The sequence below is a fragment of the Macrobrachium rosenbergii genome, chromosome 45 (assembly GCF_040412425.1).
Source record: "Macrobrachium rosenbergii isolate ZJJX-2024 chromosome 45, ASM4041242v1, whole genome shotgun sequence".
Taxonomy (NCBI): Eukaryota; Metazoa; Arthropoda; class Malacostraca; order Decapoda; family Palaemonidae; genus Macrobrachium; species Macrobrachium rosenbergii.
The window spans coordinates 16,055,928-16,200,106 of record NC_089785.1 but is presented as its reverse complement, the minus strand read 5'-3'; positions in this window follow the sequence as shown (position 1 = coordinate 16,200,106).

The following is a 144,179-nucleotide window of genomic DNA, read 5'->3' as shown; positions in this document are numbered from 1 at the left end:
ATTTATTTATTCGTTTATTTGAAATGCATGTCTGCATCCGTATACCTTATGAAATAATAACACGTTCTGAATAAAATTTTGAGTGAAATTAATAGCACGTAATTCAGAACCTGACATCACTAATCTAGCAGGGATTGAATTAATTTCAAACCAGAATGGAATTGTATTAATGCAGTTGTTGCATATTCCTTCGTGAGAAATACAAACACTACATAACCGGTAGATACAATTTCCGTCGTTGGGAAACTGATTCGGATTGTTAACTTTATAAATAGCAATGAAATTAACATAATACAGATCCTTTAACATGGGACAGCAATGTAACTAGCCAACTATTGGTAGTTAATTTTATAAAAGGATTTCGCAATCAAAGAGGAGACGGGAGAGAGAAAAACAGTATGTCTTGATGGCTGACAATACGAATAAACAACCATGAGCATATTAGTGTTGCAAACAAGATAAAAACACGCTTCAATGACTAGAAACTAATGGAAATACGCACTGCCGAACAATACTCCTATAGAATATACTGTTACTTCAGTATTATTAGATATTCAAAAGTCCCTTTCATGAAAGTTGTTATATGATCATGAATTCAATATTTCCTTAAGTTTATCTCCTTTCGTAATGCTACTATTTGGATGAATATTCGAGGTACTTTATATTGGTGTGCCCTTTTCTTGTGGACTGTATAATTTCTGGAAAATATTTGGCTTTCAAGGGAAATCAAGAATCTTTTTGTATACGGAAAGAAACCCCATTTGATCCACATTATCATACTGGTAAACAAAAATGTAACTTCCACTGAGCAAAGCGCTGGTAAAAACTTATTTGAAACCGGGTACTGACAAAATTCAGATTTTTTCCTTTTCAGAGAACGTTTGCCTCTATCTGTCCATTTTTGTTCCTCATTTAATCAAGATGGATATCTGCCATTTGCTGAAAATCTGCCTCTCGTGATATCGACGTCCGAGTCTCATCGTTCGTGTGCAGAAAACAGACCCAAAATGTCAAGGTATCTTGGGTTTGTTCGCTCACCCGTCTTCCTTTGTTGGGGAGTTTTTCTTTTCTCGCACAAGATGTGGCAAAAAAATAGTTTCTTTTTGTCTGTCGATACTAACGGCATAGCGTGTTTATTCTTTTATGAAAATTTTAGATTTTTTTGTAAAATAAATGTCAGAAATATAAAGATTCCTCTCTTCTAGTAAGTGAAAAAGACCAAAGAAATTTGGAAAAATGTATTGGGTTGATATTATAAACCTAAAACTTTCCTTGTGCAATTGAATTATTAAAAACTACTGGGTATGACATACATCGCGAGGATACCAGTAAATATTAAAATCATTCTCAGCACAACATTTAAAAAAAAACAAATTTATATTTTGGAAGCCATGAAAATGCTATACGGATGGCTATTTTCAAATACGAATAGCTATTTTCAAATTACTGTGTTACACCTGATCGTAAGGTTTATTTTCAAAACCTACGAGGCCTCTGGTTCTAAAAAGATTTGTCATTTTGCACGAGTGGTAATTAACCGTTCATTTCTCCCCATGCTCAACATCAAGTTGCCCGTTTTATTCTAACAACTGAGATTTCACGATCTCCTTTCCAAAATAATAAATCAACTATAATTTCATTTCATTTTCACTTCTTAACTTTTACCAGAATAATCTGCGATTACAGTTTCTAACAGTTCTTCATAATCACTTCTTTTTCGCCTGTGTATCATTCCACTCAACAAAGACAAATAAGCGACCCCAGATCGATATCGCCGGGGAAGTTGGGGAGAATAGACATGTGACCAGTTCCCGAAAAATATATTGTTCCTTTGATATTATATCTAAATCTGTTATTTCATATCTTCTTCAGACGCAGTGCTTTAGGTTCCAGTTGCTTAATTTTGTTACAGTCCCGTAACGGACAAGAGCTAATGAGGCACAAGTAATTTTGATAGAGAGAGAAATGAACGCTTCTAAGGCCTGGGTATTGCCCCAAAATCCCACGATGGATGGAGAGAAATTCTCAATTATATTTATTCTGAGAGGACATATTATCTTGGAAGTTGGAAATAACAATCACTCACATTAAACGAAAAAAGCCCAGAGAATAAACGGTAAAATCTAAACATGATTAAACTTTACTCATCATTCTTACGGATAATAACATAAGTAGAAAATTCAAAATAGTACGAGGTTTGTTTTACCGTCAAAAACTGCAGCACTGATTCCATCACACTTATTTAGGTAACCATTTTATAGTAATTAACACGGAATACTAAAGGTCGAATAAAATCTCATAATTTCTCCTAAAACCAGTCACTCAGCATAAAAGGCGGACCAGTTCCCTTACCCATAATTAAATGCTATACAACTGACAGCCTTTGTAGCATCTAAGGCCTACGCTGACCCTTCTTGGGTATTGTCGAGTTACTGTGAATGGAAAGACGTCAGGAAAACATTAAAACATTGGGGCAAACATTCTCCCGCCTCGACAGATAATTATTTTACTTCCCTGAAAAAATAATATTTATTGGGGGTTCTTAAATATGCAATGGTTGCCGTTTCCTAAAAATGGAGAAAATCAAATTCATTATGCATACATTTAAAAAGAATGCAATACCATCACATCCCTAACGAAATACATTTAATTTTACTTACTTTATTCTTAAAATGAAAATGCATAGGTTCTCCTTTAACAAAAAGTAATGGAAATTCATGTCCTTGTTAGCCGCTGCCTCCTAAATGATGTAGGGCTTTGCATCTACACCTGAATTTCTCCGGTGCTTCTCCGAATGAATAAAGGAATAATCATTTATGTTCTTTCTGACTAAAATGGAATTCTGTGTCACTGGCTGGCATCAAAGGCAAAATATTTCAGATCAAGCGGTGAGGAAATCAGATTCAGATCAGAGCGTACCAGTTGAAATCTTTTGTTTCCCTGATTGGAACCTGAAATAAGTCAAGCCAAATATTTCATTTTTTTATCTGGTCTCGCTGCCATCAGTATTCCAGCTTTAACAATATTATTACTATCATTAGTGCAAAAGGAAGAAAATTCTCTAACCTTTTTTACAAGCCTTTAGAAAATTCAATGAACAGCTGAAGTAAAGGAGGAGTATTGAACGTAAAAGGGACGAAACTTTGTTTTCACTTAATTTCTTGCCTCATCTACTCCTATAGTGTGAGCACTTTTGCACTTAGGGATGACGTCATAAGTGGAGGAGGCAATAAGGGAGGCTCTGCTTCCTTCCTCTGCATTATTTACTCTTTTTTCGGTTTGTCTCCTCTCTCAATATAATCCCATTCGTTTACCCATTTCTGATCTCTCCTGCCATGCATTGCAACTCAATGATTTCCTGTTTCCCCGTTATAATTTTTTTTTTTTACTACATCCTTCTTTTATTCTCTATTCCTACTGCAAGTACTCCCTGCTGACTCCAGGACCCCATCTGGGATTTTTGCCGACTAATATACAGTACTACGAATAAATTGCGCAGAAAAATAATGTGTATTAGATTCAAGGTAAATATGATGACTTTCTTCAGGAGCGTCCACACTAAAGCAAATATGCCATAAACACACTTCGGCAACTGTCGCATAAAAATCACAAACAGGCTGAAAACAAGTCAACGACAGAAAGTGGAGGACGAACTTTTGGCAAAAGCTTGATCATTGTCTGAAGCAGTGGTTAGTACTGCCACAAGTCGTCAACTTCTGTTCAAGTTGGTTGTGATGTGTGTGCAGTAAGTTGCCTACGTGTGCTGAAGAGATTCAACGAACCCAGTTTTTTTCTATTGAGAAGATAGAAAATTCGAGAAGGAAGCTTAAATTGAGAGCAACACAATCTGCTTGTTATCATAATGCCTCAACTCCCTTCGGCTTTTACTCTTCTTCTTCAAATTATTTTTACTTTTGTGCTCCTTTTCCTGACATTCCCTCCCTGTACATTCATATTCTTCGATATGACTCCAGTTCCTCATTACCTACCCAAATTCTTGTTCATGTCAATGAGTCATGTACAGTATTACGAAGTAAACTGAAAAGAATGGTATGAATAAAAGAATTATATTAATTACCATGAAATTTAACTCTCCAGTGATCAATCTCCTTTTGTAAATGAAAAGTGACGGTAACCTACTTTCCTTATGTAGCACAAGTCATATAAAAACAAACAAGGAGGACGACAAGGAAAGGAAAACAAAACAAAACAAAACAAAACACAAAAAAAGAACAAGGGACAGACTCGACCTCAAAAAAGATAGGAACAGAAACGTGATATTAAGGGAGAGAATGGAAGTATTAGTTTTCCATCCAGAGAACATCTGCCATTATTAGCTGCCCAAAGCCAAAAGCCAAGAGGTTAACAGTATTCACGGACGCCGAAGGACTGAATCAGGAGTCATCGCCTTGATTCCTTGAGATTCCAGTGAAGACTTTTTTTAGTTGTACCCTTAATGATGATGGTCATTTATCCGTTGTTAAAGTCATGCATTAATTTATTCTTTCGTGATTGGTATTTGGCACATACGCTATAACCTGAGAGAGCAGGAAGTGCAGAAAAGCGAGCGCAGTAATTGTGAGGCTGAGAGGGAGCTCTGAGAAAAGGTTCATCGGTCAAGAAATGTTCTAAACATAAGCATCCTGTGCCCCTTATACTTACACCGGTGTCAATAACCTAGATGTTATGACACCAGTTTCAATAGTCACAATCAATCAATCATACTTATACATTTTCGAAAACCTGGCAGATCAGAGGGACGTTTGTTTTCGGGTCGGCTGACAATTTATCACTCACGGTTGCTGAAATCAATGTGAATTACTCTACGGTATTGCGCACTTGTTTTAAGTTAATTATCCTTAGAATTCGTTAAAATATGGCATAATTTGCTTTCTCAATTCTCTACCTCGCTTCTAAATCTCCGTCCTCTGTCATAAGTCGATTTGGAGTTTACCTGTCTGAAATAGTGACAGCAAGATAAAATGGGCAATTATCTGGTCGCCCATTTAGTTGTTGCTTAAATGATCTGCCACTCAGCTGTCTGATGCCCATTCCCCAACGACTGTATAACTAGAAATCTGAAAAAAAGCCAGTGACAGGGGTATAAACCTAACATTTCCCCCTGGAATCCATTTTTATAAGACTCGGGCCAAATATTTATTCGAGAGGGGCACCCTAAGTATTTTTTGTTTTTTTGTTGATGATATCACCCAGTAAATCTGATTAATGAATAATGAGGGCAGAACATGGTCTTTAAACAGACAGAATCAGATGTGAATTCCATTTTGACATTAAAAATGTCCTCGGCTATCAACGAAATCCTGGAGCCAAGAAAAACCTGGAAATCTTGAATTTTAGTAACCAACATTTGATTTGATATGTAATTCCTTGATCAAAAAGCATTTACCTGAAGAAAAAATTAATAAACTTTATTTTGTTCACCTTATCTTTAAAGAAAACTGTTGGATTTTGTCACATTCATTTCCTGATTGCCCGGATAAAAGAGACTCTATAATCTGTAATAAACTGGTTTCCAAGGTTAGCCCATGGTCACGCTTCTTAAGGCGTTTCTGTAGCTCTTTTCATCGCTTTCATTCAATGAAATCAAAAGTATTAAGTATTATGTATCATTAATCAACCTTTATTCGTATATGTACTCCAATAATCCACTCCTTTCCTAAGATTTCCATACCTTTTTCTTACACCAGTTTATCATCTTCATCATGACCTCTCAGGAGCTCTATGAAATAACGCCACTAATATCTTTCTCGTGCCTCGACAAACCTCCTTTCATTTCCACCCTCCTGTGTCACAGTTATCACCTCAGTAGGTTTGGGTATAGTAAATTATGTAATCATTGTTGCTTAGACTGCAACTTTCAGTGCACCATAAAAAAATCGTGACATTTTCTAAGCGAAGAACAGACCATTCCTAAACCTATCAAACAGTACATGTTTTGCCTAAGTCCATGACGGCCACAACATTGCACGTTCCCCTTAATTTATAAATCTAAAAAGGAGTCCTTCCCATTTTTACTACTTGCGAGAGAGGGGAGAGCTGTTTTTCCGTCGCCTGTAATCCTCTTCGAGTTTCTTTTACTCTTTTTCGAGAGGCAACGACGGGGAACTGAAAAGGACTAGAAGTCACTTCACCTTCTCAAGGTCTCCGGTGCTGATAAACTTTTAGCTTCTATTTTGTTTCTCATTTGGAAGACTTTGGAATGGAAGGACAGTCCGTTTTCTTGACTTCTTTTTGAAGAGGAAACGGCTGTCCGTTTGTATTTATGTATCCCCATCAAAATATCCTTTGTAGTAATATAATCGTTGGTGAGAAAAAAAGATCTGAGCACAGAGATAGCCTACATTACTCTGTGTAACTGAAAAAAAAAATAAAACTCTTCATAAGGAAAATACGACAGAAACTACCGGTACCTATAAATATTTTCATTGCATATAATGCACTGACTCGCAAACCACTATTATACACTTTCCTTGGGTTAACCTTCGTGGAGTACAATCCTCTTTTGAACTGAGCGCCTTTGGATTCCACATAGAAAGCTCTCTGGTAACTGACTGATTGACTATAAGTTACCTGGTGTCACATCTAACAGGATCACTGACGCCGTTCTTGAATATATACACAGCACGCGAGAGAGAGAGAGAGAGAGAGAGAGAGAGCTTACATCTAATTTCATCACATAAAAAAATGGAGAGTGACTGTTTATCGTTTTTGTTGTCGTGAGCCGATAGATAAAGGATGAGGTTCTTCCTTTCTCTTCTGATTTATATGACTCATCGTAATAAGGCTAAAACCATTCCCGTATAAATGGGAAAAGAAAGCAGAAGTTTTGGGATACATCCGCTCAACAGTAAAACATGCATTGAACATGTCTGCAACTTATTGCATACATTTCAAAACCAGGTTGGAAATATGTCCACTGCCGGAAGTGGGGAAGGAACCGAAGCACTTGTGAGGACCACGAAGAATTCGATGACTTGTATTCAACCTATTTGTGAGGAGTGGGTGTTAAGTTTCCGATGTGTCTATATGACAAGTTTTACTGCAGTGTGGCAACCTGCAAGCAATATACTGGTTGTAATGCTGTATGAGCCGCGGCCCACGAAACTTTAACCAAGGCCGGGTGGTGGTCTATCTTATATCGTTGCCAGAAGCACGATTATGGCTAAAATTAACCTAAAATAAATAAAAACTACTGAGGGTAGAGGGCTGCAATTTAGTATGTTTGATGACTGGAGGGTGGATGATCAGCATCCCAATTTGCAGCCCTCTAGCCTCAGTAGTTTTTAGGATCTGAGGGCGGACAGAATAAAGTACGGATGGACAGACAAAGCCGGCACAATAGTTTTCTTCTACAGAGAACTAAAAGCAATGGAATACAAATTTTTGGTGCAATTGCAACCTCAGTTAAGAATGAAATGGGGTCAGAAACATCACGAAGAGAAAACAGAAGATTGCAGCAGCGTCTGTCTGTCTGTCTGTCTGTCTGTCTGTCTGTCTGTCTGTCTGTCTGTCTGTCTGTCTGTCTGTCTGTCTGCAGGACATTTCACAAAATCACAGAAATAAAAATAAAAAAAATCTGCCTTATGGAGATGCACACTTTAAAAATTACTTCAAAGAGGAATGTTTACGATAAAAATAATAGTTCCCTTAAGCCCTTCAGATTCCCATGACGTAAAAGTACATCATCGCTTTCCAAAACCTTCAGACTCCCTTAGCTTCTGCAGAAGGCGCTGAAGAAGGACCCATAAGGCAGACTTAGGGCTCCGGGTTTCGTAACTAAGCGTGGGTGGAGACTATAAACCCATTCTCTATAAAAGTCCCTCCATGCTCTCCTGGGAAGCACTAGAAGAGAGCCTCAAATAATGACTTTCATCTGGTTTGACACTGAAGAAGCCATCAAACACAGTTCCTATTTCCTGGCATTCCTCGAAGATTCCAGATCTATTTCGCCAGCCATTATTTCGCTTCTCAGAAACCGAAGATGAAATCGGAGCCAACTCCATTTTGCTGTCTTCGATTTCATGTCCAAAGTAAGATTATAGTAACGTTAGGTAAGAGCAATTTCAACCAGAATGAACAAACATATAAGAATTTTTTTTTAAACACCACCTGCAAAGCCTAACAGAAAGCATAAAAAAACTAATTCACTCTCTTCTGAGTCTTCCGGAATTTATCAGAGGTATGCCCTCCAAAAGACAATTATTTTACTAGAATATTGAGAAAAAATGACAGAGAAAAAATTAAGATTTCAAGCAATTCTCGACCATTTACTAAACATAAGGAATAAACAAATTCACCGAGACAGTTTCTTCTTTAAATCCTCTTCGAGGAAACGTAGCCTTTTCTGCGAAGAGGGCTTAAAAGAAAAAGCCTCCAGCCAGAGTAGAATTTTTCAGTCAGGGAGATGCAACAATCCCCTGCAGCTTTCCGAATGCGATTTCTCAGAAAGTGCAATGTCTTAGATGGAAATACAAGGGCGCTGAGAGAGAGAGTAATATTTAAGACTGTATTCCTTCTCCATGTGTGCATATTTGGTCCAATTAAAATTCAGTAGTTCAATCTTTCGTGTAATCGTTGTCAGAAGATTTTCTGCTCTTCTAATTAAAACAAATGAAGGCCGAAGGATTCAATGGTTTTGTGTCTGCCCTTGAATTGAAACTATCTGCCTAATGTTTACGCATAATTAATAACTAAAATGTTTCATCCTTAGCCAATATTAAACAGAAGCAACGTCATTCACAAATATGCATGACAGATTCACAGTTACATAAATGTGTGATTCATTCCAATCTGCAAACTTTTCTGCTTACAACCTCACTCTAATTGCGGGTTGTGGTACATAGCCTTTTTTTTCTTACAGACATTGTAATTTTTTTATTTACCTTGTTTCGTATCATTTCATTTGCAAATGTTGGTTCTTTATGACTTGAACTGTGTGAAGGATAACTGTATATTTCACTGTCCACTGTTTTACTGACAAATCACATCACTTGCTTGAACTATCTAATAATCATCAGAAGGAACCGACATTTTGATTCCTGTTCTCAGTTGAGAGAAATTATGAAATGTTTAATGTTTTTGTTTTAATATATTTGTTTATTTATTAGTTTATAATTATATATGGCTATTCTAATGTTCTCCTTAACACATCGACTAGTTTTCTCTCTCTCAGAACTTCTCTTTGGACTCAGTAGACAGTTTTGCCTACAAAGAATGATTCTTCTTATCTGGGTTCGATGAGCCTACTTGTCTGCTTGCATCTACCACAGGAGTACTGTACAGTACATGGACAAGCGATTTACCTTCCATATTCAGTATGAATAAGTTTAGACGGAAGAAAACCTCATGATTGGGTTGTATTAAAACTGGTTTTCAGACTGGGTGAATTTTATGTAACTGTGGTTTGGAGGCTTCCATGACAAAGGTTGCGCTTTGGAACTTTTGTTCCACCATCTTGGTCCTGTCACGTTGTCTTAAAATTCTATTGACGAAATTGTTCAGGTTATTCAAGGTCAAGGTCTGAGGAAGAGCAAAAGGAAGAATATAATATGAATATTATTCTTCTTAAGTTAACTCTCAACTCTCTCTCTCTCTCACACAAGCACACCTGTTCCACCTGCATTCCTCTAGCTGAGGCTCTCTTGGCTAATATGTGAGGGGCATTGGGACACAGCCGATAAAATCGAGGCCGCTTTTCGGTGGCCCTCAGGTTAAACATTGTGAGAGGAGGCGAATATGTCCTTGTTGCCGAAAGCTTTCAGTGGCTTTATTGGAGTTTTACTCCAGTAATGGACTATGTTGCAGTTTAATACTCAAATGTTTATACAGTGTGACCATTCCAGATATCGATCAGTTATCTCAGCAAGCGACAATACTTATTAAAAATGTTTACATTAACCTAACCTTTTCCTTAATTTCGCAAGCCCTGCAGGCGACACCCTTATCACATAAGACGATTATCAGGGAACCTATTTGAACCAAGGAATAACGGCCCAGTTATGCAATATAAACAAACTGTGAAAATATCAGGTTATGAGACAAAACTAGCAATTTGTTAACCATCATCAACAAGAAATTAAAGTACAGAATAACAGCTAACAATCCTCAATTGCTACGCAAGACCTTATTTCTTGCAAGGCCACCACATATCACTGTCTGCAAAATGAATTATTCACACACCGGGTGCCAAGAGCAGAACAAGCTGTGCCGGGCTGACACCACCTGAGCAGATCTAGCAAAGCTTGAATTTGTCCTCTATGAGCCCCGTATTGGCCCTTTGTTCTTAACACACCAATATAAATCCGACATTACCAAGCCTTGTAACAAACTGCGGATCAAAAGACCTAGGGACTATATGTGATGATTTAATGATGATTTTATACACATTGGATGGTTTAGTGCAAGAGAGGTGAAACTCTAAGACAAAATACACCAATTTTCAGGGTTTAAATGAACATCAAAAATTTAAACAATTTACGAGCATAATATGACAGTTAAACAATCCTCCCAGGGAGAATTCCAGCAATCTGTAAACACAAAACGAGATGAGAGGACTCAATCAGAGAAAGGAGACGACGTTCATTAGGCGAGAAAAGAACAGAAACACCTTTGCGAACTGAATTTGATTTCTGAAACTGAGGCTGCAAGCCCAGCACTGGGGCGCTTTCAGCCTTTCAGCGATCAAGACTGCAAAAGAGGGAGTTGGAGTGGTTGGAGAGCGAGAGCGAGATAGAGAGATCCAGAAAATAAAGGAGATGAAGTGCAAAGGATCTAAAGGTGGAAATGGGGAAAACCCCTCGGTTGCTCTAAGAATTAATAGTTTGAGATGCTGGACAGCAAGACTGAAGAAAGGAAGCTTAATGGAGCTAAGTAAAAGGCTAAAAAATGGGAGCAGCTGGGAGTTGAAGGAACGTTGCAAACACCTTTCTTTAACGCCTACAGTGCACCACGGGAGGTGCACTGACTGCACTAGACCCCTAGGGGCTACACCTTGGTGAAAGAAAAATACTGAAGTCTTATGGGAATAAACAGCATAGTTATGATATGTAACAGGTTTCTTTATGGTGAGAAAAAGTTACAGAAATCTCGTGAGATTAATCTTGCTATTGCTGGAAAGTTACTAGTTCCACTAGCAAGTGGTCCTCACTAATAACGAATGAAGAGAGGCTGTCTATTCGCTAACTTGACCGAGTCTGCTGACCCGCTTTTGTTTAATTTCAGTGCCACACTCACCTCAGTTCAAGATCGGAAAATATTTGTGTTAAATGGCTGCCCACAGACCATTTGACCAAAAACTTGACTTGTTAGCCACATTACGTTAAAACCGTCTTAGGGGTCTGAATATTACTTACAGATATATATATTATATATATATACATATATATATATATGTGTGTGTGTGTATGTGTATAGATGTGTGTATGCATATATGTAGTTTAATATATACATATATATATATATATATATATATATATATATATATATATATATATATATATATATATATATATATACTGTATATATATATATATATATATATATATATATATATATATATACTATAAGATTAAACCCATGTCTATATTAATTACGTTGCGAATATCCTCTATTTTTCAGCTGGATTCCCGGCGTTCATTAATTCCTGCCAAAAGGGAAAATCTTAAACTCCAGAAATAGGAGCGAGTTCATTCCATTTCTTTGTAACTGAGACGGGACTGTTTCATCTGTCGTTTAGACTTCATTATTTTTCTTCTTTATTTCTCTCTTTTAAGTAATGGGACCAGAGTTTAAAATGGGATGGTTTCCATTACAACTTGCAAAGGAAAAAATAGTGGTAACCTCAGACGCGGCCTTTGATTGGATGGTAGGCCAGGTTTGCGAACCTTGTTTAACGTCTCTCTCTCTCTCTCTCTCTCTCTCTCTCTCTCTCTCTCTCTCTCTCTCTCTCTCTCTCTCTCTCTTTCTCTCTCTCTCTCTCTCATACACAGGCATTCACTTTACGATCTGAAGTTAAGATACTGTAAGTATAGATGTAACTTTTATCTTTCATCAGTGTTTATAACCAAATGTTGAGTAATTCTAAATGTAGATAAAGCAGATTAAGTTTATTATTTCGAATTCCATACATTAGATTACGGGTTACACATGAAAAATAAGTCATATTAATCCAATCTATAGATAAATAAGTGACCCACATATAACACCTGAAGTTAGTCAGAAAAAACTGCATAATATAAAAGTGAATACTTTAGCTAAAATTAAATAGCAGTCCATAAAATTGCAGATGGTCACTTTTAGGACTAAAATCTACATCCCCACAGTAAAGCAGACAGTTGAGACGTCATAGCTGAGAAACGATTAAGATTTTAGTTCTCATATTATCTCCTGCCCCTCCGCGGATATATGGCTTTTGTTTTACCAATCCAAAAGTGCCAATGCGCAGTCTGATCAGAACTAAGAGTGAGAGTGTCTAGTTAGGCTCAGATATGTAGGGCAAATGAGGTGGAGCGGTTGCCATTTAGTGAAAACTCTACGGCACTGTTATTCAAGTAGTGTGTGTAGGAAATGATAACGTAGCAGGAAAGAAACTGTGATAACTGTGAATGACGAGAAGGAAAGAGAAGGTTTCTATGCTGTCTGAAGAAGTGAGTAACCTAATTGAAGGTAAAGAGAGGGTGACTGTTCTGGATGCTCTGAATGTAAAGGTAAATGACAGAGGAAGTAGCATACTTCGTAGATACAGAGTATCTGGTATAAATAAAAATGAAGAAGAAAGTCTTGTAAAAAGAAAAAATTCTGAAAACGTCTGATGAGGGGAATACATGATTTCAAAAGGAAACCAGTATGTGTACTTGGCGTAGATAAGGGAAATAAAGATTCTGATATATTATGTGGTGATGCGAGTCAGACGGAAAAGCAAGTTGTTGGTTGCAAAGGAAAGAAGGTGTGACTGGAATGTCTGTCAGACAACTGCCTAGTTGAAGTGAAGGTTGAAATTGAAGGCAGTTGGGGAAAAGGTTCCAGAAAAGGTTACGAATGTAATAAAAATGACTGATTAAAATAAAATAAAAAAGAAAATGGGTGAAAAACAGGTCAAAGTTTGATTAAATATAATCTAGGACTGGAAATGTACGGATAATGAAAAAAAATATCAATGATAGGGTGATTTTAGACATTTGGAAGGAGAAATAAAATAAGTAAAGAGAGGGCAAAAAAAAAAAAAGAAATTCAGAGGAAATGTACTGTTATTATGCAAACAGGTATATGATTATGAAAATATGAATCTATGACGAAAGCAGAATTATCAGTATTCTGAAAAAAATGAAAATGAATATGGAAACTATATGTTCTCACTCATAAATTTGGAAGCAAAACATATTGTCCGGAAAAACGTCTATTGTCTTATATGCTGTAGATTTCACGTGAAGAGATTCATTTCTACAAAGTTGTCAATTTATTAATCAACAAAAACAAGGCAGGTAAAATTTCAGGTATTATTTTATAAGTTGCCAATACACGCTATGAAATTGTAACCTACGTTTTTGAAAAGAGCTCTTCATTCTCCTTATTTTGAACAACATAAACACTACTCGCAAATGATAAAGATCTTAGATAATGAATTTTATTTAATAACAAAACTCGATTTTACGCCTCGCTAAAATTTTCTGAATTCCCTTGACTTCTTCCCCTTTCCATCGGCCGTTAGCTCAAAATATCATGCACATTCGCTTAGAGCGTTTGAAAAGCATTAATTTGAATACTCTGAAATAAATATTGACATATAAAAGGAATTTAATTAAAATAAGCCCTTTTTTATCTGAAAATTTCCACAGTAGTGACAGTCGACTTCCGGAGCTCCGTTTCGTCGTGAGTGTACTTCTCGGTTGATGACGTAATCGGTGAGTTCCGCCTACGCATGCACCTTTCCAATGAGTTCGATTGTTTCCAGTCGGCGCGTTTTTTTAGAGTCAGCCCATGCATCTGAATTTCCCCAGTGAATTTGAATTGCGTCCGGTGACCGTTAATTACTTTTTTAACCAATTATGCTGCATTTTCAAAAAAAAAAAAAACACGTTATACTGCACCTGCTTCTATTTGAATTTGAATATGAGCGTCATTACTACAATGGCTAATGTTCAATCAACGTGTGCAGGATGTCCATTTGATCCTTGGAGATTTATAAAGAACTTTCATAGTGATGATGAAAACTTTTTGGAATATCTTAAAAGCCGCGGAGTTTTCCCAACCACCACCCACTGTTCAAGAGAATTTCTAGACTCCGATACGGAACCTTCCTATCCATATGACAGTAATTATGGTAAGATTTTATCACATCACCGTGATTCATATTCAATCAGTAAGGTACAAACGTCCTTTAATATCCAATTCGCTCTACCTCGGAAATAATATATTTTCATATATGTTACCGAAGGGGAATTTTTTTGTTTTTTTTTGTTTTTAGTTGATAATAAGTTCGTCGTCTCGTGGGCTCGAACCAGCGAAGACAAGAACTCAGGACTACATATATATGTATGTATATATATATATATATATATATATATATATATATATATATATATATATATATATATGTATGTATGTATGTATGTATGTATATACTGTATATATATAATATATATATATATATATATATATATATATATATATATATATATATATATATATATATATATATATATATATATAGATATAGATATAGATATAGATATATATAGATATATATATATATAGATATATATATATATATATATATATATATATATATATATATATATATATGTATGTATGTATGTATGTATGTATATACTGTATTTATAATATATATATATATATATATATATATATATATATATATATATATATATATATATATATAGATATAGATATATATATATATATATATATATATATATATATATATATATATATATATATATATATATACATATATATATATATATATATATATATATATATATATATATATATATATATATATATATATATATATATATATATATATATATATACCCTACTATTCACGGACTGTTGACCTTTAGTTTAAGAAGGGATCGCTTGACAGTTATTAAGTCATGACCTAAGGGGAGTCATTGGCGAAATAGTAATATCAGAAAATACACGGTGAAGAGACACTGTTATAGTCTTTTCTCGAGAGTCCTCTTTCTGGGGACAAGAAGCACTCCGTCTAGCTCTGAATATTAGGCAAAATCGAGAGAAATCGAAAGAAATTCGCTGGACGTTATTAATCACTATTCTCTTCTCTAAAACCTTTGGGAATAACAAACTTTTATGATTAAGCTGCTCTTAAAAATAAGATTCATATACTTCTTATTATTAAAAAGAAGATTTTCTTTTACTCTGAACAATATTTAGAGCCTTACAAAAATATCACTCATTCACTTCATAGGGTTTTTGAATTCTTGTTAAACGCCGAGTAAGAATAATAAATACTAGTTAAAATTTGAGTAGTCAACTCGGATTTAAAAGTGATACTTTGAAAACAAAATCACGTCGAGTGTCCGTAAAATAAGCTCTGCTAAACTCTACAAAAAAAAAAAAAAAAAGTAACCGAGTCTGGGATACGTTGTTTATGAGCTGTGGCGAAGCATTAATTTAAAACTTCTTTACAAATGCGCAATACCGCGTTCCTTCATTTTTTACTTAGCAAAATGCTTCATCCAAACCATTTCAGTAAATGTAGTCATTCCACTGAAGGTAACAGAAAGTGGATACCCTAAATGTTGCTTTTATTTACATACTTTAAAAAGTCAGGGCAAAAAAGAGAAAGAAGAGTGCCATGAAATATTTGAGAGGCCGAACTGCGTTGATGATTAGCCCTGATTCTGGCATTTCAATAGTCACGAAAACGGTATAAACCACGATAGAGATACTTTAAAAAGTAAAAAAAAAGTCAAATCGAAACGCAGAAGTGTGTATCTGCATGGAATCTATATTTCGGTGGGTCTAAGGAAAAGAATTCAGGATAAACCTTAATGGCATGTTCGTGTTAAGCGCTCGCTGGAAAAAAAGAAGAGAGAGAGAGAGAGAGAGAGAGAGAGAGAGAGAGAGAGAGAGAGAGAGAGAGAGAGAGTAATGAGGTGCTTCCTAACGCTAAAAAAGTCTCGCTTTGCATTCCCCACTCAGGAAGGGAAAATGCGCAACTGCAGATCAAGTGGGATATTGCAGCTCCTTTTGCAAAACAAGTTCTGTCAAATTATATTCTAATCACGACAAGAGTGGCCCAGTAAATCTCTCTCATAATCACGTAATCTAATTAACCTATACTTACTTAGACTTCTACTTCCGATATTTTACGTCAAACTGACCGGAATTTTGGTGCTGCATTAAAAATTGATCAGTCACGAAGGATTAGCTTTACTTGACCAAGGTGCTTAATTTTTTGTAAACATTATATATATATATATATATATATATATATATATATATATATATATATATATATATATAATATATATATATATATATATATATATATATATATATATATATATATATATATATATATATATATATATATATATATATATATATATATATATATATATATATATATATATATATAACTATATACATAAATATATATTTAAATATATATATATATATATATATATATATATATATATATATATATATATATATATATATATATATATATATATATATTATTATCTCTGACCTACATCAAGATCGAACCCAAGTCTTTCAATTGAAATGCAAGGCCGCTGCCAACTAAAACCACACAAGACATAAAAGAAGTTGCAATCTAAGTACCACTGTACCCAAATTTTTTGCCGGGGCAGGCTAACTGCCCTCGAATACCAACGTGTTTTCCCCAACTTCCCGACTCACCAGTGACCCCATTGACAGTATTTCATTCGAATTATCCTTTCTGAGTGAATGTGAGAGAATACTCAACATAATCACGTGTGGAACAAACATTAATTTCTGACTCACATCAGAAAGCACCATTGCCTTTTAACTGAAAGACCTGGGTTCGATCTTGATGTGAGTCAGAAATTTATTTCTGTTCCAGACGTGACTGTGTGTTGATTATATCTATGATATTCACTCAGAATGGATAAAAAATGTATATATATATATATATATATATATATATATATATATATATATATATATATATATATATATATATACAAACATATATATATATATATATATATATATATATATATATATATATATATATATATATATATATACAAACATATATATATATATATATATATATATATATATATATATATATATATATATATATATATATATATATATATATATATATATATATATATATATATATATATATATATATATATATATATATATATATATATATATATATATATATATTGTTATGGGCCCATGCCCATCAAACATATACAAGTATTTTAAAATACAAACAAAGTCACAAACGACCAAGTCCACAATAGGTGGAATGGCCGCAAAAGAGTGTACAGAGATGAAATCAAGGAGGATAAGTAAAAGCTGAAAATAAAACCTTAATATTTAATACAAACTTTTAGAAAGAAATGACCACTGAGCCTCTTACAAAATACATTAAATAAACACAAAAATCAACCACACACTGAAAACATCGAATAACAAACACACTTACACCAAATTAAGACAGACTATGCAATTACACTTTAAAGAGAGGGCCCTGAAAGTAATAGAATGTCGAAAAGTCAGAATAACCTAACTTATTACATACTAAACAATTATCAAAAAATAAACTGCTTCCCTTAAGTGAGCTCAAAACAGTAGTAGAGGCAAACGCAGCCTTCAAATCACGGGTCGAGGGGAATAATATATATTCTTGAGACCTTACCAAACGTAAGAGAGGTCCCTTTGGCAAGGTAATAATAATTGAGCCAAAGGCGCAGACAGCAGAAATAATCACTTTACGTCGCAAGACGATCAACGGACACAGCCGTCCGACAGGTAATCACACCTTACCAGTTGGCAGAGAGGTTCCCTTGGCTAAATCACTGAATCAAGGGCGAGGCTGAATAATGAATCAATCTCCCAAATGAGGACAGCAGCAGCAACTGAAGAGAGGCAGGTATCGTAATCCAGAGTTAATAATCCAAGCCCTCACAATATTAAAGGTCCAGAAACGACTCTCTCAGTCCTCGTGAGACAGCGCCGAATACAGCTCCGGATGAAAAGCCAAAACCAAACGTGAAAATGAAACAAGCTCTTTGTAATTAAAACTATACAACAAGTCAGAAATGTCGGGGAGGAGGAAACAGGGTCATTACGTTCCAAAAAGAAAAATTACTGCCAAAGTGGCTTATTCAAAACAAATCAATTTACGTAAAATTAAACACATACTGACACCTCCTCACCCAACAAAAAAAAATTTTCCACAAGGAAATTTTTCTACAAAGTATTGAACTTAACTCATAACTTAAAGAAATATATTAAAATACTAATATCAAAAGCAAACATAGCAATTCAATCTATATGAAATAAAACAGGGACAATAAGAAAAATTAAAGTCCAATGACAAGACTCAAAAAGTGATTGAGAATACTTTATCACATTGCCGGCCAAAAATAGATTAGAAATAGTGGCAAAAAATTTTGTACCACTTTCAATACAGTCAATAGATATCAAATCTTAACCCTAATATTATGACTTAAAACTAATACAAGTAAATAATTTATAGTGACCACGCCAAAAATAACATCAATATCAACATACGAAGAAATATGGTAATATCCCCATGAACTCACAAGTGGAGCAGTGGGCACAGGTTAGCAGAGCACCAATGTTAACAAGACTAACCTATTATTAGATTAAACCTAGATAACCGACATCCAAAAATATAAATTGGCCACAATGGGGCTAGTGTTACCTCAACCAAGGTCACCACTCATACACCAGCCTGTAGCGCCTAAAAAACGGCCGTGCTACAGACCCGTGAGCCCGTGACCTGGCTAAATTATTCTGAAAACACAAATATCAGTCAAACAAAAATAAGGACCAAAACCTTAATAAATTAACCTTAACTTAGTCTAGGTCACCACTCATACACCAGCCTGTAGCGCCTAAAAAACGGCTGTGTAGTGCTACAGACCCGTGAGCCCGTGACCTATCCAAGCTATGCAAAGAAAGAATTAATGCGGACCATTGGCATAAATAAAGTACAGGGACATAACAGTATATGATTAATGATTTATAAAAACTAACCATCAATCACCAAAAATAAGAAAAAACGTAACACACTGTTCACATATCAATGATTTTACGACACTCAACATTGTGGCCCTTCATAACACATTCCAATAATGCCTCTTTTCACTCCAGAGAGCGTCCTTACTCAACACTATTTGTTTCTGCAACTCATTGAGTTTCAAAGAGCGTCTTTTCACTACACTTCACTCAGTTTTAGTGCCTCTACACTTCGGAGAGCGTCCTCACACTAAACGGGTTTGGGCCTTAAAACACACATGATTAATGGACATATACAAGACAATGGTAACACCTTAAAATTAACCTGGACATACACAAGACAACGGTAACACCTTAAAATTAGCCTCCACCAACAACACATACTAAAGTAAACAGAAATCAAAAGTACCCTTAACCACCCTTAATCAAAGACGACACCGAAGAAAAACCTGCAAATCACGACATTTAACATCTTAATCTTAAGTACTTAATCCTAAATTATTTCATAAACAAAACAAACACCTGACACAACATTATTACAACACACCTGGAAACCTGTACATTCAATAAATTTATAGGATTAATCAAATCAATTAATATAAGTATATACAAAACAACTTTACGAAGAACAAAAAGGTTTTTCCTCAAATCAACCTATCGATCAGTCACTGATGCGTGACAGCGCATCAGCGACAACATTACTTTTGCCTGGAATGTGTGAAAAGCTAAAATTCCATTCCTGGAGCAGGAGGCTCCAACGCATCAACCGTTGATTTTTATTCCTAAACCTGTTCAAGAAAACCAACGGATTATGATCCGTTAATATTTTAATCGGAGTCCCTGTAGAGGATAAATACACCTGAAAATGATTTACAGCTAAAATTAATCCCAAAGTCTCTTTCTCTACAGTCGAATATTTCCGTTGTGCCGGGGATAACTTTTTGGAGAAATAGGCAACAGGATGAGATACTCCATGAGCATCTTCCTGCAACAAAACTGCTCCAACCCCAACATCACTGCATCAGTAGCAAGCGAAAAGGAACGTCAAAATCAGGAGCTTTCAAAATAGGGAAATTCATTAGGACCTGCTTTAACTTTTCAAAGGCATTTTGGGCATCATTAGTCCATACAAAAGTCACATTCTTACGTAATAAATTAGTCAGGGCTCAGCGATATCAGAAAAATTCTTAACAAATCTACGGTAATACCCTACTAAACCAAGGAATTTTCTGACATCCCTGCGACACTTCGGTATTTCAATATGTCTAATAGAGTCTACGTTTGCCTGTTTCGGAGCCACTTTCCCAAATCCTACTTCGTGACCCAAATATACAACCTTTGCTTTGGCAAACTCACTCTTTTAGGTTTATAACCAAACCAGCTTTCCTAAGTACCTGAAATAAAGCCTTAATACGTTTAAGATGGGTGTCCCAGCCATCACTATAAATTACAATATCATCAATATAAACAACACACCCCTCTAAACCTTGGACCAAAGTATTCATTAACCTTTGAAAGGTTGCAGCGGCATTCTTCATCCCAAAAGGCATTACTTTACATTGGTAGAGTCCTCGCTGCGTTATAAACGCTGACAAATCCCGTGCCCGTTTGGACAGCGGAACTTGCCAATACCCCTTTAACAAATCAAATTTAGTTATATATTTTGAATTCCCTATCCTGTCAATACAGTCCTCTATCCTGGGTAAAGGATAACTATCAGGCTTTGTGACCTCGTTGACTTTGCGGTAATCAAAACAAAGCCTGAATTGACCATCCTGTTTCTTTACCAAAACAACAGGTGAAGACCACGGACTGTTGCTGGGTTCGATCAGCCCGTGTCGTAACATATAATCAACCTCTTTATCCACAACATCATTTTTTAAATGGATTTAACCTGTAAGGGGATTGTTTTACCGGAGTTGCGTTACCCACATCCACATCATGTTCAAGCACAGTGGTCTGTCCTGGAACATCAGAAAATAAATCCTTATAACTAAAAACTAACTTTTTCAAAAATCCCTGTTCTACTAAATTCAAATGTGAAACCATTTCTGAAAAATTTTCTAAAGAATGTTCATTATCATTAGGCCATTCGGCACCATCAAAACAATCATCATCAAAATTACTCACGTCTGGAAAAGAAAAAGAATTAATACCGTTACACTTTGTAGCATCACCAACTAATGCCACGGGAATAACTTTGTCACGACCTTTATAAGCCTTTAACATATTTATGTGACACAACTGGTAGGGTCTCCTCCTTTCAGGAGTTTCAACTAAATAATTAACATCACTTACTTTCTTTAAAATTTTCCACGGTCCTGAAAATGAAGCTTTTAAAGGGTTTCCTGGAATGGGAAGCAATACCAAAACATTATCACCCACTACAAAATTACGCTCCTTAGTCTTTCGGTCAAAAAGTATTTCATTTTCTTTTGGCTACACAATAAATTTTCACCAGCAAACTTCAAGCCTTCGTTAATTTATCACCCAAATTACTAACATAATCTAATAAATTCATATCAGGGGCGTCCCCTCCCAAGATTCACGAACCACATCCAATGGACCACGCACACAATGACCAAAAATAAGGCTGAAAGGTGAAAATCCTAAAGACTGACTCGGCACTGACCGAAATGCAAATAATAAATAAGGTAGTTCCTTATCCCATTCAGAACCATTAACCAAACAATACTTTTTATCATAGACTTCATGGTTTGATGAAATCGTTCCAAAACACCTTGACTTTCAGGATGGTACGGAGAAGAAGTCACATGTTTAATTTTTAATTCAGCCATCTTCTCCTAAATAATTTACTCAGAAAATTAGACCCACAATCGGACTGAATTACTTTGGGCATTCCGAACCTGGTGAAAAATTCAATTAATACTTCAACAATTTTAACAGATTTTACATTTCGTAGTGGTATTGCCTCAGGATATCGAGACATCCTATCCATAATTGTTAAAATATACTGATTGCCACTACGAGTTTTCGGCAGAGGACCAACCACGTCAATAATTACCTCTCTGAACGGTTCAGAAACAACAGGAATAGGATGTAATGGTGCTTTTGGAATTGGCTGATTAGGCTTCCCGACCTTTTGACATGCATCACAACTATTTACAAATTTTTTAACATCATCTTTCATCTTAGGCCAAAAATAATTTTCACACAATTTACGAGTGGTTTTAAAAACACCAAAATGACCAGCCAAACCATTTTCATGAGCCAATGTCATTAACTCCTTTCGATAAACAAAAGGAACCACAATCTGTTTAACAATTTCACAACCTGTGTTAATGGCATCAAAAGGTCTACTTATTCTATACAAAATATTATTAACTATCTTAAATCGAGGGACAGTCAAATCCGTAATTTCGCCAGACTCAACTGGCAGGTGTTTAAAATCTGCTTTCTGAGCTGTAATAAGTTCCTTAGTAGTCCAATTAAGTTTATTATCCAACACACCACTATCTATAACTAAGCTATCACTACGATCTAAACTACTCAAATCAACATCAACTACCGACTCGGCCGAGTCAACACTACTAGCCTTCGATCGAGTGACTACAGGATATTTCATTACCGGAACTTAATACAATAGGGAAAGTTTTATTTATTAGGCGACATCATTCCCTAACACCAAATCCACATCTTTAATAGGAAATTTATCAATAATGGCCAGTTTTAAATAACCTGAAAAAGACGGGCATGATAAATAAAAACTCTCAACCGGGTAAGACCTGACCGTATCTGGAAAACCACTTAACAAAACATATTCCTTATTTGAACATTCCCAATCAATAGGTAAGGATTCTCTGAGAATTAAAGACTGAGCAGCCCCAGTGTCACGCAAAATTTTAACCTTTCTTTGCTCAGTCGAATTCCCAGAGCGAACAAAACCATCAGACAAAAATTTCTGAAAAGGAGCCAGTGACTTATTGCCTAGTCACTGATTATTAGAGTTCTCAGCCACTGACTCGTTCTCATTCCTACGAATGGCCATTACCGGACGTCTTTCGGTCCTTTGTGACCTTTTAAATGCATAACACATGCTCTTGACGTGTCCCTTCTTATGACAGAAGAAACAAGTCAAAGTTCTCAACTTCTCCGGGTTATCTGTGGTCTGCCTATTATAGCTGTTAACAGGAGTAGTACGAGAACCATAATTAACATTAGGCCTATTATACCTGTTCTGATTACTACTCCTGTTAACTCTCACCCAACCAGATTTCTCATTTCTGGGTACTTCCCTATCACATTTTTATGAGAGAGGAGGTACTCATCACTTGCAATTGCCACCTCCTGTAAAGTTTCTAATTTTAACTCTTCGAGGTGTACCTTCACCTCATTAGGCACGGACCTTTTAAACTCCTCAACCAAAATGAATTCTTTTAATTTCTCAAAGTCTGTCACCTCCTTAGACTTTAACCAGTCGCCAGCAAATTGCTCTTTAGCCCTGGCGAACTCTACAAAAGTCTGCCCTCTTTCCTTCTGTAAATTACGGAAGCGTTGTCGGTAAGCTTCCGGTACCAACTCGTAAGCCTTCAAAACTATGGCCTTTACAGAATCATAATCTGAGGACAGATCTTCGTCCAAGGTAACGTAAACTTTCTGGGCCTTACCTAACAATTTACTCTGAATAAGAGTGGTCCAATACTCTTTTGGCCACTCCAATCTTGAGGCTATTCTCTCAAAAGAAACAAAAAACTCTGCCACGTTAACTTCCTGAAAATTTGGGACTACTTTTAGAGCTTCAGTTAGATTAATACAAGGCACTGCAGACACATTATGTTGGGAAGAAGAAGAACCCCTATTACTCAATGCTTGCATAGCAAGTTCGTGCTGCCTCTCTCTCTCTCTCTCCTCAGCCTTCAACCTTTGGAGATCTATTTCATTCTTTTCAACTGAATCTGCCTATCTAAAATTTCTACTGACACCGCTTCCTCCACCTGCCTAGTCTCTGGTTTACCTTCTGCCTTCATCACCTTAACCTTTTCATAAACATTAAGAAGCAACAAGCCGTTCCTAACAGACCCAGGATTTTCAATTTCAACAAACTCTGCTACACTCTCTAAATCAGGCTTATTCAAGTCTGCCAACCTGTCCTGCCACCCTCTCCACTCAAGTGCTCCGGGATATTCAAATCAGCCATAGTAAATTAATTACACCCAAGTAAATATATAAATGTATCTCACAAAATATACCCAAAACAAACCAATACACTGAACACCAATAACACACAAATATCCTACCACGGTCAAGAAAAAAAAAAAAAATTATAAACACCGATCAACACAAGAATATAGGAGAGAAGGTATTACTATGTTGCAAAACACCCCAAGAATCCACTCTATACACTCTAGTGACTACAGGATCCGACAAATCCTGGCAAAAGGTCGCCAAATGTTATGGGCCCACGCCCATCAAACATATACAAGTATTTTAAAATACAAACAAAGTCACAAACGACCAAGTCCACAATAGGTGGAATGGCAGCAAAAGAGTGTACAGAGATGGAATCAAGGAGGATAAGTAAAAGCTGAAAATAAAACCTTAATATTTAATACAAACTTTTAGAAAGAAATGACCACTGAGCCTCTTACAAAATACATTAAATAAACACAAAAATCAACCACACACTGAAAATATCGAATAACAAACACACTTACACCAAATTAAGACAGACTATGCAATTACACTTTAAAGAGAGTGCCCTGAAAGTAATAGAATGTCGAAAAGTCAGAATAACCTAACTTATTACATACTAAACAATTATCAAAAAATAAACTGCTTCCTTAAGTGAGCTCAAACAGTAGTAGAGGCAAACGCAGCCTTCAAATCACGGGTCGAGGGGAATAATATATATTCTTGAGACCTTACCAAACGTAAGAGAGGTCCCTTGGCAAGGAAATAATTGAGCCAAAGGCACAGACAGCAGAAATAATCACTTTTACGTCGCAAGACGATCAACGGACACAGCCATCTGACAGGTAATCACACCTTACCAGTTGGCAGAGAGGTTCCCTTGGCTAAATCACTGAACCAAGGGCGAGGCTGAATAATGAATCAATCTCCCAAATGAGGACAGCAGCAGCAACTGAAGAGAGGCAGGTATCGTAATCCAGAGTTAATAATCCAAGCCCTCACAATATTAAAGGTCCAGAAACGACTCTCTCAGTCCTCGAGAGACAGCGCCGAATACAGCTCCGGATGAGAAGCCAAAACCAAACGTGAAAATAAAACAAGCTCATTGTAATTAAAACTATACAACAAGTCAGAAATGTCGGGGAGGAGGAAACAGGGTCATTACGTTCCAAAAAAAAAAATTACTGCCAAAGTGGCTTATTCAAAACAAATCAATTTACGTAAAATTAAACACATACTGACAATATATATATATATATATATATATATATATATATATATATATATATATATATATATATATATATACATACATATATATATATATATATATATATATATATATATATATATATATATATATATATATATATATATATATATATATATATATATTTATATATATATATATATATATATATATATATATATATATATATATATATATATATATAAATATATATATATATATATATATATATATATATATATATATATATATATATAAAAATAAATACTGCTCAGTGGCATTGTAAAAGGGGAGAGAGAGAGAGAGAGAGAGAGATAAATTTGAAAATAACATGAGATGCAAATTAACTTAATCTTCCTAACGTTGGTTACATAAAGCCAATCAATCTCCAAAATTTAACTACATTTGAAAGTGTAGAGTTAATTTTCCTGACTACCTTCGGGGCTTCAAGCATCATAAAAAGGTAAAAAGGAATGCTCTGAACGTGCTTGAAAGCAATAAATTTTATCGTTATTTTGTAACTTTAAGAGAATCATTAGGAAGCCGGGAATAATATTTTAGTTTATCTTTGTTGTTCGAGTTTGTCTCACTCATTCTAATTCATTTCACTGGGTTACTTTATTTTCTCCAGAGTAAAATCCCGTTTTCTCCAGTATTCGCCTTCCTGCTCTTCCCTCATGCATTCTTCCTGAGTAGCTCATTTATCTATTAGTTTTATTATGTAATTATCTCTTCTTCAAACTATGCTTCAAAGATTCTTAATTGTCCTCCCTTCCCTATGATTTATTACCAAATACTATCATGCGCTAGTTATACTTCTCCTTTGGAGAAAGAAAACCATCCCTGCTTATTGATTGCCCTAATTCTCACGTAAGTTCGTTCCTCACTGGTCTCTTTAACTCCAACCCTTAGTTAATATTCTTACTTCTGTCTTGTCACATTTATCTGTCCTGTAAACATTTTTAGCCCCACGCTTAATTTTTCTTCTCAAACTAAACCTACACTGTATTCTCCTCTAGGCTTCAATTAGACATATAATGTCCAAGTTGTTTAGTCTGAGGGCCACTTTTTAAAAACAAAAGTCATGCGGGCCACCTGTGTGCATGTATGTATGTATGTATGTATGTATGTATGTATGTATGTATATATATATATATATATATATATATATATATATATATATATATATATACATACATACACACAACAGAAACAATGAAACTTTTCTTTGAAGTTATTTTTTCAAGGAATATTTCTTTTATATTCAGGTTAATATGGTAAATATATTTATTTTTATATAAAATTGAGAAATATACTTTTAATTATTTTTCTCTAGCGGGCCACTTTTGGCCCACGGGTATGGGGTTGGACGGCTCTGAATTAGACAGTGATCAAATATACCTCCAACCATTCCTCTTCCCATCATACATCCATCAATTACAAGTACTCATCAACTCTACCAGACCACAACCCAACAAATTCTTACCTAACGATTTTCCAAGTACAATGACGCTGCTTATTTTAAATCAATCATACCATATCTTTCTTTATCACTTACTTTTGCATTTAGATCATCCAGCATAACTATGATTTCTCTTTTCCATAAACATAGCCATGCACTGATTCAGAATGTGTCAGACACTGCCCATTCAACTTTCATTCCCATCCATCTTGGATCACATTCACGTTTCACCTAAATACGATCATTGGGCTGTCACTAAATTTTTTGATACAAGACGCACAACTGCATCCCTTGAGCTGCATCTCTCGTCTACTCAATTTAAAATTCGAGAAAATCCCTTCGAACCATTGCTTATCTTGTAAGGCGTAACTAGGGACTGCATCACGTCAGATCTTTAGTGTTAGTAGGACGACAAAAGTAATAACAACGCATAAAATAAGTCAGTCTCTAAGGTCTTATATATGATTTCTTATGGTTACTTATCTCAGCTGTCTGAGCACATCCCGTGGGAACATTTCTTAGATAATTTAATTGTTAGCGGGGACAAGATGAATGTCTACCTGGCTGCATTAAGAGCCCCAGACTGCATCTGCATAAAATTTTACATTCTCTTCCTGTAAATGTTAAATTGCATACATCCTGCTAATTTCCTAACTCTCTCTCTTCTCTCTCTCTCTCTCTATATCTCTCTCTAATCTATATATATATATATATATATATATATATATATATATATATAATATATATATATATATATATATATATATATATATATATATATATATATAATGAGTTAGTGTGTTATCATTTCTCCTAGTGAAGTTATAATTTTATATATGAAAACCAAAAAATCTCAGATATATATATATATATATATATATATATATATATATATATATATATAAAAATATTTGCACTGCATTATTCGTTTCTTAAATACTTACAGATTTCTTTAAAAAACGCTTGCAATGATATCATGAATATCACAACGATTTGGCGTCAATGAAAAGCACATACGAAGGTTAAAATCTGCTTTATTTTCCCTGATAAATTTTTCCTCAGAGTTCTTTCCATGTTTCAAGAACAGAAAAAGACTGCATTTACGTTTTCATATTCTAGAACATATCAGATCTAAAATGCTGAAAAATCTGTTTGAAGTAGTGTGTGTATCTAAATGAAACCATTTTTAAAAGCAAAGTTAATTTCACTTAGAGCATAATTTTGAAATAAAATCTGACGGACTCAAAGTGCTGTAGTGTGAACTGGAGAAATACCACGCCAACATATTCAATATTTTGATAAAAAAATGATGCCATTCTTTTGGTTAAGTGTTTACAGGAATATTATGAAATGAAATTGTCCTGTATCTACACATACAGTAAAATACAAGTTCCGTAATGACTAACACCAAAAAGGAAAATGTGAGTATGTTCCTCATGGTAATCAAATCAACCAAATAGCAAACATAAGGTAAAATGCGCAAATAAATAAATATATAAACAAATAATACACCCCAAAAAACCCTTTTCAATTGGATTTTCTTACCCTCTTGAACGAGGACTCTTATTTGAATAAAAAAGGGGAGGGGTTCTGTTTTTAGGAAGCATCGGGACGTGAAATAAGTGAAGAAAAAGAGGCGACATCAGCAATTCAATGTGTATAAAATAAGGTTAATCTTTATACACCAGAAAATATTTTTAAGCCATATTTTTTATAGCGTTTTTAACAAACTTAAAAACAATACTCTTATAACTATATTTCGATTATCTTCGTTAGCCAGAGAGCTAACTATAAACCTCCCAAGTTAAACCGTGTAAAAAAACTAAAATAGGAATCTGTTGCCATCTCTCTTTCAAACTTATTTTTAATAGACCTGCAGACTCTATAAAAACGATTAATAAAAGTATCGCACCATTTAGAAAACAGTTCACACTTTCAAACTGGGTGAATGTCTTAAAAATGAGCCAATTAAATGTATCAATCAACCTTTGCACTTGGCCAAACTTTCTTTTAAACACTAAAAATTTTCTTGTATATTGTGGCGCGTTAAACTTACTCAAAAGCAATGAAATGAAAGTAGGAAAAGCATAAATAAGCGCTATCAAATATGCTGTATGCGGAAAATTGCTGGCGCTGCAAACCCGCCCCAAGTACTCACAAATATTAAACGGAGTTTTAATGTTCTTTATGTGCATGTGAAATTCCTATTTTGACACGAGGTCACTTGAACAGCAAAAGGATTACACATTACACCTGTAAGGTTATAACTTTTGGAATCATTTTGGTCGCCATACTACCATTCAACATTGAAGTAACTTCGCCTTACCATTAAAACAATACGAAAAAACATTTTTTACACTTTCAGAAACTCCGTGAGCATACTCTTACTCTAATATACATTATGAGAGGGCCTCATCATACAATGAAGACTCTGCACACTGGCTATCACAGAAACACAATGAACTAACTAAATCTGGCTCAGTTGGGGCTTTTAAAGAAAGGTCCTGTACTGTGTATTACAAAACCTCTTGCAGTACTCTGAGATTATAAATTTTGATGAAACAGTATCAGAAACTTATAGATACACTTCTTGGGATAATTAATTTCTTGCTATAATGAATAAATATCCCTTTCATTGAAATTTCTGTACTTTTCAGTATGTGTTTACAGATATTATTAATGAAAACCATTTTCTTCTCCATATGGGAAACATATTAAGAGGGCATTGTGATTATTACAATTACAGACGTTGTTCTAGTAAAAAAGTGACCAGTAAATATATATCTTCTATTGACGTTATTCGTGATATTAAATATTTTAGAATACGAACTCACACATCTTTTGCCTCTTAAACATCCAATACCATCCAAAACCATTTAAACGGGAAACGAGAATGCTTCGGAACTCTCCATCTAAAAATAAAAAGTGAAAGCAGTTAAACATAACTCCCAAAATTATATTTTCTCATTTTTAGTGCATGAAGTATTTTGTTATTTCTGTCAGATGCCTTTCATTGTCAAAGGGTTTTTACGCATAGCAAAATAGATTTACATAGAAAGAAACGCATGCACCCAGAATATCAAATTGCACCGACATAAAGGATTTTGTGATTCGCATCAATAAATATCGAGAGCGGAAAAATAACACTAAAAGAAGAGATCTGAAATATATTATTTACGGATCTGCGATAAATTTAAATCTATTGCTAGAGATGTATTTCAGCGGCAGCGAAGTAAATTAATTTTACCTTTCAGTGTTAATTCCTGAATTAAATTATACCCTTACTGGCATGATCTGATGGACATGCAAAGAGAAATGCTAAAGGCGAACGACCTTATATAAAGGACTTTCGTCATCACAGGATCTGATCTGACAGGAAATTATCTACAAATGTTTCATATCTAATACAGAAATAGACGCGTGATTATTATTATTGGTATTATCATGATCGGTTTTCTTTTTAGTCTGCATCTATTGTATTGCAATAAACAGTGTCCTATTTCACTGTACAGTGTATGCTTTACTCTAATTATGACTGTTTCATGTATTGTTCAGTGACTTTCTTTTAAGGCAAGATGAGATGCAGCATAGTAAGTGATATTCTATTTATTAGTTTGATATCAATAGACACTACATTGTCATGTTGATAAATCAGGGCTTCTTCAAAAACAGTATTTTCCCCACCAAAAATCTATCGTAATTGTTCTCTATTTAATTTCTTTTTATTTAGTAGTTTTCAAGACTAAGGTTGAACTTCTCGTATATGAGGGTAAAGCTTTTCAAATAAATAAAACACAAACTTTTCACAGCAAATTTATATTTTCCGTCACCTTAAGAATGAAATACACTATTTTACAACTGACTTATAAATTAAAATTAACTAAACATTTTCACTGAAATTCAGAACAAAAAAAGCATTTTTTTTTACAGAGAGAGAGAGAGAGAGAGAGAAATTTCCTAAAGCGAAAACATCATTTACATTGGCAAATGTCACGCAAAGAGGAATAAGTTAACAATACTACAATTATAATTGCAATATAATTCACAATATATAATCATTACAATGATAAAGTAAAGGGTATAACTTAACACCCATATTCCGTCATTTTAATGAGGTATGATGATAAAGCGCTTGAGCTGGTAGGAGAAAATATGACGACTTTTTTACTTCTTTTTTTAAGATCTAGAGAGCTTCAGACTCCATGACAATAAAGCATGAAAGTATGAAGACCTGGTGTTCACGGCTTTAAGATATTAATATTAATTACTATTTTCATATGGACACATGCACTTGGGATAACTTAAAATGACCCTAAGCCAGATGAGAAAGAAGGAACAAAACAGAGCAACGCGTTCAGAAAATAATAATTCCTGAAAGTGTTAATTTAATTTTTCGTGTTTATGGGTCTGTTGATACCGTTAGCCTACCTGGGAAAGGGGTGTGAGAATGAGTCAATTTGAAATTGGCAGTAAAGGAAGGACAAGAAAAATAGACCTTGAGGAAATTATGGTGAGATCTCGGTCGTTTTTATGAGGTCGCCTTGCTATATCAAACATCCACAGTGACACCGAGGGTCTCGTTCGGTCCTCAGAAATTGCTTTTTTCGGTGGGCCCTGATTTTATAGGTCTGGTCCATTCAGGGGACCTTCCGTTTTTTTTTTTTTTTTAATAAGATAATGGATGCAGGAATAAACTTCTTCTTATATCAAAAGGAAAAAAAACCTGAAACTGAGTCCTGGAGGAAACAGATCACACAATCTGTGTTCCATCATGAACCACAATCTCTGGTGCATTGATGCAACCCAGTTTTTTTCTTTTCTCTTGTTTTATTTGTCTTCATCTTTTCTGCTCAGTTTATCTCTTAGCTGAGTTCCTACAGTTTTTTATTTACAATTTTTCGAGATGTATTTGTGCCTGCAACAGGATTTATCAGTATAAAGATATTTCTAAGAAGGTTACAAAATTAAATTTCTATCTCCAAACACAAGATTCGTTTGATTTACAGTTTACTAGCGCAAAACAAGACAATTATATAAATTTCCATGCTTAGTAAATAATCATAAACAGATAAAGCAATAAAACTATTTAATAAAATAAATAAATGAATATTATTAAAATATATGAGCAAAACAAATGAATATAATACATACATAAATAAAATAAAAAACAGATAAGTAAATAACTGTGTAAATAAATAACAAATAGTAAATAATCATAAACAGATAAAGCAATAAAACTGTTTAATAAAATAAATAAATGAATATTATTTAAATATATGAGCAAAAGAAATGAATATAATACATACATAAATAAAATAAAAAACAGATAAGTAAATAACTATGTAAATAAATAACAAATGAATAAATAAGTTAATGTTATATTCAATTCCCTATGTCGTAAAAAAATTCTCGTTAAAGATTATGAAACCGAGAGCGATTAATAGGACTCCATTTCACACTACAACGACAAAATTTATATGAAATAAATAAATGTCCTCAAAAGCTTCCTCTTAAAGATTATGAAACCAAGGGCGATTAATAAAGCTGTTTCGTCCCTAATCATTTTTTACCACACTGACTAAATTTCAGTCAGCTACTTAAGACAAACCCACACAGAAAAGAGAATAGGTTTTGTTAATTTACAAATATATCTTACCTAAAGAGTGGCAATCAATCAGTAATATTTTGACTGCATCCTTGTTCCTTCCTGGAAATTCAGTTATAAAGACGGAGAGAGAGAGAGAGAGAGAGAGAGAGAGAGAGAGAGAGAGAGAGAGAGAGAGAGAGAGAGAGAGAGAGTATGAACTGTGTAAACCTTGCATTACTGGAAAGAACCCAAACAAGAGATCTTTTGCAAAATGGATTGCAATTTGCAAAGATTACTCTCAGTCTGTCTCTTAGCCGTTCTGCCCATCGTAAAAAGTTGAGCGAGAGCGTTCTGAGAACCTCATTAATCTCTCTCTCTCTCTCTCTCTCTCTCTCTCTCTCTCTCTCTCTCCAGTAGACGTTTCGCATGAAAACAAAATTAGGGAATTTTGGGCATTCTTTTCTTAGACTCCAAAGACTGCATTCCTTGCGGTTACGCAATTCTGCTTCTCTGTTTAGCTTATTGAAGAAAAGCTTAATGTTCTTAGGGAATATAAAATATCTGAATTTAAACTTAAACGACAGACAGATATTCCGTTTTGTATTGCCATTAATTGAAAATTTCGTGGCAAAAGTTTCTTTCCAGGTGGGAAAAGATTGAACGGGATTCTGACGGCGGAAATAGAAGCATGTGATTGTTTTAGTCATTTTGATTGTAAAAGCGCAGTCCTAATGTCTGAAATATATGACGTATTGTATATTTTCGATAACATTAAACGGAATGTTTCATACATTGTGGCTCATTCCATTACCAGGACAACAAACGGAATCCGGACTAATACTTGGCTGAATGATTCATGCACACAGGCACACCTGCATGATAAACACGCGAAAGTTCAAAACACAGAGGAATGTGCAATTCGAGATAAACTACCAGAACAAATGCTGAGATTCGCCTTTAATCAGAGTATTAGAACTAGCATATAATACTCTGGTTCAAGAAGAACGCTGGTAGGAAATATACTAGTGTATATTTCTTACTAGCGTTCCTCTTGAAGTTCCCTTTGTGTATACCAGCATTTCAAATTGTGATTTATAGTTTGAAGCATTAGTTCTAATCCGAATTTTCAGCATCACTAAGGCATTTAAGAACTTTTCAAATGAGTAACTTTTGCGAGGCAGGCGCCAATGCTTGAAAAGGAGCGTGTCAGCCAGATAGCAATGGACGTGACCTTTTGTGAAGTGTCAGGGTCTGAGCTTTCCCCGTGTTTTCTCATTTGATTATTGCCATTAATTAATTCAATATTGAAATTTTTAGGGCACTTTACGGGAAATTTACTGTGATGTCAATTCGGAGTAACAAGAGGAGAGGACGAAGACTGACTTCCTGCTGGCGTTCTCTCTAATCGCGATCCAAAAGTGATTTCCTCATAATCTGATGTCGTTTTGTTTTATAAATATCACGAACTGCAATTTGTTCCATAATATAACCAACAAAAGATCAGGTACTGTTCATTTCTATCTAAAGTTCACTGAATGTCTGAAACGAAATCATAACTAGATAACAGACTTATTCATACTGCTTACCTCACGTAAAGAAATGATACACCTTGTATTCAAAGAGCTGTCATGTGATACCTCAGTCATATTACACAATCAACTGGCCCACTAGATAGAAATACAATTTTCCCGATCCGGTTGCCATTTGAGAAATAGGCCTGATTTCAACATAGTCGCCGCAAGTTAACACAGCTTTCTGGATATAACGGATCAGAAAAGCTTCAGAGCTCTTTAAAGACAGCTCAATCATATTTGTGTCAACAGTTACTGAAATCATAATTCTTTTTCATGTAAAACTCTTTTAATTAAAGATGGATATATTTCCTATTGTTGTTATGTTGCAATAAAGTATATCATAAAATAACTGCTAATTATCTGAAAATGTTGGGAAAAAGTAATTTTTATATTTAATGGTCCTATACCTAATTTTCGGCAGATTAAAAGATTCAATATTGAAAATGAAATTATTCTCCTACGAGACTAAAAAAAAAAAAAAAAAAATAGATGTTGGTCTTTCACATTCGAATATCGGCCTCGTTTTGTATGGAGTCTTTATATATATGTGTGTGTATATGTATGTATGTATATATATATATATATATATATATATATATATATATATATATATATATATATATATATATATATATATATATATATATATATATATATATATATATATATATATATATATATATATATATACAGAGTGTGTTTTTATTGCTAATCATTAACATATTATTGCTCTTAAGATTCCATTTCCTTCAAGCAATTTTTTACAAGAATCCTTACCAAGCGGAAAAGCAATATACCGTTTTTCGATAACTGTTGTTCCTGAATAAAGACATTTCCAACTGTGTTCAGACGTCCAGACAAATCCGATAGATAAATATCGCGAGAGAGAAACGCCAAAGAAGAAAGAGGTTTTCGTTTCTTTGACCGCACTCACAGTCTCATGATCTTTGAAGCTCATATTTCCCCCTGGAATTCCTTCTTTCAAGGCTCCCGGGCAAAGGAGAGATGAACTGTGAAGCTTCGGTTCTCGCTAAAGTTTCGTATGACAATGAGCGTCTTTTTCTTTTAATTAGTATTAACATGAAAAAAATTAGCTGCTCCTCATTCAGGAACTTTTCTTATATTTAGACACTTTTATCTGCAATAAGGAAACCACTTGACATTCAATTAGAAAGTAAAAAGAACGTTTGGTTGGTTTTTCATTTACGGCTGTAACTTTCTCAGGACGCATGAATCAAATACTTAATCTTGGAAAGCTTTCTTTTATGAGTCGAACCAAGAAGATAGTCGAAGCCGCGGGTGTCGTGGAAAAAGTGTCTCCTGCAATAAGAATATCTGTCACGGATTATTATTATTGTTTCGATAAGTTTGATTTGATAAAACTCACGGGAATGACACCCCTTATGTTTTTACTCCTCGCAGTCTCATTTCATTTCCCTCATTATTCGTCAAAAATGAATTATTCTCTTTAAGGCAAAAGTCGATATGGACTGCGCCACTGACGTCGTTCTTAATCGCGTTCCAACATTTTACCTCTTTGCAGTATCTGGGATCGTTTCCGAGTCTGTGTGGGACAAATTTTCCTATTTTCGGATGAGAGTCTCTTCAGTCTTCGGAAAAGTCAAGTGAAATCAAAATCTTTGTACCAATTAAGTGGTAAAATTTATCTGAATAATCAGGTTCAAAGAAAACGTCTAAAATTTTTAATGTCTACCAATTATATAACTATAATTCAACATGAATTATTATTAAGATTATTTACCATTCTTCGTCCTGAATCTTTTATAGGAATGACAAATTTCCAAAACTTATTTGTAACATAATACAAAGTCCGTTTTAAATTAATATCTAAGATCCTTTGCTGCTTTATAGAACGTCATGGTCTCGGCAGATGGGTTTCATTATAATGAAAATGTCGTCCCTTCCTGTTATGCTTAGATTATCTAGAAAGCTTTATCAAAATATCTTTTCAACCTTATCTGTTTTTGGGAAACTAAAATAACTTTATTCTTCGCAATAGTCACACTACCTTTTATAGATTTTATTACGGCCTCAATAACAAATTGAATTAATACAAAAGGAAGTATGGCTTTTGTAATATTGGTTATAGAGTTCGTTTTGATTCATAAAAAGCTGCTTGAATGTTCAAAGAAAACAGCAACAACAACAACAACAACAACAATAATAATAATAATAATAATAATAATAATAATAATAATAATAATAATAATAATAATAATAATAATAATAATAAAAGCCTGAGAACTCTCTGGATGAATGCAATTTCCAAGCACATGTGGGAATAACGGAATTATGCATCTAAACAATGATTTTACTTTCTTATTTCCCGTAAACAGAATTCCTGTATAACCTTTAGACCTACACAGTCCATCGAAATTTCAAAATTCTATTTCTCTGACAACAACAAAAACAACAACAACAACAACAATAATAATAATAATAATAATAATAATAATAATAATAATAATAATAATAATAATAATAATAATAAAGGGTTATTAATAAAAGATTCTCCACGAAAAAAAATCAGGCAATGAGTCTCACTTAGATGTTCCGCGCGCAGTAAAGTTTAAAATGAGCATGAAACCTGAAACAAATCATAAAGCTCTTCTTCCTAATCTCTCTCAAGTCCATTAAATAAAGTTTCCGGAAGACTCAGCTTTTCTTGGAATATACTGCAAAGTTTTCTCTACAGCATAGTGGGACCCAAAGTTCTCTGATCACATCCAGATATATGCTACGTTTTGCTGAATTTGTATCACATTAGAAACCAATAAATAAGTAAGTTACGCCTTCTTGGATGATAACATGGATGAGTAAACTTCTGTGGTCTAGCCTGAAAAAGGTTGGAAGCTTTTTACTCATTCTTTTACTGTTGCTATGCATTTCACTCGCCTCAAGTCATCGTTTTTTTGGAATGACTTCTTAAAGAATAGTCGGATCAGTAAGAGATTTTGGCAGAGCCTTATTCACAATCTGCCGCAACTTTGTGCAGTACCAAAAGTAAACAGTGAAGGCAGTTTGTTCTTGAAAATGAGGAAAAATTCCAACAACGATGATACCAATCCGAACGAGTGACTTTGACGTCACAAAAACGTCACTATTAAGCCCCACCCACCCATCTCAACTGTCTTGTTTGTTGGTTCTTTTTTTTCTTGAATTTCCACCCAGTTTCCAGACCCTTGAACAGAGATTGAAAGGTTATGGGAGGACAGTGATACCATCGGGGACCTCGCACTTCATGTGCTGTCAAAACTAATTTTAAATTGGCCATTCTTCTTTATTCGGCTACTTTCCTCTCCTCACTTGATGTCAGTGACTGAAGTGGCTGCTGCGCCACAGTAAATTTCAGTCAGTGATTGACTGATTGAATCGTTCATTCATTCTTTTTTTTTTTTTTTTTTACTCGGTTTAAGCCGTAAATTTCGTAAATTCACTGTCATTGAGTTTTTTTCCTATTTTACTCTCCAATTAGCTAATGTCTTTTTGTTTCAGAGTTTTGATTCATTTTTTTCTCTTTTCCTGTTGTGTTTTGACCCACACTGACACCTCTCGGTGGTATTATTTTCAATTCCGGTCTGGCTCTACATAATAATAATAATAATAATAATAATAATAATAATAATAATAATAATAATAATAATAATAATAATAATAACGTTGAATATTCGGTCAGTGGTCAAGTATTAATGGATTTAAAATTGAGGTATGCAACCGTTATCTTATTTCTTTTTCATTTGAGATTAACAGATAACTTGTAAGTAAAGGTTAATTATGGCGCTGCTGAAAACAAAATATATAAAAAAAAAGTGGAGGAAAGGGGATTGTGTGTTTGTTTTATTTATACTTCTTCGCAGACTATGAAAAGAGGTGGAGACATGATTTTTGGATAATTAATTGAAACAAAATACGCAGTACACGATTTGATTATTTTAATCTACAGCACTATTCAAAATCAAGTCATTCTCGTCATCGCTGTGGAGGTCAGTGATGACGGGATCCACTCTTTCATGGATATTGTCCTGTTCTCACTGTACCCGTTCTCAAAGGCTTGGGATTGTCGAGCCGCACCCGCTCAAACCTCTTCGGTGACGCAAAGCCTGCTGGCTTCCTCCAGTCTCTCCTGCAGGTCAGCCCTGGTGAATCGGTGTAAGGAGGAGCGCACTTGGTGTTTTCATGGCCCCCATACCTGCTCGATGACGTTAAGCTCTGGATGTGTGGGTGGCAGACGGAAAACTTCGCGGCCAACTCACGGATGACTGCTGCCAAGGCCAAGAGAGACAAGGTCTACCCAGCTGGGTGGAGTCGCCTCCCACCTGGGGTAACTACGTAGGCGATGACGTATCTTAGAGGTACCTGCTCATTACAGCAATTCGCCTGCTGACGCAGTAAGGAGGAAGACAAAGCTCCGCCTACATGGGGGATTTGGGGGAAGTGAGCAGACCACGTCGCCAAACGAAGAAAACGCAAATCACCGAAAAACCACCAGACTCCTATGCTGCAAACAATTTCTGTTCATATCACCAATTGCCTTACTATACTTGCAGGTTATTTATCTGTTACTCTCAAAAGAAAATATACAAAACAACATACACATCAATTTTTGAAGTATAAATCAAGGCTCAAGTGGCCGTATTTCCCGAGAGAGAGAGAGAGAGAGAGAGAGAGAGAGAGAGAGAGAGAGAGAGAGAGAGAGGTACCCTACAGTAACGTCATTGTTACGTCACAAGGAATTTCGTCCGAATTGCCCTCATCGAAGTTGGAATTTCTCCTCACTTTCAAGAACAAACTGCCTTAACTGTTTACTTTTGGTACTGCACCACGCTAACAAAAATTACGGCAGGCTGTGAACAAGGCTCTGCCAAAATCTCATATTGATCCGACTATACTTCGAGAAGTTATTCCAAATAAAAAACGATGACTTAATTAAGGCGAGTGAAATGCATAGTAGTCATCAATATCATAACTAAATTCCTTCTCAGTTGATAAAAAGAGGCCGTTCTATAAACAAAAGCCTAATTTCGTCGCTTTTATGTTTACTTCAACTTACGGTTCGCAAATATTTATTATATAACTGCTGAGAAACATGAGAACCTCCGTCACCTGAAGTGTTTTAAACAGTAAGTCCGTGGTTGCAGCCTTAGTTATACTATGATGTTTTTTAACCTACTTTTATTTTTATTCGAGACAGAGGACTTGCTGAATGAATCTTGTGTATGCACACACCACAAACACACACACACACAAAAATATATATATATAATATATATATATAATATATATATATATATATATATATATATATATATATATATATATATATATATATATATATATATATATATATATATATATATATATATATATATATATATATATATATATATATATATATATATATATTGTATAATTCTTGTTATTTATGGATATACATTTCTAGTTCAGTTACTAGTTTTGACACAAAATTTTCTTGAGCAATATATATATTATAGTTAATTCATTTTTATTCACAAGTTGACGCTGATTCTTCCTTTACTTTCTAGATTACCCTATCCATGAGTTACGATTTTACTGTTCTTTTTCATTCATATAGTTATTCGGTTATACATTTTTTTATTTACATATTATGTGTATATTCTTCGTTAGCAGAGCCCATGCAAAGTAACTCTAGATCACTTTCCCTAATTAAAAAGAAAAAATCTTAAGCCTTTGCTTCATATATATTGTTATAGGTTACTTCCTAACAGGTCCTGCTATTTCCTACACATTCCAAACCCTTTCTATTGACATATGATACTCTGCCTCGTTTTCACCATCCATAAAAAAATTCAATAAAATTTAGATATGAATATCTTCAACCAGCTAATTAACACATTATTACACAGTTAACGGTAAGTATTGCAAGGAATAATAAACAATAAAGTCAACGTATTGCAACCAAGACAGAATGAAGAAGAATAAGCTTCTTCTCAATCATTTGTCTTTCAATTTTCCTCCCGTCTCGTTACTACCAGATACATCTTAACGTTTTTAGGAACTGCCTAAACGAATATTAAAACTTGTTGCCCCATTTTCTATTACATGATAATGTTTACAACCATTTTAAAGCATAACAATACTTATTTTGTTACTTCTTTCCTTCATTCCCGTAGTTTGGATACAATGAAGAAGTTAACAGCGATTTTATCTTTGGTTTGGTTATGGAACAAACAATTGTGTTTTGTGTACACACAACGATGAGCATCTAACACGGAAGCAAATATCGTCTTTATGCGCTATTGACTAATGAGGTTATTACCAACAATTACCTGTCTAATGCTAATACATTTTTCTCACTATACACTTTAAAAAGGGTTTCTCAGTAACAAACACTGTTTCCAGGGTGTTTATAAGTAATTTAATGTTTTTTTTCATAGGTGGTGACTTTTAATTCTAATTTTAAAGCAGCTCTTGCTTCCTCAAGAAATCAGCTTGAATTTAATGTTTGGAAAATAATTCAATAACGGAAGATTCTTGCTAAAATGAGGAGTTCTGAGCATCTAAAAAAAAAAAAAAAGGTAAAGTTTTGCAAGAAATGCTTTAAAAATTTCATAACAATAACGGAAAAAGTCTGAACCAAAAAAAAAAAAAAAAAAAGTAGTTTTGCATAAAATGCCTTATTTGCCCTTATTTATATAAAGGCACTGAGTTAGTTTTCAAGATGATCCTTAGGGACTGGAGATGGCGTTCCAGCTTTGTTTGTTTAATAAAATAAATAAAGAAAAAATAAATAGAAGTTAATTTCAAAATTCAATGAGTTACAAGTTTTCCAAATTTGAAAAACTTTTAAACGTGTTTTCTCCATTCTCAGGACAGATATAAACCTATGGTATACTGGGAGACTCGCGATAATGATCAAGGAAATGAAAAACAAGAAGTTGAATCTGTTTAAATGACTTATGCAAACCCCTTAGCACTACCGACGGAATGGAAATCTTTAGTACAAAAGCGCATTCAGAAAATTATTTTAGATGCTACGGACCTCTCTCGGTATTAAGAAACGTGCCCCAAAATTTTTGCTGTTCATAATTACTCTTTCAATGATTGATAATATATTTATGATTTGCCGAGCAAATAACAAACAACGCAAAATTTTGATCAAACTTTCAATTAACAAATGATAATGAAAGAAAACCAGTCACATCTAATCAAAAGCAACTAACAATGCTATAACATCAGGGATGCCTCAATAGAATAAAGTGCAATACACATGCGGAAAAAATGTTAAATATAAACAATATAAAAGACAACCTAATAAATCTAACTAAATAAAAAAATTTATATCATTAAAAAAATAAAATAGTATTTTAACACTCACCATACGGAGACGGTGCAGCACATCCTGAAAATGACAAAAATAAAAAGATTAATATTGATACGATATTTTACATTGATAAATATTATTAACGTTAATCACTGCCTCCCAATTGAAGCTATTTTTTTTTTTTCACTCAATCCCTTTCCTAAAGAGAAGACGACTCGCGGGCGTCGTTCCCGTATTCCTGAGCTATGCGCGGGTGGACGACGGACGGTCTAGAGGAGAGAGGAAGGACTAGGAATGGAGGGATGACATGGCCATAATGCAAGAAGTCTCACCAGGGTCCTTGTTCGAGGATTCATCCTGCACTGTCCTTGCCCTGACCCTCTAGCCCATTACTTGTGGCAAGGCCTTCGAACCATTCCTTGAAATTAGGATGGAAATGTCAACAGTGAATCTAAATCTTTCACTTTCCTCACGGACTCTCCTATGAGCATAGCGGAAGCAAGCTGTACTGGGAGAGATTGAAGGTAGACCCACAGCGACCGCTGGCCTTTACTTCAAACAACGTAATCCTCATGGACGATCTGGTCGCAAAGGTCATGGTCGTCCTTCATTTAAAACTCCCCTAAGGAAATTCACTGTAACTGCTTTCTTGGGCCATTTCTTCAGGTATGTTGCAATTTCTAGTGTATACAAGTGACAAGGTTGTTGGCCTGGAAAACAAGATTGTTCAGTATGCCGTTGATGCAAGCTTGTGGTGTGTAAGTAGTCTCCACTTTTTTGAGAAATGAAGCTGCCCTCAGCCTTAATCGGGAGATGGACCAGATCAGGTAGTGGTGTAGTTGGTGGGGTATGAGGCTGAACTGTAAAACGAAAACACTATTGATTAGCAGATCTCTTACAGATTTCCCTCTCCATCCTCCCCTTCAGGTGGATGGAACTTTCCTGAACGAGTCTGAAGCTTTGCTATTCTAGTTGTAACTTTTGACTCACATCTAACTTTTGAGAAACAATTATGAAGGTTTTAGCAAATGCCGCACGAAAATTAGGTATTGTTCGCAGGGACTCGTATATCTATTATAGTAATAAAATCAATGCAACCTGTTTTTAAGTCATTTGTGCTTCCTTTACTAAATTACTGTTCTCCGGTATGGATGTTTGCTTTTACCAGAGATTTATCTCTTTTAGGTAGAGTGGTTCGTGGTGGTAGGTTTCTGTTTCCTAGTAGTAGCAATTACGACTTGGACCATCGTCGGATGGTCTCTTGTTTGTCACTTTTTCGTAAGTTGTATTTCAACAGAGATCTTTCACATTCACAATTGATCCCTGATCCTCTTTATCTGCCGAGAGAGAGCAACCAGATTCGCTGAGCAGTACCACCAATATGCGGTAAATGTGCCTCGCTGTCGAACTTGTCAGTCCCAGAGGTCCTTTATTCCTCACACCGTTGGATGTGGAACAGCCTCCCAGAGGATGTCGTGCAGTTGGAACTTCGGAAGTTCAAGCGAACATGCAATACATTAATACCCTAATACTATTCTGCTCGCATCTTAATATATTTTTATCTATTTATATATTTATTAATTTATTTTTTCTTTTTTAATTAGTGGTATCTCTTCCTTCTGTATTCCCCTTTACTTCCTCTTGCTTCTTCCTAATGAACACCAAATTCTTTGAAGGCTGCTTGAATTTCAAGTCAATGGTCCTTGTGGGCTTGTACCATATGAATAGGTTTCATCTACCGAATAATAATAATAATAATAATAATAATAATAATAATAATAATAATAATAATAATAATAATAATAATAAATAATAATAATAATTTCCATCACTTCCACGCCCACTATGAGTTTCATCCCACAAGACCTGTTCGCTTTTTGTGCATCAGTATCAAAGATGCAGTAATTTTGAAAAAGTTTTCTTTTATAGTATGCAACACCAACATTACGCTCCGGATAATGGAATGTTTGTCAGGGATCCATGGCAATGGAATTTAAAATTTCTGGGTCCTCATGTTTACCTACGGCTACTAAGAAAGTTTGGGCAGTCTTTATACTCCTTCTTTCTTTCTTTAAATCTTCTGCTGAAAACCCTCATGGAATGAGTCAGTAATCTATAAACCTGTGAGAGCTCCAAAGGGAAATCAGCCTACTGGGAGAGGCAAGTTATAGGAAACTAACAAATAAACCAGTATGAGGGAACAGAAAATAAAACCGATACACCTGAAATTCAAGAGATGTCACCAGAACACAAGGATGAATTTGCTCCTCGCTTAAAAATTTGGAGACCAAAAGATTCCACAGCTGCAATAGGCAAACTATTCTGCATTTAGTTGTAGCCAGGATAAAACTCCTAGGAAACCCCAGTTGCTTTGGTTCAGCAACACCATCCTCTCTTTTTCAGCGTGCTTGGCAGTAATTTCATTAGCCATTTTCTCAGAATCAATAGCATGTGTCCTTCTTAGGGTGCCTTAATGAAATGTAAAACCGTTCTGACAAGCATTCTTTCGCATCCACGTAACATGTTAGGTACAAATCACCAATGGTACTTCCAGTTTCCAGGTACCTACGGTGCAGTGCACTCATCTGTGACTAATGGCTCGCAGTGACAGGCAAAAGCCTTATGCGTTCATGAACACATAGCACTTTGATCCCAGTACTTTGTTATCAGATGCCCTTCTTCCTTCCTTGTCGAAAGTGAGTGACCGGGAAGAAATCTTTTCTTATTTCATTCTTCCACCTTACTTTCCTCAACCCTCTCCTAACAATTGATTCATAGTGCAAATGCGAGGTTTTCCTACTGTTGCGTCTTTCAAACCTTTTGCTGTCAATTTCCGTTTCAGCGTTGAATGACCTCATAGGTCCCAGTGCTTGGCCTTGGACCTAAATTCAATATTCAGTTCAATTCAGTAGGGTTTACCACTCTATTTTCTCAGTTTCATTAATTGCAAGGAATGAAGTCTTTGTCACTGAATTTTTCTGTGAAAATTTTACAGTGAAATTAAAAGGTACTGGCTATCAGTCCTTAGTGAGCTTCCGTTTCACTGGCATTTCGTTAATGCAGCCCTGGACTTGTAAATTTTGTACACTGTGGTCCCAAATTGCCCAAAAATGTTCGAATTCGGATTAATGCCCTCCTCACCCGTATTTCAAAACTCCTACCTTCACGGTTGTATTCTCCATTTCCACCTTACCTAAAACTACACATTCATTGTCCTAATTTCAAATTGTGACCTTTATAATGATTTAAATATTTGACTATTTTAACACTATACAGTTGTTAGAGAAAAAACACAAAATATCAGCAACAAGTTACAAGGCCTGTCAGTCTTCCATGAAAAAGCCTTCCACTGAGAAGACTAATGGGACACAGAAGATACATTAGCGATAAACAACTTCTCTTCCAGGAGGTTTATGGTACACATTTACACGTCTTCCGGAGATGACGTGTCCCGGGTGAGAACCCATGCAGGAAATACTTCAGGGTAAATTCTGTGAAGAACTAATAAAAAACTGATGAAATCAAACAGGAGACGTACAAGGAGACAAACAGATGAACAAAAGGCATTTCCTCTCCGTAATCAAATTAGCCTCCGTTATCAAACACATTGTTCTTATAAATCTACGATCGGCGTTGTATTGTATCTGTAATCATTTCATTAATATCACGAGTCTCGATATCAATGCTGAATAACTTCATAATTTCGTAATAAGGTTTGAGACGGTACAAAAAGGACCGAGATGGTGGAAGGAAATCTAAAAAGCGTCACTCTAGTCATTGTACTGCTATCCTTGCCATCCTTCCATACACATACGGAAATACCCACCTGTAGCACCCAAAACTGAAAGTATATTCTAAAGTTTAATTTATCACAAACTGATGGAAAGAATGGATTTCCATTTTTAGTAATGCTTCCTATATAACTCATGTAGACTTGGGTATGTGTGATTGTGGAATGTTCCTTCTGTGCAACTGCTAGTTTACAGAAATTTTTCAACTGTAATAAACTGAAATTCTGAAGATTCTCTATAGTTCACCCAAGACATTTGATGACAAAGCTCCGAAATGAATAGCACTTGGTATCATTTGTGTAAGGATGAAGGTTGCAAAGTCCCACCTATGTTGCTGCAGTGCCCAGAACCCCCATCCAGGAGAGACCCGATACCCTCTCCCTCTCCCACTCCCCCAGAAACAACTCATGTCCAGAAAAAATAGAATAAACGTAACTGGAATGGACTGCCGGTGAATTTGTGTTAGGATAGACACATGCCTTTGGTAATATAACTATTATTAACAATATTAATGTAAAAGTACAGCACTGCTGTTGGTAAGTGCCAAAATTTGGCGGACTCATTCCAAAGGCATTATATTCATAAGCAACTACATGTGTGATACCAAAAAGGCTTCACGAAGTCTAGAAGTTTCCTAGACTTAGAATCGTTACTATCCTGTGGAATTTGACAACAAAAGCTCTGACAGTTGCAGAGAGGAACTAGAACATGGCCAACACAAGACCATTATGAAAAGAAGGCAAATATTTCAATGGTGACAACTATGGCCCTGAAGCCCACGGTCTAGAATAAAAATATGCTCTTAAGTTTAGAAAAAAATTGATTGCTTTCTCAATTTTCATAGTGAACGCATAAGTAAATTTAGTGCAGCAGTCATGTGCTTTCATCTGGTCAGTTGGATAATTATTACAAATATCCAAATGGTAACACAAAGCACTGACAATCACTTCGTTTGAATTCAACCGTGAAGAACTTCGACAATTTCAAAGAAATACGGACGAAAGTTGTTTAAACGATACAACAATAATGGGTAAAAAAATGTTACTTATCACAAATATACCAAAATGTAGAAATAAATAAATGGATAAATAATTAAAAGGCCTTAATAGAATACGCTCGCATAATCTTTCGAAACAATTGAAATGTTTCAGCGCCATGAGGCTTCTGCCTCCACCAGTTGATTATCATGAAAGTTTTCTTGGTGAAATAACCATTTTTTTTCCTAAAACCGCTGCACACTGCGAGGATTTATTTTATGACTTAATATCCGTGAATGACTCAGCAGACAGGATGATAAACTTCCGGTTTTTCTTAGATGCAAGTCACCGAAGCCCAAGAATACCACCAAAATGATAGCAGGTTAGTATTGAACTTTGAAACTTGCAAACAAAAAAAAAAAAAAAAAAAACACACACAAAAATTAGAGAACAAATATATTTTGAAAATCCACATACAGGGGTCTTATGTCTCCACACTGAAGAGGAAGCGCTGTGTCGATTTTTTGAAGTCTGTTTATTTTTTTTTTTATATTCCCCAAGACCTATTTTATTTGAGTAAAGACAATATAATTTATATTTTTAATGAGCTTCTATGATTGGATTCTGGCCAGTAATGCCTTGAAGAGTGGAAAGTATAAACTCCCACGCGATATGAAATACAACAATCCCTGGAAACTGCGTAAGAACAAATAAAGAGGAAAGCGAATTACTGTGCGGTATTGAACAGCGTGTCCTCATAAACATCCCGCAGGATCATTTTCCGTGAGGAAACCCACATTCTGTAACAATCACAGAGACCACAACGTGGAATTATCGGCTATTGACGAAGGCAGGAAAAATATAACTTCCCTAATAACTTCGGTGATCAGAGTACCTAGCGGCCATTTACGAAGGAATGGAACCTATCGGTATGTTGATAATGATACAAACTATTTTCTGGGTCAATACTAAACCTACATTCAGCGTACAATAAAGTAACAAATATTCACTTGACATTTCTTTTAGTAGTCTCCTTTTGATCTCTCCATACAATATACCTTTAGCAAACTTAATTAAGCATTCTTACATAAAATTTGAACACTCACATTAAACATACAATAATAAGTTTTAAACAAAATTTGAAAAAATTTACAGTCATGAAATTACAATATTACAAAGCACATAATATCAGTAAGCTACAATACGTCAAGCCGTGAACTTCTCAGACTTCTCAGTGGTCATCACACTCTAATGACATTATTTAGTGACAGGGCGAAGCATTTCGCGACCCACACACCTTGATGTGCCACTTCGATTAAGAACGTGATATAAAGTACGGGCATTATGGTTAAAGAAAGTTGCCACCTATTTCGTGGTCACATCTCGTCTTTCACCAGACCCACATCAACAAATGCAAAATTTCATCTAGTTTTTGTCCATTTGCATTTATTATGTAAATTATTCAAAAGTATTATGTAAATTAGTAAAAAACTTCCGAGTCCAACGACCAAAACAAATCGGCGGGGTACTGCACACGTCTCCATCTCGATCTTACATAACAATCAGTGTGAACAGGCACCTATTCCACTGTGAGCAATAAATTTGGAGACAATGGCAAAGGGCCAGTGGCATCAATGGAAAATGTAGTCAAGGGTCTGTTAATAATGTTAACCCCAATTTCACAGAAAAGTGTGTGTAGGCAGTCATCGGTAAAAACCTGATTTAAAACTGAAGCCACTACCTTCCTTACAGTTCTTATTTGCCACTCCCAGGAACCACCAAAATGGAAAGTATGTGGAGCTTAAAGATCCAGTCCACCTGCCGAACTTGTAGAGCACTGCCAATGGCTGTGTGATCGAGAGACTTCAGGGAATTTTGAAGTTCCTTGCTGCCTCTGTAAAACAGGTACCTCTATCACACTTATTACCTGAACTGTGCCTCTCCTTGCTAGAAACTGCGGCAGTCCATTAATAAATGTCGCGAAGTAGTCAAGTCATCTAAAACTTCTAAATACACAGCTCTAGTTGCACAACAGATAAAGAGTAGTCCACTATCTTTTCACTTGAGAATGACCATGTTTCACAAAATAGGGACCAAAACAACCTAGGCCAATATTGTTAAATGGAGGGTCATAACCTGCAACATTTTCATTTCGAAAATCAGCCAGGCATTGGTCAAGCTTTTGACCTTGAACCTTATGACATGTTACACAGTCCTTCAAGACATGTCTTACAGCCCTGTTGCCTCTTATTACCCATATGCCCCATTTTCTTATGGGGGTCTTTGATTATCAACTTTGTAATGAGATGATCCTTTGGTAATATTATAGGATGCTTTGTGTCATAGTCCCGAATAGAAATGTGCAGTCTACCTCATACACGAAGTAAACCATTGACCTCAGTGATTGGTTTCAGTGTCCTTAATTTTCATTTCATCAGTGATGATCCACAAGTCATCCAGATTAAGTGGCCAGCAATATTCACTCTGCCTCAAGAACTCTGGTCCTTGCAACCACCTGGATGACTGCTGCCCTCTAGAGGCCTCATCTGCAGGGTTGAGTTTTCCATAAAGTGTTCTATTTTTCCAATGTATTGTTAATGTACCGTAATACAGTTGTACTGTCTGTCCAAAAATTTACGCTAAGAGGAGTATTCTAAAAGCATCAATTAGTGCATTGTGCACTTTTTAACAGCCAAACAAGGTGCAGTTCATTCTGATATGGGAGTAGAAACTGCCGGGGAGGGGGGGACTCGTGCTTTTCTATCTATATATAAAATGCCAAGAAACTACCTCATCAGTATTAAAATGGTGTTAAGCAACTACACCACATCCCTGTAAACATGCATTCACCCACATTGTCAGCAGAATCAAGGATATTCCTATCAAGTACCACATTAAATAAACCATTTGTTTTAACGAACCACAGTGATAGCCACTGAATCAAATCAAGAGGTACCATCTCATCGCGGGATAACCTTTGGCGACATACTTTTCCCAAAGTATGTCCATGGCTCTTACAATTCTGTTGTCTGATCTTTGGAATCACTACCTGCGAGGGAAAATGGCTTAATGTCGACTCGTATAAAGGCACTTTCTTATATAAATCCCCTTGGAAACAAATTTCATTGAAGGTAAAAGGAATTCGATAGCGTTATTCCTTAAACTGCTTTCATATGAAAACCACTTGAAATTAAATTATTTCCAGGTACTAGGAATTCGATTGCATTTTCCGCTTATCAGCTGCATCAACCATGACCCCTCTGGAGGTTATCAGATTATCCAGCCACAGTACACCAGTCGATAAAATGAACAAAGCGCTTGGCAAGTCTATAATGCGTGACAGACATCGCTGTTAGCTACATCCCATGACGCCCAATTCATTTGGCAACGACATCACAAGTACTCCTCGTCAGTACGAACGACCGAATCACGATATTTGAAGAATTTGAGGGAGGCGAAAGCGGCCTATCAAATTGTCCGCATGTGGCTGTGTGGCCCTTAATGCAGTCATCGACCCTCATTTTGTGGGCTGTGATCCTTCATTGCGATTTACGAGAAGCGTTTGTTACCGACTGTGAAATACTGTGGGGTTGGTGATCTCGTTACTTTTGTGCAGTTTCGCTACTGGACTGGGTACAGTTACCTAATAGAAGGGGAATTTATGTATGCTTGCTTTTTGCCAAGGCTAGAGATTGATAACCTCGGCTTCGAGATGAGTTTCATTCTAAATCTTTCCATGTAACATCAATTCAGTCATTTTTGGTACTGTGCTTAATTGTGTGATCACCGAAAACAATTCGAATTTCGTGGTGCGTGTGTGTTTCTTGTAACTTGCAGCTGAGTGACATCATCTTATAGAGTAAAATTGGTCAAAAACTGGGAAAAAAGAAATTTTCATTTAGAATTAATTCATTTGTTCGTTGTGGGGTACAAATAAGAAAATCCTGACCTGCATTCATGAGCACCACACTTATCGATTATCTAATTTGGGACGGATAATAACTTTTTTTCTACACAGCATAAAATTAGGTTAATTTTCTGCAACAATATTAAGGAAGAAGTTGAGTCGATGAATAAAGGATTACCAGCTCTCTTTCGTTGCATCACTCGACACAGAAATAGAGATTTTGCAAAGAGATTAGTGACATGAAATTTGAGCAAGTGCGAACATTCATCAGAAACAGCCAGTGGATGCAGTGATCTGTATTTACCCCTTAAGGAGTAAACCTCTTTTTTATCATTTAGAGCGAATATTTTTGCATTAAATGTAAGAGGTCAATGAGAACAACACGCACTAGCCTTGAAAACTTTTTCCTCTGTTTAAAGCGTGAACCAGAAAAGGGAGATGGGGATTAAACTAACTGCTGGTGGGGCATCTCTCATTTGCCTCACATTTGCAACAAGTAACGAAAACAAAAAAAATTTTGCATATCTGGAATATATATATATATATATATATATATATATATATATATATATATATATATATATATATATATATATATATATATATATATATATATATATATATATATATATATATATATATATAACATGTGTATATATAATACACACACACACATACTATATTTATATATATATATATATATATATATATATATATATATATATATATATATAATGTATGTATATATACTGTATATACAGTGACCAGCGACCCCGATTAGGGCTAATGCTCAGTTCACACATTCACGTATCAAGTCACGCATGTGCACGCACAGCCGGAATTTGTGAAACTTGCGCACACGCGAGAAAATAAGCCCCGCCTAACTGGATAAACTGGATACGTGTCACGGGACGATGTGCGTGATGCATGCATATTATAGTGCGCCGCAAATGTACGCACTGCGTAAGGGTGATGTAATGCTGACCGACAAGCGGCGGCGCAGGCAGAAGTAGTGCGTGGCAGAGCACGTAACACCAACGTACGTATACTGTATGTGTTACGTTCTGCGTAACTGAGTTACGCAAACGTCACATTGGCCCCACGTACTGCGCGGGTTAAACCCCAGCTATATAAGGACCGGCAGTTGCACGTAAGGCTAGTCAATGCCGTAATACCACAGCATCAGGACATACTACCAACGTGCTGAAGCAACATGGACAACATAGCTGAAATGCGTCAACTTATAGCTATAGCAAGTAGGGATAGAACAGAAATGTTGCCATATGTCATTGACTATGTGCACATCATGTTATTGCTGGAGATTGCAATGATTGCTGTAAAGCACACAGAGCAGAAACAAAGGCGGCCAAGGAGGGTGTGGGCATGGCCGTACCTGCAGAAAAGGATGGAGCAAGGTCATTATGACAACCTGATGGAGGAGTTGTCAACTGAAGCCCCAGACCTGTACAGAAATTTTACCCGGATTGACAAGGACCTCTTCAATGAAATTGTTGAATGGGACACACCCTACATTCAGAAGAAAGTGACATTCTGGAGGAAACCCATTGAGCCAGGCCTACGTGTTGCTATCATCCTACGCTTCCTTGCTACAGGTGATTCATACAAGAGTCTGCAATATTCATTCCGGGTAGCCCACAACACCATTAGTCGCATCGTACCAGAGACCTGCAGGGCCATTGTTGCTGTCTTCGGGGATGAGGAACTGCAGGTGCCACAAACACCTGAAGCGTGGCAGGAGGTTGCATGGGGTTTTGAGGAACGGTGGAACTTACCACACGTAATTGGAGCTATAGATGGGAAACACATTAGGCTCCGTAACCCTCCCAAGAGCGGTACGCATTACTTCAACTACAAGAAGTTCTACTCCATGGTATTACTTGCAGTTGCTGATGCTTCATACAAGTTCCTATACGTCGACGTGGGTGCCATTGGGTCAGAGTCAGATGGTGGTGTATTTGCCCAGACCCGACTGGCAGAAATGCTGTTGCATGAGGAAGCAAATCTTCCCCAACCGGATGCCCTACCAGGTCAACCTAATGGATCTCCTGTGCCCTACTTCTTAGTGGGAGATGATGCCTTCCCCCTGAGGAATTACCTTATGAAGCCCTACCCCAAGAAAGGACTTAGCAAGGAGGAACGGATTTACAACTACAGGTTAAGTAGGGATTCTGGCAAATAGATTCCGAGTATTCCACACTGCAATATGCTTGAAGCCTGACCATATAGAGCCATTAGTGATGTCCGCATGTGTTCTGCACAATATAATCATAAGAAGAAATGCACGAAGACAAGAAGATCATCAGGAGCACCCCGTCACACATGCTGTCATCCCTGGTAGCTGGAGGAGTGACCTGTCCTTAGGAGCAGCCCTTCCAACCGTGACCGGCAACACTGCAATGAGGGATGCAAAGGAACAGCGTAACATGCTGAAGGAATACTTTTCATCGGCTGAAGGGTCTGTGCACTGGCAGGAGAACATGATTTAGTTACTTTCCTGCATACCTGATTGTTGCAATTACTTAAATGTCTGTTCCTGCATTTATTTTGGACTTATTTAAAATTCAATAATGTATTAATTCAGGATTATTTTGCCCTGTGTATTTGTGTACTTCTGTTTGTTTTAGTTGATTTAATAAAAGATACTGCTCAAATCCATGATATATTACTCTCATCAATACTTGGTAATTGGGAAGAGGATAGAGTGGGACATGACATTGCAAATGTATGTTTAATCAATATGAAACAAACATACATATAAATAAAAGAAAGAAAGATGTAGTTATTTTGCCCTTTCTAATAATTTCTTAACATGGAATCTATTCTGATATGATAATTCTATAATTTTTGAAAGTACCTTCTCTTAACATTGTTTCTATCCTGATATGATAATTCTATCATTTTCGAAAGTACCTTCTCTTAACATTGTTTCTATTCTGATGTGATAATTCTATGTTCTTGAAAGTACCTGCTCTTAGCATTTACATTGCTGATATTCTGATATGAAAATTCTATCTTTCTGAAACTACCTTCTCCCCGATATTTGTGACGTTTTATATGACTTGCTAATATTTGGTCTGTTGTCATTTTGCTTCTGTGCACATATGTTACATAAAGTATTTTGAACTTATTTCAAAGTCAGTAATGTATACTGAAATGTTAGCGTAATCAGGTTCATTTTGCCTTCTTTATTTGTGTACTTGTATTTTAGCTACTTCATTGAATACATGATATTTGAGCAGAGGATAGAGCTAGACATGATATTGCAAAGATATTTATTTAATATAAAATACAAACATACATGTAAATATAAGCACAAGTAAATACTATAAATAAGTTAATTTTGTAAATTATTTAAAAAGGTGGTGTCAATCGACAGGTTGCGTAGTTCCTTTGGTGTCGATGTCACCAACTGTGCTTGCAGGAGCGCCAGCTGCTGTGCAGTGAGTGCCCGCTGCTGCTGCGATGCTGACAGGCTGGCAGGAACTGCAGGTGCCTGACACTCTGCTGTCACTGCCATGGTGTGGGTCATCATGGCCCTCGACGGCACCGTGGAGCCCTCTTTGGTGGCACGGATGTACCTCTGGATGGCACCGAGCACCTCCATTTTCATTTGCGGACTCAGCTGCTCTGACACCTGTGCGCACTCATCCTCGACCTCTTGAAAAAACTTCCTCCAGTAGAGGACGTGGGGGTTTCGAGGAGCTGGCTGCACATTGGTCAGCATATCGTCCCAGAAGGCCTGTGCCTTCGTGAAGGCGACGTTGAACAGCTCGGAAACTTGGTTTTTCCAAGCCTTGGTGCTCGTTGGATCAACCGGAGAGGGCGAGGGCGTCGGTGTCGGGGGCAGGAGAAGAAACAGGAGCAGCAGGCAGATCCAGAGCTTGGGCAGGGGAGGGCGGCAGCAGCACAGGCAGCCTGTAAAAAAGAGGAGCAACATATGAGAAAATGGTATGAAATGTACATTGAATGCATGGAAACTATGCAATAACGTTATATTCAGTAATAATTATGCATGGAAACACATTAAAACAGACATACCATCGGAAGTCCCAACACCTTTGGCTTCCTTTGACGCGCAATGTGTGGCTTCAGGAAGTGGAAAATGTTGAGAATCCATTTCTCCCGGTCTGTCAGCCGTCTGCCCGTCCCTTGGCCACTCTTCTCTGCCATGAGCCGCACAAAATGACTCCTGAGGGACGTAAACCACGTCCTCAGCTCACGGCCGCTCACGGGAGGAACAAGTGACTGGCCCTTCTCTTCGAAGGCCCTCCACACCTTGGCCTTGTCCTTGTAGGCTGTGAGGCCCTTGTTATAAATAAACTCGGCCTCAGTCTCCAGCCACTCGCCAACAAGCCTCTCATTTTCCTCCGAGAGGATCACTGACGGGTTCTTCTTCCGTCCCTGACCTGTAGGGCCATCTAGGCCATCTCCTTCAGGAGTGCCTTCGGTGTCGTCGTCGGCATCCCCCTCGTGGGCGTTGTCGTCGGTGGCGGCGGCGGGATCGCTCTCGTAGACGAGGGCAAGGTTCTCTTCCTCCTCCTCTAGCTCGCTCTCCGTCATGAGCTTGTCGGCCTCAAGCTGCAGCACCGCAGCATCGCTGCCTGAAGGGGGACCATCAGTTTCAGAAGGCTTTGCGTAGGGGGCAACTCCAGCTGCCAGGGCTCCTGGAGTTCTCAGGGCCCCTTTCCTGATCCTCTTCAGCATGGGTCCTTTGGGCATCTTGGCTGCAGTGGACGACGAAGACGGAGGCACTGACGGAGAGAGCAACAGGATGCTGGCTGGAGAAGCACTGACCTGGAAGTGCGCCGCCTGTCCCTTTTATCCCAGGTCAAAGTGCTGCCACATCTCCGCGGTTGCGGGCGATGCGGCAGCGTTGTCGCGTCTACTTCCACGCCATTCTGACAGCCACGTGGTGCCCTGGGGCAGCGTGGGCCCCCAGGTAAGGGCGTGGCAGCTGCGCTGTCAACCCGCGGCTGGTGCCACGCGGTGCCCGGGTCGGGCCACGCCACGTGACAGCTGACCTGGCCACCCACGCAGGGGTTTGAGCAGGTTGAAAGGTTCGTGGCCCCGCCGCACGCCCGGGTGGTCCGTAACGGTCGCGCTGCATGCTGCCGCACTTACACAGTACTTACGGGACATTTACGTTGTATTTGGTTTGTGATTACGTACTTTCTGGCTCCGCCCCGTTCGTGGCCGTGCGTGGGCATGCGTGCCTTGATACGTGAATGTGTGAACATAGCATTAACCTAAAAAGGTGAAGAGTAAATAACCAAACAAAAATGATACACAGAACTTTTGTGGCTCTAATGAATTTTTATAGTAATTTTGAAACGCCTGTGCTTTTTGGGTAAAATGTTCATACTCTCCAGGACCTTTTGAAAATAAGTAATGTTTTGTCTGTATAGCGCATATTGGGAAAATGTTTCGAGAACGGATGAATAGGTTTTGATGGATCCTCTTACACATATCGCTATTCAAACAGTCTCGCCCGTCACGAAAGTATAATCTTCATGTAGGTTAATTAGGCAGGTCCACTAATATACTAATTATAGTAAACAATTTTAATTATATATGATCTGCCAAACAGATACTGCATTTAACATGGCTATTACAAAATTAAATTCCTATTACGATTAATCATTACAGTACATGACACTTCGTGCTTTTTCGTAAGGTTTTTGGGAAATACCGCGTGGGTTAAGTTAATAATGAAGGTTAGTAGCGGTGATTGCGAGGATTACAAGATAATTGAGCTGTTATCCGACAAGTTAGAAGAAGTTGACAACCTGTCCTCCAAAAACTGCCTGTTGCACCATCGCAACCAAATTATCGTTATCCTTACCTGTTCTGTTTTCTGAGGTCTGAAATTTCTTGGCTTTTTAACCTGTAACCTTGAAAATTACGTCAAGGGAAAATATTGGAGAAAATAATTACTACAGTTCAGAGGGAAGGCACAATGCTATCCAAAATTCAGTTACTTGCCAACACCCTTCTATCAGGAAACTGATTGGCGTCTAAAAGAGATAGGAAGCTGAAGCCACAACCACAAAGAAGAAAACTGACTACCGAAGCGGGATAATTGTGAAGCAGAATATTAACAAGTATCTTCAGTCACTAATGGTAGGTTACAATCCAGAGGACAGACTAAGTCTCTTACAAGGTGTTGCCCTCGACATGCATACTTTTCTAGATAAGTGTTAGATCTCTCTCTCTCTCTCTCATACTTTAATTATTTTTGGTCAAAATTGTCATTCTTATATTAAAAAAAAACATAGATAACTTGTATTACCAATAAAATGAAAATAATTCGTGGAACAGTTTTCTCTGTATTGTACAAGCAAATTTCTTAAATTTCCCCCTTAACAAACTCAATGTTAATGCATTCTTTAAAAATAATGCCTATTCTTGGAAGTCATATTTTTCCCTGATATTCGAAAAGGAACATGAATCCCGATTCAGAACGTCAATTCGGCCAGGTAACAATTAAATATCGAAGATCCCTTCTCCGCTTTATGAAGTCGGATTAAGTTGAAAGCATAATTTCGACTGGGAAATTTACTTCAGTTTTTAGTTTTATGAAAAGAAAGCTATTGCGCCGCCTTTGTCTGTCCATCCGCACTTTTTTCTGTCCGCCCTCAGATCTTAAAAACTACTGAGGCTAGAGGGCTGCAAATTGGGATGTTGATCATCCACTCTACAATCATCGAACATAACAAATTGCAGCCCTCTAGCCTCAGTAGTTTTCATTCTGTTTAAGGTTAAAGTAAGCCATAATCGTCCTTCTAGCAGAGCAGCAACAACACAGGTCACCACGGCCGGCTGAGAGTTTCATGGACCGCGGCTCATTCCGCATTATACCGAGACCAACGAAAGATAGATCTAATTTAGTTGGCCTTGATTATGCGCTGTACAGAAAACTCTCTTGTACCAAAGAAACTTCGGCGCATTTTTTAGTTTTTTTTTTAGTAACTAATCAAACCCACATTGCTTCACTTCTTTAAAAGAAAAAAAAATCCGAATAGCATTTATCACGCGAAGAAAGAGTAATGAAACTGCTCCTCACTAATCTGAAGCCATTCCCATAAACCTTACACTGGATTTTGGAACTTTGCAGATTATAGAAAAATTACTCTGTTGGACACCGTTTCCATACATCCCAAGCACTCTGCTTTGCTTTCATACAATCTTTTATACAATGCCTTTCCTCACAGCATCCATATTAGAAACACTACGACTGACTATATTCATTCTTTTTATTTCTTAGTGTTCTACTGCACCTGACCCACCTTTCATCTAATCCGTTTCCTCTCGTTTGACCTCCTACCCATAACACACACCCATACCATCTCACTCTCGGCTCTCTCTTATCACATCAGTGATCTTTAGCACCCTGGCACTTCTGATTTCTTCACTTTCCAGCTTCTCACGCAAAGAGCCCCCAAAATCCTCCTCAGCATCCTCATTTCTGTTTCGCTTCTGCTTCTATTTTGCCTTTCTTCTGAATGCCCAGGTTTTTAAACCATACATCACCAATATATCATTAGTTTAATTTTATTTGGATTTTTTTTTGTAATCCACTATCCCCTGCTATCTCCCTCCACTTCTTTCAAGTTTCACACCCTCTTTCCTGGGTTAAAGTAGGTCCTAGGCATTTTAAATTTTCTACCTGTTTCAAATCTAGGTCTCTTCGATCTTGCATACATAACCTATCCCCACCATGCTTTCTGGACCTCATTTTTACCCACATTTACCATCATATCACACCATGCCAGAGATTAATACAGCTGGCTTACCCTTCTTTAAAATTCTTCTTCAGTCTCTGATGTATTTACCTGGTCACTTGCATATCAAAATTCCTATAGATTTTATTCCTGATATCTTCACTCAGTCAGTATGTCTATAACCAGTTCGATCTGAAAGCATTAACTTTTCAGCTAAAAGTCTGCACATAAAGTGAATTACTAAGTAATGCCTTTTCTATCACTGATCAAAATGCAAAATGTCATTCAGATTTTACAAACACTAAACGATTAAAATAGGCCAAAGTATATATAATAATAATAATAATAATAATAATAATAATAATAATAATAATAATAATAATAATAATAATAATAATAATAATAATAATAATAATAATAAAGACACTTATGTAAATTTCACCTAGTTTACAAACTCTAAACAATAAAAAAATGATGCCACAGTTTATTGTAACATGATATATATATAGCAAACATAAAACAAAATGAATAATAATAATAATAATAATAATAATAATAATAATAATAATAATAATAATAATAATAATAATAATAACTTCCACTGAAATACCTCGTAATGATTTGACACCATAAACTTGAGCATCAGAAAGTTGTAAATACATCGAGTAAGCGCCGCTGTTACAAAAAATACAGTTGCACATCTAACTTTCTTGAATTCCTGAAAGGGTTTTGTAATTCCAATCCCGACTCTTGCTGCCTTTTTGTTCAGTATTCGAATTTCAATTCAATACTTAACGAAGCACAAATCCTTTAAGTCCACAACGAGATATTTATATAGATATTCATCCAAATATATAATAATAATAATAGCGACTATCACACAATATTCGATATGAAAACAGAAAATGAACGCAAAGAGGTTTTCATAATATCTGTGGATGTAATAAGAAATAAGTTGGCCAATCTGATAGCCCTTTGCCCCTCAAACTCTTCAGATTCAACTCCCGATTCACCGAAGCTCGTTAGCGATGTTGAATAACATGATTCAGTTTCTTTCGTACTGATGCTGAGTACTTGTTGTGATGTGGTTTTCTAAAGAACGAACAGGGTGTAATTGGATGCATCTGGCAGTGGTGTCTGCCACGCATTATAGACTTACCAAGTGTTCTGTACTTTTTACCGACTGGTGCATTGTGGTTGGCTACGCTGATAAGCTATACAGCTTTGTTCTACAGAGGGTTAACGGTTGATCCAACTGATAAAGGGATAATGCTATTGGATTCCTACTACCTCGGATATCATTTGTTTTCAAGGGAAATTTATTAGAAAATGCCTTCATCCTGACGAAGATACGACGTTAAGCCATTTCCCCTAGCGGGTCGTGACTCCACAGAAAATCAACAGAACTGTCAATGTCACATTCATACTATGTTTGTTTCAACCTTAAATTTTGCTCTAAACCAAATGCTGATCATATATACCTCCACCCATATATGAGAAAAGAGAGAGAGAGAGAAACAAAAAGAGATATTTAATGTTTATATTATAAACTTAAAAACCAAGGATAGACCTAAAAATGATAAATTCGAAACAGCGTCGTTCGTAAATCTCTTTTCATGGCAAGTGGTCTGAATATTTCTAGTGCCAAATAAGAAAAACTTGTAAAACATCCTGATTATTGTTCTAGAGCTGGATAATTAACCAGAAGTGTCTCCAAAAACTGCCAAAACTTCACCTAAAAACCGTCAGACTTCAGGTGTCCTTTTCTCAAACGTAAAGTTTTACAACTTCAGATTTCTAAGGCTCCGTTGATTTTGAACTTAGAGGCCTATTTCTCTTTGTTATTTGTGTCTGAAAGGTTCTAGTTTCTTTTGGGGCATAGTTACAGCTATGTTTACATTACATATTTTTTTTATGAATTTTCAGTACTTAACTTTCAATTTTTTCTATGTCTGTATTAGTCCGCCTAAGCAATTAGTACCAACAGCTGAGAATATAAGTGTAATTGAATAACTTAACCCATTTTATAAGCTTGAAAGTGTATAGTTTTCAAAATTACCTACAAAAATGAGATTCAATTTAAAATAAAATATCCTTAGCAGTTACAAAAATGTATAATTTTCTAATTTGTTCATATTTTTATTTCTATAAAATTCTGATTTTTATATCAGCTAAATAACTATTTTTCAGAAATTATAACGTATAATCAACAAACTGAAATTATTTAATTGGGATTAAATGATAAATACATAGGCGTCATAAGTCACAGGGTCCCTTAAAGTGTTAAAACTAAAGCATGAACTAGAGACAAATTTAATGTGATAAATCGCACCCTGCATACCACTTTACATAATCTGTATAATCAAGAGGCAGCAACTTCAAACATTTCAAACACTTTTAAGAATATTTCCTTCAACCGTTTTCTTTGGGTTTATAATCTATCAACACAAACGTGACCATTCCATTGAAGATAATTAAAGTGTGAAGTCAAGCTTCTCATATCTCACCACATATGCTGTAGTTATCAAAAACCAAGAAATGAATTTAATGCTGAAATGAAGTGGAACCACCACTTTTACTGAAGCTTCAACTCCGCTTTGAAAGATTGTAATATCTGAACGGAATTTATATTTGTGGCAAGTAGAGGTAAAGAACCTCCAGAATTTCCTTAGTGGCCATTTCTCGTAAGAGGATGACTGAAAGAAATCTGAAAAAGCGGGAAAAGTAATGGGGCCCCTAAAACATTTTTAAACTGTGGAAAGTTTGGACCTTTCTTTAAGGGATTTATCCTATGAAAATCCTCAGCATCAGAGGGATTACAGGGTATGGCGGTTCTTGGTGCAAATAGAGTGGAGCTGTTGGTTTATAATTGAGGCATTAGAGGCATACCTACAAAAGGTTTCTCTCTCTCTCTCTCTCTCTCTCTCTCTCTCTCTCTCTCTCTCTCTCTCTCTCTCTCTCTCTAACCTCTATAATGTGGATCTCCCAACGGAAACAAAATCTTTAATCTTATTATAACGAGAAATACCTGAAGCCCAAGTACGACTTTAACATATTAAGAACTCATTGAAGGGATTAAATCATCTTCATAACTTGTTTACCTTCAACACATTAGCATTTGTTTACCTACAAATGCCAATGTGTTGAAGGTACCAGTCAAAAACAAAAAAATAAAAAATTTCATACATAAAGTCGAACGTCGTCCACCTTCTTTTATGGACAATTTGTTTTCTCATTTCACAATTCTTATTGGGAAATGGTACAACGCAGTTTTCAATCAACTCTCAAAAGAATCAGAAAAGATTAGGAAGGCTTTCTCGTTCATGTTCCGCAAGAGAGTAATGCTATCAATCAAAATGATATCGTTGCTGGTAAAATTTTAGAAACCATGATTACTGCCATACTGGTCATATTTCTTATTATTAAATGATTATTTATAAGGAATAAACCACCAAGAACATTAACATATGAAGCGTACCTCAAAAAAATATGCAAAAACTGAGAAAAGAAAAGAAGCAGAAACAGAGAACAACAAAGAAATACAAAATAATGATTCCGATATTATTTGACGCATTCATGGGTGTGCGGAAGCCTTGAAAAGGAAGAAGTTGAAATGTGGCAGTAAAAGAGTCAGAATGGATTTCAAGGGAAATTTTCATGGCATCTTCGTCTCTTATCTCTTCCTTTTCCTATCACAGGACCTCCTGTAAATCTTACATTTATTGCTTTTTGTCGGAGGACCTCAAAAATGTCCTATTTGGGCTCTTTCTATTTCAATGATACAAAATACAACGATGAATCTTAAAAAAAAAAAAAAAAAAAAAACTCTCGTGAACCGCAATCTTTCCAATCGTCTCTCTCTCTCTCTCTCTCTCTCTCTCTCTCTCTCTCTCTCTCTCTCTCTCGTCTTTGATTTACCTTTGATACTCATTCTTCTCTTTACTCCTGTTTTTCCTCCTCTATTTTCCCCCCTGTAAATTTACTCCCATTACTGAATGTCTAGAATTTCTGCTGTTTCTACGCCGTTCCCAGATGCATCTGAATATCCAGATAGTGTTTGTATTTTGCTGCAAAATACTTTACAAAGAATGATGATGGAAGTGTCCAACATTTTTTGTTGAATTGGGACTACATAAATATTTCACAGGGTGAGACAGACTGTCCTCCCCGCAAACGTGAATGCAACGGGACAAATTCGGGAATGCAACAGGAAACATTCTGCACGTTTTTCGACGCATTATCCCCTGCAGGGATGGATGGCCTTGTTGCAGGGGGGTTGAGTGACTCTCCAGTTTGTTTTAGTCACAAGGGGTTTTATCCCATCCGTTTTTTGCGTTTTCCAAACTCTATTTTTTTTCTGGTCGTTAATACGTCTTTCATAGGTTTTCCATTTTTGACGCTCTAAACATATTGCTATCATCAGCATACTCACATACAAAAATGCATTCACTTAAGCCAAAGCCAAATATATATATATATATATATATATATATATATATATATATATATATATATATATATATATATATATATATATATATATATATATATATATATATATATATATATATATATATATATATATATATATATATATATATATATATATATATATATATATATATATATATATATATATATATATATATATATATCTATATATGTATGTATATATATATATATATATATATATATATATATATATATATATATATATATATATATATATATATAATATATATATCTAGCGTAGGTAAATGCTTTTTCGTATATGAGTATGCTGATGATAAAAATATGCTAAGACAGTAAATAATTGAAACATTTTATTCCAGTCACGTCAACAAGTATATATAAAAGTTTAATCAAGGGACCGACTGCTGCAAATGGAAATGCGCTGTCTGAATTTGCATTATCGTGACACTGCAATCTCGCTGATTACATCGAAATTTTCACGCAGTACGAAAAGTTCAGACAAAACGATGATGAAATAGAGTGTGGTGATCACTGGATTCCGGTCACGCACGCGCACTCGCAGGTGCATGGACCTCAAAGCCCCCCATGGCAATGGATCAGGAGCGGTTCATCTTTCGAATTCTCGAACATCGTTCGAAAGCAGCAACGGATAGAAGAAGAAGGAAATATGTTTTTCTTGGAATGATAGTAGTGATGTTATTCTACTAAAACTTCATCTAGAAAGGGACGAAATCCGTCTTTTATTCTATTTTTTAAAAAATGTCATCCTTTGTCGTTTTAAGGCACGATAAAAAATATATCTTCCTAATGTTTACTCTGTGTGTGTGTGTGTGTGTGTGTGTGTGTGTGTGTGAGAGAGAGAGAGAGAGAGAGAGAGAGAGAGAGAGAGAGAGAGAGAGAGAGAGAGAGAGAGAGAGTGGGAAGAATGGGTTACATAACCCTATATTCCGTTTCCTAAGAGAAACTGGTGCACCAGTATATCTATATTTGGGAACAATTTAGACAAAATCTTAAGAAAGAAATTTTGTTCATGTTTTCTTGTCTCTCATTTGCATTACCTTGTATTTTAAAAGGATTTTGTTTTGAAAACAGTTATGAAAGTTAATGTTGTTGGGATTTCTTTATTGTTTTCATTTTTAAGTTTTAAACAAAATCCTTGATGATGATGATGAATTGTTTTCTGTTATTTTGGGTAAAAATGTTTGAAGAAAAGCCTTCATATTCATTCGTTATTTATCTGCCATGCAAACAAAAAATACCATTTGGTTGACATCTAAAATATATGGTGTTTTCATTTCTGTATTATCGGTCCCGAACAATTCTGAAAATCATGAAGACCTTTGTATTTCATTTTTGCCGTATGTTTCATTATATCGAAAAAGGATTACGTCTCTCCTTACCCGGAGTTCTTCCCTTGAAAACCCAAATTATTGTTGGTGATGACAACATATGTTCCTATGCCGTTCGGGAACATCATTCCACTATTTCACCACCGAAAGAAAAGTGACTGGTTCATCCATCAAAGCCAGGGGAAGGAGTCTATCAAGTTTCTTCTCTCTCCTGACGTTTGGGAAAGAAAACTCGGGATCTGACGCTGCTTAATTAAGAGCAGGCAGGGGACGAGTTTCGTTCCAATATTCCATCGGTGCAGACAGATATCCGATATAAAGATGCATTCAAGTCTCTTTTATAATGGATTTCACTCGAAATACAGTCATGATGTACGAACAGAAACCTGTTTTATTTAGTTGTGTTCTAGAGCATTAAATCAGTAAAGAACGTTTTAAGAGAATATCTGAAGGAAAGTAGGATTCCGATTTATCAGGAATCTTTCCATTTCCAGATCCCAAGTGGAATTGTCTGTCAATTACCCTCTTTACTTCCCTTTCTTGTCTTTACTTCCCTCTTACCCTCTTTACTTCCCTCTTACCACCCGTAATCATTTGCAGATTTTTCTTATGATCCCGCATTCCCTTCCCGTCCTTATCTCAACCTTTCAGGCACTTGCTTTTACCTCCCCATTCTTCACTGATGCCTTTAATACGGACACTGGGAACATATTATCTACAAAGAAAATAAAGCTTTGTTCTCTTTAGTATAAAGAATAAAACTTTATTTCCTTCATCGCTCTCAGGATAAATCTCCCAGCAACGTTTCGGGTTTTTGACAAGGATTCTGTCAGGTCTAGGAGCCATGTCGGCTTGGAAATAAATAAAATGACTTTAAGAAATTATATTCTATCTAAAATACTACCTTAAAAGGTTATCGGACCATACACCACATACATGATTGCATGTAATGTGTTTCATTAATTCGCAGAAATCTAAGGTGCCATTCTGGCAGAAGTTTGTTAACTTTGAGAGGGAAGTCAGCACCATTTCTGGTACAGTGTCCAAGCTTTATTTGGGAAGCCTAATCCTCCTTGGAGTCTTTACCATAGAATCCAGAGTTGAAAACGAATTATATCAAGATACATGTTCTTGGAGACGTGATTAGGTAAATTTATATTTTCTAAATTAGATTATTAGTGAAATATCCCTTGGCCTGTAACCAGCGTTGAAAAACAGAAATGATATCTTCAGTGACAAGATTCATATATTATATTTAGTTCCATGTTTTTTGGGACAGTTATTTTTGGTTTGGGTCAATATCAAATGAAAGGTTGTTGAAGACATAACAGGAAGAGATGGTTTTGTGCCTTCATGGGTTGACTGACATTTGTATCAGCCATTTTTTACACTTGGTCAACCTTTCTTGCAACATACTAAAACATTTTCTTGTCTGGTGTGGCCCGTTGAACTTATCCAAAAGCATCACTATGAATGTAGGAGAAGCGTAAATAAGTTGTATCAAATATGCTGTATGCTATCATCGCGCTGGCGCTGCACACCCGCCCAAAGTACTCAAGAATATTGAACAGTGTTTTATTGTTCCTTAAAGGCATATGAATTTCCTCTTCTGACATGGTCACTTAAACAGCAGACATATCTCTGACTTACAACCCTGAATGGTACAACAGGGTTAGACATTACACGTGTAAGGTTATAGCTTTTGGAATAATTTTGGCTGCCATATCTTTAAACATTGAAATAGCTACGCTTACCATGAAAATAATACGGACAAACAATTTTTTATCCATTCACTATCCCCGTAAACATTCAATTACTCTAACATTCGTCATTATCTGAGTCTCAGTATACAGTGAGTTATTGTCATAGTTCACTACCAGCGGTTAAAAATACTTCGTTTTGGACATTTCTCTCTTCGGAGTGGCTATCAAGGAAGCACAGTTTACTCATTCTATCCGAGCTGAGTCTCTTAAAGAAGGTTACTGTATATTAATTAGGATAGCTCTTGATGTACTGTGCAGCTTAATGTTCAGGAAACAGTATCAGAACCTGCATGAAGAAATACTCTTCTTGGGGATACCTAGAATTTCTTACTTCAAGGACTGAATGTTTTCTATTTAACTCCATATGACAAACATCAAATATTCTAGAATAACAAACTCAAACACACTTTTTGTCTCTTAATCATTAACACATTTTTTGTCTCTTAATCATTATAAAAACTGTCTAATACCAATTTTTTCGGCGACACTTAAATGCTTCGGACCTCTCCCTTCTAAAATAGAACAGAAAGCACTGACGTACAACTCTCAACAATTACATTCTCTCATTCTTAGTTCATGAAGTATATAATTTATGGCGGATGCTTCTCAATGCCAAATGGTTTTTACGCACGCACCCTGAATATGATATTACACTGATATAAAGGATTTTACGATTCGCAAAAATATTACATAAGAGAGCGGAAAAATAATACGGAAGTGGAGGGATATGACATACAATATTATTTTACGAATCTGGCATAAATTCCCCCTCTATTACAAGAGACGTATTTCAGCGCCAGTGATTTAAATTAATGTTAACTTGTAGTATTAACTCCTGAATAAAACGATATCCTTATTAGTCTGAGCTGACAGTCAAACAAAGAGAAATGGTAAAAGTGAACGACCCTTTATAAAGAACTTTCGTCATCATGGAATATCTGACAACATACATCTAAAAGAGACCTATAAATTACTGATCATTTTCAATAGCATCACTTATTTTAACTTTTCGTCTAAACCTATTTACTGTAATGAAGAGCCCAATTTATCATGTGTTCTTTGCATTAAGTGTGACTGTTTCATATATCATTTATTGACTTTTTCTTTTAAAACAAGATGAGACACAACATAGTAAACGATATTGTGTTTAATAAACTTTAATATAATACACGCTACATGTTCTTGTTTATGAATCAGGGTTTCTTCTACAAAAAGTCATTTTCCTTACAAGAGTCTCTCATAAACGTTCTGTTTGTAATTTTCATGATATTTATGAAATTCCTGGATGAAAGCTGAACTTTCGGTATTTTCGGTGAAAGATTTTCAAATCCCACCTGAATCATCCAAACGTTTACACCACAAATACATATTTGCCCCAACAAGTTTCTATTTACCCCCATCTTAAGAATGAAATAAATGAGGATTCCAACCGCCTTCTAAGCTAAAATAAAAATCAATCTTAGAGAGAGAGAGAGAGAGAGAGAGAGAGAGAGAGAGAGAGAGAGAGAGAGAGAGAGAGAGAGAGAGAGAGAGAGAGATGTTACAAGTTAAAACAGCATTTCCATTGGAAAACTGAATGTTATACGAAGAATAAGTAAAAACACTACGATTATTATTGCAATTTACTTCATAAAATATAATCATTATAATGAATAAACTAAAGACGTTAGTACACTTTAACATCACGTTCCATCATTGTAGTGAAGTATTAATGATGAAGCGTTTCACTGGTATTGCGAAATATGATGACTTTAATATGTCGCTTTTATAGGTTCTACAGTAGATAGCTTTAGATAGCTTAAGGCCCTGTAAGAAAGTAGTATGAAAAAGACGAAGGTTCTGACGGCCTTTTAAGATATCAATATTAATCATTGTTATTATGAGAACCCTGCATTTGGGATAAGTTAAAATGACACTAAGCAAGAGGAGAAAGGGAGAATAAAATAAGGAGTAACGTGAAGAAAACCATAAAAGCGATAATTTCATTTTTTTATGTTTGTGGGTTTGTTGATACCATTAGCCTCCCTCGGAATGTGGGTATGGAATTGAGTCAATTCGAAATTGGCAGTAAAAGAAGGAAAACAAAAATAGATCTCTGGGGAAATTTTCTTATGATCTCGGTCATTTCTATTTGGTCGCCTTGCTAGATCAATCATCCACAGTGACCCCAAGGGTCTCGTTGGGTCTTCCAAAAATTGCTTTTTTCGGTGGGCCGTGATTTTATAGATATAGTCTATTCAGGGGACCTTCGGGTTTCCTTTATAGGATACTATATGCAGGAATAAACGTCTCCATATATCGAAAGGATAAAAACCGAAACTGAATCTGGAACGAAATAGAACACACAATCTGCGTTCCATCATGAATCACAATCTCTGATGTGCTGATTCGACCATGGTTTTTCTCTTCTCTCCTTCTATTCTATTTGCCTTCATCTTTTTTGCTCGATTTATCACTTAAATCAGTGCCTACAATTTTTTTACAATGTTTTCAAGATGTATTTCTGTATGTTAGTATGGTTTATCTTAAAAAAATAAATTTCTATCTATAAACATAAAATTCGTTTGATTTTTACTTTATTGAGGCAAAATTGATAATCACAAAATTCCAGTTTTTAGGTCATAATCAAAAATAGGTAAAGCAATCAAAATTGTTAAAGAAAATATGAAAATCAAATAATTATAAAAAAATGGGGTCGTATTTAAACCACGCGCAAGAAACATTTTCCCCATTATGGGAGAGGACAATTTAATCACAACTCTTGATACTCATTAGAAAACATAAAAGAGTTTAATTACCATTTGATTGTGTTGTGTGGTACTGTTAAGGTGATATTATTATTATTATTATTATTATTTATTATTATTTTAAATCCTGCCCATTTCATGAACCTTATTGCTAATATAATTCTCCGTAAATTCAAAACAAGAAACAACTTTTTCTGAGAGCAGATTAGGATTCCTTCTAGCAGTGCTACCAGACGTGCAGATGAATATATACAGTAGATGCAATATCCATTATCTCTCTCTCTCTCTCTCTCTCTCTCTCTCTCTCTCTCTCTCTCTCTCTCTCTCTCTCTCTCTCTCTCTCATAACTTAGAAAATGAGAATACAGATTAATTTATCATCAAAATCATTAATCGGTAGTAAATTAAATAAAAATAATGAACCGCTTGAAAAATAAATAACACATATGTCCTTCTCCTTTCTTTTCTATAATGGGAAATAGCAAAAAACCAAAAGACATGAGAAACATGAATAATCTCATTTTGGGTTCGCACTGTTGTCATGGTATTTGCTCTAGCTTTAAAACCAAAGTCAAAAGTACCTCAGAAGATGGAAAGACAGTCCTATAAAAAATGCAATTTTGAGTCCAGTCAGGTGACCTCCTTTGCTGAGGTTTGGTCATCACTCTTATTACTCTTGATATCTCCATGGGATTTGGCAAAGTCTGGCATAAGGCTCCACTACCCAGTGATCTACACGTCAAGCAGTTAAGGGACTTGGCTCCCTTCCACTGCCAAACTGTAATGCCATTTCTTTCCTTAATGAAAAGGCGCTTCTGTTGCTCCTTCTGTGGTACCATACGTCCACATTTTTTTGTCATTTTTTATTGTTCTTGTCTTCTTCTTCAGGCATGGGCATGACACAGAGATAAGGCAGTCCGTCCAGTCACATTTCAAAATGACAGAGATATTATGAAAACCCTGCATGCGTCACTTTGAGCCATCATAAAACTACCCCATACCTTTCTATACAAAACATAAACGCTTTACACCCATTCTTTCTAAAATAAAATAAGAGTAATAAGTGACACAGCTCGGAGAGATTGTCTTCTAGGATACAGATCAACTGGCATGTCATTTACAGTTTGTGCTTTCACTGTCGTTGTGTTATACATTTAACATATGTTACATAAATGTGAGGGAAGGTTCCCTGAAAACGACTGACTGCATTAAAAAGAACTTGAAACTTTATGTAAAACCTCCACAAAAAAAAAAAAAAAAAAAAAAAAACTGGAAGGAAAACTACCACATGAAGAGCGGAGACACAACACAATACGTTCTCTACAAGTATTCAAAACACATTTCCTCCCAGTAGAAGAGCCACGTTTAAGATGCGGCACTCTACTCAAGCTGTTATATAATTTTGTGTTATAACATTAATTGCTACATGAATTAATAATATCCATATCATTATGATATGAGCAACATCCGGGATCAGATTTAAAGAGAAGGCATCTGATTTTGAAATCTTCAAAATTAATTACTTATTTACTTATATATTTGTTTAAAATTTCTTGAATTATTTAAGTTATCCATTTGAATTATTTACATTTTACAAGAAATTATAAATAACTTTTCCGTTGATAAGACATTTTTAAACGTGAACAATCGCAAGGGACACTGATGATGACAGTGGGAGCTAACGCAAAGTAAGAAGCAGTATTGTGTAAGTTGTTCACATGTAAAAAATGTGTACATAAGAAAATTAGATCTAATGTTCTAGTCATTATTTTTCTTATTATTACAGATATTACCATGTTCATTATTTAAGATGATGGGAAGTGGCCCATTTATCTTTGTGTTGTAGCAAATAACATTTTAATTGATATAATGAATGCAGGTGTTTGTGAAATTGGAATTCTTTCACTAAAAAAACTTCTTAACCATTATTTATTATATATATATATATTGTTACAATTAATATTTAACTCATTAATACATAATGATTATAATGAAAACAATAAAAATTTACTATATACCCAGTATCATAATCCTCTTTGGGAAATGAACCATGATAATATTATGGTCAATGAATTTATCAGTGACAAGATGAAATCGAATGGTTTTATGGCCCATGTTTATGTTTTTGCTTACTTTAAGAGTCCATGAAAGCATAGTATGAGGACGAGAGGATTTAGTGGCTTTTGGCTGTTACTTTTATTATCATACCCAAAGGGTAAGGAATCCGTGATAACATTAATGTATATTTGGATTTAACTTTTAATTCTTCAATAGTTAAATTGTACTGAAATGTTCTTGTAGAGTCCTTAGCTTTATTTTGATTTACTGTTATAAATTCTGAAATAAATCTATAAATAATGTGTACTGTGAAAGAATAATCGATTTCCAATTAATAAGTATAATATATATATATATATATATATATATATATATATATATATATATATATATATATATATATATATATATATATATATATATATATATATATATATATATATATATATATATATAAATGTCGTTTATATATCCAATATATACTACTTTGGGATATATCACCTGAAAAGGGAATTGTTTAATATCAATAACTTGATTTGGTAAGCAATAACCGATTTGGCAAGTGGCTCGAACATCCAACAGTGCCAATCAACGACTTCCAGTCATCGTTCTAGACCACTGAGCTGTCAAGAGAGGTATAAGTTAATGCTGACTCTACTGTATATATCCTCGTCGAGTGAAGGAATTTGTACTTAGCGTCGGGCGTTCAAATCACTTAGGTACCAAATCATTTATTGCTTATAATTCCCCTTCACTGACATTCCCGAAGTAGAGCGAATTGGATATTAAACGACATTTAATGTTTGTATATAAAATGTTTGATATATAAAAATGTAAAAATATGATGGAATAAAATTATATATATATATATATATATATATATATATATATATATATATATATATATATATATATATATATATATATATATATATATAAATTATATTTTCCAAGGTGGTCAGGGAAAGTCACTGTTCATATGCATTTTATCACGATATGCCGACGTTTCACAACTCATCTAAGTTGCATTTTCTAGAGTGGAAACAGCGAACATGTCGATCAGTAAAATAATAATATTAGAATTACAATAAAACATTCAGCATAAAATGACAAAACTTCGCCAAGAGAACAACGAAAAGCCTGGTGACAATATAACCAACAGGAAGCTAAAAACGAACTACTCGCGCTGAATATTACAAAATAAAAATAAAAATGAACATAGTCAGGAAGAGACAGCTTAACAAGACTATTCCTCTATGAGCATCAATGCGCACTCGCATCAGTCTCTTAGTACATCCCACATAGATCCCTGACTACATCTGGGCAATGTGAACTTATTTATGACGTTGGATGTAAATACAGAACTGAGCTTGTCTTTCAATTCGAAGAGAGAGCCGACTGTTCGGGGGTTCTTCAGAATGAGTTTGAGGTTGAGGGCGGGTAATTCCTTTTTAATGATGTTTAGAAATTTCTTTCTGAAATAATCATCTTATATATTGGAGAATCTAGCGTACAAAGTCATTTTAAGGACTGTAATACAGAGTATTCAACAGTTTAAAATATAATTTTTATGTAAAACAGTTGTTCTTGAAAAAATTACAGTTGTTATTTCGTCATGAAAATTCAGTTGATTAGAAGAAAGTGTAGAACCAGCATTTAATTTAAAATTAAAATAACAAGAGCTATAAAAATTCATACCCATGAGAGAGAGAGAGAGAGAGAGAGAGAGAGAGAGAGAGAGAGAGAGAGAGAGAGACCCCCAAAAAAGCCCTTTTGCAAAAGGGTTGCAAAGATCCGTCGCAGTCTGTCTGTAGCGGTTCTGCCCGTCGTAAAAAGTTGGGCGAAAAAAGGCGAAACATTAAGAGACCGTGTTGAGCGCCTCATTGCCTCTCTTCTTCCCTTCCCTGCCTGCCTCTCTCTCTCTCTCTCTCTCTCTCTCTCTCTCTCTCTCTCTCTCTCTCTCTCTCTCTCGTGACCGTTTAACATGGTGGCACTGTTAAGGAATGTTAGTCGTTCTTTCCCTAGACTTGCTGAAGACCGGTTTCCCTGCAGGTAACACAAATCCGCTTCGCTGTTTAACTTCTTGAGGAAAAGCTTTATGTTTTTAGTGAATATTAATCTATCTGAATACAAACTTAAACGACAGACAGATATTCCTTTTCCACTGATGCTAATTGGATGTGGCGTGACAAAAGTTTCTTTCCAAGTGAGGAAAGACTGAACGGAATTCTTCGGTGGAAATAGAAGCAGGTAATTGTTTTAGTAACTTTGATTGTAAAAACACAGTTCTTGTCTGAAATACATGATGTCTCGCATATCATCGGTAACATAAAACTGACTATTTCTTGCATTTTAGTTTATGTCATCCATAGGACAACAACCTAAATCCGGACTAATCCTTGGTTGCAAGATTCATGCAGACAGGCATGACATACAGGTCCAACAAATGGAGCAGCATTCGCTACCAGATGAACTCCCAGAAATCTATTCTTATAGTTCCTTATATATCACCAGCGTTTTAAGTTTAAATCTTAATTTTCAGCATCTCAAAGTAATTCAAGAACTTTTCAAATCGTAACTTTTTGCGAGGTAAGCTTCAACGATTGAAAGGAACGTGCCATCAAAACACTGATAAACTCGACCTGCGTCAGGCTCTGAGGTTTCCCCAATGATTGTCATTAATTCTATATTGACATCTTGTTATGGCATTTTATGCCGAATGAATTGGTAAAGTTAATTAAGACTTTCTTCCTGGTTGTGTTCTTTTTTAGTGCGATCCAGTAATGTTGATGTCATGTTTTGGGATATCTGTTTTTGAAACGTTATGAATTGCAAATTATGCCTAACTGTATCTTCTGCCAACATCCACCTTGGAAGGATTACTTTCTTATGCCGTTCAGTTCACTGACCACTGGCCGAATTGAAACAGACAGTCAAACCCTAATTACGACTACATAATGGACATATTCAGTTTGCTTATTTCAGTTAAAAAATACACACACTATTTTCAAAAAGCTACCATGTGATACCTAGGTCATATTACCATAACTGTTTTACTAGATATCAAACACATGAGCATTTTTTCTTACCCAGCTAGCATTTGACATACAGACCTGTTGTCTACACAGACAACATAAGTTAATGTATTCTGTATACGAAGAAGTAGAGACCCTCCAGGTTCTTAAATGAGTCTTCAAAGTTGTCTGCCACCTGATGCAGAAATCACAAAGATTTTCAGGTAACAATAATCTAATTACAAAGATGTATTTACGGTACTTCTTATGGGTGTTAGGTTGTAGTCATATATATCACTACACAGCTTGTTATCCTTTGAAAATGACTGAAACTGAACTATTTCTGTTTTTGATAAAATAAAAAAATGTTGAGCGTAGGATTTTTACATATGCATAGTGGCACTCGTTTTGTATGGAGTGCCTGTTAGTATATCTTATAAAGTCTCTCTCTCTCTCTCTCTCTCTCTCTCTCTCTCTCTCTCTCTCTCTCTCTCTCTCTGCATATGTATGTATGAGTACGAGACAGTGTTGGTTTATAGCTAATCATTAACGCATTTTATCCTTTCGATATCATTTTTCTTCGAGCAATTGTTTACAAGAATCCTTAACAGTAGGAAAAGCAATATGTCGTTTTTCGATAACTCTTGTTCCTGCATTCAAACATTTCCAAGTGTTGTCAGACATGTGGATAAATCCGATGGAAACATCACGAGAGAGAAATGCCAAAGAAGAAAGAGACTTTCGTTTCTTTGACCGAATTGAGCCTGATGATATATGAAGCTCAATTTCCCCATGGAATGCTTTCTCACGAGCCATGGGGAGAGATTTTAAAGCCGCAGGTCGCGCTGACAAGTTTTGTATCACAATGAGTGTCTTTCTTGATTATTCTAAATGAGTATTTATATGAAAAAAACAATCTTCTCCCTATTTAAGAACTTTCTTAAATTTCGACAGTTTTATCTGTGATAATGGTAATTAGTAAGTCCGTTGTCAATTAATATCTAGCTTCCTTTGCTGCTTATGTACAATTTCACGCTCTCTGCTGATGGGATCTTCATTATAATGAAAATATCATCTCTTACTGGAATGTTTAGATTATCTGAAAAACTTTACATAATCTTTTAAACTTATCTGTGTTTTTAGGAAACTAAAATAAGTGTTTTTCACAATAGTCACGTTATCTTTTACATTTTTCATTATGACCTCAGTAAAAAAGATGTAATTTGAAACTAAAATAGTTATTCCACTCAATTATCTAACAAATTGACCTCATAAAAAGGGATGAGGAAGTATGGCTTTTTAATATTGTTTATAGAGTTGATTTTGATTCATAAAAATCTGCTTAAATGTTCAATAATAATAATAATAATAATAATAATAATAATAATAATAATAATAATAATAAAAAGTGGTATCAGAACAGACAGGGTGATACGTACCAAGAGACCAGACTTGACGCCGATTGACAAAATCAAGAAGAAAGTATCACTCACTGATGTGGCAATACCATGAGACACCAGAGTAGGTGAGAAAGAGAGAGCAAAAATTGATAAGCATCAAGACCTGAAAACAGAAATATGAAGGATATGGAATATGCCAGTGGAAACTGTAGCCATAATCACAGGAACATTAAGCACGATCCCAAGATCCCTGAAAAAGGAATCTGGAAAAACTAGATGCCAAAGTAGCTCCAGGACTCTCGTGATCCAGGACTCTCGAGATCCAGGACTCTCGAGATCCAGGACTCTCGAGATCCAGGACTCATGCAGAAGAGCGTGCTATTAGAAACAGAGCACATGGTGAGAAAAGTGATGGACTCTTAAGGAGGCAGGATGCAACCCGAACCTCACACAATAAACACCCAGTCGAATAGGATGATAAGACAGGAAAAAAAGAAAAATAATAATAATAATGATGATGATGTAGACATACTTCTTAATGACCTGAAAACTCTTTGGAAGAATACAATTCCAAGAACATGATGGTCAATAACGGACTTGCGTATTTTGAAAAATGGGGTAATTTTCTTTTCTATTTACCGTAGATATAATTCCTGGCTAAATTTTAGACCTACACAATCTGTCGAAATCTTAAAATTTCATTTCTCGGATAAAAACAACAAAACTAGAACAACAACAACAACAACAATAATAATAATAATAATAATAATAATAATAATAATAATAATAATAATAATAATAATAATAATAATAATAATAATAAAGGGTTATAGAGGTCCCCACCAAAAAAAAAAAAAAAAACATTAGGTAATGCATCTTACTGAGATGTTACGAGTTCAGTAAAGTTTAAAATTTACATGAAACCTAAGGGCAAACTATAAAGACTTCTCCTAATCTCTTTGCAGTCCATTAAATAAAGTTTCCGGAAGACTCAACTTTTCTTTGGATATATTGCAAAGTTTTCTCTAGAGCTTAATGGATCCCAAGGTTCTTTGATGGCATCCAGATAAATGCTATGTTTGTGCGGAACTTGTACCACATTAGAAACCAATGAATAAGTAAGCTACGGTCCTCTTAGGTGAGAATAAATAAACTTCTGGCCTCTTACTTGGGAAAATGGATGAATCAACTTCTATGATCCTGTCTGAAAAATGTTGGCTGCTTTTCTTCTTATCCATTTACTGTTAATCATTGTTATATCATAACTTTATTCTTTCTTTGTTAAAGAACAGAGGTTCATCTATAAACAAAAACCTAATTTCGTCACTTTTTCCTTTTTTACTTCAACTTATGGTTCACAATTATTTATTACATTACTTCTGCGAAACATGAGAAGTCAACCGTCTTGGACAGATTTTCCATCATGAAACAGATCAGTTTTCGCTCAATGAGAGGTTTCTCCTGCATCTTGTGACTTTCACAGAACCTCCGTCACCTGAAGTGTTTTAAACCGAGTAAGTCCGTGGATGCAGCTTAGTTATACTTTGTTCCGGGCCTTCTGACTCTATATCAGCATTCTCTGACATTTTTTCTTCTTCACCCAAATTTCGTATTATACAATCCTTTTGCTTCTTAAAAATGTTTAAAATATTTTATCAAAATATCTTTTAATAGAACTGAATATAAACTTGATCTTCGACCGTGAATTTACAGGACACATATGGCCATTTTTTAACCTTGTTTGTGGTGAACGGTTTCGTTTCTTCGTATATGACCAGTACATACATGGACAGCCAGATGGCCTCGTAAAGGTCATTGAAATTAAGACAAGCGAGAAAAATATATTGTTGATTAAACTTGAAGGAAAAAATATACTTTTTTTATATTTTAACAATATACTCAACATAATAATTATAATCGCCTATAATCCGCTCTGTATCTTCAATAATAGTTATTGGTAGTTAGACCCTTTAAGGATTCACTTACGCTTCATCATGTTAAAAGTTAACCATGCATTTAATATTGATTTTCCAAAGTAAATCTGTCATGCGTTATTGGCTAATTGATATTTCTATACAGCGCTGTAACATTCCAATCGGCTCCAAACAAGTGGTAATCCTCTACAAAGTCGGTATTGTCATCCAGCAAAACATATCACACAAGCTACACATTTCCCTAAACTTCGACAACCATGTGTCGAATAGTTACTGGCACTTCTGGCGTGGGAGTCCCAATGCTTACCAGAGCTGGTTTGTCGATTTTTATAGGTTTCCACTATTGCCGTATGTTCCTGCTGGAAAGTTTTCCGATATGGTGTCTGGGAAATGAACGAAATGTGGAATACATAGTCTATCTGAAAATTCGAAAGTAAAAGAAAATTTTTTTATTTGGTAACAATGTTATTCCACCGTAAGCGTATCCTTTTATAAGCATGTACAAGAAGACATCCATAAGTTGATGTGAGTAATAAAAAAAACACACACAAAGGAAGAAAGAAAAATCAAAGAGAAAAAGCGGAGAAATAGGTAACGGCAATGACGCTGATAAATCTCAGGGTAACGTAACCTGTAGCATCGCGTATTGCTTGGAATGTATTCGGTGTCCAGGTACGTTTGTTCCATTTTTTCTTTTATTCAAAACTAAGAAACACCTTACTATCCATACTTATTTACAGAACGTTATTTGATTTTACTCAAAGCCACTGGTTCCAAATAAAGATCCTCCCTTGACAAAAATATCCCTTCAAAGTTTTCCTTTCACTTTTCGTAAGGACACCAACACATTCCTCCTCCTCCTCCTCCTCCTCCTCCTCCTCCTCCTCCTCCTCCTCCTCCTCCTCCTCCTCCTCCTCCTCCTCCTCCTCCTCCTCTGGGCCTTTCTTACTCCACATGACATGACAGTCTCTCCCTGTTTGGACTTACACGCTGCGGGGAAGGATGAAAAAATGGCTTTTGTGAAAGCGTTTGTTTTTTGCTGTTCTGAAGGCGCCTTCATGAATATGCAAGGGCTTTTCTATTGAAATCTTGAGCGTGTTGTCCTTTGTTTCTGGTTTTGTGACATATGAAGGTTTGTTTACCTATAAAAGTGAAATTACTAATTTGTCTAGAATAAAAAAGGGGAAATTTGAATGAAACAGAAATGAATGCTTAAATCCTCAGAGAAACATCCTGAATGAAATTTTATTTGTATAAATTATACACGTGTATCTTCAGCACAGCAATGATAATTCCTGAAGATTCACAGCTATGATAATTCCTGAAGATTCGAGGGCGATGCATTCCTGCTCGGTTATTGATAATCAATGACAATATAATAGTTACACGAAAGTTTCGGATTTGCGACGAGAAGAGAGAAATTTTGCAGCGGTGCCATGAAATGTTACCTTCAGAAAGACTTTTGAATATCGCTGCCAAATACTGCTAAGTTCGAAACATTTCCAAGTGCTTATCATAACTTATTAACAGAAGCTAGTCTCTTACGAGTAAATCTTTCTTCTGTGGTTCGGTTCGTGTTGCCCTGAATAGCTTTCCCGATATCCCTCGAGTTTGCCTCATCACACATCAAGAAGACTCGTCTCACTTTTCCTTTCAGCGCTGAAATTTGCTATTTTTAATAAATGCCTTTTACTCCCTGCGTCATACTCTCTTGCAATGATCATTTTGAATCTTGAATAATAAGCATTTTCAGCTTTTCTTTGATATCTGCTCGTTATATTTGACCTGCAAATGAAAAAGAAAGGAAAGGTTGATATGAAACGCCTTCTGCTTCATTCTGTATTTTGTAGCACAATGACTCCAGAAGCTTAATTCTTTCTTTGTTCTATAGCGCTGAAGTCTTTCAAACCTGATGCCACAGAATGTCAGTTTAATCGAAATAGGTTCAAGCGTAATATCAAAACAGCCTTCGTTTTCTACACGTTATTTTTTCACTTGTTTGTGTCATCATTTAATACTTCCTTGATGATGTCAGGTATAAGAAATGTAATATTACAGAAATATCAGGCGAAAATTCCATAACATAGTCCCAACTTTCAACCAGAAACTATTTCTCAATTCTACAATTAAATAAGAAAGGTGAGAAGTTTTCTTCATGTAGGTAACTTGGAGTACTTTATATTTTCAAATTCTGTGAATAAATATTAATCCTCGCAGTGCATATAATAATACTTATCTTCCTGTCTGGGCTATAGCAAATTGACATTAGAACGCTGAAAAATTTGAATTTTTTTTTTTTGTGTCATCGATATACATAATTTGTTGAATCCTGGCGTGTTTTACTAATAAATAAAAATGAATAAAAATTCTGTGAACACTTATACTGATGATTCCAAGACTTGAACCGGTAAGTGCGTATTATGAAAAATTAGCGAAAATAAGTTATGTTGCGTATTCATCGGTATGGAGTAACCGAGTGTAGCGTACGCATGCATATGAACGTGTTTACTTACACACATGCATAGCGATGCGCCCGCAGCCACTGATGAACTTCCCTTGAATCCCACAGCAATATCTTTGTGTCTTCGTAAACAGCATCAGTTTTGCATTCGCGTCGTTTGAGTCGCAATAAAAGAAGACAAACTGTGCAATCGAGAGAGGAAAGTTGATCAACAGAAGAAAGCGACGATCGTAAAGAAATGACAACAGAGAACCGAAAGAGGTTTTATGACTTCCCTGGATGAAGAATCTGATGGCGAGGTATTCGGAGATTTTCTAGTGGCGTCACAAAGAGGGATGGGCGTTCGTGGGATTTAATAACACTTCAATAACAGTATAACCGTTATGAATGAATGCTTGTTATATGTGTGTCTTTTATATATCCCACGAACCCCATTCATGTTATTCAATACGACAGGAGTGAGAGTTCTCTCACAAGTCCAATGTTAGCTGAAGTCTCGTTCTGTACTTTACCGCCTTAAACATCTCTCAAGTTTTAAATGACACCATGAATCCTTATAGTTATCAGTTCACGTTACTTTTGAGAATTTTTTCCCTGCATGCAAACACACCCCTTGAATATCCTAATGGCCTGTCTACACTAGCGGGCATGCCCGTCGGGAACTTTCAGCTGTTTATATTTTCTCTCGCTTCTGAAGCAGTGTTACCAGACAATGGCATCGTTCTGGCTCCATACTCGGTCGGTCAGTTTAGTGGAACGGGTTATGGGAACAATGTTTGGCCGTCGGGCAGCGGCCGCTAGTGTGGACAGGGCTTTAAAGGGAATCGCTTTGATGATGAGGCTTTTTCCTAACTGACTTTTCTGTTATATATCAATTTTACTCATTTTGTTTTTGTTTTGTTCATAAGTTTTGCGTTATCATAACCCTTCTGAGCTGACGAAGCTGCCCTTCCCTTCTGTCACTGAAACTAAACTTTATTTACCTGAAATTCAACAAACTTTTTTGGCATATTAGAAGGAGGACCCAAGACCCCCGTGTGGTTCAGGTGCTGAGAAAACAAGAAGTAGATGAGGCAGGAAGAATGGTCGTGCTTAACCACGAAGAATGTGACGGACCTTTCTGCCTCGTGAAAGAGGAGAGGTAATAATCAGGAAAAAAGAAGCAGGAAAGAATCCAAAGTATGAAAATGAAATGAATGAAATAAAAATGGACGAACAAGATTCATTCAAAACATATTTTCTACGAAGTTTCCAGTTCCTTCACTCTTCTAATCTGCTCAATAAAGAAAAGAAACTTGACTCTTCAGCGACTGAGGTTGAGGGAAATGACCCTCATCCAAATCTCCAGCACTTTCTCCTCCAGAGAAAATGACAGACGTAGTTAAGTCAACGCATTTAATATTAAGCTTCCTGGAAATGGGATCATGCTTGGGTCATAAAAACCAAGAATTCAGGAAATGACCGAGGGTAAAGGCTTGTTGTCTATTATTTGTTGCGGTGCCTCAAACGACATTTGTATGCTTGTCTCATGCACAAATGCATCTCTCATTTTAGAATTGGTTTGAGAGACCTCTTTATAATTCTCAAGTGCAAAAATGTATTAAATTTCTATGTTAAAATTCCAGCAAATATAATAAGCATCTTTTGCGTTGTTTTTCGAAGACTAGACGGACGACTTATGAAATCAATTATTTTAAATGTACGGTATTCAAGATGATATTGTCTAATGTTAGGATCAATCGTTTGCCGATTGTTCCCTTGGTGGATTGTTGCCTCCTTTGTTTGTTTGTTTTTTCTTGCTGGCGAGTTGACGTGTGGTGGATGGTGTCAGACTTCGCCAGTCAGGTCCAGGACAGCAGGTGGGTCACGGCAGCAGAGCAGCGGAGAGCATTCTTTTGGACGCGATAGTTGTCGTATGGACTCTGTCGTGGGAGTCCAGTCTTGTGGAACTGTGTCTGAGGACGTGATGGTTGTCGTATCGACTCTGTCGTGGGAGTCCAGTCTTGTGGAACTGTGTCTGAGGACGTGATGGTTGTCGTATGGACTCTGTCGTGGGAGTCCAGTCTTGTGCAACTGTGTCTGAGGACGTGATGGTTGTCGTATCGACTCTGTCGTGGGAGTCCAGTCTTGTGCAACTGTGTCTGAGGACGTGATGGTTGTCGTATCGACTCTGTCGTGGGAGTCCAGTCTTGTGCAACTGTGTCTGAGGACGTGATGGTTGTCGTATCGACTCTGTCGTGGGAGTCCAGTCTTGTGGAACTGTGTCTGAGGACGTGATGGTTGTCGTATCGACTCTGTCGTGGAGTCCAGTCTTGTGCAACTGTGTCTGAGGACGTGATGGTTGTCGTATGGACTCTGTCGTGGGAGTCCAGTCTTGTGGAACTGTGTCTGAGGACATGATGGTTGTCGTAACGACTCTGTCGTGGGAGTCCAGTCTTGTGCAACTGTGTCTGAGGACGTGATGGTTGTCGTATCGACTCTGTCGTGGGAGTCCAGTCTTGTGCAACTGTGTCTGAGGACGTGATGGTTGTCGTATCGACTCTGTCGGGAGTCCAGTCTTGTGGAACTGTGTCTGAGGACGTGATGGTTGTCGTATCGACTCTGTCGTGGGAGTCCAGTCTTGTGGAACTGTGTCTGAGGACGTGATGGTTGTCGTATCGACTCTGTCGTGGGAGTCCAGTCTTGTGGAACTGTGTCTGAGGACGTGATGGTTGTCGTATCGACTCTGTCGGAGTCCAGTCTTGTGCAACTGTGTCTGAGGACGTGATGGTTGTCGTATCGACTCTGTCGTGGGAGTCCAGTCTTGTGCAACTGTGTCTGAGGACGTGATGGTTGCTGTATCAGCTCTGTTTAGTTGTCCTGCACTGTTGGTTTTACGGCTCTTGATTTATTCCTTTATGCTGCTTGTTTTTTTATTTATTTTATTTATCGTTGCTAATGTTATTTATGATATTATGCTGCCTGTGGATTATTATGATTCTTCTGAGTTGTTTAATTGTGAATTTTGTTGTCTCACGTGTTTATTGATTTGGTCATTTTAAGTTTATTTCTCTCCTGGACCTGACTCACTTGTAATTTTTGTAAATAAATTAATATTAAGGTAACTTTTTGTATTTGTTCTGCTCCTCCCTCCTTTAATTGTCACCTCTCGTCAGTCATTACAGCCCCATTACATAGCTTGTTTCGTTTAGAACCTGTCGATCTCGAGAGGCGAGATCGTAATACCTAAGTAAGCGTCCACGCAAACGCACGCAAGGGTAAGTCAACACTGCAGTAAACATGCTATATACACTCGTCGGCAACTTATTGCATTCACATCATACACAAGTTGAATACAACTCAACGACCGGAAGTGGAGAAGGAACCTTTGGCAAATGCTGGATAATCGTACGAAGCTCTGGTTAGAAGAACTCCCATAAGTGATGACCGTGCTCCCTCCCGAATGCTCAGAATGCAGTGGTAATATCAGCTAAACATGTGTTATGTGAATGTCCCAAAGATAACCAACAATGGTTAACAACTTTCGGAAATAAGTCGATTGTCGAAATTTTGTCTGAATCTACGACATTTTTACTTGTCCCAATTTTGACATTTGTGAGGAATACTATATTAATTGATAAAATATGAAGTAATTTATGAAAATACAAAAACCCACGTGGCACTTGATAAATAAATAGATTTTAAACATCTGGATTCTAAAAACATTAACTTATTCTGAGTTCTATTTTTTTTTTTTTTTTTACTATGCAGATGGAAACTTCAGTAAATGTATTTAATGTGTGTGTGTGTATTCTAGTGTGGAAGCATAAGCCTTTTTGCATATTTATTTCTAAAATTTCATTTTTAATTCATCATTTAGGCCCAGTGCTTAGCCTAAGACCTAGACTCGGTACTCCATTTCATTTTAATTCTTCGGCCAGCCCTATGAGAGCCGTTAATCAGCTCAGTGGTCTGGTTAAACTATTTTAATAGTAATATTTTTAACCTTTTTGTGATGTGCGTGCGATAAGAGGCCGACGCGTTTACAACTTGTTTCACCTCAGTGGGGATGCCCCTGAGATGACGCTTCTTCCTCAAAGGGACACAGTTCTGACACCTTATCTTATGTTAATTTCCTACTTTTTTCTTACGGGTTTTCCCTTATTCTTCCTGTCAGGCTAGCAAAGGGACATTAGGTCACCATGCCACTGACCTTTGCACTTACAGAAATAACCTTGTCTTAAATGTTATCTTTAAAACAACGATAGTGAATGAAGTGGATTAAAAACATACTGTATTAAATATCATATGCATCTATATAATTTTCCTTTGTTTCAACGGTGGCCTATAAGCAGTAAACCCCACGTTTTTAAGACTTTCCGTAATTCTGTCCGGGTCCAGCATTCTTACCAAGACCTCTGGATAAGTTGTAAAGAATTATGGTAATTTGGCCCGAAGTGAGTGACGCTATGACGGCCACTGGGTTCCAGATTTGCAGTCTCAACCATCTCTTCCGTTACTGTCATTTTTTTTATACTAAGAATCAAATAGAAATATAATTAACTTGAAAAATATCATCTGTAAACAGTAACACTGTATAGTCTCTACAATCAAGATGAAAAACTGTCAAAGCTTTCACATACTTTCAAGAATATTTCCTACAACCGTTTTATGCAGATATAAAATTTATCAAAACAAACGCGACCCTTCCACTGGAAGTAATTTAATCTGAAACGCAAACTGGTAATGTTTATCGCTTATGCTATATTTACCATAAGGCGATAAATTACTGAAATGAAGTGAAATCCACATCTTTCACTTTAGCTTCAACGCCGCTATGCAAAACTGGATATATCTGAAGGTAATTTATATTCGTGGCAAGTCGGGGTAAGGAACCTCCAAAAATTCCTTACTGGCGATTTCTTGTAGGAGCAACGAAAGAAATTTGTAAAAGGGGAAGTAGTGAGGTGCTTCAGACGTTTTTAAGCGGTGGTGGAAAGTTTGGGCGTTTTTGTGTGGGATTTATGCTACAAAAACCCGCAGCGTCAGAGGGATTAAAAAATATGGCGGCTCTTGGGGCAAATGGAATGGAGCTGTTTGTAACTAGGACATTAGAAGCATAACTACAAAGGACTTTCTCTCTCTCTCTCTCTCTCTCTCTCTCTCTCTCTCTCTCTCTCTCTCTCTCTCTCTCTCACACACACACACAAGATTTGTAGAAACGCTTCAGAAAAGCGAAACACTAAAATCACTCAAATTAACACCAGAGCAATAGTACTCTCTCTCTCTCTCTCTCTCTCTCTCTCTCTCTCTCTCTCTCTCTCTCTCTCACACACACACACAAGAGTTGTACAAACGCTCCAGAAAAGCGAAACACTAAAATCACTCAAATCAACACCAGAGCAATAGTACTCTCTCTCTCTCTCTCTCTCTCTCTCTCTCTCTCTCTCTCTCTCTCTCTCTCTCTCTCTCTCTCTCTCTCTCTCTCTCTCTCCTGAACTCTACGATGTAGAAATCCCAATGGAAACACAATCTTCAATCTTATGATGACGAGAAATATCCAGGAAAAAGGTCGACTTTCATACATCATGTCCTCAGTGGAGAAATTATATCACCTTCATAACTTGTCTACCTAAAAAATGTTAAAAGTGCTGAAAGAGTTTTGATTTAGGAAATGTGACAACGTATTAACCTCAGAATTAATAAGTCAATAAAGTCTAAAGGAATAATAATAAAGAATAATAACTATTATGCCAATAATATTGATGGTGCAATAATGGAGGCAATAATCACTGTTAATAGTATTATTATTTGCAGCTGTAGTACTGGGAGAGGGAGTAGCATGAATAGTTAACAAAGCAACCATCGTTAACACGGAAACATTTGAGAACTTATTACAGAACGTGTCCTGTTACCACTAATTCACAGACAGCAAGATAGACAGACAAATGGAGAGAGAGAGAGAGAGAGAGAGAGAGAAGAGAGAGAGAGAAGAGAGAGAGAGAGATTAGGATAAACTCTTCCAAAGTATCATTAATTGAAACCGGAACGCCCATTATGTTTAGAGGACCTCCGGTTTGGCATTATATGATAGTATATTCCTGATTTAAAGGCTCTTTCTATCTCAAAGATACAAAAATAAATAAATAAATAAATAAAAACCTAATTTTCCGACATACTCAATATTTTATGCCACTGAAGGGTCTCACTTTTTTTCTCACTCTTAGCTTTGCTTTTACTTTCATATTCATTCTTCTGTTCACTCCCGTCTTCCCTACTTCATTTCTCTCTCTGTCAAATTGCTCCCATTACTGGCTGTCTAGAATGACTCCTCTTCGTGTGCCGTACCCAGATGCATCTGAACGTCTGCTGGAAAGTGTTTATATTATGCTGCAAAATATTTTACTGTACAAAGAATGATGCTACAAAATATTATAATGTTTGATACTCGGCAAATAAGCCACATCTTAAGTTTCTTTGTTAAGTCAGAAAAGGCGATGAACTGTTTTATTTGATGAAGTATAAAGACACATGAAAAGAAAACTGCAATATGATAAAAGTTTTAAAAACAGGAGTAAACGGCAGACCCTTCCCCTAAAACCAGGATAGCTTCAGGAATTATGCAATACGGAAGAAGAGGAGAATTCCTATCACTTCTTAATATTGATCAGTAAACAAAGAGGGCTGTGCCTTCCAGCAATCAATTACTGTTACGGAATTGAACGATAATATTAGCATTCCATTAAGTGAACATCAGCCGATATTCGCTGAAGGTGATTAAGGAATGTTTGACCTGAGGTTAAAGCGAGATCTTGTGACAGAATAATTATATTCAGTTGTGTTTCCAAGGATTCCTGTTTACTAAATTATGCGGGATTCTCCTTTGGTGGAACAATTGATGGAATAGTGACTTTAGAGCAAGGACCGGAAATTTATCATAAAAGAACTGCACATTAATTTCAAAAAGAGAATTGCAAAACCCCCAGAAATTTGAGGGCCGGTTTTTGCTGTTACTATTATCCTATCACCCGCTTTGGCAAAAGATCTGTAGAAAACCAGTTACAACTCCCACAATTAATCACTGCGTTAATGAAACTTTCATTCTTTACAATAAGATTTTGCCCATTATCTTTAGAGAACAAACCTTAGCTGCACTCTCGAGACCAGACAAAACCTTGAAACACTTCAAACCCTAAACTGTCGCCTTGTTAACTTTGGTCTAGTTGATAAGCAGTGTGACGACTGTTGTCAATGCTATACACAAGCCAACGAAGAAAGAAAGAAAAAGGTCAGGAGAGAACGTTTGTTTCCCTTTCCGTTTCCGCATCGGTATTCCGCTGCTGTATGAAGCTAATATGCTTCTTGGCAGCGCTTCTATTTGTGACTCGGAGAAAAAAAGAATAGATTTTAAAGCTGCAGGCGTCTTTGTGCAGTGTTTCACCACAGAGATCCTCTATTGTTCTATGGTGTTGATGTTACGTAAAGAACTTGATTTGGAATTCATGACGATATAGGTCACATTATTACTGACAATGTCATATCACTGCTTTACTATTACAATTATACATATGTTCGGCCTTTCACTTTGTCAGAGATTTTAGACGCAAATTTCGAAATTGCTGTCGGTGGAATATAGTGGATATACTGCATCCTTTTAGATTGTGGTATTTGGAAACAAGACGAGAGCCATAAACAGCGCAGCAGTAGTGGTGTGGACGAAGGCTGAACTTCTCTGAGTTGTATCATAATAACTACACATCCACCACCATAAAAATATTATGAAACTTGACGTAAATATCCTCAGTCGAGGTCATTAAAGCTAACCCTGATCGGTGGAATGGAGACCAGATGCTGAAGTGTTGATACACTTATGTTTTATTTATTTTTGTCATTCACAGGGCGCGCAATTTTATAGTTTCGTTAATTCGAAAAATTACACAAAGCAGTGGTTATAGGATGGCTTGGTTACTATCATGACTGCATATCATTTGAACATATATAAAGTGATATATTTTTGTCACACACGCCGTAAGAGTGTTTTAATATTCACACATTACTTTGCACATTACTCACACCAGTCTCCCTCTTCTCATTCACTTGTACCGTGACCTGCAAACGCCTGAGATGTCCAGTTCATATCTCTTGAATTCATCATCCGCTTGTTCCAATTTGTTAGGGATTTTTACATTCCAGTTTCCTGTTTTCAGTTTATTGATAAACTGGAAAATTCTGCACCACATACTTCCAGAACTGGGGTCATTGCTAGATTGTGACTTTCCACTTGTGTGGCAGAAATGTAATAAAGGCTCGTTCTTAGCTGACTCAGCCCAATTTCCCCTTTCGGTTTTAACCAAGGTTATTCACCAGTTGTCCAAGGTTGTAGCAAGAGAGAGAGCACTCAACATCTCAACTCTCCCATGATTTGCATTGTCCCTCTTGAGCAAGACCATCATTTTTGAGTGTGGCTCCAACCTTTACCTGAAAAAGGTGTTGACCTACAATGCAGCAGGTGTTTGTAACTTGACCTCACAACCCTAATCCATGTACTACCAGCTGAGTATGTGTATATATATATATACACATACATATGAATATATATATATATATATAAATATTTCTCTCTATATATTATATATATATATATATATATGTGTGTGTGTGTGTATGTGTGTATGAGACCTTAAATGGAATTTTTCCTGAGAAGCGTAGTATTTCATCGTGCTGGACAGTCCTCTAAATTTTTTATTCCACCAACATTCATAGGCTATCATTAATAAAGAAATTGTTTAAAGTTATATCAGTCACTGTACATGACAGATGATTCACTGTATGTATTATCCGTAAACTGGAACGTTTCATGCTTTGACTAAAAGTTCCACGCTGCAGTCAGGTAAATGTTTCACCCACAATTTGTGGAATCGAAATAACGCCCAAAATTAATGTTTTCCATAATAGCATTGAATATGTTACCAGTCAACTTTTTATTGCGTGATTTAGTTAAAAGAGCGTCATTGGATGTTGTGACGCGGAAATTTATATTATTCACTTTAGTTCATACTTATTCAAGAGCTGAACAACTCGATTCCAGCAATATGACAAAATAATGAAGAAACCTCAACTTCTAAAAGTGAGATTTAAAACGCATGTATTATGGGTTGGAGCGAGTTTCAGCTAAACCTCTCAGGTACTCAGAAGTGGTTTCCTCTTTTGATCCCCTTTCGGATTCAAGGCTTTATGTGATAAGCACCCCTCGAAGTAGGTTCCTTCACGTGGTGAGGGGTAAAGGGGCCCTGGCTTTTCTTCTTCGTTCTTACGAAGAATAAGAGCCAGGCCCTGACGGATCACCTACAAACCTTTCGATTTAAATGGCGTGGATATTTTCACTTTCGTACAAATTTCTTGGACCTGGTAAATAGGAAAAGGTATCATAGCTGGGACTGGGTTTATATCCGAAGCTAAGTAGTGAGAACCGTGGCAGGACCATCAACTGTCCGATAATGTTCGGACCTGAGTTTTCAGGCGGAACTATTCTGCAGGACTGGACCACGGATTCCAGGGGGTCTAGTTCTGGGAATAGGACTCTCGGCATTCTGTCCGGTTTGCCCATAATGTGATTAGGGTGGGATGATTGTATTCTAGTAATGCTCTCAGTCCTATCAAGCGGGTTGGCTTACACTTGAGCCACTCTAATCATGTTGTGCCATCCCCTTTGGGGGTAGGGTAGGGATGCGGACATTTGGGAGTCGGTTCTCACTTGTGCCATTAGTGGGGAATGAACTCCATGAAAGGCTGATGATATTTTTTAGGTTTTCAGGCTTACTTTTTTTTTTTTTTTTTTTTTTTTTTTTCTCCTCCTCAATCTTTATGACAAGTAAGTTAAAGGATTTGAGTACCCCTGGACCCTTTGATGGTAGCGAATCGGCACGGTTGACAACCATTGGAACCTCATCTGACAACCCTTCTGTAGAAAAGTCAAAACAAATTCAGAATGCAATAACACTGGAACCATATGCTCCAGTACAAGAAACCAGTAAAAGTAAATACCGTCTTGACCCAACCTTGACTCACTTTGACTCCTCTTTGGGAGTGACAGTTGGTCAAGGTTTCTAACCCTAGAAACTGACCAGAAAATATCGGCACTCAAGTTGGAAAATTATTTATTAAGCAGACACTCTACGACTGAAATGTCGTTTAGACAAATAAAAGAAAAGACTTGGCTTATAGAGGCCACGACAAAATGTCAATCTGAAAATTATTTATCAATAAAAATATAGATAACATAAATATAAAAATAAAAAAACATGATACTATGAACAGTATTCAGGGTACTATTGTACTTCCTGAGAATAATAACGAGCCAGTTGAAAAGCAAATACTGTTGGACTCACTTAAAAAGAGATACCCCAAAGTACAGGATTGCGAACTATATGATCTACCAAGTAAAGAAAAGAATAAACAAGTCTTAAAAATCGCAAAAATAAAATTTGAAGGCCAAGACCTACCTCAGAAAATAAAAATTTTAGGCCAAACCAGAGAAGTAAGACCATACGTCCCAAAGCCGCTACAATGTCAGAATTGCAGCAAATATGGACATGCAAAAAAGTATTGTCGAAATGAACCTGTATGCGCATATTGTGGATCTGAAGAACATGCCACACAATGGAAGTGTGGGGAACCAAAGTGCATAAACTGTGGGCAAAACCATCATGCAAGATCCAAAGAATGTATGTACTATATATATAATACAGAGTTGAAAATATTGCAAGAAAGAACTGGAATGTCTGTAAAAGAAGCTAAATTAGAATTGAAAGTAAGAGGAATTCAAGATCCGTCTAAGAAACGTACATATTCTTTAACAACAAAACCAACAATGAAACAAAAATGCATACAAATAGAACTAACGGAGCACAGAAAAGTAATTCTCAGGAAGAAATTAATGCCTTGGAAATAAAAACTAAAATGGTAAAGAATAAAGAAACAGGGACAAATGATATGGATAACATTTTATCCAATTCATTTGAAATATTAATGCAAATAGAAACAACACAGGAGGATGCTACTACACAAATAACAGAGGAAGGACCTGATAGACTGGAAATTAAAGATAAAAAAGGCCATTGGAAAGAACACCACCCAAAACAAAGAAACCAACAATTGTTAGAGAAACGTCAGTCAAAACAAAAACAAGAGATATGAAGAAATAACAAAACAAAAACTAGTTAAGAATATTCCATTATCTCCTAAAATAATAGTAAAACCAATGGATACAGATATCCAAAATACCGAAGAAGTGGGGAGACAACCATACCTTAGACAACAATGAATATGTCAAAGGAGAAGAGATTACTCCATCACCAATAATTGACACAACAAGAACAAATAAAGAAAAAAATATACATGACAACTCTTGTGGATGTAATGATTGTTTCATTGCATTGTGCAACGATAACAAAAACATAACAAAGATGGCTTAACAAACGTTATAAGAAACTTTATGAAATATAGAAAAAAAGAAACCACAGATTTGAGTACCCATGAAAAGGTTGCATGTGCGTTGAGCACTTAATATATTATAAAGAAAAACAAATGAATGTCGTAAGAAAATTATTAGAAAAAATCCAAATTGATAATACAAAAAAAGAGAGTAAAACTAGACCGTTATAATAAAATATTTTCAATAGCTATATAATACAATGGAACGTAAATGGTCTGCAGACCAGATTACACCTAGGAGAAATACAACGATTACTAAAAGAATACGAACCTATGATATTATGTTTACAACATGTCAACAAAACAATATCAACAATAGGTAAATATACCTTAGCATCTTCATCTAGAGAGGAAGAAGGAAATTTAGGTACTGCTATATATGTACATAAAGTATGTTATGACAAAGTACCTGTAAACTTTAATGATCTGCAAATATCGAGTATCAGAATACGAATAAAAAACGATAATTATGTAATTTATAATTTATACAACCAACCCAATAAAAATTATGACTTAGACAAACTTAAAGAATTATCTAATAACACCAAAGAACCTATATTTTGATTTTTGTACTACAAAAAAGTTGGTGAGTGACGGTAATCTTTCCCTAAAATGGACGTCTATGAAAATACTTTGATTTCCCTGAGGTCAGTTTAAGAAACCAAGTAGATCGTACAGCCATTAAATGATAGAGAAAAAGAACACAAGGAATTTTAGGAGAGATACAGATGTAGGCTGTGATTACTAACCAGTCACGACATAAATAAAGCTGAAATTAAAAGAACCCGACAAAAATGACAGTACCTAAGTTTAATACAATTCAGTGTTTTTGGAATTGAATATCAAAATAAATTTACGGTCCTACAAACCGTATCAGAGGAGGAGCAGACGATGAATGAGGTTTTTTGATATTCAGAGTTTATATAAATCTGATGGAGAAGGAAGCCCTGGGATATGGGGTAACAAGACAGAAACCTTGTATATATAACGAATGACACCTGGAATACAAGAAAGGTCAGACAGAAGCAAAAAGTAGGTGAATACAAAATGCAGAGGGATGACGAATGCCCTGTATATCGTGCTAAGTACTCATGTCTAGACAGAGCCATTAATCGAAGATCGAGAAAAGACGAGAGAGAGCTCCTGCACAAGCAGGCTGGTGATATTGAAGTCAAGTATTAAGCGAGTGGCATTGGCGTTTAGGTGCCCACTGCATTATCAATGAAATATCCAGTGGTAAAAAGAAAAAGAGAAGACCTGTCACAAGGAGGGATGGGTCAATAATAGAATACGCGCTGAGTTACTGATAAAGACTATGTATATGTATGTATACATATATATGCATATATTAAATAATATATATAAATATATATATGTGTGTATATATATATATATATATATATATATATATATATATATATATATATATATATATATATATATATAGAAAGAGAGAGAGAGAGAGGTGAAAGTGTTTAATTCTGATTTTACTCGTCAAACTTGTATTATATTCATATAAAAAATAAAAAAAAACTCGACCAATAACCGCTGTCTTAAACAGTAAAGGTCTGAGCAACACTGTAATCAGGTAACTTGGGGAAGTCTGGGTTCTAATGACTGAAGTAGAGTCATTATCTGCATCAAAGTACATCAAGCTGGCTTACCAACTTTCCTAATTTCCTCTCTATCAGGAAGCAAGCGATGTTAGGAGTTAAAATAAAACAAATAAAAAAATCCCGGTTCAGTCTGAACACTTTGGGAAGAAGAGAAGACGAGACATTCTGAGTAGACTGGGCAGTGTACGATTTGCAAATGAACTAAGAAGTGATTCTGAATTGTTGTTATTATCCTTCCAAAATTTTTAATGAAAACGTGTTTCTAGTTATTTTTCAATAACTCTGAATTCATGAGGGTATATGTTCACTGTTCACTTATAAAATTAAATTCTGAAAGGTAGTGAAATATAGGATTCGTTTTGTCCTCTATTGAAGCAATTTTATAGTTTCTCTCGTACGAGATGATAAACCTAGAAACAGTTTTACTCAAAATATGGAAGAGGATGGAGAGGCATTCATTTATATTTGATGTAGACTTGACGATATCGGAAAACAGAAAGCCAAGAATAATATTAACCGATTTAAAAATTCTTCCAAAATAACTTGATGATGATTAGAGTAATTTTTTGACTTGAGTAAAATTAGCTATAATGCCATGTTTTTCTTCACTATCAAGTAAAAGTTGATTGCGCCCCAGGTACCCTGACACTGATGAACATAAAATCTGAATAATTAGCAGAACCACAATTAGAAAATTTTATTTGAGTTGGTTTCCGTAGGAGATTAGTAATGATCATATGCAACATGAAATGGCAACCAATGAAGGACATTGATCAGAATGACCTTGCACTGAAGGAATCAACAGCAAAGTGTTAGAAAAAAGAAATCACATCAAAAGTAGCAGCTGAAAAATGTCCGAAAACCTGTTTGTACTGAGTCTGCCAAAGTTGAACACTGGAAACAAGACTTTGAATGGAAAAGCTGATTGAGGATCGGAGAAGACAGGCAGATGTAATGCTACAGGATGACGAGATATCAAAAGAAGCAGCAGCCAAAGTTTCAACCTTTGACCATTTGGCTGGAGCAGAGAGCCAGGGCTGGTTGGCGGTACCCAAGATATAACGGATGAGAATCGCTGCACTTTCTGACAACAGCATAATGGCTGGCTACTGAGGGATCACTAAACATTACAATCAGATTGACACTCATTCCTTTGGCTTTGGCTTAAGCTAATTTTTCAAATAAAATGAATGAAGGTGCAATCACTTTCGTCACGTTGTTGGCATGGTATGAGCTCGCACAAGAGGAAGCAGGTGGAAAAGATACAATTGTTTTAGAAAGCAGGGGCTATTTGGAAGCTTTTGCAGAGAACTGGGCAAGAACTAGTCACTAACATTTGCTACATAAAACAATTTGGTGGCAATAAATAGAAGCGAATATGAGAGCCCCAATATCCGGGACGTTCAAAGAGCATTGTAAGAGAGAAAGGTTGGCGTGATGCCACTGTTTGCGGGGAGGGTGGTAGGCAGCCTACGGTCGAGTCTTCTTGTAGAAATACAAAGCGCATAATGCAGCGGCCACAATCTTGAATCAACAACTAAAGGATGAAGGTGGGTGGTGTCTATAAACACCCGCGCACACACACACTGTGCTGTGCTGTGAGAACAACTACCTATCTATCTATCCCTGCATTTGCCAGTCCACCAGTCCATCTATGTATGAGTATAACAAGCTGGAAAAATTGCGCATTACGGTTTGTGACATAGTGACACATAATTGCTAGATACCGCCATCAAGCCTAATTCATTCATATTTCGAAGACCGTTGTCATTAGAGTGCCTATGTTGATAAAACTCTACAATGCGGAATTAGAGGCAGCACTCTAACAAACTGTCAAATTCAGTCGCATTGTTCACCGTTATATTAGAGGCTGTTGTTGTTTCATCAACGTTCATCATTTTTAATGATCTATATCAAGTTTTTATTAATGAGAATCGTTTCAATGGCCGACTCGACCAGGGGAAGATTAATCACACTTGAACGGACGAAGTTTTGATTCACTGGTTTCTCTGCGGCTGTGGGCGGGGAAATAATGTGCCACAATGTGGATGCCAATGTGAATTTATGAATTAATATAGTCATGCATGCATACATACAAAACACACACAATTATATATATATATATATATATATATATATATATATATATATATATATCTATATGTGTGTGTATGTATATGTACACACACACACACACACACACACACACACACACACACATATATATATATATATATATATATATATATATATATATATATATATATATATATATATATATATATACATATATATATATATATATATATGTGTGTGTGTATATATATACATACATACATACATACATATATATATACATATATACACATATATATACATATATATGTGTGTGTGTGTGTGTGTGAACACATATCATATATCCTTCTATTAGAGGTGAAAAAAAAAACGGAATGTGTCTTCCAGCCGACCTCCCCCCCCCCACCTCTCTCTCTCTCTCTCTCTCTGATGGTGTGTCAGGAAACAGGTGAAAGGTTCCAGGGCTGGTCCAGGAGACACATTTCTGCCATTATTCCGTTCCATGATGCTCGTCTCTCACTCGGCGAATTGACGGATCGCGATTCTAAGGGGCGAAGCGGAAAGGAGCCTCTGCCGACTATGCCTCTACCTGACTTTGATGGGCTAATTAAAATATGACTTTTTTACAGTAATGAAAATTACTGGGGAAGCATTCGTAAGTATTCAGGCAACTGCGTACACAAACGTAAGTACATAATGCGCCGAAATTTCTTCGCGCACTTGAGTGTTCTGTACAGCGTATACTCAAGACCACAGAAAATATATCTATTTTTCGGTGGTCTCGGTATAATGCTGTATGAGCCGTGGCCCATGAAAATTTAACCACGGCCCGGTGGTGGCCTGTCCCATTTCGTTGCCAGATGCACGGTTATGGCTAAATTTAACCTTATATAAAATAACAAAATACTGAGGCTAGAGGGCTGCAATTTGGCGTTTGATGACTGGAGGGTGGATGATCAACATACCAATTTGCAGCCCTCTAGCCTTAGTAGTTTTTAAGATCTGAGGACGGATTGAATAAGTGCAGACAGAAAAAGTGCGGACGGAAAGACAAAACCGGAACATTAGTTTTTTTTTTTTTACAGAAACCTAAAAAGAGTTAACCTAACAGCGACAATAAAAATTACACGGATTAAAAATTATATATATATATACATATATATATATATATATATATATATATATATATATATATATATATATATATATATATATATATATATATATATATATAGTTTGCCTAAGCTAAGCCTGCATGGAATTCATTAAAACGAAAGTTTCTCCAAACCAGAAAAGCGCCCAACAAACTCTACTCGGTATATGAAGATATATTCGGTCAGGTTTAAGTTCCCAAGATCAGTTAACAACCAAGTTACAAAGATATATCAGAAAATACCTCCACACTGAAGTTTACCTTCGAATGAATGCAAACGATAAACTTAGTTTCCAGCCTCCCATAAGCCTACAGACCACGGCACCTATCTTCATGTGTAATCGAGGTACAAATACAGAGTAATACATAGATCTAAAGAGATCGTAATAGGTAACCGAGCTTTGGAAAGATTTTCCCATTGCATGCATCACAAAAAACGAATGTTTATAAGCGGTTATTCTTTATCAAATACTTGACGTCTCTGTAAATAAAATCATTTCACAAAGTCTTTGATCACTGCCACTTCAGGAGCAAATCATAAATCGGCCATATACTACCAAATGACTGAACTGAAGAATAATTCTTAAAGATATCATATTGACTAACATTTCAACCTATGCCAGCAGCCAAACACTCATCTTTTATATTCAACAAAAGGACAAAAAATCTTCAAACTTTGTTACACGGTTATTTAAAGTCATCGCACAAATCACAGGATTCACTAAAACTACTCTGTCTCAATGATCAACCATCACCTATAGGCACATACCATACTTTACCACATTTAAGTTTAACATAATCCAAAGTCCAAGAAACAACAGTTATAGAATATATCACAGTATTTTGCAAGAGCTGAAAACAGACAAATTATATGTTAAAGAGGCCTTGATTATCTTCAATAATGCACCAATTGTTAGAAAAAGTTATAAACTTCACCAGTATTCTAAAACTATATGCATACCGGCAGACAACTCAAAATCCCCTCGAATCTCAAAGATGCCACCAATCTCGAATTACCGGCCACTCGCCACCCCCCCCCAAAAAAAAAAAAACATTTCGTCGTCACCAGAATTATCACAATTAATTAATATTACCTCCACTCCAACATACCTAAAAGTCCTGAAGACTTGTATAGGCCCATTATCATCTCCAGTTCCCAAAATATTCCTGGCACTATTCATAAAACAGACGCTTCACAATGTAAATTTAGAAACTAACATAGGAACCTTCCCACATTACAGTGACACGGTTATGATGTTGGCGCCCTAGATGCGTGGACATTTACCTTTCTAAACAACACCGCATTATCTTGCAGTATATTCTCAAAACAAAACCACATTTCTGAATAAAATGTCAACTACTTCTTCACTCCCTCAGACAATGAACTATTAAGTCTTTCATTAGGTACAAAACGTAACCTCCGCTGACCCACTTTCCTCACGACCTCATATGTTCTGAGTTCCACTCACCCCTACCTCCCTTGGTCCTGACCTTACTCTTTCACCGAGATCATCCCTACAATCTGTGCCTTACTCAGTCACATCAACATCATTACATGTTGCAGCAAGACCCCAAAGCAAGTGTGATTTAGCTCAACTTGACGGGACAATATACCTAATTATGAAAATTACCTTAAAAACGGTGCCGGAGACTTCCTGTGGCAAGAAATAACAATTCCCCACCTGAACCCACTTCAGGTAACAGCTGGGGGAATGAAAGGGTGCACAGACCACGACAACGAAATTTAAAATTCAATCTCAGTATTGCACCAGAGTTAACTGGGGGTAGAAAGGATTCTCATATTACATGAAGAATGTATTTTAAACGAGATGGCTTTCACAGGAAGAGGGAACTATGTGCGCTTGCGTATCTGGCATTCTTATATCTATATTTTTTCTTATTATATGAAACTGCTGTAACTCAGTTCAAGTGTAATTTAAGATAGTTGCTGAATAATATATCGTTCAGTTTTATCAAATATGACCCGTCTCAGGATTAGTAGATTTATTTTAGGAGGTTAGGCCTAAATAATTTCTGTCATCAAATAAAATAATGTTTTCTAAATTTTTTGGTGAATAAAAGACTAAAAAAAATCCGCAACAGCATGAATAATGTTTCCATTGTCCTCACGAGGTGACAGCTAAAAATCTCTTCAAAAATTGAATCAATTTCCGAACAGAAATTTTTCTGTACATGTCAGCTGGCACTAAAATACTCATTTCTGTCTCCCCTTACACAGGCGACGCTACTCTTCCGACAATTAGAATTTTTCTCCTATCATGGATTTAAAGAGGTTCTCATTCATGCGCGTGCACACACACTTATACAAATACATACATACACACAATATCTATCTATACATACATACATAATATATATAAATATATATATCTTTGTGGCAGAGTAGGTTAGGCTAACCTCACCCTAACCTACCGTTCACAGGTTCCAAAAAGTGTGAGGAATACGGTGAGTTAAGATATCATTTCCAACAAATACACAAGGACTAACTTACGTACTTCCACAAGCATATATACACAAATATTATATATATATATATATATATATATATATATATATATATATATATATATATATATATATATATATATATATATATATATATATATATATATATATATATATATATATATAACATTTATAAATACAGTGTGTGTTTGTGAGTGTTTGAGTATATGTATGTATGTATGTATGTATGTATGTATGTATGTATGTGCAAAATTATTAAATAACATAGTTATTTCTTCTGCATTTTCATATCCACAGGAAAGTTGATTCCTTGGGAAAGAAAAATCATCTCCTGAAGCAAAAGGGATCTAAAGACTTTTCTGTTCACCCTGAAACACATCTCAAAGGTTTCTGTTTCCCCTAAAAGTCGACTTGAGACTTTTCTCTTACATTAAGACATTTTTAAGTGCCTGTAACAGAAAATTATCCCAAGAAACAGCGTCTTTTCTGGGGCTCAGATAAACACCCTTCCTTGAGCATTCACTCTGAAACTGCAATTTCAGACGTGAAAATTCAACCTTTAAAGGTTACAAGGAAGATACAGCATCAGATAAAAAGTTCTGTGAAATCGTGTAGCAAGACTGTTCGCTAACGGCCTTTGATTACGTCATAGCAATATAAGTTAAACAATCGAACAGCTGATTTCGTCACCTGATTTAAGAGAACTCGGTATTATACGAAAAAATTAATACATACCAGATGTATCTTCTTGTAAGCAACTGAATTAGAGAAACCAAGGCAAAATGATATGACAATGGTAACGCTAGGAATAAAAGTTGAATGAAATACCTATTTCGTGTTCTCCAAACTGTTAAGAAGAATCACTTCTTGTACCAAAATATCTATTAGATGCGCGCTCTCTCTCTCTAGTTTAGCATTTCTACATAAGGACAAAAACACGTGCATTCTGTTTCTAATATTAATTTCCTTCCCCCTCATCTACTTGTAATTCTCTCCTCTCACGTGCACATGCAAACGCCTGGACCGTCGCTCGGGAATAAATAAAGGGGAAAACAAAGTGATAAATCGAACGCAACTCCCACGACAGCGCGTTTCATTGGCAAGAGTTTCTCCCATTCCAGAATGCGGCGAATGACTAGACACATGGACGAACAGTACCTACTGTCTTAGTCTGTTTTGGTTCTCCCTAATATCCTCCGATTACTCTCGCCAGTGGCTTCTTAAATATCAGGCTAATAGGGCCACGAGAATATGATGCTGAGATCTGTAGCAGGTTTCGTTTTCCTATTACGTGCTCCGATAAGCAGCCTTCGTTTCATAATGTAAAACGAACAGTGGAAGTTTACTTACTTGGGCCTATTCATCATTTATGACAAAATGCGCCAGCTTACAGTTTTCGGCAGAAAGCTTTGTCGATATACTTGAACTGTGGTGGCAGATTATCATCTAGCCTTTCCTTTCTTCTGTTTATCTGTCCAACAATCTAGACTACTTATCAGCCTGCCTTTCAGGACCTAATTTTTCACGGCTGTTTCTTATCTGGAACTCTGCACATAAAAAGTATTTATTTATCTTTGTCTGTCTTTCTACTCATTGACGTCCAAGTGTATCATATCATTCATTACCTGCAGCTAAATTTCTAGTCACTCCCCATCTCAGCTGACCACGAAATTACATTATATATATCACAAGCATATTTTTACCTAAAATATTTTTCAGTAGAATTTCTTGCTGCGTGGCATTTACGCAAACAATTTAATATTATAGCCATTTAACCTTACATTGCAACGCTTACATTTTTCAAAATTATGCACAAAAAAAAAAAAATTAAACCTTCAAAGCAGTGTGGAAAACAATTCCCTTCCCCGCCAAAGGAAAAAAAAAAATGGAAAAATATGTAATATCCCATATCAGTGCCCAAACTAATTTGCAACAGCCGAAAACTGCCTTACTGAGCACTTTTCCTTAACTACAGAGCATCGTCTCCTCACTGTCCCCAACAGCAAAGAAGCTCGTAAGATGACGTCATTAACGAGCGTGTTTGCCTTTCCTTCCGGCCCGGTTCTTGACTGCTGCTTCAAATTCCGCCACCAAAGATTAGCCGGTTCCATTTGGAGGTCCCCAGTGGCAACTAGCACAATATAATCAAGAGGTCGATAATAAAGAACATGGGATTCAAGGAACGCCGAGTTTATACCGGAAACACAACGCTTCCTTCTTCTTAAAAGCTGAATCGGATTAAGAGATTTATATATATATATATATATATATATATATATATATATATATATATATAGATATATATAGATATATATATCTATATATATATATATATATATATATATATCTATATATATATATATATATATATATATATATCATCTGTCTATATATATATATATATATAGCAGATCTATATATATATCTATCTATATATATATATATATATATATATATATATATATATATATATATATATATATATATATATATATAATATATATAGTGAAGACGTCCTCAAACACCTGGCCCCATCAACACAACTTTTTCCCTCTTCTTGAAGTTGAATCTGCCGGTTACATGCCCTTGCCTGGATTATATATATACTTTTCGAGAAGTATCGCTATATATATATAATATATATATATATATATATATATATATATATATATATATATATATATATATATATATATAAAATGCAAGTATGTATAACAATCACAGAAAATATGGAACGTGATGAATATTGTCATGAGTATTATAATGGATTATGGCCTGATAAGAAACTGAACATTTCAGTTTGTAAATAACTAAATAACTTTGAGGAGTCAGGGGATACCTTTACATGGGCTCAGAGTCCAAGTCCATCGCCTTCCTTTCCTAATATCTCCCCGAAGAGAGAACACCTGGGCTGCAGAGAATATTTCCCTTCCAAATTCTTGTATTCTCTGTCTGGAACCGGAAGACTTTCCTTTTGTGTTACTGAAGTCTAAATAACTTTTGAGGGCAAGATATCACCCCAGAACAATCTGCAGTCAGAGAAAGAAATTGTTGTCTGAGAAGACTTCTTTTTGTGTTACAAGCCAGTACCGAGGTAGCTGCAGTCGAAGGTAGACCTCTTCCCAACCTTTAAAGAGGGCCTCCCAAGGGCGGCCAACTCTCTACAGTGACTGCCGAAACTTCATTGATCAGCCTACCAGCTATGCTGGGGACCGGTCATATTCCCTCAGGACATATTTCCCCTGGGACATTTTCCCCCTGACATATTCCCCTCTGGTCATCCCCAACAACATTTTCCCATCTGGACATCCCCCCCCACCCAGTATACAGCAAGTTACTCAATTACCCCAATGATAGTTTCAGTGGTTGGGATGCTAGTTCTGCCAATTCTGTTGATAATCTTGTTATTACAGTGTACATGGACAGTGGCGCCCAGGGCCCTGTTAGTTGACATCAAATCTCGGTACAGCCTGCACACGACATGGCTAAGAACAGCCCAAAATGTTGTGGGGGTTTGTTTATGTATACATAAGAAGTAGCCTAGGCCAATCACGTCCGAATGTACGGTTAACCCCTAAGTTCGGAGTAAACAGTTGAACAGAGCCTTGTATGCAGTTTGTCGATAGAACTATATAACCTTGTTTTCTGTTACTACCTTCCTCACGTCACTAGTTTTCTGTAACCCCTGTGACTAGCGCGCGCAGCACAACATTACCGCTTGCCAGAACATACAAGCTGCCAAGAATCTTTCAAAATACGATAAGGCACAAAGCGCCGTTCTGCCACCCCGAAACTGAAAGCAGCCATGTTAAAAAATGAGCGTTAAAAAAGTAGCATCCGTTCTAATGTAGGTAGGGAGTAGCCTAACCGATGTTTCTTATGTAGGCTACAAGTAGCCTAAGCTAGCAGTGTCCGCAGGTGCATCAGGGTAGAATACCCGAATGTTGTAGCTTGTTGTAACTAGGATGTATTGAATATTTTAATCCTTAATGCAAAAAATAAAGTAGTATTAATGTCACTTTTCTTCTGTATTTGACCCTAAATATCCCACATGAATATTTTAATCCTTAATGCAATTATGTTTTTATACAATAAATCATGCATGACAGAGAAACAAACAAACTTTCATTCTTATTGTATGCAGTAGGTAAATGTCCAGAGGGGAAAATGTTTGGGGGGAATATGTGGGGGGGGGATGCCCTATGCTCACTCTGCTAAAAATCGAAGGGAACCTCTCCTGCTTTTACTAAGACAACATTCCCAAAATGCATAAGGCACATCTGGAATTGAGAGGAGTCCGCGTTTAAGTTTTATCTTTTCTCTCGAATTTTTCATCTTTCATTATTCCGTCCTTTGTTATCTACAAGTGCAGTGTAACTCTTTGTAAAGTGACAAATATCAAAATACACGGAAAGGTTACATTAAAACAAACACAGTTAAAAATATGAATAAGGACCAACTGTTGAGTGTGGAGGCAGAGGAAGGGCTGACCAAATACGTAAACAGTTCACGAGAGATACAGAACTGTGGAAGTGGCATGGGTGTTCAGTGAGGGGACCAGTTTTTTAATAAACAATCATTCATTAATTGTTCAAAGTTTATGATTAGAGACTCTTCCCAAAACCTTAAAGTCTTTGTACTGAATAGATTATTTGCATTTATCGGCATGATCCCTATGTTGGAAAATTCGGGATTTGAAAGTTTAGTGCCAGTTCCATAGCTGACAGCTCTATGAACGTCGATTCGAACTTTAAGTAACCTATGTGTCGATCCAATATAGGCCCCTTATAACGATCTCGGCTCTCGAGATCGACAGGTTCTTTAAATACAAGCAATTGGGCTGTAATGACTGACGAGAGGTGACAAACAAAGGAGAGAGAGCAGAACAAATACAAAAAAATTACCTTAAAATTAATTTATTTACAATAAAGTTATATACATAATGTACACTGAATCAAGGTTAAATTTAAACTAAATTCAATGAACATTATTACAAGTGAATTAATCACTTAACGGGAGCAGCAACAATTAACTGGTCAGTAAAACATTATAAATGACGAGTCAAAAACATAACAAACATTAGCAGCACAAACACAAATGACCAGCACAATAATTACGTTACATAAATTCAGAAAAAAATAAAAGCCAGAGCAATAAATGATCAAATCAATAAAATAAAATATCAAAACCATAAACATAATCAAATGGGTCAGTTACCAAAATACAATTCATAACAATATAGCAGCAAAATTAAAACGTCAAGCCAGAACAAAACGGGATCATTAAACAAAATCAGCACAGCAGGGTTAAAATCAAGATAAAATCATGAAAAATAACATCACCAGACGAACTCAATAGAGCCGTCGAAACAGCCCCAAGCTGCTTTACAGGAACACTGCAGGACAACTCCGACAGAGTCGAAACGACAACAATCTCGTCCTCAAGCACAGTGCTGACGTCCTCCTCCAGTAACGGCGACCGCGACAGAGCCGACACAGCAACCATCTCGTCCTCCAAGAAACGTACTGACGTCCTCCTTCAATTGCGACCAAGACAGAGCCGACACGGCAACCATCTCGTCCTCCAAGAAACGTACTGACGTCCTCCTTCAATTGCGACCAAGACAGAGCCGACACGGCAAACATCTCGTCCTCAAGAAACTCTATGCTGCTCTGCTCTGCTGCCAGGGCCTGACTCGCAGGTACGGATACCTGCTGCTGCTACTTCTTCAGCTGGCTCGCTGCTGCCCTGGACCATCGGTCGTTCTGCCCTCCAGAACCTGGCTCGTTGCTGCTACGAACCTGATTGACGAAGTCTGACGCCATCCATCAGACGTCAACTCGCCAGCAAGAAAAACAAAGAAAACAAAGGAGGCAACAATCCACCAAGGGAACAATCGGCAAACGATTGTTCCTAACACCCTTCAATTACATCGAGGACAAGTAAACTTATAAATAACACACGATGTCATTTTATTTTTCTACACACACACACACATACTTTATATATATATATATATATATATATATATATATATATATATATATATATATATATATATATATATATATATATATATATATATATATATATATATATATATGTATATGTGTAATATTCACACATACATACCGTATATATATATTTATAAGTGAATATATACACATTTATAAATATATATATATATATATATATATATATATATATATATATATATATATATATATATATATATATATATATATATATGTGTGTGTGTAGAAAATAAAATGGAACGAATGTATAAAAAAAAAAATATAAGAAAATGGCCTTTCGGGCAATCTGTGGAAATTCGAGAATGGGGGTCTCTGTGGGTCAGAAATATTCACGCCAAGAGGAGGAAGGGTAACTGGGAAAAGAAACAAAGTCTTATCAGTCTTTGAACGCCATTGCACCGTGACAACGTCGGAAAATTGGAGAAAGAACCGGGTAAAATGGGCAGGAAGTCAGAACTGGAAAAAGTAATAAAAAACGCTAGAATAAAACCAAATGTTTTATATATCCAAATATTCTCGAAGATTTCGTTTCCAAGCGTAAGGCTGCATCTAGTCGGTTTTAGAAAAACCTGAAGTTTTCACGAATATTACCCAATGTAGTTCCAAGGGATAAATCTTATATCTGAAAACTTTCATGTTTTGTATTGTATTGTATTTAAGATTTTTATATTATTCGAATCTTTTATGATGTTCCCAAACAGTGTCAGGTTGTTAAAAGTCCATCAACAGAATCCTGTCCCTTCAGAATAACTCCACAGTTATGACAGAGACAAATTATATATAATATATACATACATGCATACATATATGCACATACATACATACACACACACACACACACTATATATATATATATATATATATATATATATATATATATATATATATATATATATATATATCTATATATATATATATATATCTATATATATATATATATATATATATATATATATATATATATATATATATATATAGTAGCTATGTTGTTCCCGTGTATATTCAAGGCTGACAGCTGTTCCAGGTATTAACTTCTAGCTCTCAAATAGGGTACACTAGTTCGACAGTGGAAGTGAACTACAAGATACGGATGACTGCAGTCCAAAATTAATGAAATTTGCAAGTTTCTGTAAAAGGGGAGGAATTTATATGAATGGTTAAATGTTCTGGAGAAAGCGAAATCCCTCAGACAGCGTAGTTAATATTTTTATGGATAGTAAAAACAGAATTTGAGAACATGCAACACTATTTACTGACAATGGTACTATGGTAGAACCACCTGCAAAAGCTCATTAAAACAACTACCCAACTAGGATCAAACAGAGAAGATGAAGTAGTAGAATGCTTGGAAAATAAAAGGGAAGGGAGTGAATAATTCTGAAAGCAGTGGTTCATTTATATATATATATATATATATATATATATATATATATATATATATATATATATATATATATATATATATATATATATATATATATATATATACACATACATATATATATATATATGTGTGTGTGTGTCTGTGTGTGTATGTGTGTGAGTTCACATGCCCGTTCATGTCGTTTGCGTACGTGCATCTGACGGACAATAAATACAATTTAGTAGAAACATTAATGCATATGTGAGTACGTATGTATATATTTTAAATGAGGTGAGTTAACTTTGGGACAGAGAAAACTCCATAAAAACGAAAATTTTGTCTATGTTTCGCACAGAACATAAGATGACTGACCAACAATAAAAGTGGACTTTTTAATGAAATCACTCAACAGTGCTCCATTTAACTGAAATCTAATCACGACGCACATTGGAGGCTCAACGGGAAACCTTTTTCAATTGTTGGAATCCACAAAGTGCAGCACAAAAGGCTCTTCTGCATCACCACAGTTCGGACCTTGGACAATTCAGCCTCCGCCAATTTTTTACATCTCCTGTGAAAGACAGTGGCACAAACTGTGGAAAGAAACCTAATCCCTACTTGTTTTAATGACACGTGGAATGGAAAATAAAATTAAGGACTAAGGTCAAGCGCTGGGACCTCTGAGGTTATTCAGAGATGATAAATGTTGAGACAGTTGTTAGGAGAAGGTGGAATAAGTAAGATGGAAGAAAGAGAATAAGAACGGAGGTACAGTAAAAGGAATGAAAGGGGCTGCAGGTAGGGGCCGAATGGACGCTGCAAAGAACTCGAGTAATACCGACAGTGCACCGCGTGAGGTGCATTGACAGCACTGCCCACCTACAGGCAAGCAGATAGAGAGAGACACCCACTGCATCGATAATGCAAAAAGCATTCCGCACTTCTCAGGTTTTGCTTCTTTTTAACAACAAGTTCTGAAATGAGGTTAAAGTGTGAGAGACCTCCTGACATAGATGTCTGTTAGGTTAGAAATACTCTCTCTCTCTCTCTCTCTCTCTCTCTCTCTCTCTCTCTCTCTCTCTCTCTCTCTCTCTCTCTCTCTCGGAATTTTGACGAAAATACGACAAACTGGAATTAAAATTGGAATGTGTGAGAGTTCCTACTCAGAGATAATTGATGGGTTAGAAATTTTTCTCTCTCTCTCTCTCTCTCTCTCTCTCTCTCTCTCTCTCTCTCTCTCTCTCTCTCTCTCATTGGAATGGTGGGTACCGTTCAAAGAAGAATTAGAGGAATATATTTCCTGTGATAGAAATTCATTTCTCGTTACAATAAGGTTCGGATCCCACAATAAGCTGTAGGTCCCGTTGCTAGGTAACCGACTAATTCTTAGCCACGAAAAAAATAAATCTAGTCCTTCAGGACAGCCCTTGGAGAGCTGTTAATTAGCTCAGTGGTCTGGTTAAACTAAGGTATATTTCTAACTTCTCTCTCTCTCTCTCTCTCTCTCTCTCTCTCTCTCGTGTTTTAGTTGAAATATGACAAGTTGGATATAAAATTAAAATGTCCGTTATTTCCTGCCCTAGATAATTGTTAGGTAGAAAGTCTCTCCCTCTATCAAAACTACTTTGGATAATAATTTATTTAGGTACAGCTAAGCTCAAATCTGTGGCGACATGATTCTTTTGTACTTCAGAATCTCAAACTCAACGTAACGTTGCCAAGCAGTGTTAAACTTAATTTTTTTTTTTCATTTCAAATGTCATACATTCCGGCAAGTTGGCGAACTCACAGCTAGCACTATTTTCTTTGTGGTTATAGAAACATATCCCTTTTATGCACTGGTATAATTCGCAATCTGTGTGATTTGAACAGATTTATTTGTTTGCATTTCTTAGATCAAAGCAGGTGTGATAAGGTCAGCGGTGCCGTCAGTGACAGCGCGCTTAACATGCCCCTAGGGCTGGTTAATGTAACTGCATTATAGCTGCAGATCATAACATTTTCAAAACAGGAATATGAGTTACAAGAAGTGTTCTTTGAATGTTTGAGTTTTAGGCTGTGTTCAAGCTGCCTGTATGTTGCAAAATGATTTATAGGCCTAAAAAAATAATGTAAGCCTTCTGAGATGTAACCTCTGTTACTGAAGAATTTATTTGTAGAGATTACAAGAATTTATTTGTAGAGATTACCTGTTCTCTGAAGAATAAAAGATGATGATGATTTTAATTACATGGATGGATGGATGATGATATTTCGGGCAAAAGCCCAAGCACTGGGGCCAAGAAGGCCATTCAGCGCCGTAATGCAGAGAAAAGAAATTATGATTTTAGGTTATGAATTCATGAAGGAAATGATTAATATATAAAATGAAGTTGTGTGACCAATAAATAAAGGTATGAAGTTTAATGAATGATGTGATATATACATAATAAAAAAATCTAATGTCATGGAGAAGATGGCTATCAATCGAAATATCCTTTAGTATTCATGTCAAGCCCTATGGAACACTTCTTTTTTAACTGGCTTAAAATATTATTTTCTTAAAAGTCCTTCTGCTCGCTTTTGGTGTTTAATTTATTCATTCATAAGGTAACCTGAAGTGCAAGAGTGTGCAGATAACTTCATATGCTTTCGGGCCAGAAATTGTTAATATAGAGATGTGAATGCTATATGTAAAGTAAAGAAATCTAACACACCTAGGCCTAAGAACAAAATCTTGGCTTTAACAAAAGAATAATTGCATAGGCAAATATTTGCTATGCTAGTAAGCTATAATTTTGAAGCGGTTAAAAAATATAACTAGAATAAATTTATTTTTATGATAATCCAAATATTCCTCTAACAAATATAAAATAAATGGTTTCAAGACAATTTCATTGTCGTTACTCATTGTAGACCTGTGCTACACCAGGTGGTTCATTTCTCTCCACCACTCTACTGGTTGTGTCGATATCAGTGGAAGCATTCTACTTTTGTATTTACTTGTTTACATTTTTTTTCAGTGTTGAGGCGTAAAAACATTCAAATAGGATTATTTAAAATTTTATGGTTGCACTGGAAGCAATATTAAGGTTATGACAATATTTTGTTTTATATTAACCATTTGAACTGAGGTTTGATGATGACTTTTTCTTGTCAAATGCATCAGCGATGAGTGAACGGAAGTTTTGAAAATGTTTCGTACCTATTTTTCCGAAATTTGGCTACACGTGATATTTTCTTATAGTTTTGAAATATATGACGGATTTCACCCTTATGAAACATATTATGGCCTTATTGTATGCAATAATCGTGTTTTTGCATTGAAATAATAGGTAAATATACAGCATGTTAGTTGCCAGTTAGTGAATATTGAATGAAATCCTATGCAGTCATGTCGCATCAGTTCTGAGCACAGCTGTACAATGAATTTAGGTTAGATATGTGATGATTTCGTTAAGGTTAGGTTAAGATGGGTGTCGTACATTACAGTACAGTGTTGTACGAGTATAATATTGAGTTAGGCACATTCAAGTTCTGGTAAACTTGGTTAGAGTGGGTGCAGCAAGGTGGGTCATGTTTACGCTGGTTGTTGTAACTTGTGTGAGGTACAGTGCAGCTCGGCTGGGTATTTTAAGTTAGGCCTACTACTGTAGGGAAGATGATATTATATTACGTTAGGGTACATTTTGCAAGGCTATCCTGGTAGAAATCTGAGCTGCAAGGGCTTCCTTTGCTTGTCTCTCAGATATTTAATACACAGGCTAGACCTAGGATAAGAAAACTGATCAAATCCAGTTATTAATTCGAATGTCTGAATGAGAAATCCTCTCAGTGGGGTATATATACCCATTATGGGATTACCCGACTAACATGTAAAAAATAAAATAAAAAGGGGAACTGGCTCTATGCCAATTTCATCTCAGTTGGCACTGGAATTGGAATATAAAACTCAGGCCAAAGGCCAAACTCTGGGACCAATGAGGTCATCCAGCGCTGAAAGGGAAATTGTGAGTTTAGAAGGTTTCAGAGGTGTAACAGAAGTTAAACCTTGTAGTTGCACTATGTAAAAATTGTTAGAAGAGGACGGAGAGTAAGAAGGCAGAGAATATGAACGGAGGTACAGTAAAAGGAATTAAGTGGTTTTTGCAGCTAAGGACCAAAGAAAGCTGCAAAGAATTTTAAGTAATGCTTACAGTGCACTGCGTGGGTGGTACTGACGGCACTGCCCCTCAACAGGAACAATTTCCATCTTGGTTCTCTAACCTACTCTGATGACTCTCTCAGTTCAACTTCCATAGGACCAATGCAAATACTCAGACATAGGCCTAGCCTTTGCAGTTACTGCTTTATGTAACAAATGGGGCTCAAATACACCATTTTTGAGTCACCTGCCTCACTATTCGAATGACTTATGATTTAAACCAAAACTCTTGATAGACTTTAATCAAGAAAATCGCTCCATTCAGGACCAACTCTGTATGAGAGAGAGAGAGAGAGAGAGAGAGAGAGAGAGAGAGAGAGAGAGAGAGAGAGAGAGAGAGAGAGAGAGAGCCGGAAATGTTTCAGGTGTGGATGGTGGACAATATAGCAGGAGGAGAATTATTAGACAAGGAAGGAAATTTGTGCAGCTTTTGTCGTACTCTGTTTTCAAGGTCATTTTGGGGATTTTCTCCCAAAAATGGAGATAGAATATTATTGAATAATATAAATAATTCAGGAGGAAAAACGAAGTTCTCAGTGTAGGCTACACTGCATTAACCTGGCGTTTGGTAGTACCACCTCATAAGGAATGTAGTACATTGTGGAGCTGAAGCGGTTGTGTTTTCGTAACCTTTACCTCAAGGTTACAGCCTTTGCGTTTATTTTATTTATTTTTTTAATCTTTTGGTTTTTCACACCAAAAATAGTAAGAGAGGGACTGTTTAATATTACCATTTGTGCTGCAATGAGAATACTGCCCACTTTTTATCATTTACATGAGAATTCCATGATAATCTATGTAATAAGTATAATTTCTATACTGAACTTTATGGATTTTTATATTGAAATTATTTTTAAAATATGAATATTTTAAAACTACCACTTAAATTTGTAGAAAAAATTATACGAAAAGTATTTTGTATTATTAGACTTTTCTCGAGAGCCGTGGAGGATGTGCTTGGGAGGCCCAAGGCTCCAGGATCGAGTCGAGCGCCGCGAGCTTCCAGGGACGAAGACATATTCCTTGTTTCAAGATCAACGTTTCTGGACTCATTATTTTCCAGGCTTAAAGGACAACAAGATACTCAGTATACTAAGTAAGATCTTTAAAGACTGAAACTGAAGTTCATAAGAGTTACACAAGCATAAAATGTATAAAAAAAAATAGCCTAAAACATCCTTCAGGAAAAGCTCTCAAAATATTAAATACAATTCCGGAAGGCAAAGAAGGAGACCAGCCCATCAGGAAGCAGGTTAGAGAGCCGAGTGAATACGTCAAGGAAAACAGATAAAACAGCGAAGTCTTTTAATGAAATAAGCGCTTCAGGTGATATGGAAGGGGGAACAGCAGATATTGGCCATCCAGTTCAATGGCTGGCTGCCTGATTAAAAGCAACTCTAACACAAGTAAACCGTACAGGTATGGTTCTTGTGCAATGGCGTTCGTTAAGTGCACAGCCACAATTTCTCATGAGAATTCGAAATAAAAAAGATGAAATTTAATGTGTTTTCCTGGCTGTCTGTCACGGTCTTCGTTAATTCTATAACAAAGGTACATGATGACTCATTCGCCCACCTGTGGAAGGTGAAATTAACTAAAACGGGGCAACGTGGCAGTGGTGCAGCCTTTAGCTCACATTTTCTAGGTTCAAGGATCGCTTCCGGATTGTGGCCGACTAATTCACCTTACGAGAGAGAGAGAGAGAGAGAGAGAGAGAGAGAGAGAGAGCAGGGGGATTGGAGTAGCAACCTTATCCAATATTTACTGAGAAACTAGTCATCATACGATAGAGACTTACATACACACACGTGTATATGTATATATATATATATATATATATATATATATATATATATATATATATATATATATATATATATATATATATACTCTTGAAAAAAGTATACCTTAGTTTTACCAGACCACTGAGCTGATTAACAGCTCTCCTAGGGCAGGCCCGAAGGATTAGACTTATTTTACGTGGCTAAGAACCAATTGGTTACTTAGCAACGGGACCTACAGCTTATTGTGGAATCCGAACCACATAATAGCGAGAAATGAATTTCTATCACCAGAAATAAATTCCTCTAACTCTTCATCAGCCGGCCGCGGGGATTGAAATGGACATCTTTTTCCTATTTCGTCATATATTTCTCCCTTCTGAGAAACTTATCAATCATAATGGCTGCTGTGAACACATACAAAAATATTTAGATAAATACAATCAAATAATGCCACCTAACAAAGAGAAGTAAGTGTGAATGACACAAAAAACATGACAAAAAGTGAAGCCTTCGGGCTCTGACAGAAGACGCCGAGACAGCTGTTCGAAAAGTGGAAACTCAATTCATCAAAATCAATCATTCGGAAATTACCTGAGCTACTATGTATGCCTGCATCTGACAATATTTACATGTATGTACAGTATCTCCGAGGACTACGTGAAATAACCACCTAAAATGTACCGGATTAGACAATGAATCGGATAATGAATGACTCCACTGGTGGAAGCAGTCTTTTTACAACAGACTTCAAAACTAGAGTTCCTTGGTGTATTTTATCTACATGCGGTATATCGATCATTAGTGTTATTCTCTGCTTTCTGATCTACTCACCCTGATTTCCTTAAATTTAAATATTCACACACTAATGATGCCAGTCCCTATTCTTCATTTCTGAATTCAGCCAAGACAGCAAAATAAGTGTTCGCTTAAGTACCTCACAAAAAGTGCATTCCCTACCAGGTCATTCATTATACAGTCGCTGGATACCGAGGTCGAAATGACAAAAATACATTACATAAAATTTCCTACAAATGTGCTGCTTACATTTCGTGGCTCTCGCATTCAGAAGACGTTTTAAACAAACAGAAATTCCCGTCATAACTTTGATATCTTGATTACACATACATAAATACGAATTTTTTCTTTCAACATACACACACACACGCACGCACGCACTTACGCACACATATACGATCATTCAGCAAGTCCCTTTCACTGATGTTCCCTTTTTCTTCCTCCCTAAAGTTTTTAAAAATGGCCCCTTTTTTATGGTTTTGCCATCCCCTACATTTCCTTAACAATGGAACTCTCAACATTTTAATCCGCCTTTTCAGCTCCCTTACTTTTATTTCTTCCACTTCCCTTCAATATTCACTTTAATATCAAAGGAAAGCTGGCTCAGCCATCTGTTCATACATTTGAAGACTTCAATAAGTATCTTTTATTTCCAACCTTTTTTAACCCTCCTACTACCTTCTTTGGCTTATCTTTGCACTGAGTCATGCGTTATTTAATCCCACCATCATCGATTAAATATAATGTCAATCCTAATCGAATAAAACGATTCTTTTCCTTCTCATCCCAACACAGATACATATCCCTCTATTTTTGGATTCCTCTTTCTCTTGCAATGTGACCATCATAGAGACGTCCTTTTTACTTACTCCTCTTGCCAGCCTTCAAAACTCTTTCACCAACCCCTGCAGTTCCTCTTCACTATTACCCATAAGTAATTTCTTATCCCACAAACTTCCAATTACATCTCCTGAAAGACGTCACGACTATTATGTTAATAAAAGCCATCATGTTGCAAGTATCCTTTCTATGGATCACCAATATTAATACATAAGTATGGACGGAGATGGGCAAATTGAATTATTGGGACCCAAAATGACTCCTTCAACGACGGAATGTAACGTGAGATCTAAATTTCCATCAAAGAACGTCACTGGAAAGAAGAAACGCTAATCAGGTTAAAGAACAGATATGGATGTTGAAAGAGCAAAGTTGTCATAAAAGCAACGACATTAAAACCCAACATATTTACAGTGTCTCTCACGGGTAGTCAGAAACGTCATGAAAATATGAAGATTTCAAAAAATCACTCCATTCGATCTCTTTTGTTTCTAGTTGGCAATATCATAAGTCCAGCCTCCAACATATAATAATAATAATAATAATAATAATAATAATAATAATAATAATAATAATAATAATAATAATAATAATAATAATGGTGTGATAAAAAATCATTCATTGTCGACAAAAACTTACATGGCCTTCACAGTGATTTCTCTTACAAGCAAATTTCCTCAGTATAGATAAAATGTATCCATATAGGAAATATTTCTTAATAATGATTACATTATCCCAACAACTTTCCGTTAATGTATTTTGCCATCAGGATAACAAATGATGACTCCTTCACATTTAGGAATAAATTTCCGCAGGCCTTAATACCATATCTAGTTCGGAGATGGAATGACCATCAATGAAAAGGCTGCAACCACAGAAATACTGACTGACCTGAATTCAGTCCTGGATATAAGTTTGAGAATTCTTGTTGGGTAACAGACAGAGAAAAATGGAGAGACACAAAGGTTGATGTGAATATATGTGAGGTGTTGCAGTATGGTAGGAAAAGTGTGAATGAGTTGCTGACCAGGGTGTGTAAGGTATGTCCGGATTAGACAAGGGTTCCAATGGAGTGAGTACAAAAAATAATTGTTTCTATAAAAAAGACAAAGTTGATTGGCAAGCTTGTAAAAATTACAGAAGTGCAACATTACTTAATATGCCAGGGAAGTTTTATGATAGTATTATGATTTAAACGTTACATAATGACATGAAAATTCAAAGAGAAGCAAAGTGATAAACGGACACTGTTTAAAGACCGGTTGCGGGACAAAAGGGATGACATAGTACCAATAAAAGAAAAAAAAAACTACGAGGTGAGCAAAAAATTTAAGGCCAAACATGAATAAATATTAAAAAGCCAAAATACGCAGTGAACAAAAAAATTAAGGGCAAACATGAATAAATATCAAAAAGACAAAAAGAAGTTTGCTAGGGATATTAATGCAAAATTATTTATGCATCACAATTTAAGGAAAAAATAGGTAGCAACTGAAGTCCTCTGCTGATGGAATTAAAATTTTCAAGATTTATTGGATATACTGTATATGATTGACAAGAGTCAGAGTAATGTAGAGTGGAAGGGGTCACTGCAAGTCTGAGAATACATTTGGAAATGACCACTGAAGTTGTGCGGATGGAGATTAAGAGACTGAAGAGTGGACAGACAACAGGAGTTCATGTGATTACGAGTAAGAGCTGGTATGAGGTGGCGAAAGGGTGAGTTGACGACCGTGGGTGTGTAACGCTTGGCGAGGAAAAGGTCTCAAAGGTTTCAAAGGATCAAAGAATGTGAGAGAGGAATGATATCTGTTACTGTGTATATAAGTAAAGGTGTCAGAGGTGACTGAAAGAATGACAAGGCATACCATTCCTTGATATGCCAGTAACGGCAAAAAGTAAGATTCTTTTGAGCAACCAAGATAACAAACGGACTGCTAAGTGACGAACAGTGTGGTCTTAAGCATAGAAGAAGGTGCGAGGGTCAAGCATTTATTAAAAATTAGTATGTGAGAAGTCTGAGATTAATAGGAAAAGTGGGGCTGGGTGAAAGCAAGAGCCTTGCAAACGTGAGCCCAGTACCCTAACAATCTATGCCACCCACTAACACAAAAAAAACACATTTTTTCACCAAGGTCAAGGTCAGGTTCAAACCATGTAAAGTGTAATTGTGAGCCCAATGCTATAGCGTAACACTCAGCTCTGCCATCAGCCCAGAAAGACATTTTTTTCACTATACCCTTTTTCCCTTTGTAGAGGGGGTGGCGCCAGAAGGGGAAGAGCCTTTTGGCTTTCAGCAAGTTCCTACGGATGAGGTTCTAGCCTAGATCTACCTGACTGTAGCTGAGGCTGGTGTCAACACTTGTATAATGTGCAATTAGCCAAAGTGGGCACCATGTCCATGTTTTCTAGATTTGGGAATTTCTCCTGGTCCACTGTCCAGCAGGCCACCTAGATGTAAATCAATACCAATGTCTGGTGGGATCAAGAAAACACTAAGTAAAAAATGTACCAAAGTTTCTTCGGCACAATCGAGTTTTCTGTACAGCATATAATCAAGGTCACCGGAAACAGATTTATCTTTCGGTGGTCTCGGTACAATGCTGTATAAGCCGCGGCCCATGAAACTTTAAACTACAACCCAGTGGTGGCCTATCCTATATAGTTGCCAGACGCACGCTTATGGCTAACTTTAACCTTACATAAAATAAAATTAATGAGGATAGAGGGATGCAATGTGGTATGCTTGATGATTAGAAGGTGAATGATCAACATACCAACTTGCAGCCCTCTAGCCTCAGTAATTTTTAAGATCTGAGGGGGGACTCAAAAAGTGAGGACGGACAGACAAAGCTGGCACAATAATTTTCTTGGACAGAGAACTAAAAAGGGTAAAGGCAACCAAATTAAGTCTAAAAGGCTGGCAGAGAAATTGGAAGGCTGTACCTTTCTGGTGTTACCCCTTTCACAGCAGAAAACCAATAAGCCATTCCCCACAAACTAGCTGGTGCTCTAGAGAAGGACAAACCAACAGTTGCTGGCGATTTCAGCACATAACTGCAGATTAAGGATAAACTATATAGAAGGTGCTTCATAAGCAGGGTTATCTACCTGCCTTCGCCCACTCCACTCCACCTCACTCCATGTGTGCTTCCTGGATACAAATGATCTTCAATGCAACATGTATTCCCCTCCCCACCCTCCCTACTTGGTCTAATGGGAACCTTTAAATCTATCACGTTTGAACTCTCTCTCATTCTGACACTTCCATGAAAATAACAATCCGCAGCCTTTCTTTTCTAAATTACTGCAATACTGTATTGTGAGTACTGATATGAAGGCAGCCTTTGGACAAGACATCTGCTGTGGTGTATATGTAACTGCGAGATCCCACTGAGCAGCTTCAAGACTGCCCAATCATCATTACCTTTTCTGCTTCTGCTTCCATTCAAAAGCACAAACACCACATGACAGGGGCATCAGGCAACCACAGGAAACCCACCTCACAGCCATTCCCAAGCAAGGCCTCACTGAAAACCTCTCCTCCTTAGTGCAGGTTCGAGGCTGACGCCTTGGAAGGTTGTGAGTGACATCAGGTAACCCACCTGGGTACCTGCCATTGCAGCCCACAACACTTGCCCACCCGTGTGCTTTGCAGTGTTCACCTGCTCGTCCCAGAAGCAGGCTACATCACGTGACCCAGACCACACAATGGCCCAACAAACATAGTATCGAATTCATTGTTTTCATTTGATTATCCAATTATGTCTTACGGTGCTGTATTATTCATTCCTTAAAATTAAATCGAGATTTCATTGACACCTGTCGACACTTTTAACTAATCCTCTGTAAGCTGGATATTATATATCACATTGAATATTATCCCTAACAGCAATATTGTATATTGCTGTTATTACCGCAACTGTCTTGAAGCTGAATCGGCCTGGGAGGTTCAACCAGCAGATCGGTTTCCTCGTCATTTTTGTACCTGAGGATCTCGACTGCTTACCTCAACAGAATTGTATTGTAAAACACGTAGGTTATAGTGTTACGATTGCCTGACAACGTTTGTCCATCCTGTCTCTCTCTCTCTCTCTCTCTCTCTCTCTCTCTCTCTCTCTCTCTCTCTCTCTCTCTCTCTCTCTCTCTCTTGTGGTCTCTAAATTTCCGTATTACCTATCATTCAAATATCAAAAACAGGATTTCATTTACACATCGGTTCATACTTTCGAATATTCCATTACTGCCCGTTATAGAAATTACATCAGTATTACAGCAGAAATTACTGGGGCACGATCCGTGTATGTACCAGCGACCGCCCATTATATGCAAACGATCCGAATTAACGAACCATTATATTTTAAATGGGGGAATATAATTAACAGCAACAGCCAAGGTTTATCAATTAGGTGACGAGCGTCCAAATCCAATTTCCGCCAAATATGTTTTCACTTTTACTCCAATACAGTCCCATTGCCAAACGAGCGATTATCTTTTGTGTATTACACTATACAGACATTACGTGTTATTTGAGTGTTATATCAACACTAAAGGGGGGTAACTAAAATGTAAAGCAACTAGGTAAAAAGATATGAAAGCAATGAGATATGAAAGCACTTGAAATAAATGTATCTTAACTATCTTGTAATAAAAACGTCGTAAGAGTAATCCAATTGTATCTGTTCTGACGAACCGACACTGCATACTACAATGACACTTCAATGTAATCATTACAGCATAGAGTTATCAAAAACATTTTGTAGTGTAGATCATAATAAACGTTTTGTTTGTCTAAACACTATGAACAGGTAGCAGAGGCCACTGCAAGAATGAGGTTTTTGGAAGAGTTAGAGAGTCAAGTCTTCTGAGCAATGTTCAAGAGGTGAAATACCACACCCGCTTAAAGCTACCTTTTCAAAACTTAACTTTACACCTTCTGCCAAAGATTCTGAAGACCAGAACAGTAATAATAATAATAATAATAATAATAATAATAATAATAATACCATGAGCATTAACCGCTTAGAAAAACTAAACAAATGATTTCCGATCACTAGCCTAGCGTCCAAAATGATTCCTTCACCTGAACTTTTCTCTAAAAAGCGACTCTCTTTTCTCTTGATCTCTACTGGAAAGAAAAATCTATTTAAAGTGTGACGTCATCCCTGGTCTTCCCATATAGTTCCTCGTTGGGTGAGCGGGTTCCGTTCTCAGCTACCACTCTGTTGGCCGCGAGTTCGAAACTCCGACCGGCCAATGAAGAATAAGAGGAATATAATGTGGTTCGGATTCCACAATAAGCTGTAGGTCCCGTTGCTAGGTAACCAATTGGTTCTTAGCCACGTAAAATAAATCTAATCCTACGGGCCAGCCCTAGGAGAGCTGTTAATCAGGTCAGCGGTCTGGTTAAACTAAGATATACTTTTTTTTGGTCTTCCCATAAAGGCTGTTCGACGAAGCTTTTCCTCTTACAAGGGAATACCTTCATGGCCTCCAACAATGGCGGAGGGAAAATGGATTATCTCTTTGATCTATTGTAAATACAATGCATAAAGCCGCAACACTTTTGTTTTCATTCCCGTCGGAGGAATAAAAACTGTATACAACACAATATAAACTTGACTTTTGCTCTCTAAAACCAAAGGCAGTCTTTACAGAGAAAACCCAATAGTCTTTTTCCCCGATGATTCTGGGCAGAAAGCTCAGATTCCCGACATCAAAGTGGGCATCGGGAAACTCTCCCGGGACACGACAATAGTCGTGAAAGCCGCTTTGTCAGACGTTCTGTGGGATCTTACTTCGGGGTGATTGTATCTGCCGGAATCCATTGCCAGGGCTTTTGAGATCTACTTTGTGGAGGATCACCCTGCATAATGGAGGAATAGGGCTTCTGGAAAATGCCTGGAATGCGGAACGATGTCTGGAAAACACCAACAATGATGGCGAAGACCAGTTTCTTATTTTTCCCTATTTCTCTTCTCGCCGCATCAGCAAAAACCCTTTGGGCCTCGACTACGGTCATTTGATTACAATGTCGTAACTGAATCTCTCATGATTGGCTTTGTTAGGTTCTGAGGAAGTTCGAAATAGGTATGAGGCCAAAAATACAGTAGGGCAAAAAATAAAAAAAACTCTCTCTCTCTCTCTTCAACAAGATCGTAGGACCCTAATTTCTTTTTAGCAACATCTTTGACTTCCTATTTCGTAGAATGACATTTAGTTTTCACTACAAACATGTTGCCTAAAATTCTTGGTTGTGAATTTTCTTGCTTGCACGGACACCGATGGTCAATTTGTTTTGCTTTTTTTTTTGTTCACCGAATTTTCCTTCATTTCCTGATGCAATGTAAAGACATTGTATTATTATTTTTGCTTCCTTTTCTCTGTCATTTTCTTCCTGTCTAACTTTATCCATCCTTCTGTATACATCTACGTGGAACTAACTACTAATCTCATCTGCTTTTCCTCCACTGAACTCTCATCGCCTCATCCCTCACCTGCTGTTTTAGCCTCTCTTCCTACTTTCATATAATCACAAACCCTTCCCGTCACCTATGGTTACATAGGTAACCTGGAGGGTTTGTAATTCCTGAAATTCTGGCTGCTTCTCATTTACACAATCCGTTCAATAACTTTAGTCATTGCCAGTTTTTATCTGTTCTGGTATGTCTACTCATTCATCCTAATCACACTGATAGCTACATTTTCATCTACTCTTCGACAAAAGGTTGCGCGTTTTTCCTTTTTATTCAACCAGATAATGCTGCCCTTCCGGCTACCCTTCTTTTCACCACTGCATTCTTCCCCTTGCCTGCCATCTACTCTGTACTAGCAAATAATCTACTTTTGCATGTAGAATTATAAATATTCTTATTAAAAACAATTTATTTGCAGGGGTCTAGCCACTTCCCACAACATATTCGCCACAAGACTTTCTATTCCCATTTACCCCAAGAACTTCATATATGTGCCATTGCTTTCATTGCAACCGACTTTTGCATTTAAATCACTGAGCATCACCACCCTCTCTCTCTAAACCCAGCCAAATACACCAACAATCACAAGTCCTTCTCCAACAATCACAAGTCCTTCTCCAACAATCACAAGTCTTTCTCCAACTGTTGAATATAATAACTCTGAAGGCTTTCTGGGAAGATGAATAAATTCTTGTAATAACACTAATGAGATAATAATGAATACATAAAAAAATGAAATACTGGTCCCGTTGTTGCCACACTAAAAATAACTTTCTTTGGAAGTCAGCCAGTTATACAGAACTCCATTAAACGGGAAAGATCGTAAATGTTTCCTTTATTTACACGAGATGGCACAGGGGAAACTCAATTGCAGATTCAAACCCTACACCTTAAGAGGCAAAAGCTAATAAGACTCTCGGGAACCTGGGGATGAATTTCAACTACATTTTTGCAGGAGAACTAATGCTCACCTATATTAAGAATACTGTGAGAGAAGTAAATTTAAATGCTTTCATTTAGGGGTACAATTTTCATTGAAATTTTAGAAAAAGTTTAAACAAATTTGAATTCTTTGACTTATAGGGAATAGGAACTATTCTACATTTTAACACCAAAAAGTAGGCCTTTGAAAGAAAATTAAAGTATTTGACAAGATAACATTTGCTTCGATTTATTTTTTATCAGAGTCCAAATAGTATTAGATTCAACACTACTTCAGCAATAACCAAGTAGGGTTTCTCTCTCTCAAGATTATTAAAATAGACAAGTGTCAAAGACTGACAACTAAAGCAAGACGGGCGTACAGAGTTCACATGGTTAAAAACAAAACTGCTGAGCTGTACTTGACTTTCACGTAGTAAACTCATAAATTAAACACACAAATGCCAAAGACCCTCATCTCTCTGTCTTTACCTTCCAACAATTCCGCTTTTATTTTTATATACATTGTACATTTTCATAACCTAATCTTGAGGAATCAGCAACTAAAACCTGATTCACACTTTCGTTATCAAATATCATCTAAATACTCTGTTTTCTACATGTCACAATGAACCTAAATATGGACATTTATCTATTTAACGATTCCTGATTTTGGGGGCATCAAGTTTTACTTTAACCAAGAAAGTTATACATTCATATGAATAAAAACATAATTCTGTTTTATTCGTCTTCATTATTTTTCATAGTATATTTCGTAAAATAATGAAACCCACAAACAGTCCTTCCATTCCCCAGAGAAAGTCAAGAAGCTTTTGGGGCGAACAGAGCCGAAAGAATACAAAGGAATATTCTTAGACCAGCGATCTTCTGAAGATGTTTGCCATTACAAGCAGATTCGTTCGCACAACCTCAAGATGTGTCATCATCTGTGATAACAAATCGAACCTTGCTAATTTTCATATGATAGCAGACTGGCTGTATGACTGAATATGGTGAAGTAAGACTTGTTGTTAGAAAAATACGTGAATATTCATTTAAGACTTTAAATAATTCAGAATGAATACATAATTTGTAAACTTTAACTGCACCTCTCAAAGGGGATTATTTCTCAACATTCGAAAACCAATCTGCCCAAGAGCAAATTGGTTTTGGGTATCAGCGCAGGGGGCGGAGGCATCCCTACTCACCCAATCATATATCGATTTTTCTTTCCCACCACGACCAAGCTTCGGAATTTTCATCCTTCTCCTGTTTTTCCCACCCACCCCTTATGACCTTTTCCCCTTCAAAAGTCAGACCTATCTTTCCATGATTTCATAATATCGTATGCCACCCGACCAAAAACGAATGAACAAATAAATAAAAGAAATGAAAAAAAGGCATTTGAAGAATATTAACGTTTTCCGATAAAGTGACTTTGTATAAAGGAAGGTCCTTAAAACCAGTAAAATCATATTTTCATCTTCTGAGCTGTGACGTATCAAATGGTAATATTCGTGAAACTATTAACAGATGTCACCCATTTATTTTTAGTTTATTTTATATAGGAATAACGCCAGGGTAGTTATAGATACATTGGAAGAGTTTCTGAAAGCCTTTGACATGAAATCTGAGCCTTAAAACAGCAAATCCCGACTGTACCAAAAAGTAACAGAAACGCTTGTAAGAAAAACCATTAGGTACTTATTAAAATCTGATTCTTAGTTATAAATACTGGGTAATTTCTGACCATTCAACTGGGAGCAACACATCTCCCCTTGTTGTACTTGGTCCGTTTATCAGGGGTCTTCTGTACATAAGCATCATCAAACGAAGGTGACCGTTAAGTCGTGGTTTCGATAACTCTCCAGGGGAGGAGGAGGAGCTACAATCTATGATGGTCTATTGATCTTTATGTGGGTTAGCGGTAATTGCAGACATCATCATATTTCCGCAGCTACAACTACAGCTATAAAAATAACATTTTGATTCGTCTAGAGTTATAGGGACAATTACGCTCTGCTTTATACATGGAAAAAGATTTTTGCCTCACAACTTTCAGTTGTTGAGTCAAGAATAAAATTATTCAATTTATTATTGAGTCAACAACTGATTAACGATTACAAAGGACCGTCGGAATGAGTCTATTTTCCTTCCAACTTTCCCGAATCAAGGGGCAAAAAATGTGAAAAATTATCAGCGAACTGAAACACCCAAGTTTGACCCAGTGAGCAAAACAGAGAAGCAAATCTGCGGAGCTACCTGCGCAGAGTTTATATTCAGGTGGTTCCAAGAAAATGAATTTTCCACGAAATTCCCTGATGAAGGCTAGACACGACTAATGACAGCTAAGAGTAATGAGGTGATGAGCGTTCTCGTATCAATGGAAAGTTTCGCTTCTTCACTCCACTTTTTATGTGGAGTAACTTCAAAACAAATTTGGTGCGATATCTAGCCTCATTTGCCCCCGCCTCCCCACATTATATATATATATATATATATATATATATATATATATATATATATATATATATATATATATATATATTCTCTCAACATACCGTATGCAAACTCAATATTCTATTATCATTATATTCACCCTTTTGTTTTCTGATATGTTCCCTATAAATTTTTATAGGCCATTTTCCTCAGGCTTTGGCCTAGGGAATATTTGCAATTTGAAGATAGACTTCAGGAATGACAACACTAACCGACCATAACTGAAGTTTCAAGGTGATATTTATATTAATGGCACTTTCTTGCCCTCACGTTAGAATCCAAGCCAAAGTCTGACAAAGGAGTCCAGCGAAATAAAGAGAATACATGGCTTTCAAATTCTGCGTCAATGTGCAAATGTACCTCGTATTATGTTCTAGGTTACTTAGGTTAGGAGATTCAATCTACATAATTAACTGTTAACATTTCAATGTTAAAAACAGCAATTCTGCAAAATTTGCTGAAACATAGGCTGCCCCTGCTGAAGACGCGATTTCTATAAAGGAAAAAAAAAAAAAAAAAAAAGAGCGCAGAACCATCACAACTGCTTCCTGGATGCTTAAAATATTATAAAACCACTGTTCTTATTTCATCGACCTTTGACCTTGATCAACCTTGATAATTTTGAGGATATGCCTACAAATCTAGCAAAGTTGAAAACACAATTTATAGAGACTATACGCTGCAGTCACGTCTTTCGAGGTTTTTAATAAAACGAAACCATTCATTAAACACAGTCCTCCAACGAAAAAGAGAAAGTGCTGCTCTTCAATAAATGCCAGTAACCTCCTATGAACGATCTCCTTAAACAGGGTTTTTAGATGGAAAAATTATTTTGTATCAGGAAGGATGAAAATGGTTTGGAAAATTTGACCGAAGTCCTTAACTATTTGAATAAAGAGCCGAAGCACTACATTCATAAAACCTATGTGATATGTTATAAAACTCTTGAAGTTAACCTCAGAGTAAATGAGGACTGTACAGAAAAAACCACATTAAAGTTAATTATCTAGTCTCTCAAGTATATAACGGAAGATTATTTTTTGTGTAGCAAAAATTATGATGTCTGACTCGTTCTATCAGTAGTAAGGAACTGATGTCCACTGACGGTCAGCGCTCTTTGTTTCCCTGTAGACAAAAGCGAATATCAAAATTTACCAAAGCTATATGACTTACTGAAGTTATTCATATAAACTGTTATTAAAGTATAAGATCAGCAAATATCACACACGTGCGACTTTGAGTGGTAAAGTATTATTGTAAATGACTCTACTTGTTTTGTTTATTTTCATGTGATGAACTAAAGAATCAATTATGCATAAATATTAAGTAAACGTATTAGGGCGTGACATAAAAAGAGGAACCCTCGAATACTCATATAATATTGATTTCCATTGACGGTGCAATGTTCTTTGCGGGCTAAACTATTAAAAAATAAATCAATGACCAAAGTCATCTATCAAGTCTCACAAAGAGAGACAACTGGTCAATAGGCTGATCAAGTTTGTCTGCTCCAGAGACCAACAGAACAGAGAATATTATTTATTTAAAAAGTACACAACATTAAACAAGACAAAAAGGTAACATTCAAAATTTAAATAGGAAGCAATAATGAAAATGGCATATGCTTCTAACGGTTCATAGATTACAGACACACTAAAGTAAAAACATGGCATAAACTAAAGCAAAAATATGCCAAACACGTCTGCAACTTATTGTCTTCTTATCTCAAACTGGTTGAAAATAAGCCAAGGCCTGTAATTGGAGAAGGAACCTTTGGCCAATACTACATAATCGTATGACGCCCAGGTTAGGACGACCAAGAAATAGTTAACCTGTATTCAACCTGTTTGCGAAGTGTGCGCGATAAGTTACTGACGCGTGTTTATATATAAAGTGTGTTACTGCAGTATGGACTCATCGTTTGATAATCAAAATTTAAGAGTAATCCGTTACCGGTAACATAACAGAGAGAAAAACATATTGCTCCTTTTAACACAACTTACGTCGTAAAGAACCAATATTTTTAATTAATGTATTACAAAACCAGGGTAAAAGGTAGCATATATATAAAATATTGTAAAGTTCCTACAGCCAGGTATAATAACTAACGTTACGTAGTAATACTCCAATAGGTATACGGAAATTCTTTGGAAACGAATGTGAATATTGTAGTTTACTAAAACTATATGATTTATTGAGGTTATTCAAATAAGCTGTTTTTAAGATCAGCAAGTATCACACACGTGTGACTTTGAGTTGCAAAAGTATTTTGTATATGACTACCTTTTTTTATGTGATTAAATCTTATTTTTTCTGTGACTTTATAACCGGCCACCCTGCGTCGGTCCATCTCTTTCAATTCCTGTCCTCGGACGAATGGCCTGAGTTGTGGGTAACGGTGTTATTTATATTCTAAGTGAAATTTTGCTCGGTCTTCTTGCTACTAGTTTTCTGAGTATCGCATTTTGTATATAGTTTGTATCATGTATTAACTGCTTTGTTGGACTATGAAATGTATTATTAATGGCTTTTCTGTCTTTTTAACCATCTTTAATGTGGCAAATTCTTACCACAAACCCATAAGAAGCAGAGCATTTAAATATTAAACATACTGAGTTGGGTTTGTTACAGGAGTTATATTCATAACTCGCTCATCAATTAATAAGTACCTTTGATCTACAGCAAAAGACAGAGCACACACCAATACTTTCAATTCAAAACAAAGAATTCTACATTTAGAAAATCAGGTCATACTCGAAGTTATGCCATTCAAGGTAAGGTCAAACGACCTTAATGTTTATAAATTTTAACCGAAATGATTTTCCAGGCTAGATTACGGCCAATGTCTTTAGAGGATAAATCCAGCAGAACAAGGAGAGGAACAACAGCAAGTTAAGTAGCGACATTTATTGGGAAACAAACAATAAGGATGGTGAGAAATTTTAGCATCAACTGCCACGGTAGTTGGCGGTTAGCAAAGCCCAGCAACCCGGAGTTATTCCTAACGATAAAGAAAAGAGAGTTGAAAATAACTGTTATCAAAAGACTACTTGCTCTTGACAAATATTTCCTTCAAGAAACTTAAATAAGAGTTACGTTAATCCTCGTAATCTGACCTCTAGATTTGACTGACCAAAAAGTGAAGCACTTTTGGACACAAAGTCAACTCTGACTAAGGAAAATATCGTCAGATCAATATCATTGTATTTTGTTTCAGACTTTGATACTCTCTATCTAATGTGTCACTCATTATGAAGGGCATCAAAAAGGTCAGGGCACCGAGAAAGACTTATGACGCTGATGACGTTGAAGGCACTTACTGGCGTCACCGTCAATCTGCATAATACGAGTTCTATTTTAAAAAAACAAAATCCATATAGCGTCTTGTAAATGCTTTTGCTGCGTTTGACCTCGATGGCAGAAAGTTCAGCTGTCATTATCAAAGGTAGAGTATCGGAAATGACAATATAAAAGATCATAACAGAATAACAAATGTTTCTGAGTGATACCTAACGTTAACATAGCGTTGCGCTCCCCTTCCCTTATCAAGGTAAGAATCAAAATCAGAATCTGGCACACACAAGAGAATGCATAGCTTTTTATCCTGGTTACCTCGATCAGGGGATTCCCTTCTATCTAATAATTCAATAGCTATTAATATTTCAATGGTAAAAAATAAATTTTGCTAAATCTGCTGGAACAAAGATTGCTTATTCAGACGACCTAAATGCTAAAAAAATATGAGCGCGGAATTATCAGAATTGCTCCCGGAATACTGAAATATTCTAAAACCATTGTTTTTTTTTGTCGACCCTTGACCTTAATTAACCTTGATAATTCTGAAGACACGCCTACGAAACTAGCAATCTTGAAACAACAATTTGGAGAAACAAAGTTCACGGGCACTACCTATGTCACTGCGGTCACGACTTTCGGGGTTTGTAATAAAAGCTTAGTAAAAGAGATAAAGAGAAAATACGGTTCTTCATTAATTACCAGAAACGAAGCAGCAGGGCCATCGAACTCAGGAGTGAGGAGCCCTGCCTCGGACGATCTCCTTAAACAGGGTTTTCTGGAGGAAAAAATGAGGTCGTCTTTGAACGGACGAAAATGAAGTTTTGGGAAGTTTGAATCAAGTCCTGAATTACTCGAGTAAAAGAGCCAAAGAGGATCATAAAATATCTGCAATATATTATCTTGCTCTTCACGGTAACATCATCGGTGAAATGAGAACATTACAAGTAAAACAAAGAATATCAAGGACGCTCAATGTTCGCCAGGTAAACCAATGTAATATCTGAGTCATAGATTTGAGAGTAGCACGGAATGAATGTCCACTAACGTTCCAGCGTTCTCTGACAACATCACTGACTACAGGCCTCTTTCAGGGCCAAAGAACAGTTCTTCACACACACACACACAGATAACTGATCGATGTGGTGATCGAAATTGCTGATCAAGAATATTATTTATTTTTAAAAATACACCAACATTAAAACAAAAATAATGTAACTCTTAAAGTTGAGACAGGAAGCGATACTGTAAATGGCAGAAGCTTCTGTGGTTACAGAGATTGCTTCCATACCACAGGAAAAACGTGTCAAACACATCTGCAATTAATTGCATACATATCACAAACAAGTTGAAAACAAGTCAAGGGCCGTAAGTGGAGAACGAACCTTTGGCAAGAGCTGGACTATCGGTGAGATGTTGACTTATATCCAACTTGTTTGTGATGTTTGGGCATCTGGGCGGTGACAAGGGATGCCACATAACTGCAACGTTGTAGCATTCCGTTCTGGCTTCTGGGCGGAGACTTTTCAAGGCAGAGTCCTTAAAAGGCAACATTTTATCGACAAGAATAAAACAAGTAAAACGGCGCCCAAGTTACTTCGGCGCAATCGAGTTTTCTGTACAGCATGTAAGTATGAAACTCTCAGCCGCGGCCCCTGAAACTTTCAACCACGGTCCGGTGGTGGACTGTTTACGTCTCTTCATTAAATGGGAGTGGAAAGAATCTACCTTTTCATTCATCACCTTTCAGTGTGAAGACATTACATGTCGCAGTGAGACATCACATTACATGGCGCAGTGTTAAGTAGCTGCTCCCTTTGATAGAGACTTCAATCAGCCGGACCCCAAATTTGAAATTCAAGCAACCTTCATTGCTGTATTCGCCTCTCACCTTGGATCTTACAGTGACTCGGGATATCATCGACAGTATCTGTGTGCATTACAGTGTCTCCAGGAGTGATATAGTGTTTGTGAAGGGCAGTGTTAGTGTTAATGTGTTAGTGCAGTGTGATGTTGCGAGCCGCGAGACTGCTTCCCCTCGCTAATGCATAAGGCTACTCAAATTTGCCCCCAGCGATTCCATGGACTGCCCTACCGGTCTCATGCATCGCAGAGAGCCCAGAGGACAACCGTCACAAGCTTCATGCCCCACCCACCACCACCACAACACACGTACGCACACACTGCCTCCATTCGCTCGACTTGCCAGCCTTTTTACAGCTTATTTTCAACAGGATCTTTTATTTATTTTAAATACTTCTGGCGCATTTCTTCGTGAACCTACAGAGAACTGAACATTTTCCTTGCACTCTAAACATCCTAAGCTTTCGTATGATACCCAACTCAATATGACTCAGCAAGAGGAACAGCTAACTGAATTATTGGATCAGAGAGGAGAGGATCAGACGGATGATCCAATGGGAGACGACGGATCCATGCATCCCCACTGCTGATGATGATACCAGCCCTCCACACTTGATGAGGATATCAACCCCTCCTATTGAGGTCGAAATGGCTAAAATACATTATATATAATTTCCTACAAATGTGCTGCTTACATTCCGTGGCTCTCACATTCAGAAAACGTTTTAAACAAATAGAAATTCCCGTCATAACTTTGATATCTTGATTACACATACATATATACGAATTTATTCTTTCAACACAAACACGCACGCACGCACACACACGCACTCACGCACACACACACACACACACACACACACACATATATATATATATATATATAATATACAGTATATATATATATATATATATATATATATATATATATATATATATATATATATATGAGTATATATATGATACATATATATATATATAGTGTACGTATGTGTGCTTGTGTATGTGTATGTATGTATGTGTAAGTATAGTACATATATGATCATTCAGCAAGTCCCTTTCACTAATATTCCCTTTTCCTCCCTCCCAAAATTTCTTAAAAATGGCCCACTTTTTGTATGTTTTTACCATCCCCTACATTTCCTTAACAATGGAACTCACAATATTTTAATCCGTCTTTTCAGCTTCCTAACTTTTATTTCTTTCACTTGCAGTCAATATTCACTTTAATATCAAAGGAAAGCTGGCTCAGTCATCTGTTTAGACATTCTAAAATTTCAACAAATATCTTTTATTTCAAGCCTTTTTTTAACCCTCCTACTACCTTCTTTGGCTTATTTTTTAATTGATTCATGTGTTATTTAAATCCCACCATCATCGGTTAAATATCATGTCAATCCTAAGCGAATACTGTTAAACATTTCTTTTCATCCTCATCCCAACACAGATACACGTCCCTCTATTTTGGGATCCTCCTACTCTTGTAATGTGACTATCATAGAGATGTCCTTTTACTTCCTCCTCTCGTTAGCCTTCCAGTCTCTTCACTATTACCCATAACCTTATTCTTATCTCACAAACTTCCAGTTACATCTCCTGAAAGACATCACGACTGTTGTTGACAAAGCCATCAAGTTGCAAGTATCCTATATATGGATCAGAAATGTGAATACATAAGTATGGCTGGAGATGGGCAAATTACCTTAATGGGACCCAAAATGACTCATTTAACGACGGAATGTAAATGAGATCTAAATTATGTAAAATTCAATCAAAGAACGTCACTGGAAAGCAGCGACGCCCATTACGTTAAGAACTGATATGGATGTTATCAGAGCAAAGGTATCATAGAAGCAATGATATTAAAACCTAACTCATTTGCAGCGCATCTCAACAGTAGTCAGAATCGTCATGAAAATAAGATTTCAAAAATCATTCCATTCAACTCTCTCTTATTTCCAATTACCAATATGAAAAGTCAAGCTTCCAACATAATAATAATAATAATAATAATAATAATAATAATAATAATAATAATAATAATAATAATAATAATAATAATAATAATAATAATAATAATGTGATAAAAAATCATTCATTGTCGACAAAAAATGATGTGAACTTCATAGTAATTGCTCTTACAAGCAAATTTCCTCACTGTAGATATAATGTATAAATCCATATAAGAAATATTTCTTAATAATGGTTACATTATCCTAACAACTTTCCGTTAATGTATTTTGCAATCAGGATAAAAAAAATTATGACTCCTTCGCATTTAGGAACAAATTTCTGCAGGCCTAATACTGTATCTAGTTCAGAAGTGGGGAAGACCATCAGTGAAAATGCTGCAACCACAGAAATCCTGCCTGACGTGAATTCAGTCCTGAACATAAGTTTGAGGATTCTTGTTGGGTAACAGACACAGAAAAATGGAGAGACACAAGGGTTGATGTGAATATAAGTGAGGTGTTGCAGTATGTTAGTGAAAGTATGAATGAGTTGCTGACCAGGGTGTGTAAGGTATGTCTGGACTAGCCAATGGTTCCAGTGGAGTGAGTACGTGGGAGAGTATGGGAAATAATCGTTTCTGTAAAAAAGGCAAAGTTGATTGGTGAGCCTATAGAAATTACAGAAGTGTAACATTACTTAGTATGCCAGGGAAGGTTTATGGTAGTATTGTGATTTAAACGGTACATAATGACACGAGAATTCAAAGAGAAGCAAAGTGATAAACGGACACTGTTTGAAGACTAGTTATTTGACAAAAGAGATGACATAGTACCAATAAGAGTGAGAAAAAAAACTACGGAGTGAGCAAAAAAATTTAAGGCCAAACACGAATAAATATTCAAAAGACAAAAAGAAGTATGCTAGAGATATAAATGCAAAATTATTTAGTGAGATAATGCATCACAATTTACAGAAACAACGGGCAGCAACTGAAGTCCTCTGCTGATGGAATTACAATTTTCAAGATTTATTGGATATATGATTGAGCAAGAGTCAGAGGTGAGTAATGTGGAGTGGAAAGGGTCACTGCAAGTCTGAGAATGCATCTGAAAATGACTGCTGAGGGTTGTGCCGATGGAGATTAAAGAGACTGAAGAGCGGACAGACAACAGGAGTTGATGTGATTACGAGTAAAGCTGGTGAATGGTGGCGAAAGAGTGAGTGAGTTGACGACCTTAGAGTGTAACGCTTGGTGAGGAAAAGGTCTCAAAGGTTTCGAAGGATCAAAGAAGGTGAAAGAGGAATGATATTTGTTACTTGACGATATTTGTTACCTTGTAGGCTATGTAAGTAAAGGCGTCAGAGATGACTGTAAGAACGACAAGGAATATCATTTCTAGATATGCCAGTAACGGCATAAAGTAAGACTTTTTAAGCAAGTAACAACAAACGGACTGCTAAGCGACGAACACTGTGGTCTTAAGCATAGGAGAGGGTGTGTGTCAAGCATTTGTTAAAAACAGTGTGTGAGAAGTCTGAGATTAATGGACAAGTGGGCTAGGTGAGAGTAATGAGCCTTGCAAACGAGCCCAGTGCCTAACATTAGGCTATGCCACCCACTAACACACACACACATTTTCTCACCAAGATCAGGTTCAAACCATGGAAAGTGTAATTGTGAGCCAAACGATATAAAACTAAGGCCCGCCATCCACCCACAAAGACTTTTTTTCACTATAGCCCTTTTTTTTCCTTTGTAGGGGGTGGGGGGTGGTGCCAAAAGGGAAGAGCTTTTGGCTTTCAGCAAGTTCTTATGGATGGGGTTCTCACCCCAGATCTATTCCCTGACTGTTGCTGAAGCTGGTGTCAATACACAGCCTGATTGACTTTTGTTGGGCAGCTTGATTATTATTACTAAAACAGTTTAACCAGACCACTGAGCTGACTATCAGCTTTCATAGGGCTGGGACGAAGGATTGGATGAAATGACAGGTCTGAGCTAGAAGCCTAGCACTCATAGGGCTGGCCGGAAGGATTGATGAAAATGACAGGTCTAGGCTAGAAGGTAGCACTGAGACCAAATAGGTCAATTGGTATGGTGATGAATAAATGAAATTAAATTAAAAGCTGCACAAAGGCATAAGCTCTCATACTGGCACACACCACACAATAAATACTTTATATTCATGTTTCCATATATACTACCAAAAAGGTATTAAAAATTCAAAAGAAATTAAGTAAAATTTAAAAATCTAGTTGTCTTAAAATTCATTAGACGCCTACGGGTTTTCGTATTTCTATTATTCACTTTTTATATTTTATCAATTAAAACACAGCTCCTCATTAACATTAAATTGTGTATTACACTGAAAAGTTGAAGATTCTGACAAAATTTCCTTCATTGATCTCTTTCCAAAATTTGATAATCGCTGCAGGTTATATTTAGACATTCACACAATACATGCTTGACTGTGTTATCAACACTTTGCAATCTGGGCATTTGGGAGGAGGGCCACATGGACTGGTCATTAAGTATCCATGTGTCAAATGAGTATGGCCTATTCGAAGACGCATCAGAATTACTTGTGTGTATGTCTCTCTCTCTCTCTGATATAACGAATTCCATTTTCTAGCACTGGATTTTATCTGTTTTAATTTATTATTTTCAGATTCTTCATTCCATATATTTTGCCAATTACTTACAATGCTTGTTTTTATATATCTTCTATAGTCACTAATAGGGATGTGTACATTTGCTCTTGTCATGAGGACTGCTTTTTAGCTGCTTTATCAGCTCTTCATTTCTTTAATCCCTGCATGGGCAGGGGATCCAACATATTTCAATATTTTTTTCCATTATTAGACCTCTGCACTTAAGCACACTACAACCATTTTCATTTCTGTGTTGCATAATCCGGATGACATAAGATCCAAAGGTAAAATGACAGGAAAAGTGCGCACATGTTTTAAATGACCCTCAACTACTGATATTTATTATCTTTAAAATATTATGTCCTGAATCTGAGATCTTCAAACGGATATCAATCATCTGTTTTCTTCTCCGCCTCTTTCTCTCTCTCTATCTCTCCAGCAGATGCTAAGATATCCAAAGTGCTGCCTAAGATAACAGTTACGAAAAATTATACATATAAGGCTTTCCTTTGTAAAGGATATTTTATATCTATGTTCTGTCTCTGTGGTGAACGTAGACTGGTACCTTTTGAGCCTTGAAGGCCACAAACAGAGAGAGAGAGAGAGAGAGAGAGAGAGAGAGAGAGAGAGAGAGAGAGAGAGAGAGAGAGAGAGGGGGGTTGTCTTAGGAGAACCATATGTTACCTCACCCTTTCCATAATTCAAACCTGCTGAAAATATTACTCATTTCATAATTCAGATCCAAGGCAGGTTCGGGGAATAAGAAGGAGCGATTGACACTCGATTTATCATTAAGCTTTTAGCTAAAAATCAAAAGAAAATGAACTCTTATTCAGAGAGCAAATTTGTCTCAGATAATCCCTTTCAGATGTAGTTCAACGTTTCAAGTATAATTTCTTGTTTCAGATGTAATCCCTGTTTCAGACGAATTCCAGTTTCAAATGTAATTCCTAATTTCATGTGTAATTCCCTCATTTGGGTGCAATGCCTTATTTCAAATATAAATCCCCATTGCAGTTACTAGTTGCATATAATTCCTTGAAGTCAGATGTAATTCCCTACTTCTACGAATAGTTTCTCGTTTCACATGAAATTCCTAGTTTCAGATCTAACGTCTTGTTCATGTGTAACTCCTAGTTCTATATACAGTTCCTCGTTTCTTATGTAATTCCTCGTTTCATAGATATATCCTCGTTTCAAATATATTCCTTACTCCAGACGTAATCCCAAGTTTCAGATGTAATTTGATACAGGCATGATTCTAATTTCAGATTTAATTCCTCATTTTTAGACAATTATAATTCCACATTTCAGATATAATTCATTTCATATGTAATTCCTTGTATCTGATGTAATTCCTGTTTCGGATAATTTCTCGTCTACGTATGAAATAATAAATTCGAAGAAGAGTTTTTAGACAACAAATCACTCCAACTCTCCACTCAGCGACCGTCATCAAATGGGATAGGAATATAATTAACGAGATAATTGCAAATTTCAACCAAAAAAGAAAATCACATTGCTGCACAAATTTCCCAGAATCCGTTACATTGTCTTTTAATGAAGCATTTATCCCTATAGGAGATCGCAAACACGAGTATTTTGTGGGAATTTATGGAGATGAAAGGTGATTTAAATTTTGTCATTCGAAGAGTTTATTAAAACCTTTATTGTGTTCTGGGAAGGGTACTGTATTGCAGATACTTGGTTCTCAAGAGTGAATATGAATAACATCTTCAGTATTTATCAATAAAGGAAAACTAATCTTTTATGATTCTTTTATTTATAAAACATTTCCGACGCTTAATCTAGTTTTGGCAGCTTCTTTCATATTTTCTTTTACCACGACAGTTTTCCTTTACAGGTACGTAAACTGAAAATGAAAGTAGTTACCCACAAAGTAGACTTTGTTCATATGATCGCGCTTCTGATAGGATACATTTTGCTATATGTCTTCAAACTGTATTTGCTTGACCGAAGTGCTAGTGTCTATCTCTTCAGGCATGTTAGCGTTGTGCGTATTATCATGGGACTCGCTTTCTATACTGATTGAGAATGGACTCCTATTTCTACTTTTCGCTCATCATAATTTACCAGGTTGTCAGAACATAATTTTGACGGTTGAATGTGTGAAAACACTGAAGAAATAGGGAAGGAAGGCAGAAAGTCCAGGATGAGCAATGATGAAGTAACTTTAAGAAGTGACAAAATTTTACTGAAAAATGTGGAAAAACGAAACAAACAGACAAACAAACAAACAAACCGAACCAGAAAACATGAGCCTTGATGGAGGTGAGAAAGTCCTTCAAATCTCTAACATCACAACTTTGCTCTTAATGGTAAAATATTCCGAACAAAGGTAACTTTATCATCTATTTTCCTTATATGAAAGACACTGACAGGACGCATAAGAAAAGAATGATATTCCGCAAACAGAATGAAAGACACAAGGAAACGTTTAGGTGATGGAGAGAAAAACTATAAAGTACAAAAGACTGAGAAGAGGGAAATGAATGCAAAAACAAAAAAAGAAGAAACTGAAACGTAAATCTCTGAAATATAAAGAAATCGAAATATTCTTAACTAACATGAAAACGGTCCTTATCTGTGATTTCGATATACAGTATATGTATTAATAAGAATGAACAGATGGGTGTCAAATAATTTCCAAAACGACAGAATGAAAGTTGCTGTAAAGAAAAGACCCTGCAGATTAAAGTACTTAACTAAATGTTTAACAACAACCAAATATAATTCTTATTGCAGTCCCCTCACAATCCCAAAGAGTGTTGCTGACCAGAATTTTAGTGACAGATGACTTATGTATCAAGGGATATTAGCTTAGAAAAATCTTTATAACAGAAGTGAGGACAATATTCCTTGAGGTAAGATTTACAAGTACCTCAATATAAAAATTGAGACCTCGATTGCCTATCTAAGTGCTTTGTTAATGCATAATATCTAATATTTTGTTTCTTAAAATACTCTTTTTTATTTTTAGTTATGTATTGACATGTTTGCCAATCATCTATGTTTTTACTCTTGCTAAGTTCTTTTGCTCTTTATGAAGGCATTTCAATGCCTATTAGATTACTTTGAAGTATGTGCACTTTTTTACCTTTTCATAATAATAATAATAATAATAATAATAATAATAATAATAATAATAATAATAATAATAATAATAATAATAAAGAGCGCACAATTCGGAATAAAAAATGTTTCATTGGAGAGCGTTCCAAACCAGAGCACGCTCTCAAAAGGTCCCTCTGCATGATTTACAACTCCGACCTTTGCATTGTATTACAAGGACGCAATTCCGGGGTTCGTGATCCAGGTTAATTATTCAACGTTATTTTGCAGCATTTTGGCAAAAATAAACGCTAAAAAATTTCAGAAACTGTTAAGACACTCTAAATGTTTTTTTTTTTTTTTTTTTAGGGAAAGGCATCTACCCGGTCAGGATTATGCAAATGGCCATTTTAATATGCAGCCTTATTCCAGCTATTCACTGGTAGAATATGGACAGGTGGAAAGTTACAATGGTATATATACAAAAACATGAAGGTGTGGCCTTAGGCCTCGATGTTAAGGAGGTGGCGTTTCTTAAGAAGAGGAGGAGGTCGACCAAATTCCTAGTGGTTTGGCCTCATTAGCTCCCGTTTGGCGATGGATCTGGCGGTCGCGTTTCTTGGGTCATCTTCTTCAAAAGGGTCGAGAATAAGGTGTCAATGGCGTCCGATTTCAATGTCCTCCTGACGAGTTCATATTGTTAGTTTGATTGATGATAACAGATTCAACATCTTTCTTTTTGTACGGACTTTATATATATATATATATATATATATATATATATATATATATATATATATATATATATATATATATGCGTGTGTGTATATACAATATATATATATATATATATATATATATATATATATATATATATATATATATATATATATAATGTATAATTCCTCCTCTAAAATGAACAAATTATCTTCATAAGAAATGAAGAGATTCCGTGCTGATACAAGGCCATTAGAGCGTTAGTAAAGGATGGAAGGCTGACTGAGGTGGAGTGCGAGAGAGACCAGATCAGTGCCATCAGAGAAGAGGTCTTTGATGGACCAACGAAGCGATGAGTCAACGATGGAAACTGCAAAGGGGAAACTGTAAATGGAAAAAAGGGAAATAAATGTAGAGGTGAAAATAGTAAACACCTCGAGGAATTAAAATCAATTTAAATATTCTTTTATGAATACAGCAGCGAAAAAAAACTTATAATAACGTATTTAATATACAGAATGAAAACTTGCCCAGGTTACTTAGTAAAAGTAATTCATAGGGCAATACTAAACTTTTCTCTTTATAGCAATACCTGAGTCTCTTTCAAATGGGACATCTTAAAGTCACTTTACACAGCTGTTTTAGGAATTGTCTAAATGCAGTAATAATGAAACTATCTAGTAAACACCAATAATTAGAAACGAAAAATAGTGTATATTAGCACAGAAAAATCAGAGACCACGGAAAACGATAAAAACGACGTAAATGAGTAAAACGAAAGAAATTTAAACACATTCACATATGATAATACGGACTCCAAGTAAGATTTCATTTTGGTAATAGAGGCATTACCAATTATTAGTTTCATTCCATCCGTTTTAATTCAATCTCCTTACAAAACACATACCGTACCTAATTCCTTTTTAATGTTCATTTTCACCTCCTCAGTGCAAATTAATATTGGATGCAGAAGTTATCAAATATTTAACTTGGAAATAACACGACTTACTTTTACTTTTACTCATGACATCTCTATTATTCAGTGAATATTATCAATAAATCTTCATCACTCCTTGCCTTCCCGACCTCGTCACTATTCATCAACTGGATTATGGCCGCTAATTATTTCTAATTGCTACACAAAACCACAACTGGGAGTCATACGTTGAGAAAGGAGGAGGCATTGGAACTGAGGAAGCTACGCGATGTATCTTATTGTGAGATGAAAATGGATTCAGGGAGTTTGATGCAAATCTTAGGCCATGAAGGGGCTGGGCAAGACAGAATGATCTTTGATGCCTGGGTTATCTGGGACCTTTGAGTAAGATGAAGGGCTGCCATAGGATATTCTGAAGTCTCAGTAGTAGGTTGAGGATAAATGAGAAGTTATCAGTGAAGAAAAATAGATACAGGTGAAAATGAAAGGAAATTCCTAATGTGCAAGACTGCAGAAATTATTCTTGAAACTACTTCCATGCTATTACTGTTTGCCTCATTTCAAGTTGAATGTAAAGTATTTTTCGTAAAAGGTTGTGTATATGAAATGTTAAATAAATAAGTGACACTACTTTGTGTTTTGATAATGCGAGGTTTGTTTTGCCGTAAAAAAACTGCAGCATTGATTCCATCACACTTATTTAGGTTACCATTTTATAATAATTAACACGGAATACTAAAGGTTGAATAAAATCTCATAATTTCTCCTAAGATCAAACATTCTCCCTCCTCGTCAGATAATTATTTTACTTCCCTGAAAAAATAATATTTATTGGGGGTTCTTAAATATGCAATGGCTAAACACAAAATGGAAAATCAAATTCATTATCATACATTTAAAAAGAATGCAATGCCATCACATCCCTAAAGAACAGTTTAATTTTACTTACTTCATTGTATACTGAAAATGCATAGGTTCTCCTTTAACATAAGTGGCAAATTCATGTCTCGTTAGCCGCTGCCTCTAAATGATGTAGAGCACTGCATCTACACGCAATTTCTCAGTGCTTCTCCGAATGAATAAAGAAAATAATCATTTATGTTCTTTCTGACTAAAATGGAATTCTGTGTCACTGGCTGGCATCAAAAGGCAAAATATTTCGAATCAAGCGGTGAAATCAGATTCAGATCAGAGCGTACCAGTTGAAATCTTTTGTTTCCCTAGTTAAGAACCTGAAATAAATTGAGCCATCTTTAATTTTTATCTGGTCTCGCTGCCATCAGTATTCCAGCTTTAACAATATTATTACTATCATTAGTGCAAAAGGAAATTCTTTAACCTTTTATACAAACCTTTAGAAATTCAATGAACAGCTGAAGTAAAGGGAGGAGTTTGAACATAAAGGGACAGAAACTTTGTTTCCTTGTTCTGCCTCATCACTCCTATAGTGTGGCCTTTTGCACTTGGGATGACGTCATAGTGGAGGAGGCAATAGAGGAAGGCTCTGCTGCCCCTCTGCATTAATTACTCTTTTTTTTAGTTTGTCTCCTCTGTCACTCCTCTAATCATTCGTTTACCATTTCTGATCTCTCTGTCATGCATTGCAACTCAATGATTTCCTGTTTTCACCGTTATAATTTTTTTTTAACTACATCCTTCTTTTATTCTCTCTTCCTATTCCTGCAAGTACTCCCTGCTGACTCCAGGACCCCATCTGGGATTTTTGCCCACTAATATACAGTAATACGAATAGATTGCGCAGGAAAATAATGTGTATTAGATTCAAGGTAAATATGATGACTTTCTTCAGGAGCATCCATAAAGTAAATATACATAAACACACTTCGCTATCGCATAAAATCACAAACAGGTTGAAAACAGTCCAACATGACCGGAAGTGGGGACGAACCTTTGGTAAAAGCTTGATCATTGAAGCAGTGGTTAGTGTTACCACGTCGTCAACACCTTATTCAAGTTGGTTGTGATGTGTGTGATAAGTTGCCTCACGATAATCATTAAATTCAACATTAGTTTTTTCTATTGAAGGAATGAAAACGCCACGAGAAGGAAGCTTAAATGGAGGCAACACAATCTGCTTGGCTATCTATAGTACCTCAACTCACTTCGGCTTTTACTCTTCTTCTTCAAATTATTTTTACTTTTGTGCTCCTTTTCCTGACATTCCTTCCCTGTACATTCATATTCTTCGAAATGACTCGAGTTCCTCATTACCTACCCAAATCCTTGTTCATGTCAATGAGTCATGTATAGTGTTACAAGTAAGCTAGAAAAGAATAGTGTGACAAAAAGAAGTTATATTAGTACCATGAAATTTAACTCTCCATAGATCAATCTCCTTCCGTAAATGAAAAGTGACTGCGGTAACCTACTTTCCTTATGTAGCACAAGTCATATAAAAACAAACAAGGAGGACGACAAGGAAAGGAAAACAAAACAAACAAAACTTTGAAAAAGAGACAGAGGACAGAGACTCGAGCCTCAAAAAGAACCCAGGAACAGAAACGATAAGGGGAGAGAATAGAAAGTATTAGTTACCATCCGAAGACATCAACATTATTAGCTGCCCAAGGCCAGCCAAAGAGGTCAACAGTATTCACGGACGCCGAAGGACTGATTCAAGGTCATCGCGCCGTTCATGAATTTCAGTGAAGACTCAGAGGACTGCGTCTTTTAGTTGTACCCTTAATGATGATGGTCATTTATGCGTTGTTAAAGTCATGCATTAATTTATTCTTTCGTGATTGGTATTTGGCACATACGCTATAACCTGAGAGAGCAGGAAGTGCAGAAAAGCGAGCGCAGTAATTGTGAGGCTGAGAGGGAGCTCTGAGAAAAGGTTCATCGGTCAAGAAATGTTCTAAACATTCTCACAAGAAGAAGCATCCTGTGTTCGTCATACTTATACCGGCGTCAATAACCTAGATGTTGTGACACCAGTTTTAATAGTCACAATCAAGTCAATCCCCTTCTTATATTTCGAAAACCTGGCAGACCAGAGGACGTTGGTTTTCGGGTCGGCTTCAAACAATTTATCACTCCCACGGTTGCTGAAATCTATGTGAATCACACTACGGTATTACGCTCTCGTTTTTAAGTTAACTATCCTTATAATTCGTTAAAATGATGGCATAATTTGCTTGCTCCATTCTCTACCTCGCTTCTAAATCTCCGTCCTCTGTCATAAGTCGATTTGGAGTTTAGCTGTACAGAATAATGACAGCAAGATGAAATAGGTAATATTATCTGGTCGCCCATTTAGTTATTTGTAAATGATCTGCCACTCCAGCTGTCTGATGCCCACTCCCCAACGACTGGATAACTAGAAATCTGAAAAAACCCAGTGACGGGTATAAACCTAATATTTCCCCCTGGAATCCATTTTTATAAGACTCGGGCAAAATATTTACTCGAGAGGAGCATCCTGAAGTATTCTGTATGTTTTGAGTTGATGATATCACCCAATAAAACTGATTAATGAATAATGAAGGCAGAAGATGGTCTTTAAACAGACAGAATCAGATGTGAATTCCATTTTGATATTAAAAATATTCTCGGCTATCAACAAAATCCTAGAGCCAAGGAAAATCTGGAAATCTTCAGTTTTAGTAACCAACGTTTGATTTGATGTGTAATTCCTTGATCAAAAAACATTTACCTGAAGAAAAAAATTATCTTTGAAGAAAACTGATGGATTTTGTCACATTCAATTCCTGACTGCCCGGATAAAAGAGACCCTATATAATCTGTAATAAATTGGTTTCCAAGGTTAGCCTATGGTCACTTCTTAAGGAGTTTCTGTAGCTCTTTTCATGGCTTTTATTCAATGAAATAAAAAGTACTATGTATTATTAATCAACCATTATTCGTATATTTACTCCACTTATCCACTTCTTTCCTAAGGAGTCCATATATTTTTCTTACAGCATTTTATCATCATTATCATCACCTCTCCAGGGCTCTGTAATCGCGCCACTAATATCTTTCTCGTGCTTTAGACAAACTCTATTCATTTCCACCCTCCTGTGTCACAGTCATCACCTAAGTAGGTTTGGGTACAGTAAATTACGTAATCATTGTTACTTAGACAGACTGCAAATTTCACCGTCAGAAATCGTGAAATTTTCAAAGCGAGGAACAGGCCATTCCTAAACCTATCAAACAGTAAATGTTTTGCCTAAGTCCATGACAGCCACAACATTAGACATTTACAATTTATAAATCTAAAAACGAGTCCTTCCCATTTTGCCACTTGCGAGAGGGAAACCTATTTTTCTGTCGCCTGTAATCCTCTTCGAGTTTCTTTTACTCTTTTTTTTTTTTTTTGAGAGGAAACGACAGGGAACTGAAAAGGACCCGAGTGTCACTTCACCCTCTCATCGTCTCCAGTGCTGATAAACTTTTAGCTTCTGTTTTGTTTCTCATTTGAAAGGCTTTGGAATGGAAGGGCAGTCCTTTTATCGACTTCTTGAGTGGAAATGGCTGTCCGTGTTTATTTATTATCCTTATCAAAATATGTCTTTGTATTAACATAATCGTTGGTGAAAAATATGCTTTGTATAACATAATCGTTGGTGAGAAAAAATACACAGGAAAAAGAAGCATTACTCTATGTAACTGAAAAAAAAAAAAAACAAACTCTGCACAAAATACAACTGAAACTACCAATAAACGTATTTCCATTGCATATAATACATTGACTCGCTAACCGCTATTGCGCTTTCCTTGGTTGTCTTCGTGAGCTGATTCTCTTTAAAAAGACTAGGCGCCTTTGGATTCCACGCAGAAAACTCTTTAACTGACTGACTGACTATAAGTCACCTGGCGTCACATCTAACATGATCACTGACGCCGTTCTTGAGTATATACACAGCACGAGAAATCGAGAGAGAGAGAGAGAGAGAGAGAGAGCTTACATCTAATTTCATCGCATAAAAAAAATGGAGACTGAGTGTTTATCGTTTTTGTTGTCGTGAGCCGATAGATAAAGGATGAGGTTCTTTCTCTTCTGATTTATATTACTTATCGTAATAAGGCTAAAACCATTCCCATATAAATGGAAAAAGACAGCAGAAGTCTTGGGATACGTCCACTCAACAGTAAAACATGTCGTGAACATGTCGGCAACTTATTGCATACATATCAACACCAGGTTGGAAATATGTTCACAACCGGAAGTGGTGAAGGAACCGAAGCACTCGTGAGGACTACTAAGAAGTCGATGACTTGTATTCAACCTGTTTGCGAGGAGTGGGTGTTAAGTTTCCGAGGTGTCTATGTGACAAGTTTTACTGCAGTGTGGCAACCTGCAAGCAATATACTGGTCGTAATGCTGTATGACCGGCGCCCCAAGAAACTTTAACCACGGCCCGGTGGTGGCCTATCCTATATCGTCGCCAGAAGCACGGTTATGGCTAAATTTCATCTTAAATAAAATAAAAACCACTAAGGCTAGAGGGCTGCAATTTGGTATGTTACGATGATTGGAGGGTGGATGATCAACATACCAATTTGCAGCCCTCTAGCCTCAGTAGTTTTTAAGATCTGAGTGCGGATAGAAAAAGTGCGGACAGGACGAAAAAAAGTGCGGACGAACAAACAAAGCCGGCACATTAGTTTTCTTTTACAGAAAACTAAAAGCAATGGAATACAAATTTTTGGTGCAATTGCAACCTCAGTTAATAATGAAATGGAGTCAGAAACAACACGAAGAGATAACAGATGATTGCAGAAATAAAAATAAAATAAATCTGCCTTATGGAGATGCACACTTTAAAAATTACTTCAAAGAGGAATGTTTAGGATAAAAATAATTGTTCCGTAGCCCCTCAGATTCCCATGACGTAAAAGTACATCATCGCTTTCCTAAACCTTCAGACTCCCTTAGGGTTTGCAGGAGGCATTGAAGAAGGACCTATCAGGCAGACTTTGGGCTCCGGATTTCGTAACTAGGCGTGGGTGGAGGCTACAAACCCATTCTCTAGAATAGTGCCTCCATGCTCTCCTGGGAGCACCAGAAGAGAGCCTCCAATAATGCCCTTAATTTACTATGATATTGAAGAAAGCATATAATACAGCTCCTATTTCCTGACATTCCTCGAAGGCTCCGGATCTATTTCGCCAGCTATTCCTTCGCTTCTCAGAAACCGATGATGAAATCGAAGCCAACTCCATTTTGCCGTCTTCGATTTCATAGTCAAAGTGAGATCTTTCATATAATAACGTTGGGTAAGAGCAATTTCAACAAGAATGAAAAAAACATATAACACTGTTTTTTTAAACACCACCTGCAAAGCCTAACAGGGAGCATAAAAAACTAATTAACTCTCTTCTGAGTCTTCCGGAATTTATCAGAGGTATGCCCTCCAAACGACAATTATTTTACTAGAATATTGAGAATATTGGGAAAAAATTACAGAGAAAAAATTAAGATTTCAAGCAATACCCGACCATTTACTAAACCCAAGGAATAAACAAATTCACCGAGACAGTTTCTTCTTTAAATTCTTTTCGAGGGAACGTAGCCTTTTCGACGAAGAAGGCTTAAAAGAAAAAGCCTCCAGCCAGAGTAGAATTTTTCAGTCAGGGAGATGCGACAATGCCTTGCAGCTTTCCGAATGCGATTTCTCAGAAAGTGCAATGTCTTAGTTGGAAACTCAAGTGCGCTGAGAGATAGAGAGAGAGAGAGAGTTATATTTAAGACTGTATTCCTTCTCCATGGGTGCATATT